This window comes from Stigmatopora nigra, chromosome 21 (assembly GCF_051989575.1).
Source record: "Stigmatopora nigra isolate UIUO_SnigA chromosome 21, RoL_Snig_1.1, whole genome shotgun sequence".
Lineage (NCBI taxonomy): Eukaryota > Metazoa > Chordata > Actinopteri > Syngnathiformes > Syngnathidae > Stigmatopora > Stigmatopora nigra.
In genome coordinates, this window is record NC_135528.1 from 5,226,168 (window position 1) to 5,368,952 (window position 142,785).

A 142,785-nucleotide genomic window follows, 5' to 3' on the forward strand; every position below is an offset into this window, starting at 1 on the left:
GGGAACTAACACCATATTTCCCCATATATGTAATATAATTTATGTGTTTAAGTCAAGTTGTTATGAGAGACAGTTTAATCACTGTTTTTTTTTAACTGGATATTAGAAATATTGTACTGTCCAGGTGCCATGAAATTCCCACCATGACAGGTAGATTGAATGTGAATTAGTGTTGGTAGTTCTAGAGATGACTTGAAAGTGCTTATGGCTTAAGATGGGAATAGATTGTTGCTTTTTATAATAACCCCCCAGGGAGCAAACCAGCTGCACTGTGTGTTCAAAATATTCCGAACCCCCCCCCCTGCTGCCACCCTTTTGTTAGTCATTAAATATTTGTATATAAAATTGACCTCGTCTAATCTTTCTTTTTATTATTTAAAACTCATTTTGTAAAAAATTCCGCCCCATTTTTCTCAAAGCAGCTCTCTGAAGAAAATATTTGGACACCCCTGTAGTAGAGGAATAATTATAGTTATATCAAATGTTCTGTTCTGTTTACGTAAATCATTTCAAGCATGTTGTAGATAGAGAAAGGGAACTTCCAGGCTTAGTCTCACAAAGTACGGACAAATAGGGTTAAAGACAGGTTTTTTTTCCCCCCACATCCAGCAGGACTCTAAACTTGCGGAAGTAGGCCACACAATCCCTTCTGTGTAATAACTTTGGGGTGAGGTAACATGAAAGACGTTGGGCGGTGGTAAGGTAAGTGATGAGACGGTAAGAGGTAAGTGATCCGCTCGGGGGGGTGATGGGATGTATCCTTCACTGCAGAATGTCAACGAATATGAGTTATTTGGGCCTTTTGCTGGGAAAATACACCGTATGGAGACCTTTTTGCTCAATTTGTTTCAGAAATAACTTAAAAACACAATTACCCACATCAATTAGAAACCCTTTTCCTGCTCAGCTTCTTGCCAGATATTTTGTGGAAAGAATATACTACTTAAAAGACGCAAATTTGTTGTAATAAGCTTCCTTTATCAATTTCTGTATGAAAGATCATTGTAATCGAAGTATAATTGTGTTTTTTATTCTGAAACTCTTGTTTACACTTTTTAATGTGTAATATCGAGCCACACTTTTTAAATACAGTAAAGAGCACTACCAATTTTGTCATACGTAGCTGGGTATGATGACAATTAGGCTTTTGTCGAGTCAATGATGATGACAAAGCTTATGTTCGATTATTATTATTAAGTGTACTGTAACTTTGGTTCAGCACCTGTCCTTTTATTAAACGGTATGTGCAGTTTTCAATTGTCAGCAATTGAGCAATATATGTTATTTGTTACTGCAGAAAATACTGTGGCTGTGCCTTGTGGCGACTTATTCCAAAGCAGCTTCATTTTCCAGGAATGGAAAAAGCACAGAGGCGTCAACCTACATGCAAATGCATGTAACAAAAATACTTTTAATAGCTGGAAATGTCCTGATGTGTGTTGGTGATGGTGTGGGAAACAGAAACTCAAGTGTGGGAGTTGATTTTTGAGTTGAGATGAATAATTAGACTAATTACCCCCATGTGGCGGTCTGTAAAAAAATATTTTATAGACAAAAGGAATAGAAAATACTTAGAAAATGTCCATGCAATGTAATGTGTGGCTGAAATATCCAGATAGCAGCCAATCAGGATAAGCACTTTGCAAAGTGGATGAAGCCACAACGATACATTTTTTTTCAGAAAACATGAGTATAAAGAGCAGGCTGAACTATATTGTATTAACTGTTATTATATTGCAACCAGTCCAGATATGACTCAAGCTTGCTGAGGTAATAAGGGCATGCCCTTTACAAAGTGGATGAAAATGTGGCGCTATATCTTTGAAGAAACGTGAGTATAAAGAGCTGGATAAACGACTAGGATGAACTATATTGAGTGTCATTTTCCAACACTTGTCCCTTTAGAGCCCTTCCATTTTGACTTCTGACACTTAAAATCAATTGAGAATAGAGGCAAAGTGTTCCTCCTGCACGGGTACGCCGGGAGGAATAAACGCTGCCGGTTGCAGTAATGGGCGACAAGGAAGTCCAATTGCTTCGACTCGGGGATATAAATAAACTCCCAGTCTGTCACCGACTCAGATTGTGGTCGGTGCCTGTAAATGGAGTCTAACAGAAAGGTGGGCAGAAGAATAGAACGTTGAAGAGAATTGAAAACATCATTGGGTCAGAAAAAGCTTAGTTGTACAATAAAATTGGATTGGGTGCACAAATGGGAGTAGTTGAGTCAGCTGATTACTTGAGTTTTTGTTCTCGTTACAGGTGGTGGTGAGCTGAATCTGGTTGATTGGTGAGTTACACCCCGTGATTGGTCGTTTAGCATAAGCAGCCAATTATGGCCAACTGTATAGGGAAAAAAATAAAGGGAATCAAACCCAGAACATTGGACACTGAGGTAAATATACCAAACACAAGTACACTGTACACAAATGTTGAATTGCAGGTTTTTTTAATAGGAAACAGTCCAATTTTATAAGAATATAAAGTGCACTTAACTATTACCACTTTAAAATGTATGCGCAACAACTATGACTTAACCAAAAAAACAGCATCTACATGCACGTGGCTGTTCGAAAAGTTTCTTGTTAATTGAATGGGATCAATGGAGATCTAATTTATCTAGATAAAGATTATGATGCTATAATAAGAGAAAGGAATAAAGGGTGTGGCGTGTGGGGGTGATATATTAGTGTTCTTATTCCCTCTAGTGGAATTTTAGTGAAGCGCAAGTTAGGAAATATCCTTTTGGGTGTGTGTTATCTATGTAACCACTTATTCATGTTGACTACTTATTTATGTTGTCTACTACTTCTGTTGACTACTTATTTAAATATGTGTTGATTGGGCTTTCACACTTAAAAAATACATTGTATTCATCCTAACGTCTGTGGGGGAAGCTGTAAATACTTTTTGGTTGGGCTTTAATCCTTTAAAATACAGTAGCATTGCACATTATAAACATTGTGATGACATGCACTTTGGTGTTTGTTTTTTTTACTTCTAGACATTTAAATGATAATATTATTTATTCGTTGTTCAATAGCAATGAACATAATGGAGTTTTGTAGTTCCATTTAAATACTGCAAGAGGCAGCAGTAGTCAATAGTGAAAACAGAAGAGCGACTAGATCTAACCTTTTTTTCCCTTTAAAAACAGTTTCCTGCAAATAACATTTTTAACCGTCCCATATGCATATTGAGTATAGTATTTTCATTTTGCAGTGTTTTTTATTATTTGATTATTCTCCTGTCTGCAGTTTGAGACGCACCAGGCAGCGGCCCCTCCCACCCCGTTCGCCCGTGCGAGCGACTCTCTTGTCGGTTTCACTCCCGAGGAGGAACCCGGTGCACCCGGTTGATCTTATTTTTTGTTTTTTTATTTTCTTTTAACAGCTCTCCCCCCAAGATGGAGACTCGCAGATGGCGAGATTAACTGGTACGATACAATCATACCACCTGCGTGTCTTCAATGACGCCTTGGTTGGTGCAGAAGAGATTTTCACAAATCTTTTTTCCTATTTTTTGAGGGGGATCTAATAAGAAGATAGTGCGCTCCGGGGGTCGGAGTTGTCGTAACCATGAGCTCCGGGGAAGGAACGGAGGAGACGACGAAAGACACGGGAGATTCGACATTCAAGACAGGTAAATCAAATTTCGATCAGATCCATCGGGGATGATGGTAGACATTTATTCCGGATTGTGGTGTCCTTTTTGGGTGTGCGTTACAGTGATCGAATGGGGTCTAGTGGGGTATTAAGTCCGAATCGTTTGGTTCTACAGCCATAAAACTGACACAGTGACATTCCAGATTAGATTCGGATACATTTGCATGTATAAATGTATTCCGATCTACAAATAATCAATGCGTTACTACGCACAAGCAAACTGTGTAGCTTGGCTTTAGCCAGAGTGCTAACATTCTAGGGCGCATCATATTTCCAAGATGTGGCATTATTTCTTCAAGATCTACTCTTGGAGAAATGAGCTATGTTAGTCCGATCATGGGTATGAAACTTAGACATGTAAAAGACATTGCGATCTATAGTGGTTTTGATCCAAATAAAGTTGGAAGATGCAGGGCAACCGCGTGCAGTGCACCTCAATTGGACAGTAAAATTGGGCATCTGCCATTAATATTAAGTCACCCGTTTAACTCGTGTATGTGTGCGATTGACACTTTGGTGGGTTTTAACGCCATCCCCGGCAACGCTGGTCCGATAGCGGAGCGGCGATGCGAGGGGAATGGGCTGACCAAGAATAAACTCCCATGCTCAACCCTTTTGCTGCGGGTTAGCATCCCTATAAAGCCTGCTTGGCTAACAGATGCTAACGTAGCATCGCTAGTTTGCCAGTGAGTTGACAAAGCCGGCGTCCCCCTTCCACGATGTCTTTGTTAAAACACTGACATATTGTGAATTAGTTTATTGAATACAACATTCCTCACATTGTACGAGTTTCCGATCTTGTTGTTATCAAAACAACATGACAGTGAGAGTTATGTCAACAATACATGGCGTGGCACCTCCAGCAGCCTTGGGTGTGTTAAGCTAGGCTAAGTAGAGCACATAAAGGCTAAAAAACAACCTTTAATAACATTGCTAAAATCTGTCACCCATCATGGGGATACTCATCATATCCAGGACACTTGTTTATTGTTTTACAAAGACCCGATTCCCTGCCATGAATAAAAATGCTATGATTTCCCCGTTCTAACATCAGCAAGTATGACAGGCCTGCAGTCATTTAAAAGACAACAACAATGGGCCATAAACTGTAAATTGGAGGCAGATTGAGGAGTGGTTTTTAGTATTTTTCAATGCAAATACAGGTAGAGGAGTGGTTTAATTTGGTAGCTTCTTGTGTTATGCATTGCTCTGCTTTTGCACAATGTGCGTTTTTAGTGTGCAGACATTATGGAATGATATGGTGGCTGTGGATAAGCCTGTGGGAGCAACCCCCCCAGCTCAGTTCACTCTCTGTCGGCATTGAACTGCATCCAGTGGCTGATGTCATGGCTGCTTGTGTCATCATGCTTGAGCTTTGCAGCTTAAATGCACTTGAAATCAATTTCTAGCCACCCCCCCATAAAGCAGAGTTATGCATTATAACAGGGGTAGAGAATCTATGGCTCGGGAGCCATATGTGGCTCTTTTGATGGGTATATATATATGGCTATCCACCTTTTTAAATCATCATTTTTCTTCATTAGACTCTTATGCATGCATACTGTCATGGATACTCGTTGATTAGCAATAGTGACATCATGTTCCCAAAAGAATTCAGACTTTTTTTTTTTTACTTTCAAAGTGATGAAATGTATCATAAATGCTCACATTTTCATGTATTTTTACTTTTAAAGTCTGAGTATGGCTTTCAAGGAATAATGTTTGAAAATATGAATTATTTATGGCTCTCTTTGTCAAAAAGGTTCCCGAACCCTGCATTATTAGCACCTGTTTATGCACAACTGACATTTAGCTGCAATTACTATATATATTGTATTTACATATCCTACTCTTTGAACTCGCCGTGCATTTTATTGTAGTCGTGTAAGCTATTATAGCCCAACCTCCAAATAGTAATTTTCTAGAGCAACTGTGGTTGTGTAAACAAAAGTAACCAAGCTGACAATCACCCCCCTGCAGTTTCATGTCTGCCGTGATAATAAGCCACATAAGGAAGTTGTGCATCCTTATTACCGGAGGGCTTCCTGTTCGCAGTGTCTTCAAAGTCAAACGCTTTGGTTGGCTCTTGCAGTTACAAATTACATGTTAATTTGTTATTACATTCAATACAACTGCCCATATTGCTCTTTTTCTGATTAACCCGAATAGCCTTTGTGACAGTTGAGCCTAATAAAAGTCACTGATGATCTGCCTGACAACATAATTGACCTTTATTTACTAAATTAATTTAATTATAGTGTGCAAAGTAAGGATGGTGACTGAAAGTTGATTGCAAGGTTCTATTAGGGTATTTCTGATAAGATTACCTGTTTGTTTTTGACCTTTTTGAATTTGCACACCCAATACAAAAGAAATGGAAGGTTTGAGTGTTCTACTTTTGCACTCCAATCCCATTTCACCGTCCTGCAAATCTTGTTTAGACTTGCAAAGTTTGGAGTTTTTTGCCAGAGGCATTCCCCCACTCTAACCTGGCAACATCTTTGGCCTCAGTCATCTTTTTCCCTTGCCGTTGGTATTATTCGGTCCAACCTTGTCTGTTTTCGTGTATTTCCTTCTTCTGTCATTCTTGTTGTATCATGTCAGGAGAATCCAAGTTGATTACAGCAAAAAAAAATAAGAAAAACAACGCTAGACTAGAATTATTAGCTTGGCTTCTCTGCATGTAGAAAGGGAGGTTTGTTGTGGCATATTGTCAATCATCAACAAAACTATCTGAACAGATGACTTAAATATTGATTCCAAACATAAATTACAAGTGGATAATGCAGGCTTTTATTGCATCATTGCATCATATGATGAAATGCATATCAACTAGACTTGATGAATGAACTTTTCAGTTTACTAGCCAGTTGTGCACTGTATTGTTGAATAAATGCTGCTGCTGTGTGTGTGTGTGTGTGTGTGTGTGTGTGTGTGTGTGTGTGTGTGTGTGTTTGTGAGCTGGCAACCCAGGGATGGAAATTTGATCTAGGCTTACATTTATGACTCAGGCCGATTCACCCAGGAAGAGGTTTGCACAGTGAGACATTCGCACACACACACACACACATTTATACAAGCACACCGACACTAATGGATATTGATCCCGGAGATGGAGACTGATTGAAGTTTCCCTTTATGCTCAAAGCAACCGAGTACGAAAGAAAAACACAGAATTGCACGCTTAGTTGACTTCTTCTTGGTCTTATCGCAAGCTGATACGACACAACGACAGGGCATCCAGGTCAAGTTTACTTTGGCTTTTGCAATGACGTATTTCAAAGTCTGCACTTGTTTGCATTGCTTTGGTAATATTATACCAGAAGGAGACACAGTTTGATGTTAAACCAGACTTATAGACAAACTACGGCCCGCGGGCCACATATGGTCCGTTAGGCTTTTTAATTCGGCCCGCCAACGGTGTCCATATGTTTTTTTTCTTTTCTCCAAGATGGCGGCGCTATCATGCGGAAGCCAGTGGCAATAGCTCTGTCCACTCATATTTGTTTTTGGTGTTTTACAACCCCTCTATCTTTTTTAAATGACATTTTAATATTTCTTAATACATTCCTTTTGACTTGAATTTGTACTTTATACTTTAATGATGAGTGATGAGTATGTTAATACTTGAGTCCTTTTTTTGTTCATGTTTCAAATGTACTGTTAACGGATGCACTTTTTTATATGTATCGTATCTTGTGCTGACCCGGTCCATCTGTCAAATTTTTAAAGTCCAAGTTACTTTTGGGAAGATCATTTTCTTTTCCAGACCTTCCAGAATGACCTTGCCGATCTGAGGGTGCGTGTCAGTGTACGTCATAAGGTAAAACAAGTGAAGCTTTTTTAAATGGCCGCATCAGCTTTGTAATAGTTTCCTGTGTGAACCACTCAAGATTTTAGTGGTCAGAGCCAATCCGGCAGGAAATTGTATTAGCGGTGATAAGCACAAACTGACCAACGACTGTTGAATTATGCAGGTCTGTAAATGGCGACATTGTCGTCGTCTTCCAGAAAGACTCGTGTGCTGATGCAAAGATTTTGGGGGGAAGCTGTCATGGTAACCAATGGGCAAAGAGTGGGGAAAATTTTGTGACCTCACAGATTGAGTTCCATAGAAGAAGAAGTAAAAAATAGTAGTTGGAAAAATTTGTCCCACATGCCTGGCTGCGATGTACACTGTAATTATTCAATGAGAACACGATGAGCAAAGCCTTGCAGAGAAATGAAGCCCAAAAGCACTAAAGATGACGGCGTGGACCTTTTGGGTGCACTTTGGTCACTTCGATCCTTAACTCAAATGAAACATTCGAGACCAAATGACAAAGTTGAGTTTTAACTATTCGGATGTGTTCTACAACTTCATTTAAAGACCTGAATTGTAACTCTCAGGCGTTGAGAGTACTTTAAGATTTTTACTGATTTGCACAGACCAATGACTCATACTGACTGATTTAGTAGCCAGGTCGTCATTGTAATATTTTAAAGTAGAGAATTGGTATTGCATTAGAATAGAGTTAAGGGAGAAAAGTGCCTTGTGTTAATTCTCTGGAAAAAGTGATTTTGTTCTTAAGATGTATTCTCTCTTGTGAGTACAGGTTGGTTATTAGTTTAAGCTTATTCCAATTTAATCAGTATCAATGTTGGAGTATTTTCTGGTCTGTTGGTTGTGGTGTTTGTAGCAGATTTGTCGATTTATTGATCATTAAGATTATCTTTCATTCAAGTGCTTAAAATTCCACTTTTTTTTATTTAACTGAGGTATATGTCAGTATTCTTCCAACAGTTCCTGTGGTTTTAATACACGCCTGAGTTGAGTTGACTGAATTGATCCCAACTGAACCGTGGTGAACTGAACTGTATCACTTTGGGAGTACTTGACTTAATGACCCTGACACAAATCACTAAATCTTTGCATCTGGGCTTGGAATAGAAGCCACATCTTGAATTTTTTGTCAAGATAAGTCCATAAAAAAAGCAAAAAACTTTCTTGGCTTAATACCATGGCTTGTTATCATTCTGGCTTGTTGTGTGAGAGTCTTCAATGAATATTCAATATCAAGAAACTTATCAACTGAATCTATCTGGTCTTATTTTCTATATTATGTATTTAGTTTTAGAAAAACCTGCACAAATTCAAAGCTTAAAAGACCACAATGTAATCTTAAAACCAGTTCATCCAGACATCCAATCAGTCTTATCTTTCTACAACAGCACAAGATTATAAAACTGTGTCAGGCAAGGCTTCTTAGACAGTGTTAAGATTTTTTGCCATTTGTGTTGATTAAAGTATTTGTCTTGTTTTTGTTTTTTTCCCCCGTTTTTAATAAGATAAACAACAGCACAGTCGGCAAATCTTCGTCTACGAACCGCTTTGCTTCCCTGCGGGTTTATTAAAAGAATCGTGTCCCATTTTTTTTCCTTCTACCCTTTTTCCTCACAAGCCCCACTCTCGTTCGTTAATTTCTTCGGCGTCGTAGCCAATTGATGTGAGCTCAGGGGAAGAAGCAAGAAGGAGAGAATCGAGGGTTTTGAGAGAGGAAAAAAAATGAAGACAAGGTGGGAATGAGAGGTGGTACGTTGTGAAGAGCATGGATCGCAAGGTGCTGTGAAATCACGGTTGGTGATGATCATTATCTTGCACATTTTTTGAACCGGCGTAAAAAAGAAAAAAAAAAAACTTTGTCCTGCTCAGTAGTTTGAGAAAATGCACTATAACTGGGATATATACATGGGTCTTTGATCCGCGTTTGCGGGTTGACAAAGGTATTGAGGGAGTTTGCTAAACTAGGACATGTCCTGAAAGACTATTGTACTCCTTTCTCCTTGTGCTCAAACCTCTGGAGGATTAAAAGTGCTATCTCACTGTTGCTCGTTTTTCTTTTTGGGGCCCTGTCTCTTGATACTTTTTTTTTTTTTTTTTGCATGACTTTTATTTAGCACTGGAAACAGAAGGGTATCGATAAAGGTCTTCAGGGACTACTGTTGAAAACAGTAGATATTTAGATATTAAACTCTCATGAATATCAGTTTGAGAGCTGGTTTCAACAGTACTTAGATATTACACAGTACTTAGATATTAAACAGTACTTAGATATTAAACAGTACTTAGATATTAAACATTAGTTAGATATTAAACAGTAGTTAGATATTAAACAGTACTTAGATATTAAACAGTACTTAGATATTAAACAGTACTTAGATATTAAACAGTACTTAGATATTAAACAGTACTTAGATATTAAACTCTCTCTCTTAGATATTAAATTCTCTGTCACCATTTGACCGGCGACCAAACGTCCGGTCACTGGTTTAATGATCTTTACCCACCTGTCTTTCGCCTTCAGCATTTGGTGATCACTTTCTGTTTCTTTCTGTTATTTCAGATGACGAAACCAAAAAGAAATGTATTAACCAAGATTTCTCCCTTCTCTTCTTTCATCCATGACTGTATCACTTAAGGAATCAGCCACGTTCAGGATGACTTCAGGTTCAATATTAACTGTTTGTTTTTAGTAGTTTCATTGCTCCAGGCCATCATCCCAGAAGTTAGTTTGGTTTATAGACTTTAACCTTACATTCTTTGCTCAGTCCTTTTAATATCGACCTCTGCTTCCACAGTAGTACGACTTCTGTTTCATTTATTTTTTTTCTACCTGACTTTCGATTTTAATCAGTGTGACCAAGACAATAGGTATTCTGGTCTTGCCGGCCTGTCCGTGAGTCAAGCGGTGAGTGCGTCTGCCGAGAAGGGAAAGCAGGGGCCCATAGCAAGGGTGGGCTGGTGTTCACGTGGGCCTTGAAACAGAAACGAGCCAGCGCTCGGGACAAGAGGGAGACGTTTTTTTTTTTGTGTGGAGCCATTTGACTTTAAGGCTACAGTACCCCAACCGAGGTCTACGTAAGTTCACTGTATCTGAGAGTACATTTTGGTAGACGCGAGACGTCCGGTGTTTTATGAGATCGGGCCGCTCTGATTTTTATTTCTGCCTCGTCATTTCCTTCGCGGTCGTCGTAGAAGTGCGTGCGTGCGTGTGTGTGTGTATGCGTGTGATCCGTTTTACATTTTTTTCCAAGCAGTTTGGCGCGGTGTTAATGCATGTAACGTGTGTGCGAGTGTGGTTTCAATTCAAATGCTTTGACTGCAAGAGTTCTTGGGAAAATATCCAGTGTACTTCGTAATGGAGCTGTAGTTTATCTGTATTGTGTTCCTTGTTTATGTAGTGATGCAACATAGGCAATTGTAAATGTGGTCTGGCATGGCATTGTTATGCACCGTGGACGCCGTAGGCCAGGGGTAGGGAACCTATGGCTTGGGAGCCACATGTGGCTCTTTCGATGGGTGCATCTGGGTCTTTGATAACCTGTAAGATAAAATATGGAAATCGCTGATGACATAACTGAGATATTACATCTAGAACTGGTTTAATCTTTCTTTTTTTTGCATTAGACTGTTAGAATGCATACTCTTATTGATTAGAAACTACATAAGAATGTTGCCAAAAGAATTCTTTTTTTTTCACTTTAAAAGTAGTGAAATGACTAAAATAAAAGACAACCATTTACATGTATTTTGACTTTTAAATTCAGAGTATGCTCTCAAGGAATAACATTAGAAAATATTAATTGTTTATGGTTACCTTCGTCAAAATGGTTCCCGACCCCTGCTTTAGGCATTGCAAATATGCAAAGTTGCTTTGGTTCTGCCTTCTGCCGTCCTATTCATTCTCTGAAGTTATGGCCGTCTTCCGTGAGAACTTTTCAACGGCTTGACTAATGACTGCACTTTCCCAAACATTAGTTGCGTGCAAAACTAAAATGTGAAAGCCCGTGTCTGGTAAGCTATACCGTCGACTGTATGCTTGCAATTTGTACATTTCTACCCACCGTTATTGCTACTCATCTTCTTTGGAGAAAAAAAAGAGTCATTGGACAAAAACTACAGTTTGTCTGAGAACATGTTCTGTGGGGAGACAAAACCAAAATATAGTTCTTTGGCAGCACGCACTAGTGATTTGTCCATGGCAATGAAATGAAGCTTACACTGTACAGTAAACCATGTTGGAGAGCATTACTTTTAAGGAGCTATTAGTCCCAATGGTGAGAGAACTGTACTTGCCAAAGGGCAATATCTTCTGTATCCTTCTTTGCAGTGTAATGACGGGAAATAATGGTGTTGGTTTTGGTCAGATTTCACAAGTCAGAAGTAATGATTGTGTTGTATATGTTGATTATAGTGATTAGACGCAGACAGATGGGTGTTTTTAAAGTGTCTTGCTGCTTTGGTTAGAGGCCATCTTGATTGTATGGGAAAGTAAAGAGCTTGGATTGTAATACTGATATGTGACTTGTAAATTTAATGTATAATGAGTTAGGAATTTGACTTTTTTGCAAGGTAGATGGTTCTTAAAGCCCTGGTAACAAACTTATTTGCTGTTGAGTGCCAATTCTGTCTCACAGGTTAATGTATATATATTTTTTAGATAATATTTGTCAACTGTGTCGTGTTTACTTGATGTTGACACCTATTTAGACGCTAAATTGTTGTCTCCAAGGTCAAGGAGGAAGCAGGCCGAGGCTGATTCACCTCGACCGGAGCATATGTGACACTGAGTCAAGCAGTTGACCCGCTGAGCAGTCACCATGTTTACATTTAGACACCGCGTGACACTCAGACTGAGCGAGTTTTCGCTCGGGTCACGGCAGCAGGGATGGACTCCGTCTTTTGCTTTCGCTATATATAGAATGCATCGATGGCACGAGTGTTATTTGGGCCTTGTGTGAAAAAAATACATCGAGAAAGGAATCAACCAATGAACCCAACGGCTCATTTCAATTACAATGTTGGTAACATGTACATTTTTTTTGTGTTTTCCACAGATGGATCCCTCCCCAAAGAGCCAAAAGGCGACGTTTCCAGTCAGATTGCAGGTAAAAAACTAACTTTTTATTGAAGAAATCTGTATACAGAACAGCTCCATCCTTATTGGCATCAGTATTGCATTGAATTGTATGGTCCTGATCGTCCAAATGTTTCTGTTGGCACACGAAGAGTGTGTTTTATGAGTCTTCCGGATAAGGTCAGGCTGCTGTCAGTGTAATTTCCCAACATCACACTCACCTTGACTACCTATCTCTCATTGTCGCCTCCCTCTCCTGATTTGGTCCCCGTCGCCGTAGCGACAGTGGCCTCTCTCTCCACCCTTTCGCTTGATTGGAGATGGATGTGTGTGGCCTTCACGCCTTCCTTTTCAGCTCTGGGATGTTTTTTGGGGGGGATTCCGAATTTGAACATTTATGTCAACTTCAGAGCTTTTACCCGCAAAAACCTGGTTTGCCTTCCCTTCATGTTTTTAGTGTTTGATAATCAAAATATGGCCTTTTAAAATGCAGCCTGACATTTTAACGAAACACATTTCGGCAGTGATGTTCTACATGACTGTAATTAAATTCCTAATTCAGGTATATTAATGTGTGAAGCTCTCTGCAATTTTGACCAAATCTTTTTGCATTGGGTTGAAGAAAGAAAAATTGAATAAACCCTCCAACCCTTGCAAAAGAAGGATGCCAGCAAATTGGCAGGTTGCACCAAGGCCTGAGGGGAATGGCCCCCATTGACAAATATGATGAAAGCAACATGAATTCAATTGATACGAGTCCTGCTTTGCCTTCCTGGTTTCTTCTCACACAATTTCTCTTAAGATTCCAGTACTTTCCAGTCATTACTAGAGATTTAGCAGGGATTAAATCCCCCCCCCCCCCCCCCCCCCCATCTGCTGTCCCAGCCAACACTACTACTGGTCCGACTGGATGAGCCATTGGGATGGAACACTTATGTAATAATTGATAGCGTCAAAGCTAGACAGATGGGCCGATGACCATTTTTACTTCTGCTTTCATTGGAATGGAGAAACAGAGCTGCTCCAAAATATACATCCCAGATACTGAATGGCGTCTTTGAAGTCATGCATCCTTTGATGTCATGCTTTTTCCCCCTCAAGAGGGCGTATTTGTGCAGACTACATTATCAAGAAGGCTGTATAATGCATTGAAGGCTTTAAGAAACCGAGGCTAATGCGTTTAAGGCATTTTTTTATGTGATGTTTCTTTTTTTAATTAATTTCAGACTACAAAAATCATTTATATAATATTCCAAAACATTCCAGAATCTTGAGAAGAATCTATGAGACCTATGGGGTCTTCTTCATAGTTCTATCCATTCTTGTTATTCTAATTGGCTGAGGTCAAGTACTTTTTTGTCCTTATAACATGTTAAATTGAAGAAACACATCATGGAGCATCTGTATGTGTTTAGTTTAGTGTGTGTGCAGAACCAGTAGTAAGTCGTAGTACAGATGTTTCCGATCACAACAACCAATCAGGGCAGCCCTTTGGATTTTATATTGAGAAGTCCTTCCTGTGAACTGGACCAATCCTGACACATGAGGATGGCATGCAGTCATTGGAATTTGGAGTCCCTCTCCACACGCTAATCCAAACCATATTTCCTCAGTTTCAAACGAGAATCCGGGAAAGATTGGAAGGCACCCTCTGACAAAGTCAAGACAAAAAAAATAATAAAAATGGAAGCCGCCAAAGTCAAACTCCTGCCATGATTTCAGATTTCAATCTTTCACAATTCCGGAATACTCAGACTGGATCAGGATGTAGGTTAGGGTTCCAGGTCACGGTTGTCCTATTCCTGTCCACTCCACCCCACCTCAGAGAATTCCTGTAATTCCCACGCATCCCTCGGACAAGAATTTCTGGCATGCGGGAACTTGGCAGCCACGGCGCGATGCACTTGCGCACGCGTTCTATTGCCCCGCAACAGCTGGCCCGGAGGTCGCGCATGCCAATCAGCTGCCAGAGAGCCATTAAGCGATTACGCCGTTTGGCCATGGCTTTTCAGAACAGGCAGCAAAGCTCTCTTTGAGGTATGTCGAGATCTATGACCCTTCCTCACCCGTTATGACTCATCTGTCCAAATCTGGGCAGCCGTCGCCTTCTGTCTTTTCTCCCTCAAGCAAAAGCACTTGGGAGGTATTTGTCGCACAATAGTGGTGTTTTACTAATCTGCATGGATGTAACAAGACTATGTAATGCCCACTTGACCTCCTGAAGGCCTCCACGAGGCTGCAGTCTTTGATTTAAGAAAATATTCTATCAGAAAAAACAGTAGTCACTAACTTATTCTTGACCTGGAGGGGTCACACCAACTTTTCTGGGGATGGTGGAGGTTTCTAGAATTTCATTTTGGCATCATTTGTAAATTCTCGATTTAGGGCGTAGTCGTGTATCCAATTCGCCACCGACTATTTCTCATATTCATGTGGGTGATAAATCAATTGAAATTGTGGTTCTTATACATAGAAGTGCACTTTAGTTGGAAATATTTTGAGAATAACTCATTGAGACCATGGATTTGACTTCAAGACTCGGCCACAAGGTAACAATAACACCTTAGTACTGTTTAATATGTAAGTACTGTTTAATATGTAAGTACTGTTTAATATGTAAGTACTGTTTAATATCTAAGTATTGTTTAATATGTAAGTACTGTTGAAACCAGCTCTCAAAATTATTTTCATGGGAGAGTTTAATATCTAAATATCTACTGTGTTCAACAGTACTTAGATATTAAACTTTGTCTCATGAATATAATTTTGAGAGCTGGTTTCAACAGTAAACTCTCTGTCACCATTTGACCAAAAGACCGGCGACCAAACGTCCGAGCACCGTTGTATTTGATATCAAGATGAACTTACTACATATCGTGGGTCCTCGGAAATACCAGTAGAATGAATCTACTTTCAATTAGTTATCTTATTTTTTTATGATTTTGATAGTCCCAAGAACTAGGCAATTATGGTAAACTATCAAAATAATGAAATCTCCCATGCAAAGAGCGACTTGAGGCATTTCATTGAAGTCGTTTGTACGGCGCAGTGAGGTGATTAGAACTAATGAGTTAAAGAAGCTTCAGCCTTGAGATACTAGGCAGTTGTCAGAAAGCGGCAGGCGCCAGCACAGTCTTTGCTGTTAGCTATTGAACCATTCCGTTAAAGTCCCAGCTGGGCAGGAATGTTTTCCAAGATCCCATGCTTACGTTTTCTCTTTCCGCCTCAAGTCTTCTTGCTTCTTGCTAAGCAGCTTGTCAGGATGCATAAATGCAGCGCAGGCATCTTATAATTACACACGCCGAGCCCAAACATTCAGGATTACCTCTTGCAACCCAGCCTGACAAAACGCAGGACCTAAGTCTAGCTCCACCTTATCCACGCCGCATACTGGACCCCTAACGGCGCCGCGTCTTCTTGGAAATGTTCCTACGGAATGTGTAGAGCGGAGCAAAGCTGGCACTTTTGGTCGTCTACACGGATCGGAATATCTCTTGACGAGGAATGCCGGGATTACACGCAGCTGCTGCGGCGGCGGCGACCGCAGTAGGCCGTGATCTGCCTGACGCTCGTCGTAACCCACGGTGACGGTCACGTTGTCAATGGTTTCCGATGGGGAATTATTTGGCGACCAAGTTTTAAGGATGGCTTGCTGGACGACTGTTTGGCAAAAACCTGCTGTCATGTTTCTGCCAGGTATAAATGTTTGCGTCCTGATTGGTTTAGAACAGAAATGGGCAAACTAAGGTCCTTTATTTCTGTTTATGTTTCATATGTACTGTTAACGGATGCACTTTTTTATATGTATCATATCTTGTGCTGCCATCTGTCAATTTTTTAAAGTCAATATGGCCCCTGGTCCCAAAAGTTTGCCCACCCCTGCTTTAGAAGATTTATTTTATATATATTTTTTTACTGTTACCTCATTCCCTGTTTGCATGTATCTATGTGAAGCTGCGACCAAGTCGCTTTATTTAGCTACTGTGCCACTTTCTCTGGTCCTACAGCAACCTAAAAAAAAACAAAAAAGTGATCTATGCGGGTACTTAAATTTATCGTTTGGCTCATGTCCCGCTTTATTAATTCTTACGGTTAAACATAGATATGTCGTTGCCGTCACCGTTTAAAGGCAACATTCCTCTGTAAATGATTCTTAGAAAAACTCATGAATATTTACTCCGTCTCTCCTCACATGTTCATATTTGGCAAAAAAAACTGCAACGGAAATGAAACGTATTATATCTAAAGCGCCTCAAACACACAACACGGGTGGTTTTATAATAGTTCAAAAACCATCCATGGATTTAGTCCAATCCCAAAGTTATTGAATTTATGACAAAGTCCTTCCGTTAACATAAACATCATCTCGTCTCACCGCGGCGTCGTGTTTACCGTAAAATCCGGGCCTCTAAATCTTTGACGTTCTCTTGTCAGCAAGCAAAAGGAACACTTACTTGACCTTTTGATAATCCCGGAGTGTGGTGGCAGCCTGCCAGTCAGACTGCACATCCTTGATGATGCTTTTTTACGCGATGATGACTCACTCGGCGGCGAAAAGACGCTTACGTGTGCGCCATCTATTGCCGACCTTTTCCCTTATGATGTTTTCCTCACACTTAAAACACACGCCTCTTAACAGCTGCTAATTTAGCTTGACTCAGCAAAGGACAAAGTCGCCAGGGACGGATGGACGGACGGTAATGGCCACATCACTTTAATACGCACTAAAAATATCCATTTTTTGATCCATGACGGGACTAATGCGTCTCATCTAGACTCCTGTTTTCTTGAAAGTGAAGGGGATTAGTCCCTGGGGATCCCTCGATCCTTTCCATAGATCACAGGTGTCAAAGTGTAGGCCTGGGGGCCAAATCTGGCCCGCCGGATCATTTTGTGTGCCCCGGGAAAGTCAATTATGAGTGCTGACTTTCTGTTTTAGTATCAAATTCAAATGAATAGTATAGATGTATATCAAATATCCTGATTTTCTCCCTTTTAAATCAATAATTGTCATTTTTTAATCAATTTATTCTGTGTTTTTAGGTCAAAAATCATTTTGTAAAATATAAAAAGAAGCTAAAATAAACCTTGTTTTAGATCTTAAAACAAACTGAATATTCAGAGCTTTTAATCCAGTTCTTTTAATCCATATATAAAAAAATAAATCTAAATATATCTTAAATCGTCCAGCCCGTGTGTAATCATCCGTTTTGATGTAAAACATTGGTAGATGTACTTCATCATAGCAATTTGTCCTTATTGGGAGCCAAAGAAAATGGCTGAAGGCTAATAAACACACTGGTTCCAGGCCATCACCTGCATTATGGCTAATAGACCATGGAGAGTTAGATTATAATATGTGCTATTAAGCTGCCATATAGTACTTTAGTACTTGAAGCTGAATAGTAAATATGGCGGGTATAAAGTGTTTTGGTTGCTGCGTTTTCAACAGGTTTTTGTCGTAATGTTCTCGCTGCCAGCAGATTATCTTCACAGCTGTCCACAGTCATGAGATGCAAGTTGATGCTCATACAGGGCTCGTTTGTCTTTTATCTTATTTGCCATGTAGGGATTCTTATTGATTATTTTTTTTCCGACTTGTTGCAGAATCATCATGTGATGCACAACTTAGCTTGTTTATGCCTTATTTTTGGAAATATTTTTCATTCTGGATGTCAGATGGCTCTTCTGCTCTAATTATTTATTTCTTATTTATTGATTTCGTTTTTGCTTGTTGTTGTTATTTGTGCACTATGTGGTGAATGCTTTAAATTTCATTATACTTGTATAATGACAATAAAAGCATTACGTTCAATGTAATATTGTAGTGCTTCACAGCCAATTTGATATTGATTGGTCATTTTCAAAGTGTATCTACGCATTTATGGTAAATTAAAAAAAAATCTAAAGAAATGTAATTATAATTTCCCATGGCAAAGAAATTATTTTTAAATTCTCTTTCTTCTTCTTTGGTTTTATTTTAGGTTTTAGAAGAAATGAAGACATGAGAGCAATGGAGGTTCTTCCCATCCTTAAAGAAAAAGTTGCTTTTTTGTCAGGTAAGATAGTAACAAATTGCTCAAAATCTGCTTGAATTTCCCACATGTTTGTTCTTCCAATGTGGTTCTTTGTCATTATCATACAATGAATTGAAGGCACCCCTCTTTTCCTCAAATGTTTGGATAAGGAAGCCACAAAGAGCTGGCCTTTTGCCCTGACCCCGGCCGACTGCATGCACCAATGCAAACCTCCCCCCACCGATTGTCTCCGCGGGGTCTTTGCGGCCCCCCCTCGAGGATCACGCACACGACCGCACAAGCTCGACTCGTGCCAAGGGAAAAAAAACGCAGAAGTGTCGACATATAGATTTCTTAGTGTATATAATAACATTTATCACTAAGCTTGTGATATTGGTGCACGTGCGCTCTTTGTGCATTCCTCATACAAACTAATGACAAATGAACTTACACGAAATGTGTTTTTATTCTTTTTTTTTTTATTAGCACTTTAGACCCAGCCGGGGAAGGTCAAACAGAATAACAATGACAGTCACGATGACTCAGACAAACACACTGATTTCCAAAGAGAGAAAGAGGGAGAGACAGGGTTGCCGTTGCCATAGCGACGCTGTATTGTCAGCAACGGCATCCCCGTGTTGTAATTTGGTTTTGCATAGAAAAAAGGGGGGGAGGGAAAAATGATAGGGAAAATCAGGTAATTGAACCCATGTTATGATATTTTTCATAATAATCGGCTTTTTGTTGTCGTTGGATTTTTTTCCTTCAAAGATAATTTGTGGTCGGGGCACATTTTAGCCGTTTTTTAAAATCACATAGGTTGCAAAATGGTCTTTGACGTTGAATATTGTCGTTTATAGAATCTTAAGCAATATCCCGGAGGCCCATCTCGGCCAAACTGTAAATCACGATCATCAATGACGTAAGAACGGAAGCAACGGGAAATCGAGAAGTTACACTTGGTCGATTTTACCGCTTTGCTTCATTTGATTTCCCCCCCCACGGCATTCTAAATTCATCTTCTGTCTCAAAAACAGCTCCGATTGTACATAAATTACTCTTTTTTTTGTCACACCGTGGTTGTTATCCCTCCACGTGTGAGTGCAACTAAATTGCGCAAAATTGATCGGAATCATGTCGCAAATCAGCCGCGTTCCTGTTTTCTGATGATGATGATGTGACAGCTGTGCGGCCAATTAAAAATGGGAAGTCATTTTAGTTCCTGTTGAAACTGTTTTCAAGCCGTTGTGGCAGATGCGCACATTTCATTAAAAGTGGATTAGAGTACTCAAATGTAACCCTTAGGGATTAACAGCCTCTTGTGATGATCCACCTTTTGGTGAATACAAATGTTTGTCATCTGAAAAAAGGATTTTTTTTTGCATATTAGGTGGCAGGGACCGACGCGGTGGACCCGTGTTAACCTTCCCGTCACGCAGCAACCACGACAGAATACGAGCGGATGACCTACGAAGACTGATCGCATACCTTGCTGGGATTCCAAGGTTAGAGTCTTTATTTTATAATATATTCCAAAAAAAAAAATTCAACGTGGACAGCTATATCAGGGGGAGGGGACGTATGGCTCGAGAGCCATATGTGGCTCTCCACTAACCTGCATCATCTCATTAATATTAATTAATTAGCAACAGCATAACAATGTTGTCAATAAAAGTCAGACACTTTTTGTGATTAAAAAGTGGTTAAATGACAGCAAAAATATATATTTTTACTTTTAATTTTGGAGAAACTTTTTTTGTGAATAACAGTTAGAAAATAAGAATAGTTTATGGCTCTCTCTTTACAAAAAAAGGTTCCCGAACCACTGATCTATATATCAAGTGCGGGTGTTAGTGGAAAGAGACGGGCGCTATGGTGATGGGCGAGTGAGAACTAAAAAGAGAGAGAGCGAGGGAAAATAGTCAAGAGCCGTTAGCTTGCCGCAGCTTTTTTTTTTTATCATTTGAGGCCAACACCCCCCAAAAAAATCCGTTGTCCAGACACGTAGAGGGAAAGCCTGGATTCGATATCGGTGTTCAAACCAGCGAAAGGAAAGGAGGGATCTTCTGGGAGAAAGCAGCGAGGAGGGAGGGAGGGAGGATTAAAAACCCACTGAGATGGTGGACCGCGCATGTGTAAAGTGCTATGTGTGTGTGTATATGTGAGGGGAAGCAAAACAAAACGTCGCAGTAGCCCAGGCAGTGCAGCAGCCGTAGTTGCTGTCGACCAGTTGAAACCTCGCAGGTAAAAAAAGATCCCTCCCAATCCGTCCCATCACAAAAAAATCCAATTCATATCATTTTTTTACCTCATTTTCCGTCATCATCCGTTTAGTTCTATTTAAGGAACTTAGGCTTTGATGGTATTTGAGTAGTTTGGATTATAGGGTGCAGAAATTAGTTTTAGAGGAAAGTGTTTTAGTTGAGGTGCATGCAGGTGTGGATTAGGGTTTTTTTTGTGGGCGGGGGGTTGGTGAAAAAGATGTCACAGGTTTCAGTGGGGGCGCGTGGGTGGCGAGTGGGGGTGTGTGGGAGACGTGGTTGTGCCGCGTAGGCTTGTGACGGTGTGGAGAACTGCGTCAGCTCATGGATTTTATTCCTCTTCCTCTCCATCGTTCTCAACGTTATCCGTTTCTCTTTCATGGATTATCTCCGGCTGGCTGCCTACCAGCGAGGAGGTCTGTAAACATGGCTTCACGGTCATCGTGGATATGCGTGGATCCAAGTGGGACAGCATCAAGCCCCTGCTGAAGATCCTGCAGGAGTCGTTCCCATCGTGCATCCACGTCGCGCTCATCATCAAGCCTGACAACTTCTGGCAAAAGCAGAGGACTAATTTCGGAAGCTCCAAGTTTGAGTTTGAGGTAAGGGCTTTATTTTTTATATTCACTTGACTGTGTGTTGTTTTTTGGGGGTTTTGATAGAGATTTAAGGTCGGAAATTCGATTTTGCATATCACGCTATGGAGCATAAGTATGTAGGGCATGGAGACACATGCTTCAGCAAGATGTTGTTTTTGCAGAGGATAAAGAATATGCTACTTGCCTTGGATTGTATCTTTTTTAATTTTTGCAAAAAAACAACAACAAAATTGAATGGAGTTTAAAAGATATGTTGGACAAGTGGATATTTATATTTTTTATGGAAAGAAATGCTTTAAAGTACTTGGGCTAAGCCATTTTAGTAAGAAGAAATCATCATATTTTACCTATATTTGAACTTTTTAGTTCTATATCTGCATTTGTTTAGACACCAGGCTTCCGTTTTGCCTCCATAATATTTTTTATGGAAAGAAATGCATTCAAGTACTTCGTCAAAGCCTTTTTAGCAAGTAGAAAATAATCATATTTTTCCATTATTTGAACTTTTTGGTTCTATTTCTGCATTTGTTTCGAGGCAAAGCTTCCATTTTGCTTTTTTTAAGGCTCGCTAACAAATGTGGTGCTGATCCTGAATTGTTGATTGAGGTTTTGCACATAATTTCGCTTCATTCAGGAGAGATCCATTTTTTTCTTCTCATCTTCAGCGTCGAATAATCAAAAAAAAAACCCTCTTATTGTTAGTACCACTCTCCATCAGGACCTCCATTGTCGCTGGCACATCGATCAATCCCGGGAGAAGCCGCCATTGGAACACTGTGAACTTTCACCATATGAAAATATTACCTCTCACTCTGTCCTTTTACAAAAAAAAAAAGGCAGAACACACATTTCTTCCCTCAAATCAATTAACCCAGCAACAATAAACACAACACCGTCAGCGTTCTCCCCTTTCAATCCCCCGCAATCGGTCGGCCTTCGCCGAGCTACGTCGCCTCGCTCCTCCGTCCGTGTGCGCGGGGGTGTCGTGCGGAGGCGGCAACGCAGAAAACACGTTCAGGCGCTCAAGGCTTCTCCTCGCTTTCATGTGCGCAAGAAGTCATTTTCTACCATGCTAAGCTGTTACATTGTATCCCACGGTCGCGAGGGGATAAATCGCCACGTTGCAATTTGCCCCAGGGTCGTCGGTTTGATGCCGCCTTGTGCCGCTGGCTGACATAATTGGAGGGAGACCAAAAGTGTTGGAGTCAACCGTTAAATGCTTAATGAGTTGGCCCCGTGTGTAGTGGAGATTTGTTAAGAATCGGGCTGATTCCGCTTCATTAAGATTGGGGGAAATAAATGGCCAGTGCGCTAATTAAAAAGTTCTCGACAGTCAGTGAGCATTAGATGGAGAAATGTGCACCGTTTGAATGAAATGTTTGTAAATGAGTCGCCTGTTTTTTTTCCGCCTAGACCACTATGGTGTCGCTAGAGGGTCTGACCAAGGTGGTGGACCCCTCCCAGCTAACGTCCGACTTTGATGGGAGTCTTGACTACAACCATGAAGAGTGGATTGAGGTAAGATCGCTAAAATTGTCGGATTGGAGTACATTTTGGAAATGCAAGTATTATTATATGACCTTAATCCTATGGCCTGTTTTTCTAAAGTACATTCAAGTAAGAATATGACCTGGATTTGATTTGTATGAGCATTTCATGAATGACTTGATATAAACTTGTCTTTGCATCCTTGCTGTTTCACATAGCTGCAAATGGGACTCGGTCTCTTACTACCAGATCCAGCCTTTTTTAACAAAGTGTGTCGTTCTCTAGAAGTGTCAAAAGAGGAATCTCTCGCAAAAATACAGTTCCTCTTTGACAATTATTCAATTAGGTCTGCAGTGCATATTTTAGCTCGGACTTGTAGTCTGCCAAAAGCAATAAGGGCTACTGAAGATGTGGGTGCATTAGCTCAGCAGCCTTTACGTTGCAAACAAGTTTATATGGTAGAAAGTCAAGATTATTACTCGTAGTTTAAGCAAGTCTTAAGTCAAGTCAAACCATCTTGCGCGCTAACCATGTTTCTTGACTTTGGTCCAGATCCGAGTGGCGTTTGAGGAGTTTTCTGGTCACGCCACACAAATGTTGGCGAGACTGGAGGAGATGCAGGAAACGGTCTCGCGTAAAGACTTCCCACAAGACCTGGAGGGAGCGAGGAGGATGATAGAAGAACATGCTACACTCAAGAAGAAGGTCATCAAAGCGCCTATCGAGGAACTGGACACTGAGGGGCAGAGGTAAGAACCTTGGACCAAAAATGTATGACATTACACCAGATTTATAGCAAATATGTTGTGTTTTGGGAGTATCAAAAAGTCTAAAACACTCATTTTGGTGTTATTCAGACTGCTTCAACGAATCCAGAGCAGCGAGCCGTCGTCCAACCGCAACGGCGGAAACGGCAGCACGGGTGGCGGCGGCAGCGGAGCCAGGAATGGCGACACCCAAGGCTTGGTTCCTCGCATCACGCAGCTGCTGGAAAAGCTGCACTCCACCCGCCAGCACCTCCACCAGGCCTGGCACGTTCGCAAACTGCAGCTGGACCAGTGCTTGCAGCTGCGCCTCTTCGAGCAGGACGCCGAGAAGGTCGGTCGCTCGCTCGCTCGCTCACTCGGTCGGTCAGTCGGGGGCAACCACGCGGCGGTAATTTGGAACAACAGTGGCCGATCACCGCGGGGCAAGCGATATAAACACAACCTAATTATGGCAGCGGCGAATTGATTTGGCTGGTTTGTGGCGAGAGCTTCTATTCAGGCCACGATTATAGCTACAGTTTAGTTTCTCCTCATGGTGGTGCGTGGAAGGGAAGCCACAGTCTAACATTGGCCGATGATACCCACAGCCCTTCTGTCATAATGGTGCTCGGGCGTTTGGTCCCCTGGACGTTTGGTCCCCTGGACTTTTGGTCGCCGGTCAAATGGTGACAGAGTTTACTGTTAAAGCCAGCTCTCAAATTTATATTCATGAGAGAGAGAGTTTAATATCTAAGAAAGAGAGTTTAATACCTAAGAGAAAGAGAGTTTACTATCTAAGAGAGATAGAGTTTAATATCCAAGTACATTTTACCGGCGACCAAAAGGGACCAAAAGACCAGCGACCAAACGTCCAGTCAGGGACAGAATGAGGCAAAATTACAAGATTCATCTGCTCTAGCGGAATTATAAAAAATAAAAAAAAACAGATTGCAGTAATACCGATAGCTGCTGTCTTGGATACACTGCAGTAGCAAGAGCTTGTTGCTAGGACACCATAGGCTACCAGTTGTTCTCTGGAAGAAGCCCCCCTTAATAGATTCATTTTTTTGCACGCTGACCTGGAAAAATGACAGCCCCGCACACGGCTATAGTTGACAACGCACCTGAAGTATACTTGTTTTACACTCACTGGAAAGCTTGAAGAAAAACTTTTGTGTGTTTGCTTCCCTCCCTTGGTGCAGATGTTTGACTGGATCTTGCACAACAAGGGTTTGTTCCTGGCAGGCTACACTGAGATTGGCAACAACCACCCGCACGCTGTGGAACTGCAAACCCAGCACAACCACTTTGCTATGAACTGCATGGTAAGACATCAACTCACCCATGATGTACTCACATTTCCAGCGTGCTATTCATAGCCTGAACTTAGGAAATAGAACCTGAAAAGTCCTCTTTTCAATCCACTATGATATATATCTATAGTCTAAATCAATTTAGGAAGAGTTTGGAACCAGAATCTTAGAACTGCGATGCAGATTTGGCAAGATAAGCTCATCATTTTTGCCCACACAATAGCAAACGGCCTTAAAGTGAAAAACATCTTAAAAGCTCACTTTTTTTCCAAAAAGCATCCCAAGTTTATATAATACCAGTTAATTCCAGTAATACCTATTTTATCCCATTTGGTTTATTTTCAAAAGACTGCTTTAAAATCTATAAATAGTCCAAAAAAAACATTTTTTCTATGTCTGTATTCTCACCCTCTTGCTACTGTGACAATAAAATTTCCCAAAATACGGGAAGAATACAGTTATCTAATCTAAATTGGCAAATTGTACTTCAGTTAACTACAGTTGAGGATGTTACAGTGATTGTCTAAAAATAGCCAGACTTTAACACGGAACAAATGAAGTCACTGTTGCAAACTTGTGCTTGGCATTCTTTGGAATTGCCTCCGTTAGACTTCCACCGTATGTTCTTGTACAGTGTTAAAGAAGACTATGTTTGGGAGTCCAACCAAAGCTACCACTTGTTTGCCCGCTCCTGTCTTAGTTCTGATTTCTATTTGCCCCTTATATAATCATTATGAAAGCAGTTAGCCTCTAGAGATTCTTCTCTCCACACTTGAGAAATGAAGGCGATGTATAAGTAGAGCTTTGGAAAATGGCTCAGTAAATCCACACACTTTGCAGAATGTCTACGTGAACATCAACCGCATCATGTCGGTGGGCAACCGGTTGCTGGAATCGGGCCACTACGCCTCCCATCAGATCAAGCAGATCTCCAGCCAGTTGGAACAGGAGTGGAAGGCTTTTGCCGCGGCGCTGGACGAGCGGAGCACGTTGTTGGAGATGTCGGCCAGCTTCCACCAGAAGTGTGACCAGGTTTGGAAAAAAATGATCCTATTTTAAGCAAGAACCTGTATTTGAGCTTTTACTCATTTCCATTTCAAAGTATTCCTCCTTACCTGCGACAAGAAGTGCTAACTTTTCACAAAAACAAGGTTCACCAAGGGTTGCCTCCTAATTGGTTGGATTTTGAAATACACATTAGTATTTATTCAATCTGCAACATGATGCATGTGCTATATATTTGCATACATTTACATGGAATCTTCACCACCGAGTACTATTATTTCTGCATTTTTTGCACATCCTTGCGGTTTAACTTACCTGAACTGGTACTGGAGAAGAAAAAACTCATATTCTTGCAAGTCTTTCATGTTTGTGAGCAGAAATAGAAACCTCTACTGTTTAAAGATTTACTATGTGGGTTCTCCTGGCGGTCATTTTGAGAGCAACACACTCATTTGTGTTTCTCCTCACGAGGTTTGAAAAAGTTCTTCTGCAGGCCAATGAGCAGCTAAAAATAATCTCCAATTCATCTAATGTATTGTCAAAAAAAGCCTTGAGAGGCAAATTGTTTGACTGACTATCATATGACGGCGGGCGGGCACTTCTGGTTCTCTTTCCTTCAGTACATGAGCAACGTAGACTCTTGGTGTAAGGCGTGTGGTGAAGTGGATTTACCCTCCGAGCTGCAGGACTTGGAAGACGGCATTCACCACCACCAAGGCTTGTACGAGCACATAACCGCCGCCTACTCGGAGGTAAAAGGGCGCCGTAGCTTTGCAGTTTTGAGGGATTTTTGCGACCCCGACTTAAGAATGGCAACATTTTTTGGGGGCGGACTTTAGGTAAGCCAGGATGGCAAAGCCCTGTTGGACAAACTGCAACGACCGCTCACCCCGGGCAGTGCCGACTCGCTGACGGCGTCGGCCAACTACTCCAAGGCGGTGCATCACGTCTTGGATGTCATCCACGAGGTGCTGCATCACCAGAGGCAGCTGGAGAACATCTGGCAGCACCGCAAGGTCCGCCTCCACCAACGGTTGCAGCTCTGCGTCTTCCAGCAAGATGTCCAGCAGGTACCCCCAAAGCCTTTGCTTCTTAAAAAAAATATATTTTTGGCCATGAACTACAAAGAAAATCATTTTTTAAAGGAAATTTACAGTGACTGCTTTTCATACACACACACACACACACACACATTATCCATTGTATTCTTTGAACCGCGCCTCACATTTTTTGAATATTGTTAAAATTCAAATTTATTCCTCCAGTTAAAGGTTAAAGATGGGATGGCACAAAAAGGTCCTGTATGATAATGCGCATAAAGACCGCTGGCCAAAAATATCGGGCATTCTGTCCTGTGTTGACATGGCAACTGTTGCTATGGAGCCCATGTAGATGCTGTCAAGCAGAAAAAAAGCAAGAGGCTCAACAAATAACACAAGCCGTAATGATTCTTCTCTTGTCAGTGAAGGTCACTTTTGAGTCGCCTTTTTTTTTTTTGGGTGACCTCCATGGTTTGGTTGTTTTGGTGTGTTTTTAGGTTTTGGACTGGATTGAGAACCACGGTGAGGCCTTTCTGAGCAAGCACACGGGTGTGGGCAAGTCCCTCCATCGAGCCCGAGCCCTGCAAAAGCGACACGAAGATTTCGAGGAGGTGGCCCAGGTAGACTGTTTACATCTAAGTACTGTTTAATTTCTAAGTACTGTTTAATATCTAAGTACTGTTTAATATCTAAGTACTGTTTAATATCTAAGTACTGTTAATATCTAAGTACTCTTTAATATCTGAGTACTGTTGAAACTGGCTCTTAAAATTATATTCATGAGAGAGGCGACCAAACGTCCGGTCACAAAGGATTTATCAATAATTAAATAAATAAATAAAATATTCAAAATAGATTTGCTTAAAAAAAAAAGACTCAATGCTCAATGCCAGAGGCAATTTTTAATCACTAAACCGCCAAATGATATTTTGACATTCACCCTTTACCTATGTTTTGTGTAGAACACTTACACCAATGCGGACAAGTTGTTGGAGGCGGCCGAGCAGCTGGCCCAGACGGGAGAGTGCGACCCGGAAGAGATCTACCAGGCCGCCCACCAGCTCGAAGACCGGATCCAAGACTTTGTCCGTCGCGTGGAGCAGCGAAAAGTCCTGCTGGACATGTCTGTCGCCTTCCACACGCACGTCAAAGAGGTGGGCTGAAGGAGGGTTGGCATTGTGGTGGCTTACTGACGTACTGCTAAAGTGGGCAGTGGGTTGCTGCCTATTGTTGAGTTTTCTTTTACACTAAAAATCACACTCACTTGATGGCACCATCCTGGAGTAAAATGAGTCACATTATGTTTAACAATATCAACTTTTCTAGCTGTGGACGTGGCTGGAAGATCTCCAGAAGGAGCTGCTGGATGACGTTTACGCCGAGTCGGTGGAAGCCGTTCAGGATTTGATCAAACGCTTTGGACAGCAGCAGCAGACCACTCTGCAGGTCACAGTCAACGTTATTAAAGAGGGCGAGGATCTTATCCAGCAGCTCAGGTAGCGCAAATGCACCAAATCTTGTCTTTTTTGTTATTCCCTTGCCCATTCGTTCACCGCATCGTCACCCTTTTCCCGGTGGGTTGACTCCAGCAGGCATTGCGTAACCCTGCCGTTAAAAGCTCCTCACCTAATTGCGTGGCGCACTCCTCCGCACATCTCTCGTTTACTGATGTGTGTGGGAGTGTTTGTGATTATCCTTCAAAACAGATAATCACTTACCAACTTTCTTGCCCGAAAGAATGTGCCTGCCGCACATATTCATGTATTACAATATGTACGGTCTTCTACAAAAAAAGGGATGCGTTTTTGCGTAGGTTGAAAAAAAAAGGCCATGTTGCTGAATAATTGATAAAGACAAGCTGCTACTGATAGTAGACAAACAAATTTGCTCCAAAAATGAGCTGTTTTGACATTGAGTACACAACTTTGGCATCTTGCCACTTACAACACTCAAATTAAAACAAAAAAAACAAATAAAATCATAATTCAAGTCATTAGCCAGCACTAAAGGTGCAAAATAATGTCCCCAGAGTTTCAATTTTGTAGAGATGGCCATTTTTTTCTTCCATTCACATTTATACCTGGTTTCTTTCTTCCAGGGATTCGGCCATCTCCAGCAACAAAACGCCGCACAACAGCTCCATCAACCACATTGAAAGTGTACTGCAACAGCTAGATGAGGCCCAGGCTCAAATGGAGGAGCTCTTTCAGGAAAGGAAAATCAAACTAGAGCTCTTCCTCCAGCTCCGCATTTTCGAGAGGGACGCCATCGATGTGAGAAATGAGAACAAAACCAACATGGCACCTGGTCCTTTCGACATCATGACACGCTTCCTAACCCCCTCCTTTCAGATCATCTCCGACTTGGACTCATGGAACGAGGAGCTGACGGGTCACATGAACGATTTTGACACGGAGGACATGACGGTGGCCGAGCAGAGGCTGCAGCATCACGCCGACAAGGCCTTGACCATGAACAACCTCACTTTTGACGTCATCCACCAGGGACAGGAGTTGCTTCAATACGTGAATGAAGTACAAGCTTCTGGTGAGTTTTTCCCCAGAAAATCGAGACGATGAAAACCACCGAAAATTTAGCTAAGCTACCTGTGTTGTAACATCAGGCGTGGAGCTGTTGTGTGATCGTGATGTGGACATGGCCACCCGCGTCCAAGACCTGCTGGAGTTCCTCCACGAGAAGCAGCAAGAGCTGGACTTGGCTGCCGAGCAGCACCGCAGGCACCTGGAGCAGTGCGTCCAACTCAGACATCTGCAGGCCGAAGTCAAACAGGTAGAGGGGTGCTCGGACGTTTGGTCGCCGGTCAAATGGTGACTGAGAGTTTACTGTTGAAACCAGCTCTCAAATTTGTATTCATGAGAGAGAGTTTAATATCGAAGTACTGTTGAAAACAGTAGATATTTAGATATTAAACTCTCATGAATATATTTTTGAGAGCTGGTTTCAACAGTACTTAGATATTAAACAGTACTTAGATATTAAACAGTACTTAGATATTAAAAAATACTTAGATATTAAACAGTACTTAGATATTAAGCAGTACTTAGATATTAAACAGTACTTAGATATTAAACAGTACTTAGATATTAAACAGTACTTGGATATTGAACAGTACTTTCCCCCCGCAGGTCCTGGGTTGGATTCGTAACGGCGAGTCGATGCTGAACGCCGGTCTCATCACAGCCAGCTCGTTGCAGGAAGCCGAGCAGCTGCAGAGGGAACACGAGCAGTTTCAACACGCCATCGAGGTTCTTTTTGTTTATTTTTGCACCTGCGCGGAGAAGGACGGGCGCTCATCCGTCGCGTGTCCGTTTCCGCAGAAGACCCACCAGAGCGCCCTGCAGGTTCAACAGAAGGCCGAGGCTCTGCTTCAGGCCAACCATTACGACATGGACCTGATCAGAGACTGTGCGGAGAGCGTGGCGTCCCACTGGCAGCAGCTTATGCTCAAAATGGAGGACAGGCTCAAGCTGGTTAACGCCTCCGTGGCCTTTTACAAAACCTCGGAACAAGTAGGACATAGGGAATTGAATGACGGCTGAAATAGATTAAAAAAACACACATTTACATTTCAATTATCTCCATTGCAGGTGTGCAGTGTATTGGAAAGCCTGGAACAAGAGTACAAGAGAGAAGAGGACTGGTGTGGAGGAGTGGACAAACTCGGCCCCAACTGCGAGACGGACCACGTCACCCCCATGATCAGTAAACATCTGGAGCAGAAGGAAGCCTTCCTCAAGGTTGGAATAATAGGACGGGAGATAAAAAACTGGGTTTTTCTTGACATCTCTAAGCGCACACGTTTTTTCTCGTTTTGTCCTCAGGCGTGCACGCTGGCTCGGAGAAATGCAGACGTTTTCCTGAAGTACATGCACAGGAATAGTGTCAACATGCCGGGAATGCTAAGTCACGTCAAGGCACCGGAGCAGCAAGTTAAAAGTCAGTTTGTGGCATTTAAAAAAAAAACAGTTAAAAACTAAAATTATATTCATGAGAGAGAGTTTAATATCTAAATACCTACTGTTTTTAACAGTACTTAGATATTAAACTCTCTCTCATTAATATAATTTTGAGAGCTGGTTTCAACAGTACTTGGATGTTAAACAGTACTTAGATATTAAACAGTACTTGGATATTAAACAGTACTTAGATATTAAACTTTACTTAGATATTCAACTGTACTTAAATATTAAACTGTACTTAAATATTAAACTGTACTTAGATATTAAACAGTACTTCAATATTAAACAGTACTTTGATATTAAACAGTACTTTGATATTAAACAGTACTTTGATATTAAACAGTACTTGGATATTAAAAAGTACTTAGATATTCAACTCTCTTTGATGAATATAATTTTGAGAGCTGGCTTCAACAGTAAACTCTGTCACCATTTGACCGACGACCAACGAAGATTACTGATCATACACTCCTTCTTTTAGACATCCTCAATGAGCTGCTGCAGAGAGAAAATCGCGTCCTCCACTTTTGGACCATGAGGAAACGCCGTCTGGACCAGTGTCAGCAGTATGTGGTCTTTGAACGCAGTGCCAAACAGGTGAAAAGACTTACCTAGAAACAACACCCACCCCCAAATGTCTGAATGCCAACTTGCTGTTTGTTCCTTCTCAGGCCCTCGAATGGATTCACGACACGGGGGAGTTCTACCTGTCCACGCACACCTCCACCGGCTCTGGCATCCACCACACGCAGGAGCTGCTAAAAGAACACGAGGATTTCCACATCACCGCAAAGGTGGGGTCCAGCGTCCCTCCCCCCACGCGGCGTTCAGACTATCTCACTTGGTTTTCCCCCTCATAGCAAACCAAAGAGCGCGTGAAGCTGCTCATCCAGTTGGCGGACGGATTCTGCGACAAGGGTCACAGTCACGCCGGCGAGATCAAGAAATGGGTGACGGCAGTGGACAAACGCTACCGAGACTTTTCCCTGAGAATGGACAAATATCGCTGCAGCCTGGAGAAAGCTCTGGGGATCTCGTCCGACTCCAACAAAGCCGTAAGTGGAAAAAAAGTGCGCTCGTTATTTATTCACCAAGCGGCCACATCAGTGTTTGTCTCTGGTTTGTCAGAGCAAGGATCTCCAACTGGACATCATTCCCGCCATCGCGCCGGGATCGGACGTCAAATTGCGGGACGCCGCCCACGAGTTGAATGAGGAGAAACGCAAGTCTGCTCGTAGAAAAGAGTAAGTCTCTGATTTAACTTAAACTGACTTTAATGCTTTTATAGGGGATGGGACTATATGGGTTATTTTAAACATAACACACATTAAAAAATAAAATTTAGGCCAAAATATCAACATTTGAGATACAAAATGTGATGTCCACATAGTATGTAGACATCAGGTCTAAAGTATAATGATTTTTTTTAACTCATTCTATTTTTTCCTATATTTTTATATTAAAGTTAAAAATGAATAAATCACCATGTCATGCCTTATTGATGATTTTGTTTAGTTTCATCATGGCCGAGCTGATTCAGACGGAAAAGGCGTACGTGCGAGACCTGCGCGAGTGCATGGATGTAAGTTGCACTGCCTTTTTTATCTCTTCCATTAATTGCTACTGCAGGATTTTACAATTTTTTTCTTTTTATTTTGCCATTATGCAGACTTACCTGTGGGAAATGACCAGCGGCGTGGAGGAGATTCCTCCAGGAATTGTTAATAAGGAGCACATCATCTTTGGGAACATGCAAGATCTTTATGAATTCCACCATAAGTAAGCAGAAGCTATGACTCCTTACTTTTCTCATCCAGAAACAGAAAATCAGAGACTTGTTATTGTTTTAGCGCCTCCCGGTGTTCAATTGCAGTTTCTTTACGTGACTGGATAGATGCTTTTAACATACACGATTTATGTTACATCCATTTTTTACCAGGGGAAAATGTTTGGCCATCATATGGTTCAATTAATGTTTTGTAGCATTTTAAATATGTTTTGTTTTCTTTCTTTTTTAGCATCTTCCTTAAAGAGCTGGAAAAATATGAACAATTGCCTGAAGATGTTGGCCATTGCTTTGTGACGTGGGTATGTACCACTTTACCAATAGCCTTAATTAAAGGTTAATAATGTTGTTTGAATAACTTTATATCATTTTTTTTGTGTAGGCTGACAAATTCCAAATGTACGTGAATTACTGCAAGAACAAACCCGACTCCACTCAACTCATCCTGGAGCATGCTGGGAACTATTTTGACGTAAGTTTAAAGACACCACAGCAACACAAAAGTAAATGTGTGACCGGACATTTGGTCGCCAGTCTTTTGGTCCCTATTGGTTCTGGTCAAATGTACTTAAATATTAAACAGTACTAAGATATTAAACAGTACTTAGATATTAAACAGTACTTAGATATTAAACAGTACTTGGATATTAAACAGTACTTAGATATTAAACAGTACTTAGATATTAAACAGTACTTGGATATTAAACATTACTTAGATATTAAACAGTACTTAGATATTAAACAGTACTTAGATATTAAACTCTCTCTCTCTTACATATTAAACTCTCTCATTAATATAATTTTGAGAGCTGGTTTCAACAGTACACTCCCAAAAGACCGGTGACCAAACGTCCAAGCACCAAGTAAATGACACCGATGGAATTTTATTTCCTCTCTTTCTGCCGAAACAGGAAATTCAACAAAGACACCGACTGGCCAACTCCATTTCTTCTTATCTGATTAAACCTGTGCAAAGAATCACCAAATATCAGCTCTTGCTCAAGGTAACCTAAAAAAAAAAATGCCCATGTTGTTGTTATGTTGTCTTACTTTAGTACTTTTTTTAGGAACTTCTGACATGCTGCGAAGAAGGCAAAGGCGAAATTAAAGACGGCTTGGAGGTGATGCTCAGCGTCCCCAAAAGAGCCAATGACGCCATGCATCTCTCCATGCTGGAAGGTGACTTCATCCGGCCGCCATTTTCTTACCAAATCGCGACCGTGGCGACTGACTTTACCACCTTGTCTCCCTCCAGGTTTTGATGAGAATATCGAGTCTCAGGGCGAGCTGATCCTTCAGGAGTCCTTCCAGGTGTGGGATCCAAAGACCCTGATCCGTAAAGGCCGGGAAAGGCACCTTTTCCTCTTTGAGATGTCATTGGTCTTCAGCAAGGAGGTCAAAGACTCCAATGGACGCAGCAAATATATCTACAAGAGCAAACTCTTTGTGAGTGCTCACGAACTCTGAGCGCACATCCACCACGTTAGCGGTGACTAGCATTTTTTTTTTCTCTGTAGACCTCCGAGTTAGGGGTGACGGAGCACGTGGAGGGTGACCCATGCAAGTTTGCTCTTTGGGTGGGACGCACGCCAACGTCAGATAACAAGATTGTCCTTAAGGTAAGATGCGAGATATTTGCTATTCGCTTTTGGGCATGTTATACGTACATCACCATGTGGTTTTGATAGTTAGTCCATTTGATTTTTTTATTTTCAGCTCATTGAGTTCAGTGTTTTTTTTGATGGGTGGAATTGTACAGTTTTGTTTAGTCTGAACTGTTGATTTTTATTTTAAGTTTGCATCCTTGTCTTTTTGCTGTCCTTTTTCCAACACTCTAAGACAGGGGTTGTAATTCAAACATCTCCATCCTGTGCTTTTTAAGTATTTTGTTAACAAAATGTGTCTCATTACTAATCATTGCGCATCATAATGCATGCCTAATTTGGTTTGTGAAAGCAGGTTGTTGCCGTTTTTTGATTATATTAATCCATTTTGTGCAAAAAAAAAAATCTATATTCTTGTATGGCAAACCCATTGAAATTTTCTATCTCATATTTCAAATTTAAAGCTAAGTCAGGGATCCAAACACGGAGCCATGGTGAGTACAAAATATCCCGGAACGCAGTCCTTTAACTCCTCACAAGTCTGAAATGATAACGCAAAAAGCAACCTTTAATTTGACCATAAAAATTAAGGCATTTGAAGGATCAGTTCATTTATTATCTGTAAAAAGATGGTGTATTTTTACACCCCTTTTGGCCGATGCTAATGTTTGTTTTGTTCAGACTTGTGGGTAAAAAAGTATGTCAAGGAACCAACCGTTCCCCCAAAAAAGACGATTTCCAAATGGCCGTAATTTTTGCTGTCCTCCGAATAAATAGGCATCCAACATTGAGAACAAGCAAGACTGGATCAAACACATCCGGGAAGTGATCCAGGAGCGCACCATTCACTTGAGGGGGGCGCTTAAAGAACCCATTCATATTCCCAAAGCCAGCGCCGCCAAGCACCACAAGGGACGAAGGTAACCCATGAAATTGCGTTATGGGGTAGATTCAACCCACTTTTAATTTCCTATTCCGAAGTTTTGACTGCCAGAATCCTTCTCTTCGATGATCATCGGTTTCAACTATGCAGAGGCAAACCAATCCAAAAAATGACTTTTTGTACTATTTTAATAGTTATTGAATCTTTTTAGTCTTGTTGAATCATTTTAGGATACTTTTGACAAAATTCAGTCATTTTAATTAGCATGTAAACACCATTTTAATGCCCACTGAACATATACTTGCAAATTTTCAAAGTCTGTATTAGAAAAACTTAATGTGAGGGTGCCTTTTAATGGTTTCAGGGACGGAGAGGATCTGGACAGTCAAGGCGAAGGCAGCAGTCAGCCCGACACAATCTCATTGGCCTCCCGCACCTCCCAGAACACCCTCGACAGCGACAAGGTGAGAACATCATCACGCCGAGGTGACGCACGACCACACGCAATTGGGTCATTCACCCCCCCAATCCTCCTCCTCCTCGACGCTTTCTCGCAGCTCTCCGGCGGTTGCGAGCTGACGGTGGTGATTCACGACTTTGTGGCGAGTAACAGCAACGAGCTGACGGTACGACGAGGGCAGACGGTGGAGGTTTTGGAACGTTGCCACGATAAACCCGACTGGTGCCTGGTGAGGACCACTGACCGCTCCCCGGCTTTGGAGGGTCTGGTGCCCTGCGCCATGCTGTGCATTGCGCACTCTCGCTCTTCCATGGAGATGGAGGGCATCTTCAACCACAAAGGTAACAACATTGCATTTCCACACATACTTATTTGTTTCGCTGTTAATAATTACAAAGGTCCAGTTCATTAGTTTTGGAACCCCCCCCCCTTAAATCACAAAGTGGCGGCCCGGGGGCCAAATCTGGCCCGCCGCATCCTTTTGTGTGGCCCGGGAAAGTCAATCATGAGTGCCGACTTTCTTTTTTACGATGAAAGTAAATAGAAGTTTATAAATGTACTATATTTACTGATTTCTCACTGACATTCCATATTTTTAGCTCCCAGTTTAGTGGAGAGCCATATGCGTCCATCAAAAGAGCCACATATGGCTCCTTTTGTCAAAATAAAATACAAAAATCTCAAAATGATATCTAAAATAGTCCGGCCCACACCAAATTGAGTTACAATGGCCCGCGAATTAACCCGAGTCGGACACCCTTTCCCTAAAATCCTGATGTTTTAATCTTTTCCAGACACCTTGTCAGTCTGCAGCAACGATTCCATCATGCCCGGATCTTCTGCCACGCTTCAACCCGGTCATGTGATGGGATCCCACGCTTCACCCGGACCGAAACGACCGGGTACCCAGACACGGCTCCAAAATCCACAACAAATCGAAATATGGTGGAATTAATTCGTACCCTTGTCAAAGTTGTTGTTTTTTTTCCATTTTTTGGTAGGCAATACTTTACGTAAATGGCTAACCAGCCCCGTGCGTCGACTGAGCAGCGGCAAAGCAGACGGCCACGTTAAGAAACTCGCCCACAAACACAAGAAGAGCCGAGAAGTCAGGAAAAGCGGCGAGATGACGGTGGGCTCGCAAAAGGACTCGGACGACAGCGCCGCTACGCCGCAGGACGAAACCGTGGAGGAGGTAAGACAGTTTTTTTATGGATTTAACACATGTGCAAAGTCAGAAAAAACAGTGCTATCATCTACCAATCATTCCCAAATTGTACACAGAGGGTCCGAAACGAAGGGCTTTCCAGCGGGACCTTGTCCAAATCCAGTTCTTCGGGTATGCAGAGTTGCGGTGAAGAGGAAGGCGAGGAGGGTCCGGATTCGGTACCCCTCCCTCCGCCAATGGCTATCCAGCAGCATAGTTTGCTACAGGCAGACTCGCAGGACGACAAGGTAAATTCGACATTCTGGAATAGGACAGTCCAAAAAAAATGGGTGACGTTGGCAGGACACTTCATGGTCTTCATATTTTTTAATTTGTCCACTTTTAGGACCGTATATTTTCTGATTATGGTTTGACTTTTTCTCTCTTTCCCGTGTTGCATCCTATTCTTTCCTCTCTGACTAGTTTTGAACGCAGCCGAAATCTTTGTTCTGACACTAATTTGTGTTTCTCTTTTGTTTTGTTTCCTGCTTGTATTGTTTGCCATTAATGTAGCATTACCTTGATTTATGTCCTGTCTTTGCTTTGTCTCAGTTTCCATACCTCTCCATCTAAAAAAAAAAGACCCTTTTTCCTCCCGCTTTCCCCCCCCCCCCAACTTGCAACTCTCAGCTGTAAATGCTCTTCTTCTTTTTTTTTGGCTTTTTCTAGCAATGTAGGCGCCCTTTTACCCCCAACGTAAACTTTTAGCCTTTTTCAATTTTTTTTCAGCAATACTAAATTTGCTTAGACTCCTTTTATTATTATTATTTTTTTTAATTTTAACTCACACTTCATGAAGCCTTATGTGCCAAAGTGCTAGCTAGTTCTCCTCACGCGTATGGAAATGTAACAAGACAACAGCTTTTTTAACCACATGTGGAAAAGCTGGAGGGCCTTGAAAGCAACGTTCACCCAGATGGAAACAAAAAAAAATGAAAGTGTTCCCTTGTGTTGCCATCACTTCCCTTCCTTTCCTTCCTTCCTTTCTTCACCCCGCTCGTCCTCATCCGCCTTTTTGACCCTCTGTGCGTTTAATCTCATAATTGGCATCTGTATAAACGCTGGCGAGGCCACGAAAGCGCACAGGCTCACCCAGAAAACCTAATTGGGGAAGCACAGCCGAGCAAGGGTGAGATTCTCCTGGAATATATGTTTATATTTAAGTCCTTCATCTCCCTCTTTGACATTTTTAAAGACTGTTCATCCCTTCATTAAGGAGTATATTTAATTAAACACTTTTTTACTTCTCCCCCTTTTTTTTTACTCATTTTCACTCAGCTTCAACATTTTACTGGCTTTTTTTTTCTGTTAACCTTTCACTATTTTCCCCAATTGGTTTTAAGTTTTATGATTTGACCCAAAGCCCAATACGACAACGCCCAAAGCTATAAAAATAAAAAAAATCATGTCCCTAAACAATCCAATGAAATAACCGGCTCATTCCATTTATATGCTCGTGGTTGAAGGCCATTTTTTAAAATTTTATCAAACCATTCATATGAGAAAGAAGGACTTTTTAGGGTCTTTGTTCACCATGTGCTATTGTTGCTATGCTCAAAAGTATAAATGTGTACTCAAAATATCTGGTGGACTTAGGCCCTAAAAGATCAACTTTTTTTGTGTGTGGAGTGGTGCTTATTTTAAGATTTTTTTTTCTCCATATATCTACAGAACTCCTCTCGTTTGTCAGTGCGCCCGTCCAGCTCCGAAACGCCAAGTGCTGCCGAATTAGTGAGCGCTATTGAAGAGCTGGTCAAAAGCAAAATGGTAGGAAATGGAAGCATGGGCTTGCTTGTTTGAATTTTTTTAAACATAGCTTTCAGCAGAAAAGGCATATATGTTATGCAGAAAATGGTTGTTTGTGAAGCAGAAAATGCATGTATGTTATGCAGAAAATGTGTGTATGTTAAGCAGAGAATTTGTGTATGTTAAGCAGAAAATGTGTGTATGTTAAGCAGAGAATTTGTGTATGTTAAGCAGAAAATGTGTGTATGTTATGCAGAAAATGTGTGTATGTTATGCAGAAAATGTGTGTATGTTAAGCAGATAATTTGTGTAAGTTAAGCAGAAAATGTGTGTGTATGTTAAGCAGAGAATTTGTGTGTTAAGCAGAAAATGTGTGTGTATGTTAAGCAGAGAATTTGTGTATGTTGAGCAGAAAATGTGTGTATGTTATGCAGAAAATGCATGTATGTTATGCAGAAAATGTGTGTATGTTAAGCAGAGAATTTGTGTATGTCAAGCAGAACATGTTTGTATGTTAAGCAGAGAATTTGTGTATGTTAAGCAGAAAATGTGTGTATGTTATGCAGAAAATGCTTGTATGTTATGCAGAAAAGGCCTGTGTGTTAAGCAGAAAATGCTTGTATGTTATGCAGAAAATGCTTGTATGTTATGCAGAAAAGGCCTGTATGTTAAGCATAAAGTGCGTGTATGTTAAGCATGAAATGAGGTAGTTTTTTTGAACCTTGGACTTTCCGTCACCAGGCTTTGGAGGACCGGCCCAGCTCGCTGTCGGTAGAACAAGGAGACAGCAGCTCTACCTCTTTCAACCCCTCGGACAACTCCCTCCTCTCCTCGTCGTCCCCGATGGAAGAGATGGACGAACGGCGTGCTAGCATCCTCAAGAAAAGACAGTATGTGGATCCATTTTTCTTTTCTTTCTTAACTTTCCGCTTGACTTTTAACACTACCATTTGCTCCAGTTTCATTTTGCTGGACTTGGTGGAATCCGAGAGGGATTATGTCAAAGATCTCAGTCAGGTGGTGGAGGTGAGTTCGGGCAGCTTTACGTCATTTTAAACTCTTCGTAACTTCTTTATTAAGCGTTTGGGGATACTTGTGTTCAGGGCTACATGAGCAAAATGAAGGAAGAAGGCGTCCCTGATGATATGAAGGGCAGGGACAAAATTGTCTTTGGAAACATCCATCAAATCTTCGACTGGCACAAAGAGTACGAGAGACCGGCACATTGCTCAGACTAGATTATTCCGCTTTTATAATCTCACAATCTCCTCTACCTCTTCTTTAGTTTCTTTCTGGGCGAGTTGGAGAAATGTTTGGAGGATCCAGACAGACTTGGACCTGTCTTTCTTAAACAGGTTTGTTCAATTTCCTACGTGTTGTTGTTTGTTTTATCTCCTACTCCTCGTCAAATTGTGTTTTTTTGTTTATTTTACAAGCAGGAGCGACGACTTAACATGTATGTGGTGTATTGTCAAAACAAGCCCAAGTCTGAGCACGTTGTGGCAGAATACATCGATACTTACTTTGAGGTAAGGTTGAAAATTGGAGTACAGTTGAGAAGAAACTTTAATTTGAGTGGATTTTTTATTTTTTGGGGGGGGCAGGACATGAAGCAGCAGCTTGGCCACAGACTGCAAATAACAGACTTGCTCATCAAACCAGTCCAGAGGATTATGAAATACCAGCTCTTGCTTAAGGTTGCATTCCCTTTAAAACTACTATATGACAGAAATTAACAGTCTACACAATACAGTTGTCTTTAAGTCATTTACTTCTTTTTTAGGATTTCCTGAAACACTCGAAAAAGGCAGGCCTGGAGTCTGCAGATCTCGAGGTAAGACCAAATATAGACCATTTTTTAAGACATAGCTTTTAATGCCATTTGTGATTCTTGCAGAAAGCGGTAGAGATCATGTGCATCGTACCCAAAAGGTGCAACGACATGATGAATGTTGGTCGGCTTCAGGGATTTGAAGTAAGAACCACAATTTTCCTGTCCTTTTTCATTTCAAATTCCCTCTTACTGGACTTGCTTGCCATCTCCAGGGCAAAATTGTCGCCCAGGGACGCCTTCTTCTGCAGGACACGTTCACGGTGGCGACGGACGTCCAAGGCAGCGCTCTCGGTCGAGGGAAGGAGAGACGAGTTTTCCTCTTTGAGCAGTTGCTCATCTTTAGCGAGCCGCTAGACAAGAAGAAAGGTTTCTCTTCGCCCGGATTCCTCTACAAGAACAGCCTTAAGGTGAAAAGATGACTTCATTGTTGACTTTTTTTTATCAAATGTATATATAATGTTGATTTTTGTGAAATCCAGGTGAACAGTTTAGGCCTGGAAGAGAATGTGGATGACGACCCCTGCAAGTTCATGCTGACTTCTCGCGCCACCAACGGCACGGTGGAGACCTTTGTGCTGCACTCTTCCCACCCGGGGGTGCGAGAAGTCTGGGCTCTTCAGATTGGACAAATACTGGAGAGCCAGCGCAATTTCCTCAATAGTAAGTCGGCATGTGGTTAATTGAAATAGGCATTGGTGTTCTTGGATTCCTATAATAATAATTTACTATACTATGTCGTTTTTTAAGTAAAAAAGCCTTACTATACTATGTCGTTTTTAAAAGAAAAAAGCCTTGCTATACTACGTCGTTTTTTAACGTTTTTTACTGCCCTTTAGTCAGCCAATAGGAGGCAGATCACCACCCAACGTGTTTTTTCATGTTACACTACCCATTAGTTATTACACAGAAGGGATTGTGTGTCATACTACCACAAGTTTAGAGTCCTGATGGATGTGGGGGGGGAGAAAAAAACTGTCCTTAAGCCTATTTGTCCGTACTTGGTGTACGATTGGCTGAAAAATCAATCCTTTGTTTGTATCTCTCGTTCCGTAGCTCTGACCTCGCCCATCGACTATCAGAGGAACCACGTGGCGGCCAGTGGGGGTACTTGCGTGTCCACTATTGGCCCTCCCAGCGGAAGCAGCACCACCACCACCGCCACCAACGCGGCGGGAGGTTCCCCAGCGAGCGTCTGCCGCCGAGCGTCCAGGATCCCCCAGCCCTCCCGCCTACCCCAGCCCCTCCGCAACCACCCCGGGGCCGACCCCGACACCCCCAACAAGATGTCAGGTAAACGCACCCTTGCCATCCGAGCTGTAGCGGAGGCTTTAGTTGTACTCACTTATGATCCAGGTGCGAGTCCTCGTCCTGTTCCTCCCCCAGTTCTCCCCGCGGGGGGCAGCCCACAGGGCAAACGTCCCACCCAGACCGTAGAGGAGCAAGCCCAGCCCCCCACGAGCGTCGTCGCTCCCACGGTCCGTGGCGCTGTCGGAACGTCGCCGTCTGTCCCCTCCGGCAAAACACGGGCCGCCGCGCCCCTTTTGCTCCCTCCCGCCTTTGTTAAGGACGTCCTCCCGGTGCCCCCCGGCAGCCCCGGCCAAAAATCTGGCTTCTGGAGCTCCATGCCGGGCTCCCCGGCCAGCCGCCCGGGCTCCTTTACCTTCCCCGGGGAGACGGGCGAGAGTCCGGTCCGTCAGAACTCGAACCAGAACCCCGGCCACAGACACTCCACGCACAGCAAGGACGCTGACCGGATGAGCACCTGCTCGTCCGCCAGCGAGCAGTCCATCCAGTCCACTCAGAGTAACGGGGTAAGACCAAAAGACCCTCTGCTGATCCAACTAACAAGGAGGGCGAGGAAGGCCCCCCGTCTCGCCAAAACCGGCGCTACTAATCTGTCCACCACTACTACGCATTTCTGCTCTTTGGCAAGCGTCCCTCCCGTCTTTTTAGCTTACTCCCAAGACTCTGGCAGTACTTTCTCTGGTCCCTAACTTCTCTGGTGGACAAATCTCTTGAGGCCGCTTCTTGATTTCTGACTTTTAACAACGCTTGACTAACTCCCGATCCTCCTCTGACTGCAACTAACCTCCGACGTTTGTATTCTTGCCTGCAAACGGATTCTCTCTCTCACCGAAAACCTAACCACCCGGCTCGTTTTTTTTGCCTGGAGCCGCGGCGTCAGAGTCGTCTTCTTCCCATCTTCTGTCTTTCTTGTTCTTCGAGCGATTCCATATTTCCAATGTCTTCTACTTCAAGCGGACTTGCGAATACGGTGGTACCTCGACTCGGGTTAAAAGAGTATCGGCCATGTCGTTTGGTGTTGATAAACACTTTCCGAGAATCTCAAAAAGCTCTCCGGTCGAGTGAGCCGAGGTACCACAGTTTTTGTCAATGGCCATTCCTAATCTCGAACTCGGAATTCCATAGAACCGCCGCTTAAAGGCCTCCTTTCTTCCCTCTGACGCAGAGTGAAAGTAGCAGCAGCAGTAGCGTATCCACCATGTTGGTGACCCAGGACTACACGGCGGTGAAGGAGGACGAGATCAGTGTCAGCCAAGGCGAAGTGGTTCAGATTTTGGCCAGCAACCAGCAAAACATGTTCCTAGTGTTCCGAGCGGCCACCGAGCAGGGCCCCGCCGCCGAAGGCTGGATCCCCGGATTCGTCCTAGGCCACACCTCCGCCGTCGTCCCCGATTGCCCCGAAGGACCGCTCAAGTAAGTTGCCAGATTGCCGTCGAATTCCGCCGGCCGGTACGCATTCAAGTCACCGTTTTCCCTCAGCAGTAGGAAGTCGTCTTCCTGGCAAAGCACCTTGCGCATCCGAAAGAAATCCGAGAAAAAGGAAAAGGAGTCCAAGAAAGATACCAAGCTGGAAAACGGTTATAGGAAGTCCAGAGATGCAAATAAAGTTTCTGTTAAGGTACGTTCATCTCATGAAATTTCTGAAGACTCCAATGTCAATTCCCCTCTAAGCATCCCAACCTTTTTCTCCCCCAGCTTCTAAATCCAAACTACATCTACGATGGCAAGTGTCTCATGTTGTTTTTATTTCATCGGCCAACTAAGGTCTCCAATGGTCTTAAAAAATATATTTTTCCCGTCCCATTTCAGTACCTCCCGAGTTCCTGGTCCCCCTGAGCGATGTCACCTGCGACAATGGAGAGAGCGTCACCTTGAGGTGCAAAGTGTGCGGGCGACCCCGCGCCAACGTCACCTGGCGAGGACCCGACCAGAGTCACCTCACCAACAATGGCCGTTTCAGTATCGCTTACAGGTAAGCCGTGTGTTAGGTTCATTTTTAGTTATCTTTAATATAATGATATAAAACAATACATAAGCGAACAACACACTTAAGGTCAAAATACAAGTGCTTTTAGGTTTTAAAAAACAAGCCTCCATTCGTCCATTCGGCAAAACAATTCCATATTACATTTAATGTAATAATACATATAATGATTAATAAATTCATACAATGATTAATGTATACATATAGTGATGAATGTATACACATAATGATTAATGTATACATATAATGAGTAATGTATACATATAATGATTAATATATACATATAATGATTAAGATGTACATATAATGATATATATACATATTACTATATACACATAATGATTAATGTATACATATTATGAATAATACACACATATTATGAATAATACACACATATAATGATATGTCCATGTTATCATTAATATATACATATGATTAATATATATATATATATATATATATATATATATATATATATATATATATATATATATATATATATATATATATATATATATATATATATATATATATATATATATATATATATGATTAATGTATACATGTAATGATTAGTGTATACGTATATTGATTAATGTATACATATAATGATTAATATATACATATAATGATTATTGTATACATACAATGATTAATATATACATATAATGATTAATGTATACATATAATGGTTAAATGCGCACATATGCATATACATATACATATATAATAGTATCCCAGAATAAGCCCAACACCGTGGCTCGGTCGGTCTCTTACCCCAACGTTGACGTTCCAGTGACACCGGCGAAGCGACCCTGCGGATCGTCGGCGTGACATCGGACGACGACGGCGTGTACACCTGCGTCGCCGCCAACGAGCTGGGCAGTGTCATGTCGGCGGCCAGCCTCCGAGTGCTGGGTGAGTCGAAGGGGGCGCCGCGCTCGTTCAAGTCGTCCTCATTTGAAACTAACGTGCTCGTATGTTTGTCAGCCGTGTCCACCGATGGCTTGCGAGTGAGCTGGAAAGACAACTTTGACTCTCACTATATCGAGGTGGTTGAATTGGGCAGGTAAATTGTCAAATGTGATCACAGTGGGGGGTTTGAATCCCAAGAATTTGGACTCAATGGCCCCGTTATGATTGCAGGGGTCGCTTCTCTGTGGTCAAGCGTTGCGACCACCGGGCCACCAAGCGTCCGGTGGCCGTCAAGCTGGTCAACAAGAAGCTGATGAGGCGGGACCGCGTCACGCAGGAAGTCAACCTCCTCCACAGGCTCCAACATCCTAACATTGTCAACCTGGTGGACACGTACGAGACCCCCGGCAGCTTTGTCCTGGTGCTTGAGATGTGAGTGGACGCCAACGCCGACTTATATCGGAAGCCTTACCAGGCGGGAGTTAAAAAAAATGGTGGTTTTGCCGACAGGGCCGAGCAAGGTCGTCTCCTGGATTATATCATCAGCTGGGGCAATCTGACGGAGGAGAAGGTGGCCCACTACCTCCGAGATATTTTGGACGCTTTACATTACTTGCATAACAGCAGAATCGCTCACCTGGACATTAAAGTAAGCGTAAAGCATCACAAACATTGCCAGCTTTGAGTTAAAACTGACTTTTTTTCGCACTCAGCCCGAAAACCTGCTGGTGGTCCACGGTCCCGGCGGCCGACCCTCGGTCAAGGTAACCGACCTGGGCGACGCGGCGCAGCTGGGCGGCGTCCCCTACGTGCACCCGCTGTTGGGCAGCCCCGAATTCGCCTCCCCGGAGCTGGTTTTGGGCGAACCCGCTTGGCTGACCTCGGACGTATGGAGCACCGGCGTGGTGGCCTACGTACTGCTGAGCGGCGCCTCGCCCTTCCTGGACGAGAGCGCCGAGGAGACCTGCCTTAATATTTGCCGCCGGGACTTCAGCTTCCCCGGGGACTACTTTCACGCCGTCAGCCAGGCGGCACGCGACTTTGTGCGCCTGCTGTTGAGGATCGACCCCGCCGGGAGGCCGCCATCGGGGCTGTGCTTGCAGGAGGCGTGGCTGCGGGGAACCGCCGTGGACCACGACGATGACGACGGACGCCCCGCCAGCGAGCGATGCCTGGACACGTCGCGATTGGTCTCCTTCATCGACCGTAGGAAGCATCAGACCGACGCTAGGCCCATCGGCGCCGTCCGGGGGTTCATTCGAAACCGATTGCAGAATCGGGTTTGAGTCCCAGTGCCATGAGGTAATGTACGATCCCAAGAAATGAGGTAACGGTACGAGGAAAAGTTAAAAGAAAGACTGAGCTGGTCCCTTCCCCTCTTCACGTAAAGTCCTTGGAAGGTTGGTGGATGCCCTCGTCTACTGCTGCTTGCTGCCTTTCACTCGCATTTACATAAAAAGATGTTAAAAGATAAAAAAAACATGAAAATCTATCTCTGTAGGACAAGTTAGTTGTTTTCTTCAATAGGACCCCCAAGGTGGCCCCATTGAGAAAAGCGATGCCATCTTGTGCGATTTCATTGGCTCTTTTACACACTCGGCTTTCGTATGGAACAATAGTTGTTTAATTAAGCCTTACCATGACTTCAAAAAATGTTAGGGGTGTTGTGCTTTATGCTCAAATACAGGCGCACATTGAACTGATGCTATTTTGTGACTCTGATAGTGTCACTGAATTTTTTTTTTTTTGAATTAAGGTTAAATTAAATAACTTGTACTGAGATCCCGAACTTTTTGTGCGTAAGACTCGCTCATCGTACCTTCTATTTCTCATGTGCAATGTTGCAGCTTTAACGTTTTATGCAACTATTTATGAAGACGTTGGTCGTCATGTGGAATAAGAATTAATGAGTGCTGGTACTTTTTTTTTTTTTTTGTCCAAATGCAATCATCACTCGGTTTGATCATTTTTTTTTTTATTTGTACTGTCTGTCCTGTGTAGTATTGGTACACCAAAGTTGCTAGCGTTCATTGTATTTTTTTTAAGGGTTTCACAGAGTTGGCTTTGTGAAATGATTGTTTACAAATGTCAAAAAGCGATGTAAAAAAAAAAAAAAGAAAAGACAAAAAATGAACAAAATGTAGAAGTGAAGTTGAATCTGAGGAGCTGTTTTGTACATCATTTTCTTCAACTTGTTTGTGTACAGATTCCCATTTTTTGCCAAATTCAGAAAGTTTAAAAAGTCCCCCGTTTGACATTTTATTTATTTTGAAAAGGTGTACAAACTTGAACTGGATATCTCCGTTTAGGATTGTTTTGTTTTTTTTCTTTTTATTGGTTACCTGTCCACATTTCACTCGTGTCATAAAGTACAAGTTTGCTATTTCTTTTTATTTTCTACCTTTGCATGTATATTTCTTTGTACAGATCATATTTTTCTTGTAAATATTTTCATTTTGCCATCAATTATTTGAATATTAAACATAACAGACACATGAGCCCTGTTTCAGATTGTTTGTTGAGGTGTTTTTTAAAACAACAACAACCAATAAAAGTAGTATTCCATTGTAGATTCTTATTTTTGTTGTTGTTGTGGTGGTGGGCGTTCCCGAGGACTGACGTATGATGACCCGACAGTGAACAGGAAGTGACCTGTCCGGAACGAGAAATGGAACAACTTTTCGTTAGCGCGCGTGCTTCGTTTTGTTTGTAAATGTCTTTTTAGGGTTTTATTCGCTTTATCTAAGATATTTAAATTGGGTCAGCAGCCAAACAAGACACATTTCTAGGCTTAGATGGATAGAAGTTCCCCAAGAAGTTTATGATCTTGACGTCGGCTGCTTTTTTCGTACTAGACGCATAACCGAAAAGGTAAGAAATGCTCCCGTTTCCTATACTGCAAACGGATATAAATGTATAGTTCCGATTGAAAAACTTGCATTGGTAACATTTACAATTACAAACGAGATTGCTGTCTTTATTCGTTTCAAAGATCGCACAATGACGGAAAAGACCATTTAATGATTACGGGTTAAAGGGCTTGCGGGGTGGTCAGATGGGCGTGTCCTGCACAGACTCCGCCCACTGACCTCAGCGCTGAAGTTGCGTTTCCAAAATTTAAAACTATGTCGCCTATGTTAACTATAGTCATTCTCTTCAAAGTTTTATCAGCAGGACTCACATAGACCTCCAAAATCAAAATTTTCACACTGTCCAAATGTCACCAAAAAGTGAAAATAAGTAATGTAATGTTCTGTATTGCTTAATTTTGACTTTTCCTCCAAATATTTCAATCTAATAGTAGTATTACTCCAAAGAATGTGCTCACACAGAATTCACGTCTGCAAAAGTTGATGCCCTAAAAATCAAACAACTTTCGCTTCATGTTAGAGAAAAAGAAGCAATAATATAACTGTTTCCCAATTTGAATCTTGTAATAGTATAATCTATAATTTAATGTTCATCAGATTTTGGATTTAACCTTGTAATAGTTCAATTTTAATGTCGTTATATACATATTATTTTTCTCTGTAAATATTACATTGTATGTCTTGTTTTTTTACATGATCAGGGTAATACAAGATGAGTTGCTGCCACCAAGTACATGAGTCGTCGAAGTACATCCAAAGATAAGGAATGTTCTACTGGTAATATTTCACACACAAAAACACAATAGAAAAACCTGTCTATGGAAAAAAAAAACGACATAGGTACCTATGTCGTTTTTCTTGGCAAAAACGACATAGGTACCTATGTCTCTTTTTCCCAAAAAACGACATAGGTACCTATGTCGTTTTTGCCAAGAAAAACGACATAGGTACCTATGTCGTTTTTGCCAAGAAAACGACATAGGTACCTATGTCTCTTTTTCCAAAAATACGACATGGGTATCTATGTCATTTATTCCCAAAAAATGACATAGGTACCTATGTCGTTTTTGCCAAGAAAACGACATGGGTACCTATGTCATTTTTTGGGAATAAATGACATAGGTACCTATGTCGTCTTTCTTGGCAAAAACGACATAGGTACCTATGTCATTTTTTGGGAATAAATGACATAGCTACCCATGTCGTATTTTTGGAAAAAGAGACATAGGTACCTATGTCGTTTTCTTGGCAAAAACGACATAGGTACCTATGTCGTTTTTCTTGGCAAAAACGACATAGGTACCTATGTCGTTTATTCCCAAAAAATGACATAGGTACCTATGTCGTTTTTGCCAAGAAAACGACATGGGTACCTATGTCATTTTTTGGGAATAAATGACATAGGTACCTATGTCGTCTTTCTTGGCAAAAACGACATAGGTACCTATGTCATTTTTTGGGAATAAATGACATAGATACCCATGTCGTATTTTTGGAAAAAGAGACATAGGTACCTATGTCGTTTTTCTTGGCAAAAACGACATAGGTACCTATGTCGTTTTTCTTGGCAAAAACGACATAGGTACCTATGTCTCTTTTTGGAAAAAGAGACATAGGTACCTATGTCGTTTTTGCCGAGAAAAACGACATAGGTACCTATGTCATTTATTCCCAAAAAATGACATAGGTACCTATGTCATTTTTTGGGAATAAATGACATAGGTACCTATGTCGTTTTTGCCAAGAAAAACGACATAGGTACCTATGTCGTTTTCTTGGCAAAAACGACATAGGTACCTATGTCGTTTTTCTTGGCAAAAACGACATAGGTACCTATGTCATTTATTCCCAAAAAATGACATAGGTACCTATGTCATTTTTTGGGAATAAATGACATAGGTACCTATGTCGTTTTTGCCAAGAAAAACGACATAGGTACCTATGTCGTTTATTCCCAAAAAATGACATAGGTACCTATGTCGTTTTTGCCAAGAAAACGACATAGGTACCTATGTCATTTTTTTGGGAATAAATGACATAGGTACCTATGTCGTCTTTCTTGGCAAAAACGACATAGGTACCTATGTCATTTTTTGGGAATAAATGACATAGATACCCATGTCGTATTTTTGGAAAAAGAGACATAGGTACCTATGTCGTTTTTCTTGGCAAAAACGACATAGGTACCTATGTCGTTTTTGCCAAGAAAAACGACATAGGTACCTATGTCATTTATTCCCAAAAAATGACATAAGTACCTATGTCGTTTTCTTGGCAAAAACGACATAGGTACCTATGTCATTTTTTGGGAATAAATGACATAGGTACCTATGTCGTTTTTCTTGGCAAAAACGACATAGGTACCTATGTCATTTATTCCCAAAAAATGACATAGGTACCTATGTCGTTTTTGCCAAGAAAAACGACATAGGTACCTATGTCGTTTTTGCCAAGAAAACGACATAGGTACCTATGTCATTTTTTGGGAATAAATGACATAGGTACCTATGTCGTTTTTCTTGGCAAAAACGACATAGGTACCTATGTCATTTATTCCCAAAAAATGACATAGGTACCTATGTCGTTTTTGCCAAGAAAAACGACATAGGTACCTATGTCATTTTTTTTTAGGTACCTATGTCGTTTTTCTTGGCAAAAACGACATAGGTACCTATGTCATTTTTTGGGAATAAATGACATAGGTACCTATGTCGTTTTTGCCAAGAAAAACGACATAGGTACCTATGTCATTTATTCCCAAAAAATGACATAGGTACCTATGTCGTTTTTCTTGGCAAAAACGACATAGTTACCTATGTCGTTTTTCTTGGAAAAAATGACATAGGTCACTATGTCGTTTTTTCTATTTAAAAAGACTTATGTTCCTATGTCTTTTTTTTCTATTTATAAAGACTTGGCATCGAGATGCAGCTCTCCCTGCGTGCCCAAAACGTTACACGCTTGAGGTTACAAGAGTAGGGAAAGTGCCGGGTCAAGGTAAAACTACAAAAAAAATACACCCAAGTTTATTTATTTAATCTCCAGTCTTTATTGATGCTAACATTTGCTTTTTTTGTATGTGTCCAACAGGAGGACCAGGTAATCTTCCTCGTAGGTGGCCAACTTGAAGATGAGACCTCTCTTGCATCATGTGGTGGCGTCTTTGAACTCTGCACCTTGAAATGTAATGTATTTGTTTATTGTAGAATATACAAGTATTAAATAAAAGAGTAAAACATTATTATAACTTTGCGTAACTGATGTAATGATTCAATGTAAAATTAAATTTTTTAAGTTTTTTTGTTAAAGGTAATTTCTCTTTAAAAAACCGACATAGTATAGTAAGGCTATTTTGCTATAAAAAGACATAGTATTGCATGTCACTGTGGCGCAGAGGTTAACTCACCCGTCTCTCGTCCAGGTGGCGTGGGTTCGAATCTCGGCCGAGACACTTTTTCACTTAGTTGTTTCTGTGGACTTCTTGTCAAGACACTGAAATGATTACAGAGAAAAGTGTAGTCACTTGGTTGGCGCAGAGGTTAGATCACAAGACTCCCGCCTGGGAGACCTGGGTTCGATTCCCGTGGCCGTCGTTTGGCTGATCACTACACCATGTGGCCTGGAAAATGGAACAAGAAGGAAAAAAAAAAAAAAAAACTTTTTAATTTATATAAAACACTTAGTCATACTTTTCAGCAAAAGGTTATATTCCGAACTGCCTTCGGCAGTTCGGAAGACACTTGATGGACCTGTATGTGCGAAAGGCGTTCTCGGGTCGGCCTTCGGCCGACCCTCGACCGCTTGCTTGGTCAGTGAACCGCCGACACCGGGAAGCGAACTCACGTTCTCTCCGTGCAAAGGCGAGTGTGCAACCCACTACACCAACTCGTGCCCCACTTATACATGGGTGTTGAAACGTTTTATCCAAGGAAATGGGGTGAAACACTTAGTTATTTTTTCAACAAAATGTTTCATCCACCATTGAAAACTTAATTCTTTTACCTGATGACTTAGTGTGAAAATCTTTGCTGGCACTGGGAATTGAACCGGGGACCAAAGATTTGGCAGACTGATGACTTAACCACTGGGCCACCAACCTGTAAGAGAAAGCAGTAGTACTTGTTGTTTTGTCTCTTTTCACTCCCAGATCATACTTAGTACTTTATACTTTAAACTTATTTTCAAATGGGAAATGGGTGAAACACTTAGTCATTTTTTAATGCCAAAATAGTTCATCCACTGATGACTTTTACTTGAATGATAATAGGTTTAAAAAACACATAGTATAGTTAGGCTTAAAAATTACATAGTATAGTTAGAATTAAAAACGACATAGTATAGTTAGGCTTAAAAATTACATAGTATAGTTAGAATTAAAAACGACATAGTATAGTTAGGCTTAAAAATTACATAGTATAGTTAGAATTAAAAACGACATAGTATAGTAAGGCTAAAAAAAACGACATATTATAGTTAGAATTAAAACTGACAGTATAGCTAGAATTTAAAAACTACAAAATATAGTTAGAATTAAAAACCACATAGTATAGTTAGGTTTAAAAACAACATAGTATAGTCAGGCTAAAAAACGACATAGTATAGTTAGGCTTAAAAATTACATAGTATAGTAAGAATTAAAAACGACATAGTATAGTAAGGCTAAAAAAACGACATATTATAGTTAGGCCTAAAAATTACATAGTATAGTTAGAATTAAAAACGACATAGTATAGTAAGGCTAAAAAAAACGACATATTATAGTTAGAATTAAAACTGACATAGTATAGTTAGAATTAAAAACTACATAATATAGTTAGAATTAAAAACCACATAGTATAGTTAGGTTTAAAAACCACATAGTATAGTTAGGTTTAAAAACAACATAGTATAGTTAGGCTAAAAAACGACATAGTATAGTTAGGCTTAAAAATTACATAGTATAGTTAGAATTAAAAACGACATAGTATAGTAAGGCTAAAAAAAAACCGACATATTACAGTTAGGCTTAAAAATTACATAGTATAGTTAGAATTAAAAACGACATAGTATAGTAAGGCTAAAAAAACGACATATTATAGTTAGAATTAAAACTGACATAGTATAGTTATAATTAAAAACTACATAATATAGTTAGAATTAAAAACCACATAGTATAGTTAGGTTTAAAAACAACATAGTATAGTAAGGCTTAAAAAACGACATAGTATAGTTTATTTTGTAATATTTTCTGCACAGCAACATAAATGTGTCTTTTAAACTGACCTTTGTCTTCAGGTGTCCTCGCTCTCCACGGTTTGGGAAACCTTTTTGTCGGAGGACTGTCCATCCCACAAGTCATCCATTTTTGCCTTTGTCATTAATCTGAACAAATAAAAATAAACGTTGACAGCAGAGTTTCTCTTGTTCTATTATGTGACCTTGACTTTTATATATGAAAAATATTTGTTTAAATTCTAAAACATTTTTTGTAAGGGGTTATGAACACACTATGATTTCTGCAATAAGGAGAGACATCACATACCAATACAAAGGCGACCGGTCTGGGCGGCGCTTCATCCACAAGCTGGTCCCAAACCTACTCCATTCTGTCAGAAAAAAAAACAAGAAAAAAAGCCTTATTATACATGGTCATTTTTTAAAAGAAAATTCAAAAACATCATAGCAGTCCGGATGGATCTGCCCTCACTCACCATGTTATCGTCCATTTCTTTGGAGGTCTTTGTTCGTATTAAAGAGGTCCTGCAAATTATGCAAAGTAAGGCCACCTTCGCCACCCTCGTCGGCGGCGGCAGCAGGCTCCTCTTACTCCTCACTCGCCGACTTAGTCATCTTCTGTAGGGTTAGGGTCTGTGGCCACTATATCCTCCAGCTGGAGATGAGTGTCTGTTCTTTCATGCCCTTTAGGGCATTCTGAATGTTGGTTAGACACGTGGCTATGTAGTAGTAATTCCAGTAGAACTTCATGCTGAAGGTCTGGTCGGGCTCTTCAATGGAGGAGATGAGACCCTCCATTGTCGCCTTGGTGTAGAGAGAGGGCTTTGAAGGCCCTGATAAACCCCTGATCCATGGGCTGGATGAGGGAAGTGGTGTTAGGGGGGAAGGAACTCCACCTGCATCCCCCTCATGGTGCAAATTAGCTGCTTGTCCTCCTGCACAGTCCATGAGTAGAACCACTTTGAAGGGCAATCCCTTTTTGGCCAGGTAAAGTTTTACCTGCGGAACGAAGGAGTTGAAGAAGCAGTCATGTGTGAGGGCCTTGGTGATCCATGCTTTTTTTGTTGGACATCCAATAGACTGGCCCTGTTCTTGTTCTTCAACGCGCGAGGATTCAGTGACCTGGAGATCAGGCCGGGCGGGCATCAGCATAAATCCTGCTGCATTGCCACACAAGAATAGAGTCACTCGATCCTTGTGGGCTTTGAAACATGTCTTCTGGAGTTCATCCTTGAAGAGAAAGGTTCAGGACGGCATCCTCTTCCAGTAGAGTCCAGTTTCATCCATGTTGAAGACTTGCTCCGGGACATATCCATTTTCTTCTATCAATCCCGGAAAATCAAGCTTGCTTGCAAAGCGCCATGATGTGAAATAAGACGCATCGAATGCACAAGTTGCGTCTCATCATAACTATTTGTCTCTTTTGCCTAATTTTAATGAGAAATATCGATCACTGTTGCCAAACAAACAAAAGAAAGTACGCCAAAACAACGTGCTTTTCACTTCCGTTTCCGGTCAGTGCAACACTCTGGAAATGTCCGTCTAGAAATGCTTGGTTCGGATGGAAGGGATGATGTACATAAAGTTGAAAAAGTTGTAAATAATCACAAGCAAAACCAAACAAAACATTGCAGCTATTAACTATGAATTTGTCATAATAAAAGTAGAGTGTCAAAAGCAATCGTAAAGAAACGTACGCTCTATTTTTATTTAATCAGAAACCCTTAATAAAGTAATAGAAAAACTGATGTTGACCTTTGTCCGAATATTTACCTAAATGTACCGCTAGACGGCAGTCGTGGTTGCACTTATGTGGTGATAATACATTAAAAATCTAAATTGTGATGATAATTTAATTTTCTATGACCTGTCATCCACTTATATTATTTTTCTCAGAAGCTACATCATGTAAAAATTTTCTTTTTAAAATTTACACTTAATTGGGCCCCAATTAGCCTAAATATCAAAGAGAAAATAAAAATGCATGTTTTGCATGAGTCTAGGTTTTAGGAGATTAAAGTAATAGTAAATTAAAAGTGGGTTATTTCTATCTTGATGCAATTAGAAGAAATTGGCAAGCCATTTGGTATAGCAACGTTGTATTTTATTCTAATTTCCAATAAACAGAGAGTATATCAGTCCCTTATTTGTACAAAAAAATACCTGAATAGGATACAATGTTGATCCAGGAGCTTGTATTGATGCTTGCAGAATATGAAGCAAAAAGCACACAAAAAAAACAAGAATCCAACACAATTCACGCGTGGATTTTTTGTCCTCTTCCCATTTCCTTTCCCTGACACGTTTTTTTTTTATTTGAATCGAGCTTATGACGACTGACTTTATAAACATATTTTTTGACAGGAGGGTTTGTTTGGTTTGAAGACGAGTGGAAAAACAATTTAAAAAAAAACACTGAATTGTCTGTTAGGTGTCATTGAGATATAAGAACCCCCCCCCCCCCTCGTGCAAACCTGGAGGAGAAAAGAAATACATATTATCATTCTTAATATCATAAGATCATCCTTATTAAAGTTTTTTGTTCTCTAATAGGAATAAATACACTTTTTTTTGTTCGATTGGCTTGACCTCTTTTTTGGGGGGGAAATGACAAAATTTGATTGAGGATAATTAGTTTTATTCTCCAATATCTTTTCAACTTGATTTTTTTTTGACATTTTAAGGTTTTTTTGTTGAAATCTGCACCACAACATTTAAGGACTTTTGCATAGTTCTGCTTTTTCTTTTAAATTTCAGCGCTTTTCCCCTTCATTGTGATGCTATTTTTACTACGACTACTTTTCAGTACACCAATTACAAACATTTTTGCACAAAAAAAGAAAAAAAGGTGACTTTTTCTGCCAAACATTTGCAATTGACCCCCTTATTCCACCTGCTTTTTCCTCCCTAAAACATAACATTTTCATATTCATCACTTTTTACTCAAATGTAAACTTTTTTTAAACGATAAACATTGCAAAGTTTCTTAAAAAAATCTTAAATTGGCCTTTTTCCTTTTCAGCGTAGCTCCAATAAAATTGGACACGTGGCCCTCCCCAAAAAATCCAGTTTGTCTTTAAAATAAAATTTTAAAGTTTAATTTAATACTGTATATAGTGTGGTGTATTCTTTGATATATATTTATAAGGTCATTTTGTGACAAAAAAAACTGATAAGAAAATACACAAAAATGTCAACAATGTACACATCATCAACAAAAAAAAGGAATTGGGGACAAAATAGCATTCTTCATTTTTACACAGCGTTATGGGCAAAGCATAACGGCCGTACATAGTGATCTGTGACCTAAGGTACAGTGTTCGATCTCCGCCGTCGTTTTCACATATTCATTCATTCGCAAAAAACCAAGGATGCGCGCAGCAAAAACAACAAAAAAAACAACTAAAAATAAAAAAAACTGAAGTTGAACCGCCCAAAAAAATAATTTTGCTAAAAAAAATGTGCAAAATATATTTTTGGGCAAAAACTTTTTGCCCAAAAACTAATTTTGCAAAAAAAAAAAACAACCTAAAACAATCATCACCTGCCAAATTAAAAAAAAAATTGTGATAGTCACTAAAGACATATCCAAACAAAGGCCTTGACCAAATGGAACGGGGGGGATTGATTGCTTCTCCCTGTCCACCTAAATGACCTGAAATTCTTTTCGCTACACAATTTACCAGAATATTTTGTCTGCATAAAACATCCATGTGACATTTTCCTCACTATAGATTTACTTCTGGTGGCACAAAGTGATTTCCAATTGGAAAAAACATGCCTACTGATTTGTAGTGGAGTGGCAGGGTTTCCCCTGTCTCCAAAAGGGAAAAAAAGCAAACAAAAAACAACAAAAATCCCCAAAAAAGCACGTGAATCTAAGGCATCGCTTGACTTTCTTGGCCTTTCTTTCCTTTCCTTTCTTTTTCTTTCCTTTCCATCTGTACAAGGCAAGTCGGACGACCAGCAGTTTACAATAACAGTCGAGCCGGTTCATACAAACACACACACACACACACACTCTCCCACACACATACATAAACACACACACTTATTCACCACAGGCTCGTAGCTTACATGCTGGACACGGGTGAGGGGGAGGGGGCGCTCAAAGGGGGGAATGAGGGGGGGCTTCAAGCATTTTCCACTCCGGGCTGGTCACATGAGAGGCTGGGGGGGGGGCAAAGTGACACGGCGCCGTGCCTTGTGCTAAATTCTGGGCATGGAGGGGGCGGGACGTGAGAACTGAACGGATGAAACTGCAAAAAATTGGATAAAAAAGACAGAAGCAAAACCAAATGACCTCATTTTGGCTTCCATTTGTTCCAAAAGACTAAGGATGGATTTTTGGGGGCGTGTCTCAGCATCCCAAACGTCTCAATGAAATGTGTAAGGTTGATTATTTTTTACCTTAAGGCAAGTGAAGTTCATTTGATTGTGTCTTTAGTTTTCTTTTTGTTTGCATTTCCATACTTTTAACAGAAAATAAAGACATATGGGAGTGCTTCTCTTTGATTTGTTTCTTCAGTGGGGGAGGGTGGGGGGCCTATGAACTCTCTGACAGATATCAAATACACTTCCAGGCATGGGGGGGGGGGGGGGGGGGGGGCTTGTTTTGCTGTCATCCACGGCGATAGACGTCCCATCCATTTTCACTGGGAGGGCCGGGTAGGATTTTCTATGGCCGTCAATGGCGGTTTAGTAAGTTCACAGACATTCACAAAAAGAGCGAAAACAGACGTTTTCTGGCATGGGATGATTTTGGACGTTCTTCCTCTCTAGCGCCCCCCCACACCCCCAAATACAGCAGTGTGGCCGTGGCCAAAAACCTTTCGGGGAAAGGCACTGGATCATTTGTTTTAAAAGGAAAGACAACAACTTTATAACGCCAAACTTTCCCAGTCAAAAAAGATTGGACGATGAAGCACAGTCAACGGCAGTGAAAAGGTCAGCAATCACAGCCATTTGTCCCAATTTAAATGAATTGGATTTTTTAAAATAATTCTTTAAAGTTTAATTTAGGGCGTCAAAGCCTCTGTTCATTTAATTCTATTCATTTTGGTGTATTAATGTGAGACACTTGTATAGCAAATATTAATATTGTAGTAGATGCCATGTCTTAACTCATCAAATCTATTGACAATCGTTTTTGTATTAATGTGAATGCCAGTTTTTTTAAAGATTAAAAACAGTCAATTGCGTTATAAATGGTTAATAAATTGAGGGGGAGATTAGGGGTAAAAGCCAGCATTTCCAAAAAAGTGTCCACTTAAAATAGACATTTAACAAAGCCAATCAAATTCCTCACCCATCCGTGAGTGGGCGTAAGTGATGCCCCAAAATGGCCGCGGTTGTCGGCAGTGTCATTTTTTTGCCATTTAAACGCAAATTCCGTGCTTTGCGTGAGAGTCGGTCGGCTACACCAAGTGTTGTCTTTCCCTTTAAATCCCATCGTGGTTTGCTAGCTGGAGATTGTAATGCACGTTTCTCCAGGAGGAAGAGGAGGAGGATGATGATGATGATGATGGTGGTGGTGGTGATGGTGATGATGATTGACGGGTGCTGCCACCCCCTCCCCCCGCGCACAAGTGCAAACTAGTTCTGCATTGAATCAACAGTAATAAAACAGCATCAAAAATGACATCAAGTAATCAAGTCTAAAAGAGGCTCGTCACGGCCATCCTGATAAACATTCCTTTGTCCTTCCTTTTCCTTTTTCCCAGAAATCTCCGGTCGCTCGTGCTAGATCTTTGCTCCTCTTGATCCTTGACACAGCAGTAGGGTTAGGGGGGGTTGGTTTTTGGGGATAGGGGTCTGGGGATTTGGGTTTTTTGGGGGCGCTCTCGCTTTTTGGCGGCGTCAGCTTATCCAGACTGGACTGCACAGGTTGAGAAAACCTCCCGGGGACCCGGAGACGTTTCCGGATCCGGATCCAAGGGGGGGAGGGGGGGATTCCCCTCCATCCCTGATGATGATCGATGATGAAGATGTGTGGTGGCGCTTCCCGCGCCACAGCTTATCAGGCCTGGGGTCGACGAGGGGCGGCTTTACGGACAAGTAGAGCGGTCGCCCGCCGACATTTCGCGCCAATCCGGCAGGACAAAGTAAAATAAAAAAAAGGAAAGAAAAGCCGCGAGGCGGAGAGAAGCTGGGCTGGCTGGCTTCCTCGCCATGGGGGGCGGGGCCCAACGTGGCGCTCTGGGAATGAGGGAGGTGTGCAAAGACGAAAAGTTGAAAAGGGGTGCGGCGGGCCATCGCAGAGAAAGGGGCTTGGGAAGAATGTCACAAGGCCACGGCGGTGCAAGGGTGCTTGAGCTTGCAGGGCAGCACTCCTCGGTTCAGCTGGTAGAATTCCACCAGGTGGATTAGGTCGGTGAACTTGGTGGCGCCGTCGTCCAGGCTGAAGAAAACTTGCCCATCTTCTTCGCACTTGACATGCGGGAGAAGTACGGTTAGACTTAGAATTTTAGTCAAGAGCATTTCACCTTAAGTCACGAGTGTCCAAGTGGTGGCCCGGGGGCCATATCTGGCCCACCGCATCATTTTTTGTGGCCCGGGAAAGTAAATTATGAGTGCTGACTTTCTGTTTTAGGATCAAATTCAAATCAAGAGTATATATGTATATTACATTTCCTGATTTTCACCCTTTTAAATCAATAATTGTCATTTTTTAATCAATTTTTTCCTTTTTTAGTTCAAAAATCATTTTGTAAAATCTACAAATATATTTTAAAAAAGCTAAAATAAATATTGTTTTAGATCAATAAAAAAACTGAATATTCAAGGCTTTTAATCCAGTTCTTTTCATCCATTTACAAAAAAAACATTTTTTTGTCCAATCAGAACTGGAATAGCTTTTTATGTTATGCCTTGTAGCCTATAGTTCCAGTTTCTAAAAAAAAAAATGCCTGTGTCGATTGACATTTGGATGAATCATTACATCCCTTTTAATCAAGGACAAAAAAGACTGGCGCAAAATCCAGCTTCAATTTGTTAGGCAGCTCTGGACTGAGAGGAAAAAAAAAGATAATGTGATCTAATGAGTCCAGATGGAGCATGTTCCAGAATCATCTACAGACTAGAACAAGTATGTCCAGTCCAAACTTTAATCCCATAAGAATCTTTAGGATATATCAGAGAAGGTTTGTTGTCCCTCGGCCCTCCAACATTCTTATCTTTCATCAAAAAAAAAATGTAAAAAAAAAAATGAACGAACGAGACTCTGGTTGGAAAGCAACATTGCGGCGTTGCATAAGATTAGCCAGATGATGCCAAAAAGGAAATGCTTGCTGTAATCAAAGCTAAAGGCGGACTGTTGGCTGGCTTTTTGGACAACTCCAGCTTTTTCCACATTACGCAACGCCGCTATGTCCATTTAGGAGCATTTACAAAAAAAAAAATGAGCAGCTTGCCAATGCAAACACTAATTACCTTTTCTTTTACTGACGACCAGCCGCTTGGCTTTCGAATGGGCTAAAAGCAGCGTTCCGAAATGTGTGCAATCGACGACTGAAATTGACTGACCGGTAGTATTTGGAAGTGCTTGATCTTCTGGTGGTGGCACAAGGTGAGCACAAAGGCCTTAGGGTTACTCTGACTGTCCCGTAACAGGAATAACCTGAAAAAGAAAGAGAGAAAGTTAAAATGACAAGTACAAAAAAGAATTCCAATACGTCAACAAAGGCTGGCTCTAGAGGTGACTGTGTAATTCCCTTCAAAAAAAAATACTAGCTAACATAAGTGAACTCCCATCTCTGAACCTCATCTGGAACAAAATTGCCATCACAACGCTGTCTAAAAGTGTGCTCCATGTGTGTGTAGATTAGATTAGAACTTCATTTCAGACGGACAAGACACAGAAGACATTATAGATCTAGATAAAAAGAGTGGAGCAAAAATGGAAACTACCCCTCGGCTATAATCTTACATATTTACATTTATATGTTCATTAACATGAATGTGGTGAAGGAATATCAACTGATTATCGATAAATGTATTGGTAAGGGAGATAAGTCGCATTGAAGATACCAATAACCTTTTTTATCCCCCCCAGAGGAGATAAACACAACTAAAAATAAACATTTGGGAATACCAGAGGGACAATGTTGCCAAGGAAACGCAATCTCACCCGTCTACTTGGCCTTGTTGTATGATCATTTTATGGGCTTCTTCTCTCATGATGCGCCCGTGAAACCAAACTTGCGTCCTGTGGATGACTGCAAAACAAAACAAGTACACATTGGAGTGAAACAAATCTATAAAAGTGACCTTTTTTTGTGTATTGTGGCATGTATTTTTTACCTGTGCTGAGAGAAGATGGGTGCAAGGGCGACGGACTGCCCAGGACATTCATACGCTGACTCCGTTTCTAAACCAAATGACGAGATCGTCAGTTTCCCGGTGTCTGATAAAACAAACCAACGGGGGGTGGGGGGTCTTTCTTCTACCCTCCAAGTCTGTCCCTCCTCCAGGGCGGCGCTCTGTGCTTCCACGGGGTTGTCGATGACGCGTCCGGTCCGTCCCGAGAAGTCCATGGCCACCAGGGAGTTTTCTGATACGCTCCGCTGTTAGGCGACGAGAAGGCCATGGAGTTGTGGTTGGTGGAATAAGACGGAAGGTGGGGGGTTGGAATAGAACAGAGGTCAGAGGTCGAACAAGCCAGACGCACTCATTGGGGCATGACAAATTCTGTCTGCACAGAGTCCAAATCACACACGCGTCCCCTTTGGCTTAATGCCTTTTGCGATGGGAATTATTTTAATCAAGCACAATTAAGGATGCTTTTAATTTGAAAATACAAACTTCCTGACATTAAGGAGAAAAAAAAAGGTTTGGCTTTAAACTATTAAGGAAAAAAAATCAATTTTATCTCATTCAAGGTTGTGACATGTCAGAAAATATCATCCTATTTTCCCTTTAAAAAAGCTTTAGGGGGTAATAATGACGTTCTAAATTCTTTTCGAGCTCATTCGTGAACAGTAAATCTTCACAAGTGGTTCACCATTTGGCAAGCGACTGCCACACTCGTCAGTTCAATTTCTCACCTTGCCAACGTACGATGAGCTTTGAATAATATATAAAGGCGACCAATGCTATATAGTGCATGATCCGTTATTCATCGGGGTCCTTGTTTAACCACCAAGCTTCTTCTCTAGTGAAAATGGAAATGGGGCCTGTCGCTAAGCATCAATGTTCCCTCTAATTTTTCATTGGTCTGGGCAGAAAGACAACCTCCCTGAGCGCACTGAGTACCATCATCATTGCTCGCTATGGGTAAACCAGTATTACACCTGCCATAAGCAGGTGCATGTCAATGTTCCCTTCTAATTTTTCATGTAAAACATGCTGTAAAACACAAAAAACATAAGAGTGGACTGAGCTACTGCTACTAGCTGTCGCGTAAACGGCACCATCATGGAGAAAAGGGTAAAAAAAAAAGTTTGGATTTTATTTACTGCGTGCCATATGATTGCTGCTGCGCAGAGAAGACGAGAGTAGTGCGCAATTGCACAATAGCCGGACAATTGCGTATTTTCCTTGAAATGTGAAGGGCGGACTTAGTAAAAAAGCCTTGCGAATTGACTTGATCTTATGTCAACTAATCTTAGTGTACTAGTAGAAGGTAGGAGTTATTCAACACTTACCACAGGCGTGGAGAAATGCGGGAGAGTCGTCTTCCTCTGTTGTGGGACGCTGTAGCTTTTATACAGGACAAGGCCATACTGTAATGTCAAGAGGGGAAGTAGGTGATGAATGAAGGGAAAAAAATATGGCAAGACTTTAGTGCAATTTTTGGAAAAACTCACCTTAAAAAGTCTGAAGGCAGTCATCCAACATGTCCTGCTCTGCTCATCTTCAGCACACAACAATTTCAGTTCCTTACAGTCCCCTCTTGCTTTACTGGGCTGTAAATATAAAGTAAGCAAAAAGTTTGACTTTAACACCCACATGGTGCTTACGGATTAATTGTGAGATTAACATTTGTGTGTTATTTGCTCAAAAAAGTGCTGATGGGGGAAAAATGCTTGAATTTTAGGTCTTTTTTTTTTTTGCATAGCGCGGCTAACCCTGTTGGGGAAAAAAATATCGGGAAAAAGGCAGACTGAAAATGTATAAATAACTAACTATGTGAAATCATTGCAGTCCTTTAGCCAGTGTCATTCTTGACCGCGGAGTCAGAGGTGGGATTCGAACCACTGACCGCTAACTTGAATCAGCGCCACCACATACACATAAAACTTTAAAAATACATCAACTAAAAACCATATACACGCACACGTCGACGTACATTTGCACGCTAAAGCAAGTGGAATAAAAAGTAGTTCTTTTTCCAAACTCCAAAAACATGCATTTTCTTTTTTTTTAAATGCCTCCACTCTAAATTTGGTCCAAGCATCTGCGGTTGTACTTAAATCATCATAAAAAAGACATTTGACAAAGCTTGGCATTCTTCCTCGCCGAGTTACAATAAAAAATAAAATCTGCAAACTTTCCCAAAAGAACTAAAGAAGATTTGATTCCACCCTCCTACATTTATCATAAGTGCACAATGCACCACTCATTGGACCTGCCAGGCCCTGGCCATGAATTAATTCACGTCTCCATGGCGACGATACAGCCACCACCCGTCAAGTAAAATCCCTAACCCAATTCTGCACTGTCACCCCTGCTGACAGAATCTGACGTGACAGTCGCCTAGCATGATCGTGTGTGTGTATGTGTAAGTGTGTGTGCGTGTATATATGTGTGTGTGTGTGTGTGTGTGTGTGTGTGTGTGTGTATATGTGTGTGTGTAAGTGAGCCGAGGGGCTGGGAGGGCAGATTCCATCTAGCATCCCGGCTTATCCCACTGGGCTTATCCCAGATCAGCAGGTGACCCACCACAGATAACTCCCAGAGTGGGGGGACACAGTGTGTTCAAACCCCTGCTGTGTGGGTTTAACCCCCGTGTCCTTTGACCCGCACGCAGCAACACACAATACGGGCAAAAAACGACACAGGTGCATCTGTTACAAAGGCGGTTTGAAACCGTTTCGCCGTTGTCACTTTAAGAGCTCAATTGACGGCTGGGCCTTGGGAGAATTAGTAAGCATTAGTTGGGGACCAATAGAAAAAAAGGCAGAGTGCTGTTACCTTGATGGAGAACTGGTAGTCTGTGGGAGCGTTGTGGAGTTTTCTGCCGGCGATGATGGTGAAGACGTTGCTGTCTTCCAGATCGGACAATAGTTGAAGGTGTCGAGGCTCCTGTTAAAACAAGGGCAAATCATGCATGTTATACTTGGTCATTTCTTTTAATTCTCCTTTTGTGTCATTGCGTTGGGTGCGTGACCGGACGTTTGGTCGCCGGTCTTTTGGTTACAGAGAGTTTACTGTTGAAACCAGCTCTCAAAATTATATTCATGAGAGAGAGTTTAGTATCCAAGTACTGTTGGATATCTAAGGACTGTTTAATATCTAAGTACTGTTTAATATCTAAGTACTGTTTAATATCTAAGTACTATTTAATATCTAAGTACTGTTTAATATCTATAAATTACTGTTGAAACCAGCTCTCAAAATTATATTCATGAGTTTAATATCTAAATATCGATTGTTTTCAATAGTACTTAGATATTAAACAGTACTTAAATATGAAACTCACTCTTAGATATTAAAATCTCTCTCATGAATATAATTTTGAGAGCTGGTTTCAACGATAAACTCTATCACCAAAAGACCGGCGACCAAACGTCCGAGCACCCATTGGGTGTCATTGTATTGTGTTGTGTTGGGGTATAAAATAAAAATATGACCTTAGATGTTCCTTTAGTGGAGAAGTAGAGGCCGGAACGTCGCAGGAACATGTAAAGTTTCTTCCAGGATTTGCGTCCAGGTTCCTTCATGTACAGATAGCCCTGAATTTCTGGACAGCTGCTTGAGTTCAGGAAGTTCTAGACAAACAAATAAAAAATTACCTAATGAGGATGAGTGTTTAAAAAAAAAAGTACAAAAAATGGCATCGTTTTCTAGATTCTTAGACGAATGGCTGCGGCACCAGCAGGCAAACGCAATTAGCAGACTGCAATGACTCTGTGTGAATGTTCATGCATATTTTTAGACAACAGATGTCCTTGTCACAGTCTTCAGGAGGAAGAAGGCGTCTCAAAACCCTTCGAGGACGGGATTTTGGTTTTCCCGATTAAAAGGGGGAGGATAAGATAAGATAAGAATTTGCTTGCACATGCATCTTGACATCATTGGTCATCCCTCCTTACCTGTAAGAGCTGTGATTGAGGGATTGTGCCATCAGAGTCCTGACACCAGGCCACCATCTGCTCGGGAAAAAAGTTCTGCATGGTAAAAAAGGGGAAAAAAAGGGAAGCTGTTAAGGGTCACACTTCCTAACGAAGAATAAGTCTTTCTGTTGTCGTGATAGATGAAAACGAGGACTGGTAGACGAGCGGTCGGTCGGTTCCGGGGGCTGAGGGAGGCAATAAAAAATAAAGAGATAGAGAGAAGAAGGCACTTGAGCCTACGAGAGTAGATGCAGTATGATCTCACCCGCTGATGTAATCCCCTTTAGCCAGCAGCACCACTCTTAGCATGATTGACAGACTGCGGCCGGCGCTCTGGTGTTTTAGTGCGCTCGTTACCACGGAGCTGAGGTCACCTGCTGGCTCTGACATACCCCTAAATCACCACGCCAATAATGTGATGTCACACTTTAGCTTTAAGACGCCGGATCGTGTCGTTGTAGGATGTACCAGGTTGAAAAAAAAATGGGATTTTAAACGCCAAAAAAAAAGAGGAATTCAAAAATGCCAGCTTGGCCTCAATAGGGGATTGTCATTATATCATCAGGGGTAGAGAACCTATGGCTCAGGAGCTACATTTGGCTCTTTTGATGGGTGGATCTGGCTCTCTGCTAACCTGTGAGCTAAAATATGGAAACCAGTTACTCCATGGAGAGCTGCTTTAATCTTAATTATTTTGCATTAGACTTTTCTGGAATGCATACTCATTTATTAGCAACTGTATAAGAATGTCAAAAGTAGTTTTTTCCACTTTAAAAGTGGTGAAATTACTACATTTATGGGTATTTAGACTTTTAAATTTGGAGAATGGCTCTCAATGAATAACATTAGAAATTATCAATTGTTTATGGCTCTCTTTGTCAAAAAGCTTCCCAACTTCTGCATTATATAATAATAATAATAATATAAAATCTTGCTGCCATTGTTTCCAATGAATTGGATGATACTTTCGAGGACAAATCGCCCGAACTTGCACGATAAAAGAAACCATGAAATAAAACATGGGGTATGTCCTTAGTATTTAGCTTCTATTCTTGTTTAACGAGGCTCTCGCGGGGTTTCTTAAGGCTTAAAAACACACACGGCGTCGCCATCTCTTTTTAGTGTCAGTGGATTTTGAATATGTAAAATAGGAAGGATATATCAGGCCAAATAAGCGGATGCAATTATTTGATTGGCGGATCTGATGGACTTGGACCAAAGACAGACTGACTTGTTTGCATCTGTTAACAAGTCTTGGAATATGCTATAAAAACATTTAGAATAATGAACTACATTCTGTGGAAATGTACAGATGTCAGAAATCAAGGATGTCAAACTATTTTTGTTGCAGGCTAATACATATTTATGGCTTCCCTTCAAGAGCTTGGAAATCCATATATAGAGAAAATGTAGTGTGTAACTTCATTGCATATTGCGAGCCAAGTAAGGTCATTACAAAAGTCATAACTGCAAAAAAAAATGCAAACATTCTTGATTTTTATGTGTGTATTCTCCGTGACCGGACGTTTGGTCGCCGGTCTTTTGGTCGCTGGTCATATGTACTTAGATATTAAACAGTACTCGGGTATGAAACAGTACTTAGATATGAAACAGTACTTAGATATGAAACAGTACTTAGATATGAAACAGTACTTAGATATGAAACAGTACTTAGATATGATACAGTACTTAGATATTAAACAGTACTTAGATATGATACAGTACTTAGATATTAAACAGTACTTGATATGAAGCAGTACTTAGATATTAAACAGTACTTAGATATTATACTCTCTTAGATATTAAACTCTCTCTCATGAATATAATTTTGAGTCTGAATCAGTCACCATTTGACCAGCGACCAAAAGACCGGCGACCAAACATCCGAGCACCTGCAGTACCCGCTACTCCCCACAATTTCTCATCCAAAAAAGCTCAAACATGATCAAATCCACAGCTCTGTCCAGAAACATCACGGCGAACAACGTTTTCCTGCCTATGGGGGCTGCGTGCTCAAGTGAAGCAGTCACGGAAAGGTCAACACGGGGATGCGAGAGACTCACCAGGGGGTTCCTGAAGAATTCATATTTGGCATAGTTCTTCCTGAAGAGGAATTTACTGTCGCTGCTCATGGAAGCTTGGACCTGAACCACCAGTTCGTGGTCCTCCAGGCATCTCTCTATGGACGGACAAAAACACACGGACACTGTGAGTCACAGAATTTTGTTTGCAATGTCCTTGGGGGGCTTTTTACACACACACACACACACACACACACACACACACACACACACAATAACATTGAAAATGGCCTGCTTTGTGACATTGACAGAGAAGATCTTCTCCATTACTGAAAACACGGTAAATATGACGTAAATAAAGATAGTTGTCCTTAAAGAACGATAACATACGAGTTGAGCCGAGGAAAAAGAAGCGCTGCGAGGGGTGGGGGGAGGAAGAAGTGGCAAGAGATGGCGAGGGATTGGGGGAGGGGCTGGCAGAGTGTGGGCATTGCAGGAAGATGATGTCATCTATTTAGGCTGATTGCCGAAAGCCGAGGAGCCAGAAGCAAAGTGCAGCGAGCCCGCAGACGACAACGACGAGGCCACATTAAGAGCTCATGCCGCCCTAATGTGATAAATGGCGTGCGCACATACGGGCTTGTGTGCGTGGGGGGACGATATGACAAAAAAAAAAAATGGATAGTGACAGGATGTTCTGCAAGATAGCCAGATTTAGCCAGAACTCTTTTAACGGGCATGCGAGGAAAAAGGAAAAAAAAAAGAATGTGGTAGAAACGCAAGGTTGGAAATGTTTGACCTCCGTTCTGTGTGTGTGTGTGTATGTGTGTGTGAGAGAGAGCAGGCGGGGAATTTCCTATGGCGGGTTAAGTGCAAAGTGATTGGCCAGCCGTGCTAGGGGCTCGTCCAACAGAGATCCACGATTGGTTGCCTGCAACTCGGCTATGACGCTAAGTCCAAGCCTCTCCGCATGCTAACCCCCCCAAGCCAGCCAGCCCTGTCCCCTTTTTATCTCTCCGTCGCTCCCATTTTTTTTTTGCTGCCTTTTTTTTTCTCCCCTTCCCTCCTTCCCGCCCTCTCTTTGCTCGCCTCACATTCCATCTCTCCTGCACTTTTTTTTCCAGCAGCGACGCAGATGAAGCAGCAACGCACAAAGCCATCCTTTGACTCTAAAAATACGAGTCCGGGAGTGGGAAAGCCTCACCGTGGACAAAGACAGAACCGGGGGGAAAAAAAAGGAGCTAAGTAAAGCTTCAAAAGGGTACGCCTTGAAATCGACTTTGAGCTTCTTATTTTTACAAATATTGGTGAGGAAACCTCAAAATGTATAGAATACATACAAACACACTCAAATGAACACACACGTTCACCAAAGCCTCAACATTTGCTAAAACAATAAATATCTTTTGATCGTTTATGTGCTACATCCTGTCAATACTATTATTATTATTCTACAAAAATATCCATAAAAGTATCATACGAAAATATCCATAAAAGTATTATAGGAAAATATCCATAAAATTATTATAGGAAAATATCCATAAAAGTATTATAGGAAAATATCCATAAAAGTATAATACGAAAATATCCATAAAAGTATTATAGGAAAATATCCATAAAAGTATTATACAAAAATATCTATAAAAGTATTATAGGAAAATATCCATACAAGTATTATAGGAAAATATCCATAAAAGTATTATAGGAAAATATCCATAAAATTATTATAGGAAAATATCCATAAAAGTATTATACGAAAATATCCCTAGAATTATTATACGAAAACATCCCTAAAATCATTATACGAAAATAACCCTAAAATTGACATAACACATCAGGAATGATGTGTGAGGGGTTAAATTCAAGGCAAGGCTTTTTGCGCCAATGTCCATGACAAGAAACTAGAATGCATAATGAACTAAGTAATAAAATTATCATAGCGAGGACTCACAATCGTCTCACAAGGTAAAAATCTCGTTAAACTGACATGGAGCCCCGCAGGAAACTAAGACATAATTCTATTTGCTGCAACAAATGGAATGAAATGAAAATAAATGAAATTGTATAGCGGCATGACTAACACACAAGCAGATTTCTCCACAATAGCTTTACATAGTCAACCTAAAATTGTTGACCCTATGCAATCCTTTCCCCAAAAAATGGTAACTTCCATAAGAGGTACTCACCGAGGCCGAGGATCGGGTGGTGTTCCACCAGCGTCCAGGCGTTGTCGTCCACACAGTGGCTCTTGTAGACCAGGAGCTGGCACACATCTCTTGCCGTCATGTCGGCCGGGATCTCCACTACTTTTCCGGCCCCGTCTTCGCTCCACACCTTCACTATCTGTAAAACAGGCACAGGCCGAGGTCACGTTTTGGCAAGGGCCGGAAAGAAGTCCCGGACGGGCATGGCGAGACGTGGCGTTGGCCTAAGCAGCGTTTCCCGAAAAACGCTAGACTAAAAAAAAAAAAAAGGAGCGAATCCGATTGGGAATGTCCGTTTACCTCCACGTGCTTGGTCAAGTCCATCCTTAAAGTCCTGTTTAGTTTCCTCTAACGGGAGAGTTTCTTTCAAAAAAAAAAAAGAAAAATGGCAGCAAAGTCCCGGAAACTGGCGCCCGCACGCTAGGGGTTCAGCCCTTTTGTCCACGGTGCAACCAAACTCCCTCACACGCACGTCCCCGGATAGGCACGTAAACTTGCTTGCGCACATCGCACACTGACGTGTTTTCTGCCGCGCCGACACCGACAACCAGAAAGGAAAAGTAGAAAGTATTCCCAGTTGGAGGACATTTTCATGACGTCCTTAAAAATGCCAGTGAGTGGCGAGCGGGCATGGTTCAAAGCCCGAGGACCGCCCATTGTTGCGCCATTTTGAACCATTTCATCGACGTTTCAAACTGGTTGAAATTTTTGCCCCCAGTGCCTTTGCTGCGTAGATCACCACAGAGCGCCATCTGCACGTTGGCGCAAAAATCCCTGCTCACAGGCAGCGGGGCACACGAAGGCATGCAAAAAATAGGAGCGCACCGATGGAAGAAAGCGCTCGCAAACGGCGGCGGAGGCGACGCACGTTAGGTCCGCCGGAAGGTGTTGCATGTTTGCAGGCTCGCGCACCTACGTACTTGGCATCCTGCGCCGGCCGAGAGCAGACGCGGAGCTCGCAAACTCTACCGGCCCGCACTGCACACGAAGCGAGAGGGCGCAACTGTTGAAAATGCTCGCAAAGACGAAAGAACCAGACCCGGAGAACCCCTCAGAGGACGGATCCCGGCGAGGAAACGGCGTCTGGTCGACCCAAAACGGTACGGAACGCCGGGAGCGCCATCGCGGCGACGCTTAGCGAGCCTCCTAGCGCAAACGAGGGAAGAAAAAAAAAAAACGTCACAGTGCTCCCTGCCTGCCCCTTCTAAAGCTCGAAGACTCCTTCCTCTCCTCCCACTCCCGCCGCCGCCGCCACCGCCACCACCACCGCCACCCCTCAGCCCCCGACCTGATCAAAAAGTGATTAGCTGACGCGTGACTTTTGTTTGATAAAAAGTTTGCCAAACATCAACGGCCGACGGAACACTGCAGGGGTCCCGATGGCCGCACTTTACCCGCCACAGCGTATTTAAGCGTCTCTGGCGTAGCTCCGGAAAAAAAGAAGAAGAAGAAGGAAACACAATGCAAGTCTCTTACCTCCACGGCTCGAAAGAGGCAACAGTCTGGAGAGCAGGATGGCATTTTCACACTGAGACGCTCTCCAGTGACACACAGAGAGAGAGAACGAGGAGAGCGAGGAGCGAGGAGGGGGGAGGAAAAGAAGTCAGGAAGAGGGAAAGAGGGCGGGGCTGACTGGCAAAGGAGAACACAAGAGAGGTAAGAACCCACGGCGAGGAGGGGGAGGAAATGACAGAGCAAGGACGAGAGACCGGTCGCCGATCGGCCGGGCCCGGCTAACACACGGCGGGCGGCATGGAGCAGCCCGGGGTAGTGACGCCGAACCGTATGAAGGCTGCCGCCAAGCCGCTACATCCGCCGGCCCTTCTCCCCCGCCCACTTTGCCCCCTTCCTCCTCCTCGCGCTGGATTAACCCAGTGTGGGATTTTTTTCCTTTTTTTTCCCTTCCAAATGGTGAACCACCACCGCTCGCTACCTGTCACGTACACTACACTCTTATCACCAAGGTTACGGCCAAATCGCCACCTCCCCGCCCATTTTACATTGTCAGCTCCTTTAAACCTAGAACCCCCGCCTCCCCCTAAGCAGCACAACACAATATATACATACAGAGCTTAATGTAGTAGAGTACAAAGCCAATCAGTGTACACACGCATCCCTCACGCGTTGCCTGCCAGGTTTTCCTTTCCACCCCCACCCTCGCCTCATATCCTCTTCCCTCTCAACAGCTGTGTGTGAAATATTACGCCGGCGAAGGTTAGCGGCGGAGCAACATGTGTAACGGGGCGCTTGTGCGTGGAGGTAGTCCATTTCAAGCAATACGGATCAGGCGCCGCTTGGGTTTTTGCCCGGGGGGTCAAGGGAGGGATAGAAAAGAGGAGGAGGAAGAGGAGGAGGAGGGGAGGCGGTTGCTCAGCAAATCTGCCGGCCCGAGGAAAGGCGGGGGGAGGTGGAAAAGACAAGAAGGTAGCGAGGGAGAGAGCCCAGAGCGGCTACAGAAAAGGAGAGCAATGGTGGAATGTCAGTAATGCAATACTGAGTCATAATCAGGCTCATGTGTAGCATGCAGGCCAACACAGCTGGCCCCTAATACGGCGTGCATGAGAAAGAAGCCCGAGCCTAACAAGAAGAACAAAATGATGACTTTTTCTATTCCTCGTCCTTTGCAGGTTTCCAGTAATCAGAAGTGCACTGTGCGAACGAAAAGGCTTCATGTTTATGGATGCCTGTGTAGGAGGATCACGCATGTTCTAGTATGAGAGATGCATATAAAGCACCATAGCTTCTAGCCAGCGATATCTTATTTTATTTTTTAGACCACCCCGACTGACCTTATGGATGACTTAAGCAAAACTTCAGCATATGAAATAAACTAGCTGAAACTAATTTCTCTCCCTCCCCCACTGTCTTATATCATTCAGCTCCTAAACACACGCGAGTTTGGATTAAAAAAATAATATACCTCAGAAACGATACAAAGGGGCAAACGGAATTATCTAGGGTCAGGACTACATGGCCGAAAAGGTTTACGGACCCCCCTTATCCCCCCCTTTAAACCAATCAGGCCATTTGCGCGTACTGGTAAATGCATGCATGCAGACTGTAAAGTGATTGGTCTAAAAGACAGCTCAATGGTGGCGACAATAAAAGTACAGCTCGTAAAAGAAATGTCAATTCCGTAGCAGCGCAAGAGAGGGGGACAAGGCAAGGGCCTTTATCTGCAAATGCAATCGTTTTACGTAACACAAGAGCACAATGATGAATTCTCTCCTCGCCGCGTGGCCGCAGAAATTCTACAAAAGCACGTCTATGATGCTATTAGAGGGAGATTGTCAGCTGACCGGCCGTTAGTTGGCGCCCTGAGCTTTATTTCCAATGCACTTGAATTTCCACGCCGGCCGGCCGCCAATCGTACGCTCACAAACAATCCAATGTTTGGAGTGTAATTGTTTGAGATATTCAATTACGCCACACAGAGAAAAACCTTGTTCTTATCGCTGGGAACAGAATGACTACAGCTCATCTCTAAGGACTTGGGTTTTGGGTCAGAGGCCATGGCTTTAAGTTGTCTGTCCTAGGCCAGAATAGGAGGCAAACCCTAAGTTCTTGTCGGGATTTTCTTCGCCACTCGACATCTTTCGTGTCTAGTTGGTGGCTTTAGAGGCAGACTGAGTTGATTAGTTCTGCAGACAGAGCAAACTCAATTTCACCTAGCCAGCACGCCATCACAAAGCCAGGGAATCTCACCTCCCCCAACATCAAATACATCCCATCCCACCAAGCCTCATGTTTAGTGATCCACAATGATTAAAGTCTGTACTTTTACTCATAAAATTCTCTTAATATTAAGACACCGTCATCAGCAAGAAGGAGCGCTTCCGCAGATCCTTCTTCCCATCAGCTGTCAGGGTGTGTGTTAGGACCTACTGTTTGCATGCATGTACATCTATGTGTATGTATACATGTACTTATTTATATATGTATGTGTATGTATATATGTGCTTATTTATATATGTATGTGTATGTATATCTGTGCTTATATATGTATGTGTATGTATATCTGTGCTTATATATGTATGTGTATGTATATCTGTGCTTATATATGTGTATGTATACATGTGCGTATATATATGTGCTCATATATATGTATGTGTATGTGTATGTATGTGTGCTTATATATATGTTTGTGTATGTGTATGTATATATGTGTTTATATATTTATGTATGTGCTTATGTGTGTATGTATATGTATATACATATACATATGAATGAGTATATAGATATAGGTATGTGTATATTTATATGTATATATATTTTTTCAGCAACACGCTTATTTATTTATATATTTATGCATGTATTTATTTATTAACTTGCATATTAACTATCTATTTATGTCTAAAATGTATTTTTCTCTGTCTGTATTCTCACCCTCTTTCTACTGTGACAATGAAATTTCCTGAATACGGGATGAATAAAGTTATCCAATCCAATCCAATCTCAACACTACGCAATTGTATTATCTCTAAACTTAAGGACTGTTAAATCATTCCCAAAACATTGGCGACTTTGACCGTGTTGGTCAATCGCCCCAACAAAAAAAGCAAGGTCATGAAAGAAATCCTAAACTCACTATACCCACTATAAACAAGTAGGTGAGTGAATTCCCATTTGCAGCCATATAATCCGCATTAGAATCGAGAGTGACGTTGTATCTAACTAACAATAGAGCTTATACATCAATGTCATTATGAGCTTATGCTGTGGAACAGGCTCTCACTGCCATCATTGCACGCATACAACACACACACACATAGACACACACATGCACCTGATCTGATTGCAGCGGGTCAGCAGACCTTTGCGTGCAGGGAACATCAGCTGACCGCAGACAAAAGCAGGAGAAGAGGTCCTCACCGCAAGGAGAGAGAATGACTCAGCGTCCTCCGTGCAAATCAGATGCCATGACATTGATGCAATAAATACTGACATCATACAGAGTTTCGGGGGGTTCCTAGCGTACATCGGTGTGTCTTTGCCACTTTTGGCCATGACAAATCCGTCAAGGGACACGACTACTGCCATGACACAATGGTCAAGAGAAACACGCATGGGAGTGGTGTCGTGCAAGAAAAAGTTGAAATGAACACGAAAGAGCTATCTTTCTATCCATCCATCTATCTATGGCTTTGTCACTTAGTTTTCCATGAAAAGCTTGGAGTTGTTCCACAAGGCGCTCCAACTCGCCTCTGCTATTCACTCGCACAACAATGAGGTAAGAAAGATCTAATTTCCTGCCGGGGAAAGGAATCACAATTCCAATGTGGTGTTGGTGGGCATCGGGGTGGGGGAGGCTTTTTTTCCCAATCGGAGTCCACTGACTACTAAAAAAAGGTTTAAACTCATGCGTACATACATACGTATACGAATATATACATACATTCACATATGTATACGAATACATATAGTACATACATATATGTATACGAATACATATAGTACATACATATATGTATACGAATACATATAGTACATACATATATGTATACGAATTCATATAGTACATACATATATGTTCACACATACATATAGTACATACATACATGTACACACATACATATAGTACATACATGTATGTACACACATACATATAGTACATACATATATGTACACACATGCATATTGTAAATACACACACATAGTACATACATATGTAAACACATGCACATGATATATACATATACCCTATACCCTACACCCACATATTATTTTTTTTAATAGCAAAGTGTAAAAAAAAAAGTCCCACTCCTTACATGCACACACACACACACACACACACACACACAGGATCCCAGTTTAATTGAAAAATGCTTGTAATGGAATGTGCTCACAAAAGAAGGCATAAATTCAGTTCCAGCCGGCAACCCGATGCTCAAGTTAAACCCTGGTACCATGTCCTGATTTGTGAATCGTGACCGAGCAAATTACTTGAAAGCCGCTGGAAGCATATGAAAATTTACAACGTGGAGCCGCCATAAATTAAGAGAGAGGCTTCAGGTATTGGAGGGTCAACTAACGTCAGGGTATTCCCTCAAGCCCTATCTCCCAAATCTGTAGGAGTTGTCACGTTAGCTTTTTCATGGTGGGCTGCTCATAATACCTAGAGGCAAATCCATTTATACTATTAGCAACGATGCAGACCATAAACCTGTCATGTCACGCATATACTTGGGTATACTTATAGCATAATAACATAAGCTGATAATATGAGCTGTGTATCCCAGTGAGAAAGACTGAAGATTAGCAAAGAATGTGCAGATTCCAATACAACAGCTGGAAGGAGTAAGTATGAGAAAGCTCTTTTGATACCCCCCCCCCCCCAAAAAAAATAAGAACAATTCAATGCAAAAATAATGCACGTGACACATCTATGACTGTCATTATGCACTGTTGCATTGCACATTGTCCAAGTCACATACGAGAATATGTTGGCAACTAAATAGGCAGCAATTAGAGCGATTTTATCAGTTAAAATGGATATTCTAAGTCATCACATGGTTCATTTTAGGCATTAGCCATGATTGAAACACATGATGGTTCCAGAAAGAGAGGTCAGTGAGGTAAAAAGTATTGCCTTACCCACATTAAAAAACAACACGTGATACACAAGTGGATTGTTGGCTGGATTTAGACTTTGTGGTCAAAGTTGTGCAATTCCCATTTTGGGAGGGAATTTCAGATGATTATCATTTGAAATTGGAATCCGACCTCATCTAAAAAAGGTGAACAGAATGGGAAATCTTAAAAATCCAGCTTTTAGGATAGATTGCATTCACCCAGTCTGCAAATCACTGTAAATAAACCCTGAGAAATGGAATTTGTCACTGAAAAAGATGCGTATAAATCCAAGAAAATGATCTTAAATCATCTTTTGGATAAAAATAATAGTAATAATAATAATAATAATCTCTCAGGCCTCTTGTGCATGGACCAGAACATGGAATTATGAAGAAAAAAAAACAAAATGAAAATCCAATATTAAAACGAATGCCTTGTTCTCTCACACAGCTGAAAGAGCTGAAGTGCAGAAAAGGAAGATGTTTTCTGAAAAGTCACACAACAGGCCCTTTGTGCAAAATGCAAGCTAGCGCACTGACAGCACATCTTGTGAGATGATGTCAGGGAAATTGAACGTGTATATAAAAAGCACCTGTGACCTGTACAAAATGTCCAAACACACACACACACACACACACACACACACACACACTCTCGAGCAGTTTGACTGTCAAAGTGTGTATAGTGAGGAAGCATTTTCAATCATTTTCATTATTTAGGGAGGGAATCCTGTCAAGGATGGAAAATTCCTGAGACAGGAGGCTCTGCTGGGGGAAGGAAGGGCAAGGCTAGGCTATGACACACACACACATACATTCACACACATATTCACATACACGACGGCAAGGGCCATCTTGAAAGCGTGTGAACCGGAAACGGACGCCCGTCTTGCCGGAGCCGACAGATGTATTCTCAAGGTTCAGAAAAAGCCAACCTGCAGACGTTCCCAAGCCGTGTTCCCGCCGCGATTATGGAAAACCTCGCTACATCCTGAGGACATCGCTCACCTTCCTTCCTCAGCAAAACATGCCTGTTGCTGTGGGTGTCTGATTTTTTTGTTAAAAAAAATAATAATACATCCCGTTTCCCACTTAATCAATGTTGTTGCTGATTCTTTGTTTTCTTTTTTTTGTTAAAGGGAACATTTCACAAGTTATTACCGATTTGCCAAGTGTATTTCAACTCTAAAAAAGGTACATAACTCAGACTTTTGCGCAGCATTTTGTCACCGAGAGGAATTTTGTATGACACAAAGGTGGGTTGATGTTTTTCTAAGTTTGATATCTTCTTAAAAGCAAAAAAATACAAAAAAACTTTAAAAAATACACTAAAGCTTAATTGCCTACTTTGTTCCAATCTTGTGCTGACTGACACTCAAACAGTTGCAAGTAGTACAGTATTAAGGTTATTTAAATGTATAGATAGCCTCACCTCAGTTGCTCTTTTCTTATTTTTTTGAGTCATAATGACAAATAATCACTGGCTATTTTAATATTTTAAACGTCAGGACTGAAACGCACCTATAAATCAGTGCTTAACTTTCCATATGTCATCTCTTACTATTCAGGACCAAAACTATTTATCATTTTATATCTGTTTATGAAATATACTCACATAAAATGTTTTAAAAAAAAATCAGCAGAGTGCTAGATAACCCAGGCTAACCTGTGATGGGAGGGACATCCGACAGGGCTCATACAAAGTCAACACAAGCTGCTCTGACCGGAGCAAAAATGGTCCGGTCAACTGCTCACGAATACACACAAAACCACACGCGCTTCCCATGACTATGGAGGAGTCAAAATTATGTCGAGTGCGGGTAAGATTCACTATTGTGGTCTTTATCGAGTGTTTTCGGGGCGAGACAAGTGTTGTGTAGTAGAGTGTATGTGTGTGTGTGTGTGGGCACCTACGTGTTGGTCAGATGTCTCGATGGGGCTGAGAATTGGCGAACCGGTTGGGCTGCAGAGCTCGGGGAAAGGATTGGGAATAGCAGGAAGCGAAGCAGGACGCAGATGCTGCTCGTCCCGCAAGCACCTGCAGGGGGAGACACACACAAAAACACATACTTAGGTCTCGAGTTAAGGGGAAAATGCAAGGTCGATATTTCATGTAGACTGGACCATTTTAGATATAGTATTTAGATTATTTTTTTTATTAATGGATTAAAAGAACTGGATTAAAAGCTCTGAATAGTCAGTTCTTATAGATCTGAAAGAATGTGTATTTTTGCTTTTTTAAATATTTTTAGATTTTACTAAATTATTTTTGAACTAAAAATATAAGAAATTGATTAAAAAATGACAATTATTGATTTAAAAAGGGGAAAATCAGGACATTTAATATATATCCATACTCTTCATTTTAATTCGATCCGAAAACAGGCACTCATGGTTAAATTTCCTGGGCCACAAACAATGATGCGATGGGCCAGATTTGGCCCCGAGCCGCCACTTTGACACACGTGCCTTACAGTTTTGTCTAATTACTTTTTTCATACTTTTGAAACAAGGGTAGTATTACTATTTTTGTTCATGATTTTGTGCATTTTGGGGTTATGTTAACTTATACATTAAATTCAATTCTTAACCAGGTTAATTCAAATGAAAGCGTGTCCCTACCTTACAGCCTGGATGTGCATTGGCTGAGAGTGGCGCAACCTTTCCCTGGCGGGGACGGAAGGTGGCGTGTGACGTCGGACAGCCGGGCCGTGTCTGACAAAAGGAACGTGCATCAGGTGGTGATGGTGGGCGGGATGCGCATGTCCATTGTTGAGGATGAGTGCCGTGTCGGCCTGCGTGGAGTAAACACTCTCCATGGAGGAGTTCATCTCATTGACCAGCTTCTCCAGATCCACGTCGTCATCTGTGAGAAAATGGATAGGAATTATGAGCATGGAAGATGCAATGAGAGTAAAAAATGTAGCTAGCTAATGATGAGCAGGAGTTGGGGTACACCTTGAACTGGTTGCCAGCAATGTTCCTCTGCGCAGCAGCAATCATATGGTGCGCAATAAATAAAATCCAAATTTTTTTTGATATTTTAAACCCCTTCCCCCATAATGGCACCGTTTACGTGGCAGCCAGTGGCAGTAGCTCTGTCCACTTATGTTTTTTTGTGTTTTACAGCATGTTTACATGAAAAATTAGAGGGAACATTGACATACACCTGCTTATGGCAGGTGTAATACTGGTGTGCCCATAGCGAGCAATGATGATGGTACTCAGTGCGCTCAGGGAGGTTGTCTTTCTGCCCAGACCAACGAAAAATTAGAGGGAACATTGGTTGCCAGTCAATCTTAGTGGTTAAATACATGGTGGATAAAAAGATAGAAAGTGCATGGCTGTAAACAAAAGCTGAAATGTCACGGAGTTGTGCGAATTATGTGATCCGATATGTTCCAATGTCCAAGGCCCTTTTGACCGATGGCTGTCCCAAACCAACACCGCAGAGAATTCCTGACATTCTTTTGGGTGGAAAAGAAATGACAGCAATCTGGGAGCGCTCACCCGCCCGAGTGTACCAAGTGTTTGCGGCAAAATAGAACACACCGACACCCTGGCCCAGCACAGGCCGGGACACGGTGTACGTGTAATTATACAGGGGAATGAAAAGCGTACAATATCTGCAGTTCGAGTGAGGCCGCAGAGCGGGGAAGGGGCGGTACTCCAAAACGGCGGGGAGTCAGCTCAGCTCAGATCACACAAAGTGGTATGCATGACAAACAGGGAGGGTAAGTAAAGGACACAAGGTCATGTGATGTTCAAGAGTGGGACATGGGTTACGAGGTGAAGGGATGAAGGAGAGACGACGGGATGGCTCTTATGTAAAGCTTGGGAGACATTGCTTGTCTTATTATCCCCTGCTGACAGTTTTGGAAACAAGTCGCTTGCCTAAAAAGTGCCTTTTTTTGCACACATTACGAGTTCAGTCACGGTGTCATCGGGATTTGCCTTTTTAAAATATATATATGTGTGTGTGTGAAAAGTAATGCAATAAAAGTGTTGCTCATCCGTTTGAAACCAGCTCTCAAAATTATATTCATGAGTTTAATATCTAAGTACTGTAATAGCCAAGTACTATTTAATATCTAAGTACCGTTTAATATCTAAGTACTGTTTAATATCTAAGTACTGTTTAATATCTAAGTACTGTTTAATATCTAAGTACTGTTTGTTATCTAAGTACATTTGACCGGCGACCAAACGTCCGGTCACAAAAATTTGGGGCTATGACATTTGTTACTGATGTAGTATCAGTTTTAAATTTGAGATAGATGCAATTTTCAATCCAATCCATCTCATCACATAGTTTTAGGTGTTGCTGGTTTGGCCCGCACTGGGTTCTTGACTACAGTCAAATTCTTTTATTTGCCAATTTTTTGCAACAACAAGCCATTGTAGTGAAATCATAACACCCTGCAATCATTTATGGGCGACCTGGAGGTCAGGGAAGGGCTTTTTTTTTTTGACTTGGTTAATAACGACAGCACGCCATCTTTATCATCTTATCTCCAATTATTCATGGCTCTCTCCCGCTGGCCCGTGTGCTACTTTCTCCACTTTTCCCATTTAATGACCTGACCTACAGGCCTACATAAACATTCTCTCCTAATCAGGGTCCTCTCCCAGGGCCGTGTTTACAACACACTTGCACAAGCGTGACCGGCGCACATCGCTGTGCGCGAGGAGGTCGGGAGGCGCCAAGATTTAAAACATCTTCTCTCCTTCCAGGCATTTCCACGATGACTAAAGAGACTTCTGAGAACGCGAGGCTAGGGGAGAGAATTTCACACGTGTGTACGTCTTTAAGAGGTCATCGGGGGTCGGAGGGGGATGGCGAGCCAGGGATAGAATATAACATTTATCCAAAAGCGCTACATCTGGCAAACAGAACTTGGAATGATAGTAGAAGACAAGGCTTGGAGATGGAGACAAAGATAGGTTTGGCAGCAGAAAGATTCCAGAGAGAGGAAATGGACGGGGCAACGGTGAGAAAGAGAAACGTGTCATCCATCATTTATAGCAGGGGTCTGGAACCTTCTTGACGAAGAGAGCTACTATTTATATTTTCTAATGTTATACTTTGGGAGCCATACTACAGATTTAAAAGTCAAAATAAATATAAAAATGTTGCACTTTTTAGTAGTTTCACTACTTTTAAAGAGGAAAAAATTGAATACTTTTGACAAGATTCTTATGCATTTGCGAATGCAAAAAAAGAAGATTAAAGCAGTTCTAGACATAGTATCTAAACTCTGTCATCAGCAGGTTCCATATTTTAAGTCACAGGTTAGCAAAGAGCCAGATACACTCATAAAAAAGAGCCACATGTGGCTTCCAAGCCATAGGTTCCCAATCACTGATCTACAGTAAGGGTGTCAGAAATTAACAATGTTAATTTGAGCTTTTTGTATATATTTTTAGATTTTACAAAATGATTTTGGAACAACACAGAAAAAATAGATTAAAAAATGACTATTATTGATTTAAAAGGGGGAAAATCAGGAAATGTAATATACATCTATACTCTTCATTTGAATTTGATCCTAAAATTGAAAGTCGGCACTCATGATTGATTTTCCCGGGCCACACAAAATGATGCAGGGGGCCAGATTAGGCCCTCAGGCCGCCACTTTGACACATGTGATCTACAGCATAAAAGACCGTGGAGGACAATTACTGGTCATACTTGCTGTGCACTTTGTTTCTTGAATAGACAGGACAGAAGAGTTACCATGGTGATGTGGCAAGTTTGGATGGGCTGAACGCTGAAAGCCTGGAACGATCAACTCCTCTGGCCGGCGAGAGGAACTGCGGTCCATGCCCTCCTGCCAAATAAACAAAACAGGCACAAGAAAAAAGGAAAGATATTTTCAAATTGAGAGTCAAAAAAAGCCTTGGATGTCACATAATTGAAGTCAAGGCAGACACTGATGGTTTTTGGGCGTTTTTTTTGGCCAGCATTCGAACAATAGATGATTTCTGCTTTCGAGGAACGGCGAATGACACGACAGCAATACTTTGACCCTTTCAGCACTGTGACCTTTGTTTTTTTTTTATTTCTTTCTCTTTCCAAAACTTTCCAGGCACAAACTTCCTTCAAAAAGTCACCTACAACACTCACTTTGGCCATCAAACTCCTCGTGCGTTGGGTAATTCGATGCAGCCTTGAAATGATGCGAAGCGAAGGCAAAGAGGGGAGAAAAAAGGCCAAAACAAAAAAAAATTACATCTTTGCTTTTCCTGGAAAATGCAGAACGCAGGAGAATTGTTCCCAAGAATTGCTCGTGGCCAGATGTCCTGCTGCGAATGCACGCACACCAGCGTGCATGTGGGATGCTTCGAAAACATCCATAAATGCCCAAAGTACGATTTATAGCTCCAAGAAGCTCCGGCCAAAAGCTTTCCAAGGAAGGCGACTTTGACTAGGCTGCTTGTTGGACGCAGGATGTCAGCAGGCTTTGGCAAACTGGCTCTGTCGGAGCAAGATCGAGACCTCTGAAGTTTTACTTTACTGCCTCGTTCACTGTGCGGGTGCGCACGTACGGCGTGGAGGCCGTTTGAGGACACTAAACTTAACCTCCATCGATATATTTGTGGCTATAAAGATAGGAGCATGAAAGAAGTTGAATTAAAATAGGGCTTAGAACAAGGGTGTCAGACTCGGGTTGGTTAACGTCAACTCGATTTCATGTGGGCCAGACCGTTTTAGATATATTATTTACATTTTTTTTTTAATAAATGGATTAAAAGCCCTGAATATTCAGTGTTTTTTAGAGATCTAAAACAATGTTCATTTTAGCTTTTTTATTCTATTTTTAGATTTGACTAAATGATTTTTGAACGAAAAACAGTGGATTAAAAAATTACAATTAGTGATTCAAAAGGGGGGGGGGGGGGTCTGGAAATTTAATATACATCTAAACTTGTAGCTGAGAACATAAGACTGCAATCTGCAAGATAATATTGTTCTGGTGACTGTGTAAAGTCAACTATTTTATTACCTAAATCAAATTCAGTGTATTCAGCCTGACTTCTCCAGCAGGAGTATTTAAATTATTGACAGAAAATCCTAGAAATGTGGTTGTAGGCCCGATTGGAGGTTGTTGTTGTTTTTTTTTTTCTCGAGTAGCTTAGAGTTGGAACAGTATGAGTACCAGGTGTTAATGAATGGCTTGTCTTTAACAGCCTTCATCCAAAGAGTTGACAAAAGAGCCCAGAAAAATGTCATTGTGAATGTTACGTCACAAAATCTGCCTTTAGACTCTGCTCTGGCATTCCTGGTCTACTAGAAAAAGACCAAAAATGATTTAAATCAATTCAAAGTGAATCACTTTTCAAATGAAATTCTCATTCAATTGACTTTTTAAGTATAAAATGACAATAACTCCTTCTAAGCAGCTCTAGTCTCTCTTTGGGCAAAGCAACCGTTATACTTACATGGAAGCCCGGTGTTGCCTGGGCAACCAATGCACACAGCCGCTAACCTCTGACCTCCACAGAGAGGAAGAAAGAAAGAATTGTAGCCCGAGCTCCGAGACACATCACACATGTTTGGCAGCGCTGTCACTCGTCACACTTTGGAGAGCGGCGACGTGCCGCTGGGGCCCCGTCGCTTCGTCACTTCTATCCGCCCTTCGGACCCGGCTCGGGCCATAACTCAAGCTAACTTCCAGAGCGAGGAGGACTGCGGTTTTCGCGTGCACTTTTATGAGCGCACTTGCACACCAAGTTGATTGACGCTTCCGCTAACTCCATCCAAAGTTCTCACTACGACAGTCAAGACACTTATCCTTGAAGAAGACACACCTGGAATGCCGCCCGGACAAATGAAACATGGCCGCAATCATTTTTCTTTGCCGTCGACATGCAAAAAAAACAAGCCTTATCAGTAACAGACTAACTTTGCAGTTACAGCCTACACAGAAACTCCATGAGGTGGAATGAATGTGTGCCATGCTGTGTCATGTCAGCCTTTACATAAAAAGCTCACACACACTCAGAAATGTTACAACCCACTTCTCTAACAGAGACTACCAAACAGTTTTTTTTTTTTTTGCCCTGCTAGATGTAGGCCGGAGGAATGTTGCGCTCGACGGGGATTCAATTGACAATTCACTTCATTCTTACTGGTGCAGAACGGCAGCTTTCCTGGAAACTATAAGCTATAAGCCCAATAGCTGTAATGTAAGGTGCTCGGATGTTTGGTCGCCGGTCAAATGGTGACAGAGAGTTTACTGTTGAAACCAGCTCTTAAAATTGTATTCATGAGAGAGAGTTTAATATCCAAGTACTGTTTAATATCCAAGTACTGTTGAATACCTAAGTACTGTTGAATACCTAAGTACTGTTGAATACTAAGTACTGTTGAATATCTAAGTACTGTTTAATATCCAAGTACTGTTTAATATCCAAGTACTGTTTAATATCCAAGTACTGTTTAATATCCAAGTACTGTTTAATATCCAAGTACTGTTTAATATCCAAGTACTGTTGAAAACAGTAGATATTTAGATATTAAATTCTCTCATGAATATAATTTTGGGAGCTGGTTTCAACAGTAAACTCTGTCACCAAAAGACAGACGACCAAACGTCCGGTCACGTAATGTAATGACCGCTCAAACCAGCTCAGCTGTTACTGGCCACCTTCCATTTCTCCAGCTCGATTAATACCGACCGACCATGGCGGTCTTTCTGGCCCATCGTGCGACAAAGCTGCAAGCTTGTTATTGTTGTTCTGTCCTCTATTTATAGACTCACGCCGTGCTCCTCGGAGAAATTCTTTGCATTACTGTTGGCCGAAGGGGAGAAAATCCTCCAGCTGGGAAACAAAAAAGGCTCATTCTACCAGAACTAGACATTGAAAGTGGCTGTGATTGGTTGCTTCTACTGTAAATTCTCACCTAGAACCTGCATTTTCAGTCTTGATAAGAGTAAGGAGAAAAATGCCTTGAAAAAGAACATTTCTGGGCATACAAAAATGAATTTTACCTTTACATTCTAGCAAAGTAATAGGACTTTCCCAACTGTTTTTTTAACTAGCTCTACATTGTCTTCTGTGTCTCTCTTGCTACTGCAACCAAGAAATTTCTAAAGTTCTAACCCAACTGTAAGGTTACTCCTACACTACACTAAAGAAAAACATACTCCACCATTATCAAGGAATTCTGAATTTCCCATATTGAAATGATCCCAATCCAACAATACACGTTCCTATCCGCCAATCCCATTATGCCACGTAATCTCACGCGTTGCAACTCTTACCCGAGCTCAAGCGTCTTTCATCCTGCTGATGCAAGTATAGTAAGAAAATGGCTATTGATTTTTACAATCCAGGTACATTTATGATACAAGTTCCTTCCTCTTAGGATGCACTCACCTGATAGTTTGAGTGACACAGGAAATAGTCAGGGCCTCCCGCTAAGGCCATAATGTCGGTTCAGCAATCCCTGGGAAGGGAACGACTGGTATCGTCAGCGCCCTGCACACATCCGGGCAAAAAAATGTTAAATTTGAGTAAAGGGAATGGAAAAAAAAAGTGGAACAAAGAACGAGCGACGTGTGGAGGGGGGACGCCGTCGGAAGGAGGCGACTTTAAATAGCCTCGTCTTCCCAGGTGAGGGATTTGTGCTTAACGCTGAGAGGAGCGCCTTGCGTTTGGCATACGCTTAAAGCAAGACGGCGGGAACCAAAGCCGACACCCCTGCTTGCTCCCAAACTGAAAACAAAGTGTGCATGTGCAAAAGGAAGGCGCATGCATGGGTGAACATGTGCAAACCAAATCCAAAAGTAAACACGGCCATTGTGCACCACGCACACACAAGTCAGTTCTTGAACAATGGCCAAGGTTTAAGACTAAATAAGAAGCAAGCCCCCCCCCCCCCCCCCCCATCCCCTTCACCCCTTGACCCACCCACCTCCATAGCAACACATGACCACTCACCACCTGCAGACCGCATGGTAAGGCGAGGGGGAGAAAGGGGGAGGAGCGAGAGGGTAACTTGAAATCGGAGTGGGCTATTTTAAACGCACTGTGTAGCATTATCTGTTGTGAGTAAGCAGGGGGGGGGGCAAGTTTGGAGTTGGTGAGAGGTTGAGAGGAATGTTGATATAGTACACGTATCATTGCATTACATATTTGAAAATGGGGATTTTTCGGGGGGCTACTTTTAATACCAGCGATTTGTTAAAATGTGGTGAAAAGTCCCTTTTTGAACTTGTGAATGGCCAAAGTGGTAAAAACGGGATTTGTTTGTTATGTTCAAGTGCTGACAAAAAAAGGGGGTGGGTGGGGAAGAGTAGGAAGATGGGAATCTGATGTTTATTTTTCTAAGTTGTGGAGACAATGACTTAAAATCATCTGTCAAAACAAAACAAGCCTCTATGGCCCCTATCTTGTCCGTTTAATGATTGTTAGGAAACAAACACAGCTGAATAATAACACCACAAGCAAACACAGTTTACTGTAATCATTTTCTAATTGAATTTAAAATGAAAAATATAAATATATCTTGACAAATACTAAGACAATATACTCAATATTCTAAAGGAAAAATTAAAAGTTAAATTTTGTGAGTAAGGTGGACGTTTTACAGGAAATTCTTCCTATGATGATGACTTTTTAAGAATTATGCACTTAAAAAAAGTTGTTTACAGACCAACGAAAATTCTCATGTTAGGTCCAAATCCTCCAATTGCATCATGTTTTTCAAGCAAACCACATCTCAAAATATTGCACATACATTTTTCTCATTCTCCCTTTAAAACTACTATTATAGAGACATTATTTTTCTTTTCAGTGTGGTCCTAATTCTCTGATGTCTCTACAATAGCAGCCGAGGGAACACGTTCCATTCCAGACGTCCGATTAGGCCTCCAAATTGAAATGGAAAACTGGCATCTACTTGAAGGGCATCCACCCTTCGAATAAGGATTTCTGTGAATTTGAGAAAGCCCAAAGTTGTAAAACGGATACTTCTCCAGCATACACAACAAATCTTTGGGAGGAAACAGACATCCGCAGATTCAGGGAATGCAAGTCTGCACACAAACACACACTTAAACACACTTATACACACTAAACTCTCACTAGCTCATTCCCCATGCTTGGCACCACTTTTTGCTCTCTCCTAGCAGGTCTCCATTATAAATATGATTATGTAACAGATATCAAATGGTTCAATATCACCTCAGTCTGTCTGTGCACCCCACCAATTACTGTTTCCACTGGGGCTTGCTTAGCTGCTATGTTTAGGTTGCACTTTGCACGTAGCAAGCTGATAATTTGGACATGTCGTTTTTCTCTCTTTTGCATGCCAAAATGAATCCTGGAGTTGAACAAGTTGATAAACTGATGACTTTTATTAGGAAAGGAAAACATTGGGATAACATTTCTTCGGGAAATCAAACTTCTTCATTGGAAATTTGAAGTGACGTGCCTACTCATCTCGTAATGAAATATACGCTACTACTGATATAGGAACCTTTTTTAATTGAGAGAAACTTTGGATAAAAGACTTGTTTAAGCCATCCCTATTTATCATTTTACATTGAAAATCAGAATGAATGCACTTTCCAAACAGCCCATTTCATGAAAAATTTTAAAAACACCAAAAGTAAGAGGGTATTATGTCCTCCAAGTACTATCATGAACTATTGTGCAACATCAAAACGACATCTCCCCATAATATTGAACAACTAACATCCCTAAAAAAAAAAGTTAATATATTAAGCTGTCAGTAATTGGAACATTCCGGCGCCGTACACAATGCAGCTGTCAACCGCACCCCTCAAAACGTGCACTTATGTTGAGCCTTTGACAAAAGAAAATGTTTTAACGCTTAACCATCGACTGTCATTACATCATCTTCCAAAAGTTTTTTCAAAGGCTTTAAGAGCTATGATTTATGCACTGAAAAAAAATAATGATCTTGCAAGACCGTAATAACGTGCTGAAAGTCATCTAAAAGGAAACTTACTTACCTTTGTGGCTAATAGCTTCATTGCTGTAGTGAACTTTTACAGCTATCATCATTTTTTTACAACTTTTAAGGTCAAGCACCCAATTTTTTCACTCTTGGAGGTTATTAAATCAAATATTCTTGCCTGTAACGGACTCAAATGCTAAATTGAAGGAAGATAGTAGCAGTCGGGGAGAGATAATCCATCTTATAATGAGCTCGTTTTAAATGGTAACTAGGTGGGTCTCCATTTGAGAAATTGAACATACCTTACGCATCTCTGGGGGGGATTGTATTCACCCATTATGGCCCTCTGTATATATCTCACAGGTTGCAGTGTAGGCTTATGAATCTGTTGACACCAATCAAGCCACTGGCCAAAAGGGCAAGCTGCACCGCTAATAGGCTTTGAAAGTGAAGCTAAAGCTCAGAGTGCTTGACATTTGCTGACATTTGTGGTTCCCTGTGCACAGAATGGAACTAATTCAGCTTTACTGAGCAGAAAGGGGGATAACCTGAGAATTAAAGAGGCTATGGTCGGCACTCCCTAATGCCACACGTGCAGCTCCCAGATCGAGTGTATCGAGCGATGTTGTTATTGTTTCACCTGTTGCTTTCTTTGTAAAAGAAATGCAATTGTTAATGGAATAAAAGGCCAGGTCCGGTTTGTCAATAATAGTAATTGTTAATGTGGAACACAGGCTCCCTCTAAAGGTATGTAAAAGAATCAGCGGAATAATAGTCGAAATTGTACAATCAGATTGCAAAGTCCACCATGATACTGTATTTTGATGTTGGTCAAGATGGCGTATGTGAAATATTTGAGGGGATTTCAATGATCAGAAGTACTTAAGCCCGACAAAATTTTGCATAACTTAAGCGATCAAGCCTTTGGAGCCTCACGTTAAGCCTAAAATGTCACCTGATCTTGGACATAACTCAATGGGAGGACGGTTATGTGAGTATTTCGCTGAGATTAGCCTACATTGCATTCTTAGAAAAAGATGTTTGTTTAGAACACGAGTTCAGTAGAATTACACAACAGTATATTCAATTACATCATCATGGGTGCAGTATTACATTCATCTAAATGCAGTGCAGATAGCAGAGGTTCATTTCCCTTTAGTAATACTGTACGTGCAACTTCTAATGGTTGCCCATATCTATATGTGCCCAACACTGACTATTTACTATATAACGGCTATAATCCACTTTATTGGATGATTGAAATATTCAATTATGTCAATGAACTTATCTCATTAAAAAACTAGATTCAGACTAAGAGCACCCCTAAATCCTCCTTAACCTTTCAATGTTAAATCTAATTTGAAAGTCCTGCCAATTATGTTGTATTTTATCATAATGTCAATCAGAATAAGTTTGTAGACTTCTACTGAACACCTTGAACGCACCATTCGCTTGGTTTCAACTGTTGCCATTCATTCAACATACAAATATAGTTGAAGTACCTCTGCAAGAAAATTAGGATTTCAGTAAATATACATTTTATTTGGTGTTCTGCTGGTGATATTTTCTCATGTAAAATATGCATGTCTTTGCCCACTTGACTAGCCACAAAATAAATATGCATACATGGCATACACGTCTATTTTTGACAGCAGCTTAATGGCATACCATTATTGTGCACTCAGTTTTGTTACCGAAATGTGCTGCAAATAAATCAATGCTACTTACTCTTCTCCCCCCAAAAAAATGCAAATTGCGTCACTTTAAGTACTTACCTGCTAATGTTGTCAACTTCCCAATCTTATGATATTGTATTTCAACCTCAAAGCAGATAGATCGTGCTCCCTTGGGCTAAAAAAAACAATGTCAACAACATTTTTTGTGCTCCCTTAAACGCAACTCTGGCTGTCTTTAGAAATACTACAAGCAAGTCGATCGTGTCACGCGCAGCTATCTGCTCGCTTTGCTAACATTTCCCATTTTTTTTCCACCTCTAGAAGTTCAGATGCAGCAATTGCGTATAAAATCTCGATCTAAGTTGCTCGATCGATGGGAAAAAAGTGAAGTTCTTACGGTTGGGGAAGGAGCTAGTGAGTCGTTGCAGCGGTGCCCGGAAAAGCGTCGAAGGAGCCGGCGTGCCTCGAATGTCGCGTCCTATGGATTTCTGCACGATTTCCCCCCCTTTCTCTTCTCTTGGCTCCTCTTCCTCTTCCTCCGCCGCCTCCTCCTTCTTCTCCTCCTTCTTCTCCTCCTCCTCCTTCTCCTTCTCCTCCCCCAGAAAACACAAACTCTTCACCTTGTCCGCCTTCCTCCTCCTCGGACGCACGCCACCGCGCACGCGCACTGACCTCACAACAAGTTGACATTAACATGAAGTTAACCCCCCCGAACTGGAAATTTAATACTACTATGACGATCGGAGCCATGGCAACGCACGTACACCCCCATTATTGAGTATTATATTAGTTTAGCCTCACTCTTAACTTGGAATTATGGGAAAAGCTTTACCTTTAACTCCTCCACTGCCATTGCCTCTTGACAGATGTAAAATCATTTGGAACTGCAATGGCTGGTCATGTTTCGCTGCCTAGACGTCCAATCCAATTGGACTGGGATTGACCGTTTGATTGGTCAAACTGGATTGTACGTCGAGCACCGTCAATGGCAGCAAATACATTAAATGAGAAAATTTCCTTGGAGGTGGACTTGGGTAATATAAAGTTGTTGTCTAATCTCATTTTCTGAATTGCTTTATCCTCACTAGGGTCGCGGGGGTGCCGGAGCCTATCCCAGCTGACTTCATCCCCAGAGGCAAGCCAATTGCAAGGGCACAGGGAGACAAACAACCAATCACTGTTACACTCATAACTATGGGCAATTTAAGGTGTCCAATCAACCTAACCATGCATGTCTTTGGAATGTGGGAGGAAACCAGAGTACCCAGAGAAAACCCACGCATGCCCGGGGAGAACATGCAAACTCTGCACAGATGAACTGACCTGGATTTGAACCCAGATCCCCCCCTACTGTGAGGCTGATAAAATGGATTGGACACCAAGCACAACCAATAAGTGAAAAACGCAATCTTCTACAACTGCTATTGACAGCAATGGACATCTAATCCATTCAAAGTGGAAGCTCATCGAGCCACTTAGTCCGTCACACCATGTCCATCTATTTACACTCTCTGGTTTAATAGTAACTCATCTACAGAATTGCACAAGAATTATTATGGCAGTGTTTTCCAGCATGAGGAACTTCACGTGCCGTAATGGAGAAGGCCCCGTGTTGAGCCTTCACTCTATGACATAATATTGCATTACACATCATACTAGAGGAAGTATGTCACTATGTTAGTTGAAGTGCGTACATCACGAGATGCCCCCGAAAACATTGCTAACCACGAAGCAATCCCGGCTTCTCAGCCATCATATGAATGCCAGTGATGCTCTCCCATATCTTTTTGCAGGTCTTCAATTGTTTGGACATAACTATGATACATAATCCCCTTCTCAGTCGCCGCACAAGAAGAGAGCTCTAGGCCAATCACGAGTCTTCTTGAATCCTCCGCCCAACTCGCCTTGTGGGGGAACACGTGCTGGGCCGCCGGCCCTTCGATAATAATGTTGCCTCGAGAGCGGTTACGGAGCTAATGATTTTCTAATGTCTACGATGGAATAGCAAATGATTTTGGCGCGAGCGCTCGGTACTACTATTTCAGAGAAAAATGAAATAAAACACCGAGAGCACTTTAAAGCACACTGCCTTCCAGGAAAACCCTGCAAAACTTTGTTGTCAACACCCCTAAAGACTAAAGTCAGATGACTGTGGCATCCCACTGCTCTGTTTGTTTGCATTCATAGGTCGTGTGTCATCAAGTTACGCAATAACCAAAACAGCTTGATCATTCCCACCAAAATGGGTCAATCCACATACACACACATGGACCCTTGTTGTGTTTTCAAAACAGAGGCAAAGCGTGACCGCATCCCCCAAAATTCCACAGACCCTCAGTGGGAAATAAGATAAGCGGCCCAGATGTATTGTGGCCTCAGTCAAGGCCGCGGGAGGTCCGGCGGCGGGCACATGACTTCATCTCGGCCTACGTTTTGGGATGGCGAGTGCCATAAAAATGCCCAAAATGGTTGAGTTGGAAATTGGCTGAGTACACCCATATCCATATATGTCATCATCTTGACACTTTTTGTGTGTTTATGTCTTTAATTACGGCTTATATGCGCATAAATTAGACCTGACAAAGACGAAACGCCATAACGCAAGATTGTATGGTGGTTTATTTAAAAAAAGAGCAAAGGGTTAGGGTTGTACTGCTCACATGACTTCCTTTTTGAATTTTGTATAGGCAACAACACCCTTTAGGAATGTACAGTATCTCAGAAATAGCATGATTTTACCTTTAAAGTGAGTAATTTTATTATTAACAATTAAAACCATGAATGTGGATGTGAAAATTATGAGTCAGGGGGCATCTTATACCAGAAAAATTGTAAAATTTAATGATTTTAAGGCAAATTTATACGAGATTTGGCCGATTTTAAATGGAATTGAATGGCTTTGGTAAAAGTCATTTTAGGAATCACATTAATATTTCTTATGAAAATTTTTTTTTTATTCTTCTGGACATAGCAATGGCGCATGCGGTATATATAGTAAAAAAAACTAAGTTTTCTGAATGAAGTATCACCTCATTTAACCTTAACTGCTTATCCTGAAGTAGTAGTTGAAGTCATGTCGTTTTGATTTGGGCGAGTCAAATGAGGTCTTTATTTAACGAGCGTGAGGCAGCTTTTTCCAGATCAAACAGAGAAATTATTAATAAGGCGTAGTATATTTCACCACAGGCAGGCTCGGCCCTTGCCAGGTGGATATTTGGCTTGGCCTCCCAAATAGTGATGGAACGCCACCCTTCCATTTGGCACGGATGCCCGGCCGGACTGACTTTGGAGGAAAGCATGAGCAATGTTCCACCGGCACCTGCAAGTCTTTTCTTTTATGAGTGTACAGGAAATGGGAAAAGAAATGAGCAATAATCATTTGAGGAATTTAATTTGTTCTCAGCTTAATCACTCACTGTGCACATAAATAAATCCTCAGTGATCTGAAATCCGACTGAGTTTGCCAAGAGGCGGGTGCTGGGAGGGGTTGGGGGGCGGATTACTTCTCTCAGGGTCGCTCTTATCGGCACGTATTCGCAGCTCAATTCGCCCTACGTCAGTATTCGCTCCGCCAAAACGCGTTCATCCTTCCCCACGGTAGGCCGTAAAAAACTAGGACTCCCAGGCAATGTTCCCTTTAAGCACTACTCTTGTCTTCTCTGCGCAGCAGCAATCATATGGCGCGCAGTAAATAAAATCCAAACTTTTTTTAACCCTTTTCCCCATGATGGCGTCGTTTACACAACATCTAGTAGCAGTAGCTCTGTCCACTCTTATGTTTTTCATGTTTTACAGCATGTTTTACATGAAAAATTAGAGGGAACATTGACATGCACCTGCTTATGGCAGGTGTGATACTGGTGTTTCCATAGCAAGCAATGATGATGTCAATCACACTGGTACTCAGTTGTCTTTCTGCCCAGACCAATGAAAAATTTGAGTAAACATTGCTCCCAGGTTTCTCAAATCTTCCTTTTGTCCATTTAAATATTCCCCAAAAAGTACCCGTCTCCAAAGGTTTTAGCAAGGGAGGAAACCGGTCGCTAACTTCCCATAATGCCCGTGGAATCTCTTTGGATATCGGCTATCGCCGAGCCTATTTATAGCAGCTCTCAGCAGATCCAAAGCACATTTGTTTAGGTCAAGGCTGAGCTCACCGTCCATTAAAACAATCTGGGGAATCTCGAATGACTTGCTGCGTGAGGAGGAGGAACTCGAGATAAAGCAAACAGATCTCTTGCGACCCTCCCGATGGAAACAAAATAACCAGCTTCGCCATGTCGGAGGAGGAGGAGGAGGATACTCATTTGAAGTTGATAAGTGTTGTGTGCATGCAGCAATTTGGAGCCGGGCCGTGGAACGCCCGCCAAGCGGCAGCTCGGGTGATTAATGGAAATGTCAACTTTTTCAGACCGAGTGGCCAAAAGCCCTTTTAGTTATTTCTCGTCTGACTGAATAGATTTTGATGGCTCTGCCATTGGTGGTTAAAAAAAGACAGCCTTGACGGTGTTACAGTGATACGAATCCCACTTTCACGTGGACGTGGTGGCACTTTCCCTCGAAAGGGGCGTGGAAAGGTTCAAGTGGATTTAACCTGGGCAGCATGGGGTTTGTAAGACTCGCTTGATTGGTCCTGAAAAGCCGCTGACGAGGTCTTGAACATTCCATTTCCAAAGCCTAGTTTTCTGAGAACAGCGAGAACACAATCCAACAGGAAATGTGTGTGTATGTGTGTGTATGTGTGTGTGTGACCAATATTTTTTGTTTTGAATCCTGTGTCTTAAACTTTAGTATCTCCAAGAGTGGCGTTGAGCCAAGACTTGATGTATCTGGTCATTATTAGAAGATAAAGTCAGAGAAAGAACAACAACATATGAAAATCATCAAAATGAAAGATTATTATCAAGATGGACACATTTCCAAAGTAGAATGAAGTACTTGTAGTTGCCTTAAACATCTATTGTAAGATATACATCTTCTTGCCATGCTTGGATAAGTTTTCTCTGGGTACTTTGGATCCCTAGATTCCAAAAACATGGTCAATTGAAGTCCGATTTATCGGTAAATATTCAAATCTGGCCTGGGATTACCAGGCAACCAGTTTTGGGTGTCACCCAGATTTTGCCCAAAGTCAGACGGGATCAGAAAATCGTTCCAGTAAGGAAAAGAAAGGCACAAAATGGACGAAAAGTGCAAAGTTTCATTCATCTGCGCCAGCAAATCTCGTGCGTCTGGCTAAGCGAGACCGCATACTAATACACACGAACCAACCAAGTCAGTTGTTGTTAGATCACATGATCAACATGTGGCCACATGCCGTTGTGGCTTTTTTTTTTTTTTTTACTCGGGCCTCAAACTGGAGCCATTTGAAATGCTGCGTCACACTTTTACTTTGACATCTGTAGCAGTAAATAAAACAAATAAAAATGTTTTTAAAAAAAACACACAAGGAATTATTGCATCCACAATTTCCACTCTTCTGGGAAGACGATTTACAAGGTTTTACACAGCAATCGTAGGACTTTTTGTTGTGTTTTTATTTTACAGAGAATCCGTTACAATGTTGGACAGGAGAAAAGACTCCTCTCTTTTGTGTTACATTTTAAAAGTGTTTGTTGGGGGCCCGAGATTTTCCACCACAAAGCTTTTCTACCCAAAATTGGAAGCGAGTAAATGGTCAAATCGTCTTGGCAAGATGCCTAATTATTTGGGCGCAATAGGGGTTGAAAGGTTAATACTTCTTTCCATAAAATGTACATTTTTATGAGCGTAGCAACAGTATTTTACAGAAGTATGAAGCTCTTGGCTGGTACTTTTATTTGACTTATTCATCCAACTAAACCACTCCCTAAATGGACTTTGTCACTTAGCTTCCTGGTAAGCTCCTTTAGGACAAAATATTCACACAAGTACCACACACTCTATATAAGTCAGCTCCTGTGGCGTTTCTTTCTTTCTTTCTTTTTTTGTCACGCAGCAAATAAAGCAAACATGCTAAGTCAGCAGTATAATCAAGTTTTAACTTGCATCAGCATCTGCATGCACTGCAAACTACAACTAAAAATGAAACGCACTATTAAAGTCATACTGTGGTGCCTCGGAGTATGAGTTCACTTTTTTTCTATGACCGCTCCTCATAACGCAAAAATGCTTGTATGTCAAATCATCTTGTACCTTGCCCTCAGGGATATAAACAAAGATTTAAACTACCTAAATATTACTTGCCTTTTGGCAGAGGATAGATACTAATTGACGGTGTTGCAATGTTGTCTGTCTACTTTTGTGTTCATACATTGATTGCTTGTAACGTTATAGCACAGCAATGTTGAGGATATTTATTAGACTTTCTGTTTATGTATTAAAGATTACATTGATTCTGAAGGCAAAATTATGTATTTTTTTTCAATATTCTCTTTGAATTATGTTTAATATGAGTGTAAACTTCAATCTGGATAGGCAAGTTAGAGTTTGTGTATGTGTATATACATATATGTATGTGTGTATATATGTGCTTATATATGTATGTGTGTATATATGTGCTTATATATGTATATGTATGTGTGTATATATGTGCTTATATATGTAAATGTATGTGTATATATGTGCTTATATATGTATATGTATGTGTGTATATATGTGCTTATATATGTATATGTATGTATATATATATATATATATATATATATATATATATATATATATATATATATATATATATATATATATATATATATATATATATATATATATATATATATATATATATATATATATATATATATATATATATATATATATATATATATATATATATATATATATATATATATATATATATATATATATACATACATACATACACATACATATATAAGCACATATATACATACATACACACATATACATGCACATATATACATCCATGCACATACATATATATGCACATATATACATACATACACATACATATATATGCACATATATACAGACTTTTTCAGGTGTTTGAGTGTCCAGGGACTATGAATTGAGAACATGTGTTGACCAGGGTTGGGTAAACAATGGCGCTGATAACCCTGAGGGCAACTTGGCCAAGTTGATGGACTTATCTCCTCGTGATTGGATTGTAGCCAATAAAAACAGGACATGAAATAATCTAAAAGCTTCTTTGTGATTTCTTTTCCCCTTTAGTCTGCTGGTAAGAAGTTGTGAAACCGGGATAGAGTGGGTTCTCACTGTTCTGAAAGCAAGGGCTGCAGTTTGCATGGCTTTTCTCCGGGTTTTCCTCTCTTTGCGCACCAAATATTTTGTGGTGCATTCAAAATCAATCCAACTCAAACTATGAACCATCCCACCATGAAGCATGCAAAACAATAACTCCTGTTTCAAACAGTTTTTAACAGTTTATTTGTCGCCACACAAACAAACATCATTTGATGACATCCCATTGACGTACGTTTGTGTCTCTTGCCTGCGTTAACAATTTATGTCTTCACAAAATGAGAAACGTTCTAAAGTCCACGTACCAGCCAAACTCAGCCTCTAAATATAGCGTACAGTGTTATTATCACAGTAGAGGCCATGCTCTGTTATCTCTCACCCTTCACTTCTATTGTTTAACAATTTCAGGGGATGACAGCTACGCTAAGCCCAGGGATGATTATATAAGACAGAGTTGCTTTGCAATGATTTGTAGGAGCAACACTTTATAAATTATAGTTGGGATGGTTTCACGTGCCAAGTGTGGAAGAAGTCTAAATAAAATGACATGTCGTACTTTTCTCGAAGAGACAAAGAACATCTTGAGTGGAAATGTCTGTACTAGTGTACTGATATCGGTTATAAATAAAGCTTTTGTGCATTACTTCAAATTATTTATTGAGGGCAGATTAGAAGTGTGGACCCTGATTTTGTTTTATGCTTTACTATATGTGTTAAAGTAGCGGTCCGGGGGCCAAATAGGGCACTCCACATCATTTTGTATGGTCCAAGGATATATATACAATATAATAATAAACATTGTTTTAGATCTATAAAAAACAGGGATTCTGATCCAGTTCAATTAATCCAATTATTTTAAAAAGCTAAAAAACAATTCAGTGAATTGCTCACGTTAACCTTTATTTTTTTTACTATAATACATTTAAAGGGACACTAAGGATGGATGCACTTCCATCTGTTCTATGTAGAGTGCAACCTTGTTTTAATGCATCATAGCTTGATTAAACAAGGCTTACACTACATCAGAGATGATTTGTCAAACAAGCATTACTCACATTTTCCAGACATGAAACACCAGTGTCAGCTTCAGTTAAAATATGACTCTCTAACTGCAACCATCTGTGTGTGTATGTGTGTGCGTTCACAATTGTAACTCATCATCCTTGCATGTTAAGAGTCTTCTGAATCATGCCTGAATAAATGTCTTTCCAAAGTAGGTTCCAGGTACCTTCATTGGATCTCGGCTTAAACAAAAAATAAGTGATGTGGGTTATGCAACAATAACTTACAAAAAAAAAAAAAACAATATAAACAATATCCACCTCCTGGACGTCACAAAGTGACCGTGTCCTCATCACGGCACGCTAAAAAGGTCAGACAGGATTTCCCTCACCGCTAACACTTAGCTACATAAATATCAAACTAGGAACAAACATGTTTTTTTGGGGGAAAGGCCCAGAGGAAACGAAAGACAAAGCGCCTGTAACGAAGCTCAACTGCAATCACATTTCCCATCGCTCATCAGGCTGGCTCAACTTTCTGAAATTCCCGCTTTCTTAAAGAATGTCATTTTGTTGGCCTCAACAGACCTTGGCAACGTAACAATAAACACACACGGCACAAGTAGCTCAACACAAATCAGCCACTTTATTAGGTATACGGGCACAATTTCAAGTAGAGGTGGGAGCGGCATGACCGTGGGCCGGATGCATTTGATCCGGCCTACTGTGTGATTCCAAAGTAAATAGAACGCAAGGAACATAAAAAAGAGGCCAAAACATGTTTTCCGTGAATGTTCACAATCCACTGCAAGCCAACCTCCCAGTTTTAGGCCCTAATCTGTAGATTTTGCATGTGGCATATGTTAATATGAAAAATATTTTTGATAGCTTCTATGCTCCTCGTGCACCATGGTGTGCAGCAGTTCATATTTGGACGACTGTTTTGCAAAGGTGCATGTTTGTTTTTTGTTTTATATTGGATTTAGTAAAATTTATAAAGGATCTGAAGGATCTGTGGATACATTATAGTAGTAGTATATTGCATTTTTCTAATTGAAGAAAGCAGTAACAGTTGTAGAGTAAATGGATATGAAGAAATGCTGCCATCTAGTGTTCTATCTGAAATCTGTGTAATAGATGGAAGTGACGTTTCGGCATACCGGAAATCTTGTCGTTCTTTTTGCTCCAAGGCTGCCATCATGGTAGGTCCGCTGTGGCCAAGTTAGCATTTTCATTTCGACGTAATTTCGTTTGTGTGCCGTTTAGCTACAACATGAACTGCTGTCTGAGACGCCGAATACGCACGTAATCATTTATTCGAAGTATTTGATGTTAGCCTTCCCGTTTATTTGGCATAATTGTATATAAAATGTGGGCTCCCAATCGCAACGTGGTCCGACGATAAACGGGCCCGTGGATACGCCTGCTAAGCTAACGCGCTTCATCAGCCCATTACAGTTAACCATTATCACCAAAAATGTTTCAGCGTAACGCTTTTTTGCAGCGAATTGGTCTATTGTGTGATGACTTTTGCAACGGGTGTTTACACTTGGTTCATATGTATTAGCTGTCTAATTCTAACCGCGAGATCCTCCACATTGTAACTTATTTCCTGTGTATATATTGTCAAATAATTTAATTTACCAACTATTATGCTCTCCTGTCACTCCAAATGTTACTACATAGTAATTAAACGTAGCACTAATCATTGTGATGGTTGATGTCGTATCATATATTGATTAGCTCAGTTTTGTCCCTATATAGTCTAGATTTGTGAATTACTTGCATAAACAATTTTGACTGTTCCAGTTATGTTTTGGCGACTAATTACAGTTTTTAAAAATATTATAGCTTGACAGAGCCTTGCACAAACAAATTCTATAGTGAGAAATTTTGCCAATTGATTTGCTATAATAATTTTCTGTTGTATTGTCTTCTCGGCAGGTCTACAAGCGCTTTGTCGAGATCGGCCGTGTCGCGTTCGTCTCTTTTGGCCCTTATGCTGGAAAGCTGGTGGCCATCGTTGACGTCATTGACCAAAACAGGGTAAGTGTTTGCAGAGGTTAATATGATGATTCATTTTTTTGGACAGAAGATCATTTTTTGTCATATTTATAGGCTCTTATTGATGGGCCATGCTCCGGCGTGAGGAGGCAAGCCATGCCCTTCAAATGCATGCAGCTCACAGATTACGTCATCAAAGTGCCTCACAGGTGATAGTCAATGTTTGTGTAGGAATCAGCATCAAATATGACCTCACCTGTAATTGTGTCATCTCTGTTAACTGTATCTTGTCTTTCTGTGTCGTCCTAGTGCCCGTCAGAAGTTTGTGAGGAGAGCATGGGAGAAGGCCAGTGTCAACGAGAAATGGGCACAGAGCAGCTGGGCAAAGAAGCTCGCAGCCAGGGAAAAGGTATAATTTGGGTTTGTTGATTACTCTGTTGAATCTTGTTGACTAAAACTCATGATCTGTTGTAGCTTTTACTGTAAAAGTCTGGTAACTATGGAGGATGGTGTTTTTTGTTTTGATATTGTTTTAAACATGGACTGCATATGACTGTAGTTGTCTCTTTGCTTTGTTTTTAGAGGGCTAAAATGTCCGACTTTGACCGCTACAAGGTGATGAAAGCCAAGAGGATGGTAAGTGAAGGAGGCTGTATGATTACAGTGAATATTGTAGTTGGAGAAATTTTGGAATGAAGGCACAAAAGGGGTTAAAACAAACCCCACTCAATTCAAATGTATTGAACTTCTGCAGCAAATAAATGATTGTAAATGTCAACTTTTTCTTTCCAGAGGAACATAATAATCACCCGTGAGGTGGCTAGGCTTAAGAGGGTGGCTGCAAAGAAGCTCAAGAAAGAGGCTGCTCCCAAGGACCCCAAAGAGGGCGACAATTCTGAGAAAGCGGATGAGAAGCCCCCGGCGCAGGCCAAGAAGCCCCAGTCGGAGGGAAAGAAGCCCACGTCGGAGGGAAAGAAGCCCACGTCGGAAGGCAAGAAGCCCAAGTCGGAAGCCAAGAAGACCCCGAAAGAGGCTAAGAAGCCCCAGAAAGAAGCTGCAAAGAAGTGAAAAGATTTTTTTTCCCAAAAAATAAACATTCTGGTTGATTCTACACTTTTTTCCTGATTCATTTTATGTCTGAAATTGACTTTTTGATACACATTAAAACAGGAAACCTATTCTTTAGTCTTGTCCTGACTTTTGCTGTTATAGCAGTCACATGCATTTTCAAACATTACACAACAAAATACCTTAATATGTACTACTATGCTTTTAGCCAGTTGAGGGCAGCATGCCCATTGTGGCTGTTTGTTCACATTCCCCCATTGCGATCTTCACAAAACTTAAGTCTATCAACAAAGGCTTTCAGGACAAATACTACTTTGACATAGATATTTGAGAGGAAATACATAAATAAAACATTTAGCAACTAGTGGTCATTGTGTTTTAATGACTGTTTGATTAAATTCCACTTTCCCTGAAGTCCAAACTCGTGAACTCACTTTAATCCGGGTGAGTGACAGCTTTTCGGCCAAACAGGTCTCACTTGAACTCGAACAAGTGCATCTCGTCGTTACATAATAAGCTTGTACAAAGTCCATGTGCTCGGCCAATTGGAACACCATCGCGCTGCAAATAGTAGCATATTAACATACACAGTGTAAAGCGGGCATCAATCTAATGTAGCCTCTTTTCACATTTCTGATCCATTATCACCCATTGATCTCTTGAAAATAATACATTTCTCTACTTTCTAATAATAGAAAATGGCAGAAAAGTTATGTTTGTTTGTTGAATGATCAAAATAAATTAATATTCCGGTCAATTAATGTAATTTTGACGTCAGAGATGGCCAACTCATGCGCAGTGGCAATCAAGTGCGCAACCGATGTAAACGGAAACGAGAGAAATCGTTTTGCAAAATACAATATTTATTTATTTCTATTTCATAATTGAATGAAGCTATACTTTAATGTGCAAGCTCACTAATAGGTCAGGATTACATTAGTTTGCGAAACAATATCAAACGAGTTTTACATGATTAATTTTGCCAATTAGTTTCTTTTTGTACTTAAAAACATAGTATAGGAATCATTTAAACTTCAAAATAAAACATTAGCAAACATTTTAAACACAAGTCCCTCTTTGTAAAATGTAAATAGTCGTCAATAACAAAACAATATTTGATTTTGAAAATCTCACCCCAGAGCCCAATTCCGGTACTAACACTAAGCGCATCCGTTACTTGACACAATCGAACGAGCGAGTAAGGAGAGGGAGGGAAAGAGAGAGAGAAAGAGAGAGCTACGTTCCAAATTCATTCCGACTCTGTTTTTGTCTTTTAAACGCAGAGTTGTTCGATCTTAATCGGTAGAGAACATTACCGTTGACTTGGTTGGTGAGATCGTCGTCGAAAGCTGCGCTTCCAGCGGTCCGGATCCCCGCGCGGCCTTGCCGTCTGGTTAAGGGGAGCCCGAAGAGGAATGGTAGTGGCTGGCTTCTTTCCTTCTCCTCTCCTCGGTAAGTGGTGCATGCAAGGGGGGTAAAAGCCGCTTCTGTGGGGCACGAATGCTTTCTAGTGTCCTCTTAGTCCGTTTGGGATAAATACATCTGTCCGGATTTTACCCTGCGCCGATCAGATGATTTTTCTTAGTGTTTTTTTTTTTATTATTGTTGTCCATCCGCACTAGCTTCCATTAGATGGAGGGGAACCTTATGGCCGTTAACACCATACAGTGAAACTCCAACAAGGTTTGGCTGTTTGTTGACACTTTTACTATGATTGGATCTGTAGAGTAAGTCATTTTTTATGAAGATTTTCATTTTTAAATATGTTATGAATTGGTCAAATGTGACAATAGCTTCCCAAAATATAAACTAAAGCATTACTGTAATGCAGAGTGGATTAGAGGATTAGCAAAGCAAAGGCAACATTTACATCATTTCCTTTTCTATAGACAATGTGAAATGCAAAAGTCTTATTTCATAACCATCCAATAAGACATTATTATGGTTAAAATCTGTACTTATTATTTACTATTGATAGGAGGCATGGTAGTCTAGTGATGAGCCCTTCTGATTCATAGGTGAGATCACTATTAAAATCAAAAGATCTAAATCAATGCATGTGATGTGCTTGTATTTGAAATGGAATGTGAGAGGAAACATAAGCAAGGGTGAGAACATGAAAACAAAACAAAGGAAGGCTAGAGCACAGATTTTTTTTCCATCATGGCCACTCAATCCACCATATTTTAGAGTTTAACTAGAGTCGAGGATGGAACTACTGTTTTTGGAATGTGTGAGTAAAAAAAAAACAACCCACAAAAGCATGGGAAGAAACTGAAAATGACTCGAAGGGCCTCTTTAATGTCGGGCAGATGTGCTTACCACAAGACTAAATATAGTAAAGTCCAATTCCAATTAAGTTGTGTAAAATGGAAAAATAAACAGAATATGGAGATACTCAAATCTTGTTTATCCAATTTACTCCAATTAGAGAGGATATATTCAATGTTTCAACTAATCAGGTTGTGTTGTTGTTTTATTTTGAAATTGATGGCAGTGAAATAATCCCTCAAAAACTGGAGAAAAAGTTTATCAATGCTTAAAAAAACATCTCTTTAAATATGCAAAGGTGAGTAGGTCTAAAAAAAAAAAAAAACTTAGTCTAAGACTAATTTGTGAGCTTTGTGAGCAACGACGTCAGCAAAAAATACCCACTGACATTTCTCAATGCACAATTACAGTCAAAATTCCAGAAGACTTCAATGGTGCATTCACTGTCCCGATTAACAATGCAAAGTTCAAAAGCCCTCATTTGTTGATGTTGTGCTCGTCGCCCGGCTAGCTTTTGCATCTGTGAAAGTTCCATGAACCTCCCGTCACTATAAATAGAGACAAAAATTACTAAGTGTGCGATTAGGTAGTAACATTGTTCATGTGTCCACTTACTTGAGTTTAGATCGTTATGTTTTTAAGATTCTGATTAGTGTGTGTTGTTGCACTGCGCATGTAAAAGTCAGCTTGTGCAATAATGGGAATCAATTAGAGTAGGTTTGCATGAAATATTAATGTGATTTGTCGCCAACCCTATAAACTATTATTATCATGGTGTATAATATTGACTCTAAAATGCTTCTAAATCTAATCGTAAAGTCAATACATTTTGCGATTGCTATATTGGGGGATTATTTATTTATTTATTTATCGGTCAAAGCGTTACAATCTGAGTTTGTCGCAATGTTACGTATTTTTCTTGTCACATTTGTTCAGTTACGTAAGGTAACTCAATGGAATCCGTTATCTCATGTCACATTTTGTGAAATATTTGCTCATGTCATTAGTTAAGCTTGCAGTTGTTCCAGTGTGAGCACACCCACCCCCTTGTAAAAAAATCAACATACTTTATTTCCTGATGCGTAATGTGAATTTTCAAGACTCAACTGGTTGAATAGTAAACGCATATAAGCTCTCCCATTTACGCTTCATTAGGTAACCAAGCCCGGATTAAGCCAAAAACAGTTTACCACACGTAGCGAGCCATGTGTGTCTGTCTCACCACTTAAAGCAGGACCGTAACATGGGGTTGTACTTTTTTAAATACTTGGAAGGCAAAAAAGTTAAGAGATCTCAGAAGGCTTTTATTGTTCAATTATGTTAAAACAAAACTTTTGAGGCATGACTTTTTTTTGGATAGGGAAAAGGCAATTGGCCTACAAACTTAATTTCATCATAGGAGAAGATGTTTCTAATATTTTGTTACCTGGGTCAGACCGTGGGTGTTATTTCCGGCTTGTCATCGTAATATACTGAACTTTTCTTTAGAAAGGAGTGCTTGTTGGCAACGGATTCTATTTATCGGATTGTTTTTTTCTGAATTGAAGGGATTGTGGGCACACCTTAAGGGTGGAGCACCTTGCAGGAATGTTCCGGGCCTGTCCTCGGCATGTCTGGCGCCTATTCCGTCGTTGTGGGCCCTGCAGGTAGACTCGTAGAAATCAGGAATGTCGGTCAGGCTCCTCCTCTCGCCTACTGGGCGGCGTTACGCTGTCATGCGAGCGTGTACCGTCGTTTTGCTTTTTAAAGTTTTTAGATAGCATCAGAAACATTTCCGCGAGAGCACTCATTTTTACATGTCATTTTTAAGGTAAGTTGGGGCTGATTTTAATGGAAATAATCCAATATGATGGTAATTGTATGATTGGTCTTGCTTCTCCGAAAATGAATGAATAATACTGTATTTTTTTTCCTCCACAGAATGTCATAATGGGACTAAAGTGAGAATTCCTCCCCATCATCGCCCCAAGCCTCCTCAGCTGATCTGAGGTCAGCCCGCCCTCGCTGTTTTTTGCCGTGACGCACCTCAGCTGACAGTCAAGCGCCCCCTGAAAGAAGATGGAGGTCTGACAGTGGGAGGAGAGGGTGACACGAGACCGCTACAGCCCCCCACACCTCGCTAACGGCCATGGCGGGACTCAAACGTCACCATGACGGGAAAATCGCCGGGCTGTACGACCTGGACAAGACGTTGGGCCGCGGACACTTTGCTGTGGTTAAGCTAGCTCGGCACGTCTTCACTGGAGAAAAGGTCTACATCCATAAAACAAAACAAAATATATATATTATTATTATTATTGTTTTTACGAGCTTGTCTCTGGTGACTCCAGGTGGCGGTGAAGGTGATCGACAAGACCAAGCTAGACCCGGTGGCACGAGGCCACCTCTTCCAGGAAGTGCGATGCATGAAGTTAGTGCAGCACCCCAACGTGGTGCGCCTATACGAGGTCATCGACACGGCTACCAAACTCTACCTCATCCTGGAACTCGGCGACGGCGGAGACATGTTCGACTGCATCATGAAGCACGAGGGAGGCCTCAGCGAGGAAGTGAGTCAATAACCATTGTAATCGTCGTAGTATTGGAGCGGATGGAAATGGAAAAACGGACCGACGTTTGGCTCCGTGTGACAACGACTTTTGTTTGTTTTGTCTGCCCTTAGCAATGTGACGGCAAAATTACGCAAGAGCGTCGCAATGCTTTGTGCAAAAATGTGTGTGTTGAGAAGGAAATGGCTAGAGTTGATTGTTAAACCATTGTGTGTTGAGACGGATGACTCATACATATCCTGAGTGGGTGTTTTGATTTGGATGGGAATGATCATCCATTCGTTAGCTTTGGATTTAGCTAGCATAGTGCACTATTCACCATAAAGCTATTATGTATTTTTTTATTATTTTTTTTTCACCCCCATCAGGTTTCCAAGTGTTACTTCGCCCAGATCGTTCACGCCATTTCCTACTGCCACCGGCTGCACGTGGTGCACCGGGACCTGAAGCCCGAAAACGTGGTCTTCTTCGAGAAGCAGGGCGTCGTCAAGCTGACCGACTTTGGCTTCAGCAACCGATTTCAGCCGGGGAAGAAGCTCAATACCTCGTGCGGCTCACTGGCCTACTCGGCACCTGAGATCTTGCTCGGGGACGAGTACGACGCACCCGCTGTCGGTAAGTTGGAATCAAAACTTTGGAAAAGATGCTACTAAGCCTCACAACAGAAGGAGTCTTCACTGTACATTGTTCACAACTGTTGTCATAAGCCAAACTGTATTACTGTTACTTTGATGCTGTTATGACTTAGCAATAGATGCACTTTAATGGCTGTTGAATAAGAGCCAAGGTGTGTCTGCAAGTCCCCAAAATGGCCGTTTTATCAGGCAGTTGATAAGGAGCTCAAGGTTCACATAGCCTGATTGCACCTGATGCCAAATGACAATTATAGTACAGTTCCATGGAAGAAATATCGAATAGCATGCTTTTTTTTGATGACCAAGATAACACTCAATTGGCAAAAGATGACCTTAATTTAAACAGATGTCTTGGCACTATTTTTTTTCCACCCCGCCTCACTTATTTTGTAGTTTCTCCAAATCTCCAGAGTGAAATAAGGACATCCCGTCGTCGGGAAAATGCTGTGCATGTTATCATTTAGAAGGAGGCGGTCTTATTCGCAGGGAAATATGACATAATATTTATCAGGCTCATCCAAATTTATTCTGGACTTGAAGGTTCAATTGTGCCATGTGGCCACAGGCCTGCTTTATTATAGAGATAACAAGACCATCTGCTCTTATTGGTTGTATTTGGAGTTTGGCGTTCCTTCCGTTGAGACAAAAATACACTGAGATTAAATATAGGGAGATTTAAGTCTGAAGAAAATGACTCACAATGGAATAAATGTGATTTTTGGAGCTAAAAAGAAATCCCAGGTCTGCCGTGTAAAAAAAAAAAAAAAAAAAAGCGCCCACCTCGTTTCCTTCCTGATGTTATACGGTGTGTCAGCACCCTCCCTTTTTTGGAACATCCTCCAAATGTCGAGTTAAATATAGACTTTTTCTTTCCAGCTCAGCAAGCATGAGCTGCACAAACAGCAAAATCATGCCCGATAAGCGCCGTATTGGTGCACAAACATAGCACATGAAATGTGAAAAAATGCTCATTCATTATTTCTTGGCTTCCCATGCATATGCATTAAAAAAGGTGGATAACAAAAATATATTTTTTTAATTCTTATGACGCTCCATGGGAAACATTCAATTTGGGTATTACTCGGGCATCTGGTTTTGTAAATAAAGTTAGAGAGGAAGGAAGTTGAGGCAGTCAGGGTTGCTAGGAGACATCGGCAGGGGGGGCAAGATGGCGTCCGCAACAGCTCGAGATGCTTCACAGCACCAAAACAAATCTCAGGGATACTTATAGACAAGAGGTGTATCCCCTAGTGGCTAATTAATATGTTGCGATGGTTCGTTTTTTTTCCCACCCAATGAAAAATGATGTACGTCACCCTTTTCAGAATGTATGCTATTTGTATGTTGCTATTTTTCTACCCCAAAAAAACCTCTACCACTTTAGAAATTGTCACTAAATTGTTATTCAAATGACAAAAATGATGCCGTAACACAGGGGTCGGGAACCTTTTTGACGAAGAGAGCCACAAACAATTCATATTTTTCAATGTTATTTCTTGTGAGCCATACTACGAGTGCTTTTTCATTTTTTTGTAATTTCACCACTTTTAAAGTGGAAAAAAATGAATATTTTTAAAAATATTCTTATACTGTTGCTAATCAATGAGGATTCATTCCAGAAGACTACTGCAAAAAAAATGAAAATTAAAGCAGTTCTAGATGTAATATTTGAGTTCTGTCATCAGCCGTTTCCATATTTTACCTCACAGGTTAGCAAAAATCCAAATGCACTCGTCAAAAGAGCCACATGTGGCTCCAGAGCCATAGATTCCCTACCCTTGCTGTAACATAATCATTGGATAACTGCATCCTAGTTTAGATTTTAGCCCAGCGAGTGTAATGTGGGCGAAAATGCAGGTGCAATTGTATAAATAACCTTGAAATAGCTTAGCTTACAACAAGAAGCCCATCAATATTTTATAGCAACAAAAGAAATGACTCCTCGAAGCTGAATCAGCACATTGTTGAAGACGCAGATATTTGATAAATGGGGTTTCACTGGATTTGAAAAGTCTTTTGTTGGGACCAGATTGTCTCTTCCTGCCATGTTTCTGTCACACACAAAGTGTCTTTCTAAGTCACTGACAGATTGTCACGGCAGGATATTAAACTGGCGGAAGCCCCACAGCTAGAAAATTGAAAAAAAGTGAACTCAAAGTGGTAAAGAGAAGCGTAGCATGAAAGTAGCAGTTGTATGATGTCGCCTGAGATGCACATGTTAACCCACTTTTTCCGGAATATTGCGCACATGCGGTGCCGCGGGGCCGTGAGCACCTTGTCTTCAGTCGGAAGAGAGAGATATGAATATGCTTGGTTTGATTGGAGGGGGGTGGGCAGGCTTTCTTTGCTTTTTTGTATCTAGGTCAAGGAAATAGAAGCACAAAAAAGGCTTGCTTCAATTGAAATCTTTCATGTCATTTAAGCTGCTCGACATAATAATAATAATATCGTCAGCCTGGTAACTCCTTTTTATAATACCTTGTCATCAATGTAATAGATTTAATTTGTGGTGGTGAAATATGAATTCATTTGGAAATTGTAGTGCTTTGTTTGTTTAGGTTTGAGTTTTTAAGGCTTTCAAATTGGTTTTTCAGATTTGAAATACAAGCATGGCTTGGGTGCTTTGTTTGTTTAGATTGGATTGCACCATTTTAGATATAATATTTAGATTTTTTTTAATTGGGCTATAAGAACTGCATGAAAAGCCCTAAAAATTCTGTTTTTTATAGATACAATGTGCAGTGTTTACGTATCCCCCCCCTTGACACCTCACTCTCACCTCCCCCGCAGATATCTGGAGCCTGGGTGTGATTCTCTTCATGCTGGTGTGCGGCCAGCCGCCTTTTCAGGAGGCCAACGACAGCGAGACGCTCACCATGATCATGGACTGCAAATACACGGTGCCCCCGCACATCTCCGGAGCTTGTCGAGAGTGAGTCGCCGCCACGCAAACATGCAAACACACCAATGCGCGCACCAGCTCGCACATGCAGATGGTCGAGCCCATTCGGGCAGGTGCTATGTATTTCACACATATCCGTGACTGGACATTTGGTCACCGGTCTTTTGGTCCCTTTTGTTCGAGGGTCAAATGTACTTAGATATTAAACAGTACTTACATATTAATTAGTACTTAGATATTAAACGGTACTTAGATATTAAACAGTACTTGGATGTTAGACAGTACTTGGATATTAAACAGTACTTAGATAGTAAACAGTACTTCGATAATAAACAGTACTTAGATATGAAACAGTACTTAGAGATTAAACTCTCTCTCTCTTAGATACTAAACTCTCTCATGAATATAATTTTGAGAGCCGGCTTCAACAGTAAAGTTTTATTTTTTATCTTCTTTCTCGTTGCTGTGCAATACCTCGAATTACCACTAAGTTCTGTTCCCACGTTGTTAATGTTAAATTTGAGTTTTCCTCTCTCTAGCCTTATCAGCCACATGCTGCAGCGTGACCCCAAAAAGCGAGCGACTCTGGAAGAAATTGAGAACCACGCCTGGCTCCAAGGAGTTGACCCATCACCAGCCACTAAGCTGTCTACGCCGCTGGTATCCCACCGTAGTTTACTGGAAGAGGAGCACAGTTCCATTATCCAGCGCATGGTGCTTGGGAGCATCGCGGACCGGGACGCCATAACCGAGTATGCGTTTCACCATTTTTGCATCCAACTCTTATCAAGATTGAAAGTGTTTTTTTAATTATTTTATTTTACAAATGTCACTCACGACCACAATGCATACTTTTGTAAATACCAGGGCTCTGGAGTCCAATCAGTACAACCACATCACGGCGACATACTACCTGCTGGCTGAGAGGATGCTGAGGGATCGGCAAGAGAAGGAGCAACACAGCCAGACAAGATCGCCCAGTCCCAGCAAGGCCCAGTTTAGGTAAGAAAATAGAAGTGAAAATTGAAAGAGTGCATTCTAGTCCAAAATACTCCCCTCCTTAAGTCAAGGCTGACACTTATGTGACTGTCTACTCTTAATCCTCAATAGAAGTTGAGCACATATGAACAGATGGCCACCCTTGAAACAGGCACACACTTGGCAAAACAACACACTGACTTTCATACACGTTTTTACAAGGCAGGAAAGAATAACACTTAACTATTTGAAAGTGCCATCTTGAATTGAGTTTAGTTTTTTATTGCCATTAGTCAAATAGGACATTTAAATATTTAGTTTTTAGGTGAATTTTTGGTTTTATTTTTAGCCCGTTGACGTGTTTTTTCTTCTTTGCATTCTTCACATTAACAGGCAGTCTTGGCCCACCCGAGTGGACGTCCACCAGGACGTCAGCGACGGCTTGGGGGGTCCGTCCATGTCGCACCCAGGCGGGCCTCAGTCCCCAGCCCGCAGTGCAGAGAGCCTCCACAAAGGCCCCCGGCCCAAAACGGCCCTGCTGGACCTGAGTCACAGCAGGCCGGACAAGCAGCAGCAGAAGCAGGACAAGGGGCTTCGGCCTCTGGTCAAACCCCCCTCCAATCCCCTCCGACTGGGCCCGTTGACATCGGTCGCCTCTTGCAAAACGCGCAGTCCCAGCCTTTTCAGCGTGGACGAGGAGGAAGAGGAAGGGGAGGAGCGAGGGTCCCCCTCAACCTCTCCCGCCCAAGTGGTGCTTCGCTCCAAAACGTCGTCGTCGCCGGCCTCGTCACGTCATCGCCTGACTTCCCGCATGAGCGCGCCGGTGCTCAACCAGATCCACGAGGACGAGCGAGGGGAGGACGAGGAGGAGGAAGAAGAAGACGAGGACGAGGAAGAGGCGGGGGATTTAAAAGGGCGCGGCGCCACTAAGCCCAGCCTCAGTCTGGACTTGAATTCCGGAACGGCGTCGCCTAAAACGGTCAGCTCGCCGCCAACACCCGAGGACGACGCGGGGAGCTGGCAGCCGTCGGAGGAAGTGGTGACGGAAGCGGCGGCGGGCGAGGAGGCGGACAAAAGGCCGGCTCAGGATGGCAACTCTCACTGCGCCAGCCCCGCCGGCTCCGTTTCGGGCCAAGGCAAGAACTCGGCCAAAGCTTCTAGCGGCCTGGTGGAGAGCCTCAAATTGATGAGCTTGTGCCTCAGCTCGCAGTTCCACAACCTGAAAGGCGGCGCGGGTGGGGGGACGCCGGCCAACGGGCCCATCGCCATCGCCGGGGACCCTCAAGAGCGCCCCGTCTGGAGGATGTGCGTAGGCGGCTCCACCGGCAGCTTGGACAAGGTCTCACTCCTGGCTGGGCCCTCGCCACGGGGGAACTTGTACCAAGCGCCGCCCCCTTTGGGGGACGCACTGGTGGACCCCTTGTTGGAGGGGTCCTGCTCGGGGACCTTGATGCTGGGGGAGTTGGACCTGGCCCGGGAGAATCACAGGAACATAAAGAATCGAGCCCTGCAGATGCCTCTGAGTGACAAGACCTTGTCGGTCAATATCCACCGCAGTCCTAAGGAGGGTCTGCTGTGTACCCCCACCCCTCACAGTTGCTGTCAGGTCATCTAGTGGGTGCGCACTTCCACACTCTTCACCATTTAGTCTCTATCCTTCATATCCGTTTCCCTCACTCATTGCAAACAGCAATTGGGATCATTAAACTTGGCTAGAAAATGACGGCTAATCGTTTGGTCTTCACTAGTTAAGAGACAAAGTTGAGAGATATCAAGGATAAGGACTAGATCTCATTCCAAACTCGGTGACACTTGCCGATGACGTTTGATGGAGCACCCGATTGTGACTTGGCACAGTTTGAAACGCTTTCCTAAACGAGGCATTAAGTACACTGTTGTCAACGCACAAAAAAAGTGTGTACACAAGTCGTTTTCATGTCACATGTCCACACACACAAATAGACACTGACGTCACTCGCAGTTTTCATCTCGTTACATTTTGTTGCACTGTGCTGTTTTTTTTATTTACTTCTATTTAAAAAAACATTTTTTAAAAACATTTGTTTTTTTGAGGGTTAAAAAAAACAAAAACGATGACTGAAAGCGTGCTTTCACGAAAATGAGGACAAATGAAAGAGTCGAGTAGGATGGTGCCGCACAGTGTTCTGTAGTCCATCGCTTTTATTTTTCTATCTGGAATGTCCGTTCTGCTAAAGAAAAAAAAAGAAAAGGAAAAAAACAAAAAGGCAGCACAAGGCAGTTGGGCTCAGTTGTACATTTGTGAATAAGACTTCTAAGCACTTCTTCTAGTGTTGACGTATCGCCATAGAAAGCACCATTACTCCTCTCTTCCTTCTGGATTATTGAAACACCCTCGACTTGAAGTGACTCAGACTGGAAATAAACCAGTCAAAAAAAAAAAAGACAAATGTACATACCTGTATGTACAACTCACACCAAAATGGCAGCTGTTTATCTTTACATTCAAAAGGGAATTCAACAAGTGGAAGTCAACCCGCGTGCATCCAGATGTTTTACCGGAATCGCGGTAGCCGCTGTTGTAGCGTCATTCCAAAAAAAAAAAAAAACAACCCAAAATGGCGTGCGGGGTCAGGTGGGGGGTGCTTAAGAACAACAACAAAGCCCACCCTATCCACCTTAAGCGTCGCTGTGTGTCATCAGATGTGTAACTCACCCCAGGTGGAATATTTATCTCGACAGTGACAGTGCATGTGTTTTTTTTTTGCTGTAGCAAGCTACAATCCACCTGTAGTGAGAGTACGCCTTTGTATATTGATATTATAATATACGCGCGTACTTACGACGCTACTGTACTAACAGGGACGGAAACGGTCACTTTATACTGTAGCCACACAGCAATACCAGCGACTGCAAAATGTACAACAATAATGGATGTGCCATACGTCTTGAGCATATTGTACTGTATGTATATGATAGAGATATATTAGAATAAACTGATGTGAATGAAGGATTTTTATGTTATGACTTTTTTGTTTTTTTGGCCTGGGACAGTTTCTACCTCTCAAATTGGATGTCTATTGTTGCCAAAGAGCTAAATGTACTCCTACGCTTGACAAATAAGTATCCTAGTTGTAATCTGGGTAACATCTGGCCGAGTATATTCCACAAAGAGAGGTGGATCACAAACTTGCGGACGCGCCTGTACACGTCGCACTTCCCGGCGAAAAGCAAAAGCCGCGTAATCCGTAGGATAAACCGCATAGACCAACCAACACGAGGTCATCGCGTGATTTGAAAAAATGTGAATGGAAACGCTCGGAATAGTGCGCCAGGGGCGCAACACTAGGTCAGAAGACCCTGTGCAAAAAAAAATGTTAGTGAAAATCAGGATTGGCATTTTTTATGGCCTCATTATTGGTGCACTTTGGCTTCACATTATTATAAATTAATGTTTTTTTTTAATGCATTTTTTTCCTCCCTCACAAACCCTCTTATGTAGTCAGTACGGATGCATTTTGTCCCACTTGGCCAGGAACATGAGCACGTGACAACAGATGATCTGTTTGTGCCGGGTCAGCAAGCCCCGACAGTCTGTTACACTTAATCCTTTGCCAGTCCTGAAATGTGCACCAATCACCAAGTATTTTTAGCAGTAACAATTTCACACAATTATTGAAAATGTAGAGCAAAAAAAATATATTTTAACGTGCAATTTTTCTTTTTTAAGCAAGAAACCATCATTTCACATTGGGTAACAATTTAATATTATATTTCTGTTTACACAGACAAACAATATTACATTTAAATTGATGTTCTTTCATATTGTTTTAATACTTTCAATGTAAAATAATGTTCAATCTTAACAGTCATTCGGCTACTTGACAAACAGTTTGCAAAAGGTCAATTATGGATAAATTATTCTATTTCTGTTCAGCATAAATCCTTTTTATATTTTTTTTCTAACATAATATACAACCACAGCTTTTATATTTGCAAATCAAACCACATTAATATCAAATTATGTTCTTTGCAGTGTTCCAATTTATTTATTTATTTTAATGAAAAAAGCAATTGTTTTTTTTTTAAACTACAAATAAAGAAATTGAATATTTTGAGGGTATCCATCAAATCAAAATTTATTAATTAACACAAATTCTGGCACTGATGATGTTCTGTTTAGGTAGTATTCCTAATATTGTGGCATGTGGGATCGAGTAGTATATATATATTTAGCGTCATAGGGCGTCACTTGTCTTGCCATCCGAGATCCCTCCACATCTCACGCCTGACCTTCACGTCCCTTCAGCAGCTGTCTTCGCTTTTATTTTTACTTGCGGCTCGCAGCTGCTTTGGAACTTTTAGCTTCATTATTTGGAAGCCATGGTGTCAATCCACACTAGCTTCCGAGTGGAAATTTCCACAGTAGAAAGGTATGCGGTAGGGTATTAGGAAAGAACAATGCCTTAACTGGCTTTTTTTTCCTGACATAAGGTCGTATCTTATTGAATTTGATAGATTGGACTTCAATAAGTCACAACCTGCAGTTCTTTTCTTAGTAAAAAAACCATTAGTTACTTTATTATTTAGTTCCAGCTGCTCAAACGACTAAATTGGGCAAAGTGGAAGAATGCATCCGCTTGTTATGGTTTAAAAAGCATCACACAATGCCGTTGATTACCAATAAAGAAGTCCAAGATGTGTTAATGGTGGCTTTTCACCGGATGTGAGTCACTATCACTCCACTCCATTTGTACTAATGAAATGATTGTGTTCCAGGTTACTGTGTGGGTGACATCCAGACAACAACTTGGCACACAGGCTCAAGATTTAGGCGTCACATGGTAAGAAATTTTTTAAAAAATCATTGTTTATTTTTATTAGCCCACACAGCAACTAACCACAGAGTGGTTAGTGAGTTGGCCTCACAGTGGGGCAACTGGGTTCAAATCCACCTATGGGGAATGTTGCATGTTCTCTCTGGGCTTGTGTGGGTTTTCCATGGGTACTCCAGTTTTCTCCCACATTCCAAAGACATGCATGGTAGGATGATTGGACTCTTTAAATTGCTCCTAGGTATGAGTGTGGATGGTTGTTTGTCTCCTTGTGCTCTGTGATTGGCTGACCACCAATTAAGGCCCAAAGTCAGCTGGGATAGGCTCCAGCACCCCCGCGATCCTTGCATAAAAAGGTTTAGAAAATGAGATGAGATCTAGTTCAAGGAATGGAAATATTTATACTGAGTGGGTAAATTGCTTTTATTTATAATGGTTAGAAGAATAAAAATGAATATTGTAAATGGAAAAAGAGAAACATGAGGATGTTACGAAATATTATTTGTATTTTAATTTTCCAATAAAGTTAAAAATCATAAACGATTATAAATAAGTGATGTATTTTTTCAAGTCAATTGTTTAGGAAAGGAACCTCTTTGGAAACATATATATATATATATATTTTTTTTTTAATCTTGCCTTTTTATGAGTGAGTGTGCAGTTTTAACTTATAAAACGCGTCGCTCGGCCGCCTCGTCGAACATCAGCCAGCGTTCAAGCCATAATTACCGTGTCCGAGTCCATCGTCGCTTCCGGTAGCTTGGCAAGACCGACAGATTTGGTCTCCGTGGTGACGCTGTTGCCAGGAGACAGAACAAGTGGGGTGTCGTTTCTGTCTGCGGGCTGACACAAATGGACAGATGCAGAAGAGAGGCCTTCACTGCACAAACATTTCAACCTTAACCAGGAGGATTTCTATCTTACTTTTGTGCTAACTTTTACAAAAAGTGTTCAATTATTCATGGGAAGCTCTTGAGCAATTATATCCAGTTAAAGTCTGAGGAAAAGCCTAAAAAAAAGAATGAATAGCTGCTGGTACGAGTACTTTGTTCTTGGTAATAAGCAAGTAGTAATTGCAGAACTGCTCCCTGTACAGTGTTTTTTTTTTTTTTTGCATACTAGTATGCAAATTAAAGTGAACAGAAATAGCTGACATTTAGCAAGACAAAACAAAAAAACAAGGAGGTAACATCTATTCCTTTTATAAGAGTCACATTCATTTTTAAGGAAAGTTATGACATGATTACACATTCTGGCATTTGGAGACACGGGCGTGGAGATTTTGTCTAGCCAACATAGTCTAACTTTGATCCCGCCACACAATACAGACTTGTCATTGAATGAAGCTCATAAAACCGTGAGCGCAATGTTTGACTTGGGACGTGACAGGAAGTCTATTTTTAGTCAAAACACTCCCGCTTTGATACTATTTTGTGTCTGTGCAAAGTCTCTTTGAGGACCACAGTCTTGGAATAAGCATAGTTGGTTGATTGGTTGGTGGATTGTGTCAGAGTGGCAAAGTGTACTGTACTGACACCTGCTGGTTGGGAGAGCGGCGGGCGCTCCCGCAATGTGCCCTTTGTCCTATTTACTTTTTCCCTCGTATCTACGAGAACATTCTCTATAGATCCTTGCTACGAACGAGGTATTCGCTTCAGAGAATTTTCCTCCCAGATGTAGATAAGGGTTTCCCAATGCCGCCAGCTTTTCCGACGCAATCCTCGCCAAGCTTGGGGAAAGTTCACCCGAGTGGCTAAAGTGCGTATTGTTAAAAGGCCAAATGGTTTCATCCATCCTTGTTCGGTAGAAGGGGGTTCGTTCTAAGCGGGTGTTGATTTAAAAAAGTATGAGTCGTCAGGGTTTTGGGCAAAAGCCTGTGTCCGTTCTTGCCAGGATGCGCAGGACTGTTTGGTTGAAGTCTTCCGGTTGGTCGGCGAAAACGTAATGGCCCGCTCCTCGAATCACCTGGTGGAGAAAAGGCACGATGAGGGGAATTTTAGAGTCAGAATTTTGAGATTTTTTTGGGGGTCGTTGTTTTTAAAAGGACGCGCCTACCGTGATGCCCACTTCCGGCCTGGTTTTCTTGAAGGCGTATCCCGAAGCGCTGTCGATGCTGGAGCGTGATCCGTAGATAAAAGAGATGGGAACGCTAGCCCGGACCTGGCCAATGCGTTCCAGCATGGGCCGCTTCGCCCAGCCGTAGGGGATGGTCATGTTTTTGAAAGCTGTCTCACCGCTAAAATGGGGATTGGGTTAGGGTTGGTCCCACAGAATGGGTGGGATGGGCAGATTGACTTACCTGGGAGTCTGGGCATTTAAATGGTAGATGTAGTTTGACACAGTGTTGTCATCAAACACAGAAGAATACTTTTGTTTGAAGTCGGACCGAATGGCTTGGACCAGCGTTGGACCTGAGGACAGGCAATTAATTAAAAGGCAAAAAGTAGCCCTTGAATAGCTGAAGAATATGGAAAATATAACCATAACATGCAATTTTACAATAATTTTACATATTATTTATTTATTAACATATTACCTATTTATTTATGTCTAAACCTTATTTTTCTGTGTCTATATTCTCACCCTCAGTTAAATTTCCCAAATACAGCAAGAATAAAGTTATCTAATCTAATAACGTTTCTCGTAAACTTTAACCGACGACTTTAGGTTTCGTAATGATGTTGCGTAATCTGCCAGCTGACAAATGGCGAACAACATGTGTGTGTGTGTGTGTGTGTTTATGTGTGTGCTGTGCAAACCTAAAGGCCCGGCCAGTCTGAGGCCGGCCAATGGGTTGAAGGGGCTCATGACCGCGCCCATTGCTCGAATCCATACTGGGATGGAATCGTGGTGGGGGTTGTCGGGACGGGCGGGGAAACCCCATGGTTCCACCAGCAGCAAATGTTTTACCCTAAACACACACAGAACAATTATATTATAAAAAAATACCATAACCAATACAATTTTGTTGTCCATGACAATCAAGCCCATCCCATTACCTTTGAGGGTATCTGAGCGTATAGGCAGCAGACAGATATCCTCCCAAATTGTGTCCCAGAAGCAACATTTCATCCAATCCCGCTTTCTCTCTCCACTCTTCCAGGGCTTCCACAAACTGCTCTTCGGCACCCTCGGGCTCGCCGCTGAACGACGGGCGGCTGCTCCGGCCAAAGCCCAGCAAGTCCAGAGCGTAAACCGGACCCCTACTGGAGAGAGATTCCAGATTCTGCGTCCACAGAGCCACGCCACCGCCGAAGCCGTGCAGGAGGACCAGAGGAGGCCTGGATTTAAGTGCAGAGGATGATTGAAAGGCCATGGTCCATAGGTAGTTTCCATTGGAAATGTGGACGCGCTGTCTGGAGAAAGGTTGCTTGACGTCTGTGAGGAAGATAGAGATGCAGATGAGAAGCTTGGACGCTAAAACAATGTCATTTATTTAGGCTTACTTTTCAGCATTTTCTCTTCCGCGTCTTGAAGCTGAGAGGGCGAAGTGGGGCACCATGATGGAAGCCAACTTAATAACCAGGAGCTGCACACATGAGATAAGAAAATGTCATTACGTTTAGTTTATTTTTTTATGACCATTGGTTATGTTTTGAATGGCGATTTTAGGCTTCTTCTTGAACACCGGAGAATTAATTTTGATTTTAGACTTACACAAGACACTGGCTCCAAGAAGCCATGTGTTTTCTACAGGGCTGAGGTTATTTACCTCCTTGTCTGTACAATGAACTTTGACCATGACATTTTCGTTATTGCTGACAGGCAGTCTGTGACTTCCCTGACTACCCATTCAGGCAGAACTTGACAACAACTATAAACCAGACATTGAATTCGTAATAAGCATGTTTATAAACAAACTTGCACACGTAAGAATGATAATTACACTGTAAAAATCTACCTTTCTGGAACAGACAGGCAGTTTAACAGTTTTGTTTCTGTGCAAAACAATCATCGCAGACAGCCAAACTCAACGCCGAATCGATCATAAAGTACCGTACACTTTTTTAAAAACATATGATCGTGACAATTTAAGCAGGCGAAGTATTAGTTTGTAAAAATAACTAGATTGCATGCACTTCCCTAAACACTTTCTAACGAAGATCTGCTAGTCTCAACCGCTTGGCTCGTTCCGAGAAACAACGGATCTGTGTTGAAATCGCGTTGTAAGCGACAACAAAATCAAATCTTGTGAGCTGAAAAGCTTTGAAAAACTCTAATGTACCTCTGCTCCTTGACAGGGGGACCCCACTCCGCCATTCTTCGCATGTTTATGAGGGGTACTGCGACGGTGCGACCTGGGAGGAGGAATTGTCACAATTTGTCATGCTGCCTTCAGGTACACTCTGGGAAAAAAACAACAAGTTGGATTTGCGTCTCACAATCATGTGCAGCAATCTAACAACATACAAATATTACAATTCACCACAAGCAGCAATTATATATATATATGTTATTTTATTACAATTTTAAGTCGAGTAGTGTGACATCTCTGACGGTTTTGATGCAAGTATGTTTTTTATTTTTCCTCCGAATGCATTTGAACACATCATTGCCTTTTAACAACAAAGCGACTGTTGTTAAATAGCAATAGTATTTAAGGTAGTTTAAATCACCTGTTTGATTAAAAATGTTATAGATCTTGAGTCGTTTCTACCATAATGACACCAAACAGAGGTACGTGATCATTTTGATAACTATAAATCACAATGACAGCTACAAACAATGTAATAACAAGTCTATGCAAAATGGCATAGGGGAGAAATTGCTCTAATTGTAAATAAAGCTTATGATCCATTTGAATTCAATTATATTTTACCCATGCTAGAATAATTAATATTTATCTTAACGTTTTCTAACTAATCACGGGTAAGATTCAAGATGAATAAGTGAATTTCAGGTATAGATAGAGAACATGTACAGGCTCAAAGCTGCTAAATATATTACATGCCAAGCCTTTTGACAAGTAACAATGTAATTTTCTGCCCTTTTTGCAGCTTTTTGAACCTATGATGGCCCCCTCGATGGATCAACTTCAAAAACAAGTTCTAATAAAATGGTAGGTGGCATCCTGCAATTAGTTTTCTTCCCAAAACTTGAGCTGTCTCATCCATTTCTTCCCCCAAAGCAAAAATAATGACATATTTTGTATTTAATAACCAAGCAGCATAACTTTCCACATTATTTGTCTAGAAAAAAGTATGCCAGAGGTTTAAATGCCTGTTTTTGTTTTCTAAAATGGTATCCACCTTGGGCAATGACACACCAAGAATGAAGGTTTCTGAAGACTGACAATAGACAGAAAACATAATTACCTAGTGAGAGATTAAACCTAAGCTTATCTCCATAAACTTCCCTGTGCAGTTTTAAGATAAGAGGCTAGAGATTAAATGAAAAGTTAATTTAATTCATTATCCTCCAAGATTGAGTGTTCAGTGTGATCCCATTGCTTTAGGAAGACTACTTTTGCTATCTTTTTTTTGTACTTCCCTTTCCTTCTGAATCTCATTAAACGTTAAAAGCTGTTTTATCTTCTAGATTAGAAAAAGTGGTGCCCTTAAAAATCTCCAAAGAATAGTACAGTCAAGTTCCTTTTACACATAGTGTTAAATAGACGAATTTAACATACTGACAATGGATTGTTAACCACAAACTCAATTTTTGGAGTTGAACTCAATAAGCATCATTTTTTATTTGACTAATTTTCATCCCGTCCTTGACCACAAGAGGGTGGGCTTGCGTTCGATTTGTTTGTACACATGATGCTCTCACAGTGGCTACTTTGTCCTTCGTTTCTGCAACACTGTTTTGCTCTTGCACCCCCTACTTGTGGTGATACTCTGGCTGAGGGATGACAGAGTGGCTACAGAGTGCTTCATTCTTGCCGTGCACACACACACACACACACACACACACACACACACACACACACACACACACACACACACACACACACACACACACACACACACACACACACACACACACTCACTTATTGTGTGTGTTTATGTCCTCCTAACCACTCATAATTGGTAAAAGTAGACATGGAGGCTTGTTGCCTGAAGCATACGGAAGCACCAGCATGTTTAGTGGCATCCAATATGTCGTCAAAATGACAGAAAATAAGAAAATGCTGGCGGCGACGGCCGTCTACTTGTCTTTTTGTAACCTACAATTATGACCATACACCCACAAGGCAATTAGATTGTTGAGTAGATTTTCCTTAGCATCACTGATTAAAGTACAAACAATGTGATTGGACATTGTGAAAAGAAAATGGAAGAAAACATGTAAAAGATCAACGTCATTTGGAGATTATATGACAGACTCATTGGTGCATTGAGATGCAAGTTAAATGGGATTTTTGTCAATGCCTATAAGGAAAAGCAGTCCTCAATCTTTTCCCTTAAATGAATAAACATTAGTCTGTTTGAGCACCCCCCCCAACCCCCCAAAAAGACAATATTTTGTATATAATGGTCATCATGTTTTAACACTGCTGTTAAAATGTAAAGTGTAGGTTGTGTTTCCATGACAACCATAGGCAAGGCTGTTAAAACACTGTTTCGTTTTTATTTATAAGAAAGTTTTAACCATTGCCATTGTTTTTTTTGTTCTAAAATCAGACATAAAAAATGAAAATATAAAAAAAATAATGATTTTACAGACCGATCGCGCATTTTTTTTGCGATTTGTTGGTTCTGGAAAGTTTTTTTGTAAATATAAATGACGTAATCAGGCCTGATTTCATCTCTTTTAGACTAAGCATGAAATATATAATGTCTATCAAAAAAGAAATGATATACGGATTGAATTGAGTCCAGTTCACAGACACACACACACAAAACAGCGCTATAGAAAATAGATGCATGAATAACTCCTGTCTACACATGTGCAATAGTCTCCACTGTTGCATTTTTGATACTGTGTGACTTTTTATTTTTGTTGGTCCAACAGTCATCTCCGGTTAGCGTTGACCAGCCTCAAAAGAACACATATTTTGCAGCAGAAGCGGCAGCCAGCGCCATAAGCGTGCGTGTCAGGACTTTTTGGGGCATGGCCCAGTGCACTATGGGTAATAAGACTAACCAAGCTGCGAGCTGTACATGCTGGAGACATAGAGCGGAAGAGGGATGCAGAGAGTCTGTCTGGTTGCTAGGATACGCAGCCGGCGCCAAGAGCGGATATGATTCATAATGGCCGTCTTGCTCTTTCCATTAGTTTTCCTCCATCGTCTCCTCCCGCTCGCTCTTTCCTTCTTTATAGCCCGGGTCGACAGATCCGGGCGTGGATCACCCGTAGTCCGATTGGGGCGAATGCGAGTAAAAGAGAAGAAGTTCCGTCTCTATGGCTGTGGGCATTAAAGACATTCCCCAGTCCATTTGCGCCCCTCACCCTCCTCCTTCTTTGGACGGCGTTGGTCCAGATGCAATTATATCGATTCAGCAACTTTTTGTGCGTGCATGTGCGGGAGTGCTGGTTCACATGACCACGCGTGAGCTGCAGCCACATGAATGGATGATATTGATTTGCAGAGACTTGATCCATCTCGCGTTGTTTGTCCCCAGGGATGTCACACAGCGCGAGGAAGGCCAAGGCGAAGGCGAGGAGGATGAGGAGGATCATGTGATGCCGAGAAACAATAGAAACTATGCGGCGGATGGCAAGTACTGCAGGTTGGTTAATGTAAATCATGTGTATTCAAGTTCCTATATTAGCACACGCATTATACAGCATTCCCATTTTATTGAAACAAAGGAGATACTGTGACCCGTGGACAACAAGTTTGTTCCAATTACCATTTTTTTAAAACACTATTGCTTTTTAAATGGGAATGATAGTAGCACAAAACACACCAAATAACATTTTGTAACCTGTTTGAATTTATTAAACACGTAAAATAACATAATTAAATGCAGCTTGCATTATACAAGTTGACTTACAGTGGTAATGAACCAACAAAATGTGGCTTCTCTTGTGCATGCCTTGGCCACTAGGCGGCAGTAAAACGCACAAGTGTATGATAACCAAATGAGTGTCTTAAATTAGTGACTCATTAAACAGCAGTGAGTTTACTTATTAGAGGATAAAGAATATATGCCTCATGATTATTGTTATTTTTTATATTGACTTATATGATGATTAAATTAGTGACTCATTAAACAGCAGTGAGTTTAGTTATTAGAGGATAAAGAATATATGCCTCATGATTATTGTTGTTTGTTGTTATTATTGATGTTTATTTATACGATGACACCTGATCCTTAGCATGTTCATTGTTTATTAGCATGAAGCTAGCAGGACGACTTCTCTAATTCTGATCCTGATAAGACATTTTCACTGAAACATCTATAATGAGTGACCTAATAAGTCATCATCTCATTCATCTTCCCAGACATATCTTCCCCCGAAACCACTTTTGACGCGTTTTGACGTGAACATTTCCCCGCATTATAGCATTGGCGTATTAAATGACTCTTTGCCACGCACTGTTTGAGTCAGCGAGACCATAATTTGTCTCTTAAGTTGCGCAAGAGCGGGTGATGGAGCCGGACGCTCAAACAAGAGTGCCCATATTTCTCCTCTCTTCTCCTCCCCCTGATCTCGCCCTGACTTCCAGTAAATGGAGGATAATTTTAGAGCGATAAAGAGCCCAGAGGATATGGAGGGAGGGGACTCACACACACACACCCTCACACACACACACACACACACACACACACACACACACACACACACACACACACACACACACACATACGTTGAGATGCTCCCTTATTCCCTATTGCACCTGCTGACCTCACAGGATCCACTGAGATCGGCAAGTGCTGAGTGCGCGGCTTCCACACCCACTCCAAAACACACTCGCTCACTCACACACACACACACACTCACTCACACACACACACACACACACACACACACACACACACACACACACACACACACACACACACACACACACACACACACACACACACACACACACACACACACACACACACACACACACACACATACACACACACACACACACACACACACATATACACAGACACACACATGTGTATATACAGGAATGCATACACTTTGACTAATAGGCCTAATGTTTCCTGAAGAGGGCCCGGCACTGCATTAGCTACGGATGTGGGATTGATTTAAAAACTGAAAGCCTTCTAGTGCGATCGTGCAAATGTGTGTGTGTGTATGTGTATCAATATGTTATGCATTTCCCGCTGGATGCCATTTAGCATTTACTCACAAATAATGTGCACCCTCATAGAAAGATGGGCTAGCCACACATCTATCCATCTTTGCAGGCCGCCAGGCTAGAGTCTTTCTTTCTTCGTCGTATCCGCATGAATTGAGGACGTCGATAGAAATGACAAAAGACAAGTGTCTCAAATAAGCCTCTTGCCGATGTCAGTGGGCTAATTAAAGAAGTGTGACCCATCCCATAAATTCTACCGTAGTGAATCTGGTGAGCACAAAGTCGTCCTAATGGCAGATTAAAGTCACCACCACGTCAGATGAGTGCTTCATTTTTGCCGGACTGCAAATTCATTTAAAGTAGGCGCTAATTAGTAGAAAAGAGCGCTAAATTTATTAACATCAAGCCCCTTTAAAAAAAAAAAAAAGGTCAACATTTGAATTAGAGGAGGAGTATAATAAGTATGCTCATTTTAACCTAATTAGCATTTAATCATGACCATCAAAATTCTTTGCCTAGGTTTATATCATTCATATTTATGTGTTATAAATACACTTTTATCTATTTTATCATTTAAAAATATAGCAAAGTGTGCTTTTATTTTCTTAAATATTACTATAGTGCATAAAAACTGCAGTGTCACAGTAAAAATGTTATGACATATTTCCATTTCCTTCTTTGGTGACATGAGAGTGAAAATATTGGAGATATTTTTGGAGCTAAGTAACTAGCTAAATCACCCAAATATATGCACTTTGTGATGTGATCTGATCACTTTGTGATGAACCTCAAGCGATGTGCCGACTGATTTGCTCTAATTTTTCAGCCTTTGTTCAAATCTGTCTTCTTTATGAAAGACAGACGAATTTTCCACTCCTTCCTAAAACGTTCTTGCGGCCCGATATAAACTTTACATATCGTTAAGATTAAAACGCATACATTTCCTCGTCGTGGCGGGATAAATTAGACCAAGTAGAATTGGCGAGAGGAAGGAAGAAAGAAGAAGCGGAAGCCAAACGGGTTAAAGAGTGTCGAGAGGCTGAGGTGGCCCGAGGGGGGGGGGGGGGGGGGGGGGGGAGGAGGAGGAGAAGAAGAAGCGCGGCAGACGAGGAGGTGGGGAATTGATGGAGCAGAAAGCTAGGTTATTCCTGCTGTGTCTGTGTGCACGTGTATGTGTGTACGTGAGAACACGTGGGTATGAATGGCAGGCTGGGCAGTAAATGAAACTGTTTATCAGATCAATATGGCCATCATCTCTCAGACGACTCTGGCCTCTGCCGGGGAACGCTCATAAATCACGGCCAAATATGGAGGACGCCGCTCTGCACGGGAGCGCGACTCTTCTTTTTTCGCCCAAAATCTTCCACCAGGCGAATGGTGCCAGAGAGTTTGCTGTTGAAACCAGCTCTCAAAAGCTATCTATCTAAGAGAGAGAGTTTAATATCGAAGGACTGTTTAATATCTAAGTACTGTTTAATATCTAAGTACTGTTTAATATCTAAGTACTGTTTAATATCTAAGTACTGTTTAATATCTAAGTACTGTTTAATATCTAAGTACTGTTTAATATCTAAGTACTGTTTAATATCTAAGTACTGTTGAAAACAGTAGATATTTAGATATTAAACTCTCATTAATATAATTTAGAGATCTGATTTGAACAGTACTTAGATATTAAACAGTACTTAGATATTAAACAGTACTTAGATATCAAACAGTACTTAGATATTAAACAGTACTTATATATCAAACAGTACTCAGATATTAAACAGTACTTGGATATCAAACAGTACTCAGATATTAAACAGTACTTGGATATTAAACAGTACTTAGATATTAAACTCTCTTAGATATTAAACTATCTCATGAATATAATTTTGAGAGCTGGTTTCAAAACTCTCTATCACCAAAAGACCGGCGACCAAAATACCGGCGACCAAACGTCCGAGCACCAAAAAAAGTTGTGACCTAGCCTCACTCCCGTCCAGGGCCGACCGAGCCGGTTCCTCGACTGTGCGGCGACGGCCTTCTGTGCTCTCTCGCTAAATAATGTAGCCCACCGATATCAGCCAGGATACCAAAATAGCCTCTCCAGCACCGATAAATATAGAAGGTAATTAAATAGGCAGCGGGGGAGAGAAAAAAAAGCTCGCAAAAAAGAGGGAAGGCCTGTTTTCAGGGACAATGCACTGAAACGCGGACATTTTAAGGTTACCTTTGTGATCTCAATGTCTACAACTGGGCCTAAAAGGGTGATAAATTGACTTATCTGTCAATTATTTTATAGGAGGGTCGTGGGGGTGCTGGTGCCGATCCTACACACGGACACAAACAATTTACATTGTTCAGATAGGCTACAACCTATCTTTTGGCAGTTTGTCGTCAATACTGCATACGTACAGTTCTGAGGTTTATTTTAGTTTCAGTCAAATTACCGTATTTTCACGACTATAAGGCACACTTTAAAAGTCTGAAATTTCCTCCAAAATAGACAGGGCACCTTATAATCCAGTGTGCTTTATATATGGAAAAAATATATATAATGTGTCATTCATAGTTGTGAACATACGGTAATCAATTGGCTATATGAAAGATTGCAAACTCCTATTGACATTTTGCCCTTAGATTAGTATCTCTGTTTGTAAGACTTTGTAAGAATATTTGATTTTAGTTCCCCCTGTCATTGTCCATTTTATGTGTGTGTGTGCTCCATTGCAGGCATTATGAGTCAGCAGTATTTTTCCGGTTCACGCTGAGGAGACTGGCTGTGGCTGTCGTCCTCTCCTTCGCCCTTCCATCCCCACTCGGTCCTCCAGTACCCCTGCCATGGTCAACGAATGGCGGTTGAGAGATTGTTGGATGACGGAGGGCTAACGGCCATCTTGACATGGCCTCCTCAGGGAGCGTGTCCCCGGTATGACACGACATGTCAAAAAGTGACTGACTGAAAAGACGTTGCAGCCCAACAAAAGGCATGACAGCAAAACTACTGGTAAGAACAAGTAGGCCACAACACACCTACAAGGCTTTTTCCTGGTCTCGCCATCATTTTTGGCTCTTTGTCTGGCATCTCGACGACCTCTTTCTCGCTCACGCCCACGCAGACAATGCCATCTTGTATATGGTCTGCCCGATACACAAAGAAAGGCGCCCGAACACATTTGCATGCACGCGCCACGGTAAACGTAATCCGTCATCTGAGCGTGACTGACATGTATTTCTATAAACGCACACAAAAGGCTCTCCCCCTTTTTGGGGGGTGGGCTGGCATTGTCTGCTTTTCTCACACACCAGCAGATATACACGTCGACGCACAAGGCAAAGCTGCACTACTCCCTGTCTTGGAATTTTACATTTTGATGAAGGAGGAAGCGCCGCCGTCCAATGGGAGCGACGGGAGGCGGGAGAAACCATCTCCGCGCAGACGCCGGGGACGATTCGGAGGCGGCCCGCCGAGCGTCACGAGGACTTGGACGGCCCGATCCGCTCCCCCGCATCCCCTCCGGGCGGGTGGTACGATCCGCCACGCCGGATAAGAACCCCTCCTTCTCTTTCTCCCCCCCTCTCCTGTCAGTGCAAGGGTGTAGCTGGCGATCCTCTACGCATCCACGGCAGAGAGAGCCGGGAGGCGCGTCAGGTGTCACCCCCTCCGCCGCCCCGACTCCCAACCGGCGGGGACCCAGATGCCCGCCGCGTCCAGACCAGGTGAGTTCCCGCGTGCCCTTACGCGATGTGTGACACGGCGCCTTTATAACCACATGGCATCGCTGTGAAATCCACGCATGTGAGTTACGCAGGTGTGCAAGTGCCACTGGCCACCAGGAGAATGTGACCCTCGCCTCTGCCGTACATTTGGGGGCAGTACATGAGCGTTCACGATATATACGTACCGTGGGCGCAAATGTACGCACGCCATCCCTCCCAGTATGGCGGTGGGAGACAAAGGGTCCCCTCAGTTTGACGTTGTGCACGCAGTCGCCGCTGGGTGGGAAAGTTCCCCTGTCACTTACCACCGGTTATGAGGACGGAAGGGAGGGTGGGTGCTTATGTCTTCTCTCTGTGTGTGTATGTGTGTGAAGAAAGAAGTCAAACGAGGTCCCTTCTTCACAGCGTAAAAACACACACCTTAATTGCAGGCTCCTGATTCACGGCGATGGGAAGACTCGGTCACGGGGGACGACGAACTAGATGGGTGGTGGTTTAGGTAGAGATGGGTTGGGGGTGGGGGGGGTTTGGTGGAGGTGGCAGGGGGGGGAGTGAGTGCAGCTCGAGGACACGCGGGTTGGTTTGTCGGTCATGTCACGAGGGCGACTGTCATGTTTGATCGACATACCACACAGAGACTGACGTTAAATGCACAAGTCCGCGGGATGGGGGGGGGGGGGGGGGGGGGGCTTTGGGGTGGGGTTGATGGTGGTCATCTGCCATGCACATGACTGCGTGCGAGCGCAACGGCGAAAAAGAACGGCAGCGTGATGCGCCCAACCGATGTGGACGTCGCTGACCCAGACAAAGGGCGGCGATCATATGTGCGCTCACACGCCGTCGACGCAGCCAGAATCTCGGCCAGGGAGGGGGCGGGTGGGGGGGGCGGCATATGATGAATGGCCACATGTATGGAGTGCGTCTCGTGCACGCTCATACGCACAACATGTGATGCTCACGCCTGAGCTGGAAAAAGATGCCATGTGCGCATTGCACCCCCCCCCCCCCCCCCCCCCCCCCCCCCCCCCCCCCCCCCCCCCACCCCCCCCCCCCCCCCCCCCCCCCCCCCCCCCCCCCCCCCCCCCCCCCCCCATCTCATCTCATTCGGTCTTTACCAGACGCCCTTATTCAACCCGTTGTACTTTCTTGGTCGCCTCATTGATCTTTCGCCCTAACCGCCCCACTCATATTACTATATGGCATGGTGAAGCACCCCCCCCCCCCCCCCCCATCTCCATCTGTATGTCAACCGCTGGAAGAGAAGCGATGGTATCCTTAGGTGGCCTTTTTTGGAGTCGTAAGGAAGGATATTACAAGCTCTCTCCAAGCAGGGCTCAACATACATTCAGGGTCAACGAGACCTTGCATGAGGAGATAATATCCAAGACATTTACCATAATCAATGCGGGCGACATAAATCTGAACAAAGACGGAGGGCTGTCAATCATCTGGAACGGCGCCTCCGTCGCTACATATCGATCCGAGTGGACGTTTATAGAGCGTACGTGAGATTTACACTTTATAGCAGGGTCATTTACAGTCGAAGGCCATCTAAAAGACATCCACATGCGGCCACAAAGCCAAGGCTCTTTGTCTTTAAAAACGCCGACCGTAAAAGAAAAAAAAACCGAGCTGTATGTTTCTCGTCCAGCCTTTTAGACCCCCCCCCCCCACCACTCCTCCATACGCGAGTGCTGTCAAGCTGTAGGGCGTGCCCCCCCCCCCTCTACCCTCTCCCCCCTCCTCCTCCACCCCCCCACTCCTTTCCCACGTTGCACGTATAGACATATCTGGCCAAGTGGAGTTCACGCATGGTTGCACAGCGGCCGCCATCCACGCGAGCTCCTTTTCTATCACCGAGAAGGAAAAAAAAAAAGACTGATTTTGACGTCCGAAATGTCAATTTTCTAAAACGAGCCGCCGTGCAAAATGGCTGCCGAGGCGACACGCCGCCTGTGATGGCCGACCAGCGCGTAGTAGGGTGGCGCGTGTGCGTACGTACGTTACATCGCAGCTGGGAGTAGATTTGCACCCGGCGTAATCCTGTTTCTTTTTTTTTTTTTTGCTCGCGTCCGCTAATCCGTCATTACCGACCTTAACGTACGCTACCTCGGCCTGATCAATTGACGAAAAGACATATTTGCCGGAGCGACCTGGCTTGAAATAGCTGATCTTGTTTTTTTTCTTCGCAGATATCCACTTCGTCTCGGCTCGCCCAGGCCCGGCGTGGCCCCGCTCCGCCCAAATGCACCCCTGCCCACCCTGTCCAGCAACTGGCATCTTACAGGAGTCATCAGGGTTAGTGCTCGGCTGGCGCACAACTCCGTGTGCCAAATCAGCAAGGCAGGAACTTGTAAATTTCTAAGACCTGCACTCTAACTCACAATATCTCTCGTAAGCTTTAAAACCCATTGGTCGCAAAAGTAAGACATTTTCTTCCTCAATTTAAGACACGAAGACAAAAATGCATGAGATCGACAGCCCCTCCTCGTTTACCAATCTACATTTTTCTTCCGTCATTATCGGGCGGCGCACATTGAGATTATTATACACGTCGGGCTTATTAGCTATTTGGCTTTTTAAGTCCGTTAACTGCCAGTTGGAAGCATTTTTGCGCAGTTAGTTCATTGGGAAGACACTGCAGAGGGAAAAAAAAGAGAGACAAAGCTTCAACTAAATGACTGGCGGTTTTATCGGGACCGCGTGGGGGAGGAATGGCGCGCGAGGACCACCGACGGGTTCGCGCGTTCAAATCTCTGCTCTTGCTCCAATGCATCTGTCAGACTAAAAATGTTCTATCAGACAGTGAGCGACAGGGGCGACCATATTGGAATGGAAGTGCTTTTCTTTGCTTTTTTTGCAGGTTTTTTGGGGCACTTAGAGAGTTTCTTTTAAAACAGGGGTGTCCAAACTATTGTTTTGAGGGGCGCTTTTGTAAAAATAAAAAGATGCAAGGACCAAAATTAAATTACTACATTTTATTTGCTAGATAGGAGAGGCTAATCAGGTTTATTTTTTTTTAATTTATTTTAAATGTACATTTTTTTTATATTTTTGCCATTGACAACGTTAAATGCCCAATTCATTTTGACGGACACAAAAAACCCATTTTTTTTAATTTTAAATGTACATTTTTTGGTATACTTTTACCATTGACAATGTTAAATGGCCCTATTCATTTTGACAGGCAGAAAAAAGCATTTTTTTTATTTTAAATGTACATTTTTTGGTATATTTTTGCCATTGACGACGTTAAATTCCCCCTTCATTTTGACAGACAGGGGAAAAAAAAAGCTATTTTTTCAATGGCTTCCATTGCGTCCCTTTAAAAAGAAGCACGATTCCTCCCGTCGAGTTAAAAATAACTATTGAAAGGAGCAAGGCGTCCTCTGGATTTTATTGATGTTCCCACTTTTAGCACAGCGACATTAAAAACGACAACCCGCACGTATGTAAATGCGGCTTTGTGTACCTGCCACTTAGCCCCGAGCCAAAAGAGAAAATCAACTCGCACCGTCGCGGCCAATTGCGACGCATCCTTAATAAGCGGACGGTTACAAAACGTAAACGCGGACGTTGCTTTTTTTGTTGTTGCTAGCATCGAATCCGGCGGCCACAAAAAAAAAAAATAATAAATAAAAGTGAGTCGTAATCCGGATTTTGCGCATTACTGTCATTTTCTGGCCTCTTGAAGATTCAGCGCTAGCAAATAGAGGAGGAAAATGTGTCTGGAGTGGGAGGTCTGCGGCTTCCAGGGAGGGGTGGGAGGAGGACGGCGGTCTAGCTTCATGGCGTAGACCAACGCCGCCGCCGTCGTCATTTTCCAACTCAATTTACAGATGCATTAGGAGATGCTGAGGCGCGCCCATCTCTGGCAAATGCAATCAGGCCTCCTTTGTGCTTTAAGAGGAAATCGAGGGTGCCGTCGTTATCGACTTTCTTTCCTACTTCACCTTCACATAGACTCGCCTTTTCCGCCAACGTAACGCACACGGCTGCTTTCAGAATTCTTCTTTACGCCGCTTTTGGGTTGTTTTGAAAGGGTAAAAGATGGCTCTTGAATGCCTTGCTCTTCACTATGTGTCTTATAGATTGGACAAGGTGAGTTTTCTCAATAGGAAACGTCTATTTTTTTCATTTAAAAAAAACTACACTCCAATGGGGTTAAACAAGGATTTGGCAATGTTTATAATCATTGCTCAAAGAACTTTTTAAGTCTTTGTAAGGGTCTTCTAAAGACTTTTGTCCCAAATCTAATATTCATTTCACCTCCCTATGGCTTTACGTTGTTCTCAGTTATTCCACATCTAAAGTCAAAAATCTCTTTTAAAAAACATTTTGATTAATGAACCACATTCACATACCAGAATAAGCTTTTTTAATATTAAAAGCCAAAATATCTCGCGAGGAACTTCAACATGCAAAACGATACACGCACCAACAAGCCTTAATAGCTGCTTGACCCCCCCTGCAGTGCGCACGTACATCCAAATGCGCTGGAATGTGTTTTTTTTTCTTTTTTTAAACCAAAAGCGAGCGACAGAACGACACCGGCGGCGGGACGGCAGACAAAGGAAAGGATGGGGGGCTGGGAATAGCTGGGAATTGCTGGGAATTGCAGAAATGACAGAACAGAATAGAAGGAAGAAAGGACTTGTTAAGAAAAGGAAATGGGTGCCTTTTTTGAAAAAAGCGCCACCTGTTATTCTCACCTCCGGCTGTCTGTCGACATCTATCTTTTTCATTTGTCTTTGTTCTGTAGAAATTGCTACAGATCACAGAACATCCTCTTTTTCACCCTTCATTTTGTCCGCCATTTCTTCTCACATCTGCACCCTTGTTTTTTTTTAAATCTTCTATATTGTCCCCCATTTTAGCGAATTGGACTCACAAGTATGTTTGCTTTGCCTATTGTGAAAAGCCCACCTTGTGAAAATCCGACATCCGTAGCTTTCAGGTAGAGGCGGTATCTCGTCTAGTGTGGACGTTATCTGGAAAGTAGGGGCCGGCTGCCATGGCAACCATATGATGAGGCAGGCAGGGATATTTAAAGGAATTCAGCAGCTGCTCGCCACGCTGTCAGATTCGCACGTACGCACGCGCGCGTGCACGGCCCGCTCGCAGACAAAGAAATCCACTCGAATGTGTTGACAATTCATATCTACTTCCCTATGGTACATTTCACTAAGTTAAACAAATCAGGTTTGTTCATCTCTCCCATCAAGAGATGATTCTTTATTTTTGTATCCAACATTCATTTCTATTTTCCCTACAGGCAAAATCTCATCCCCCCTGTAGTGCCAATTAAATTAATCAGATTTATTTTTTTTACAGAGGCCCATAATCAACATTTGAATGCTTGAAAACGGTTGCTATAAGATGTGCGCATATTAAAATATTAAAATATGAAAGAATCATAATAATAAAAAATACCCCAATTTTTACACTATCTGACCCTTTCAAACATGTTTTTTCCCAGTCTTTATTTTTTTTAAATTGTATCTAATATAATAGCTTGCATGCAGTCTTTTTAAGGTATAAAAAGGCCCATTTAAAGGGGAAAAACACATGTTCTCTTCATGGAAATCCACAGTTTATTGACTTTGAGTTGTGTTGATGGTAAAGATTGTGCTAAATAAGCCTCAAACATATTTATGATCCCGATTTAACCTATTGATAAGCACAAATATCCAAAATTCATCACTTGAATGTACCGTTTTGGATTCAAACCGGCAGCCTATATATTCCTCCTGCCTTTGATTGGCCTTTTTTGACATTTAAATGAGATTGTAAGTGTCAAAAAAAAGCATAAGCAGGTAAGATGCCCGTGAGGATGAAAGTGCTCGACGGAATCCAAATGAACGGTGACCTCTCGTCGCACCCCCCCCTTGCTCTTTATCCCATTCTAATCCCAGCTCATTTCATATGCTAAGTAAAAGCTTATATCTCGCTCACGCTCACTCACACACACACATCCCTCATTGCTGTGATTATAAAATTTGCATAGAGGATGTTTTGCAAGTGCAGAGAGGTTTGCAAGTGGCATGTCAGGTGCAGAGAAAGAAGTTGTGCAAAAATGCCAATTTAGAATAGGAAAAAAAATCCTCAACTCAAAAGAAAGTTACCTCGAGTGTTGTTTTTTTTTTGTTTCTTTTTTGCAGGCCTGCTAATTTGCATGTTCTCTTCTCACAGCTGTCATCTGATGAGAGGAGACCAGGGGAAGATGAGGAGACTGTGGACCCCCAAAGGAGAGGCAATGAGGTGGAACTGCCTCGTCTCCCTAATGGGAAATGGCTTTCTCCGCCTCTTGAGCACCATCTGCTGGCTCGGTGGGGCGGGACAGCTGGTGTTGTGAATCAGGCCGCCACGTTCCAGGGAACGGCTACTTCCCAACACCAGGGTCCCTCCGTTACCAATAGCGGCCTTCACATCAAATTAGGCTTGGTTACGAGAACATGCAATTGTGTGTAACTGCAGTCCTGCAAAACTAAATTGAAGTTGAGGTTTTTTATTTGTATTTGTCTTTTCTTTTCAAATTTGAAGGTAAGAGCACACTCTTTAAAGTTTAAACCCTTCTCTATCATCATCTATTGACGGACTCGTCAATGGCATTTGATTTCATGAAAATTTCTTTGTCTAAGGAAGGATTTGCAAAATACATTGTCCCATTTTTTTCTTTCTACTAGTACCTTAGTTTGAATTCATCTATTTTGCACGCACTTTGTTTCATTACTATTTTCCAAAACAACATAAATGTGAATAGATACATTCATTAAAGATCAGGGTTTTTCTTGTATTTAAAAAAGGGACAATGATGACATTGTTTATTTAGAAACTTGTGTAAGGACGATTGTTATCATTTGTAGACCATTTTGCTTATCACCTATAGGGTCATGTACTTTTAATTACATCTAGCAATCAATTACTCTTTAATAAAAACAACAATTTTTACATACACATCTGACAAAATACCATTTTTTTCCATGAACATCCGAGATGCTGTCGTTTTATTTCACACTAGTGTAAACATTTTTTTAAAATCTCATAATTAAGAGAGATATTTAATGGAGCTAATCACATTGCGTTCACTAACCCACCCCTTGGTGCAAGATGGCCACCTCTGACAGGCCTCTGAATCGTGATTCCATCCTCAAACAAGGGCAACCTACCCTAGGAGAGTCTGTAGAACCTGGGTTGCAACAGAGCTCCCCAAAAACCCAAAGTTTTTGCATGAAATTTGGAGCCTTTCGCACTTCAACGCCAAGGTATGGTTTCATATTCCACCGCATTCCCTTGTTGTTGAAGGCTTATTATAACAACACGCTTTGCTATATTACTTGTGTTTCAGTTGGACCCCAGTTAATATAAATCTACCAAAACAACATTCCAGAGGACGGTATGGACAATTTGAAAACATTGCTGACAGTTACAATTCAGCCTTTATTGATAAGCAACCAAATATGAAACATTGCACAGATGATTACACATCTACTTCAAAAAAAAGCCTTTTTATTGACCAAAAATACATAACAAATGATACCATAATATATTTACATTCACATCAGATTACAAATCAAGAAAATCATAATCAGGATTCATAATGGACTTTTTTTTAATTAACCAATTTACAGAAATAACTCTTTTGTATGGTTTAATGTTGGATACTTTTGTTCAAATTGGCAAACAAAAGACTAACTCTGTATTAAAAGTTTGTTGTTATTTCCAATATAACAACAGTATTTTGATGCAAAGTTGTTATCAAAGCAGCTGACATTTAGAGACATCCAGCAAAGGTATGGTTTAACACATTTCTACATCATTTACACCTTGTAGTCTCGCCATCTTTTCCCTTTCCAAACAGGCGAATGCATGTCGAGGCAGTGAATGAATCGGCCATAAGAAATTGTGTCATAAAAGTTAATTCTGTAAGTACTGCGTCAACAAGGAAAGGTTACCATCTTCCAGTCCAACAAGTGTAGTTACATGCCAAATGGCTTGGACAAATATCACCTTGCAAATTTAATCATAAGGCCTCCGTTTTTTTTTTTTTTTTTTACCTTTTTTTAATATCCTATGAAAAGGCTGGAGTTTAATAAAGACGACTCCTCATGTTTTGCAATTCATGTCAGGACTAAATATAACACGCCGCCGCGCTTATTTCAAATTTCATTTCCCAAACGTGTCCATGTGAGGGAAATCGGTGAATATAAACGAGATTAACATGGCAACATATTAGTGTTTTAACTTTGAGTATGTGGACTTTTTGGGTAAGGGTCTTTGTTCACAGGGTGGCCCGCATCACGAGATTGCGCTCAGTCAGAGCTACCTTGTCATGAGTCCTCTTCCCCAGCAGGTGGCAGAATGTGAATCGTCAGTAAAGCGGAAGATTAGAAGGAAAAATCGTCTGACCCCTAATGAAAGGTCAAACCAGGTCGACATTTCCAGGGACACCACCTTGTTTAACAGCCAACTGAAAGTGTATTCAGACAGACCGATGCTAACGCTAGCCTTTCATGCTTTCTCCAAAGCTGCCAGTAGACGGCGCCATGCTACAGATGCACAAAACCTCTGGCTAAGCACACGAAATATCTTCAGGCGTGTGTTCTGGATGAAAATATCCTCTCTCTCGTTAATACATCATCATAATAATCCTAGTACAGGCAGTTACATTTGAATTTTCTGACTCCCACTTTTTTTTGTACCCTACAAGACTCTAACGGTGGGGTGTTTGTTACCCAGCCGTGTCATCCCCCGCTGGCTTCATGGCGCTGATTGTCCCCTGCCGGCTGGGGGAGGTGGAGTTAACGCTCACTTTTGAGATGTTAATCACTGTCAACGCTTCGGTCGTGCTACCCCCTTTTCCGAGACCACGCCCTCCAACCTCAGCATCACCCTAAAAAAAAGGTAACGCCCGACGCACACGTGCAGGCCGACGCGTCATCGGCGCGGTGTGAAATTGGACGGTCGTCGTCTTCCTCCTCCCAGTCTAACTATTGCGAATGTATATTTTTGTGTATAGGATTTTTATTAAATATTAACCTTTGTGCTTTTGTTACATAATGTGTCTTTGTGGCATTATATTGCGTTTGAATGTCGTAATACCATATAATCAAAGTAATGTTTTTTTTAATGTTTTTTGCGCATTACTTGTTAAGCAACCATATGAATGCTTACATATGAATGGATGAAGGATGATTTAGTGACTTGGTTCTTTGTATAGCATACTTTTTTTTTAGTTTTGCTTGGGAAATTTCCTTAGGGCAAGTCAACACAGACCATTCACGTGGTCAGGATAGATGAAAGTGTCCAATCTTATTTCATGGCGACATTTTCAAGGGTCAGATGATGCTCGCTTGGTAAATGTTGAGAAAAGGAAGTACTTTTTTAAAAAGCTGGTGATCTTAGACAGAAATATTTGTGTAGAGTTCTTATTATGTCTCTCTGGGAAAAGTTATATATGTTAGTCCATTACAAAATACTATTTAGAGTAGTATTTTGTAGTAAATGGGTGAAAGGTTTCAATGGCGCTGTCCATTAGATGGAATGTTTATATATGATGGAAGATCAGTATAGCCCCTGGCCTCTTCCAAAGCCTTTTAAAATCCATTTAACTTTAATTGCTGACTGTAAATCACCTTACTATCATGCTGACGACCTTTTGACCTCGGAAATCAGTATTTTTCTTCATTTAGACTGGATTTAAATGGAATTGAATCTATATCAAATTAGGATTTTTTAAAATGTTCCCTAATTAGTGTAGGAAAATTAATATAGACATACAATGTTAGCACAGAATAAGGATTTATTTTAAAGTGAGTTTTGAAAAGGCAAATACTGTAGATGTAAATTATTCTATGACAAAAACTATTTGCACAATACATTTTAAAAATGCACGCTGACGACCAAATACTGAGCTCACTTTTTAATAGGTTAAATACGTTTTTTTCTTTAGAAAAATCGTGTTTCATATTTAATTCGAATGAGGATTTGTTGACATTATTTTGCTGGGGAATGAAACTAACCCGTGGCGACAATTTTACAGGAAAATCCGTGGATGATTTATGCCTTTTATGACTTATGAATTCACACAAGCAGGCCCCCACACACTGTGATTTGTGACCTGTATCGATATATAAACGCAGAGTCCAGTAAAAGCGTTTCTACTTAAAACTAACAGCTTAATCGTCCGGTACAACAATATTTCCATCAATCATGATGGGATACGGCTACATCCTGGGGGATTTACACATCATCACATAATGAACGACTTTAGTCCGATGTCATTCAATTTTAATAGTGTCATCTATAGGGTCAAAACACATTGACCATACTTAACCATCATTTTATTTTGTAATAAAAAAAATGCAATTATCCCAGGCCCTCGGACTCGGGTACGAGCGTGTGTGCACACCCCCATTTTGGCCCCTCCCCTTCCTCCCAGTCCCTGCAGCGGAAGCGAGTATGTTTCTCCCCCCTCAATCTCTTCAATCGAACTGCACCCGGAGCCACAGCCGGGGTAACACGCGCCCGTGGGAGCTCGTCTGGATGGTTCTACCCCGGAGAGGGAGCAAAAAAAGAGAAGAAGAAGAAACCATCGGAGGTTTGGATCTAATTCTATTCTTTTGGCCGGCTATGTTTTTCCCCCTTTCCTCCTTTGCCCCACGTTGTTTAAGGAAAAAGCCTGCGTGAAAATTCCTGCACGCCAACAGGGATCACAGCTGGGAGGGAGGTGGACCGATTTGTCTTCCAAAGGGTTCTTTTTTTATGTGGAAGACGCCGATCGAGTGAGGGAGCGATCGGGGTGATTGAGCCGACTGCCTGACTGATTACATGTTGGTTTCTCCGCGTCCTGGCCAAGCAATTTCCTTCCTCTCCGCGATCGTCGCTTGACCGAATTGCCTTCCGTCATCGGGTTCGAGGTTCGACTCCAAGCTGCCTTGCCACCGATGATGGTCGATCGGAGACGAAAAACACAAGAAGAGAAGTAAACTGCCATTTTTTCTGCTCTTAACACCAAGCTCCGTGGTCATGTTGCCTAACCGGTGGGGGAGGAGAGCCTGAGACCACCACCAACACCACCACCGCCCCGCCCCCCTCCCTGTACGACATAAGTCGCCAAACCAGAGTCACTCCGAAATTGAGCACCCCCCACCGCCATTTGTTGTTTATTTTTTCTTTTCTATTTAAATGAAGCTCAATTTAAACCCACCTGCCTCCCACTCAGAATCAATAACATTGTTCGATGTTGTTACATTTCAGGGATTGATTGATAACGCCTTATTGCCACCTTGATAACTCAATCTAAAGACTAGGCGGTCTCTCGCACGGGAGTTATGTAAGGCGCGCCGATGAACATCGTCCTCCTCCTCCTCCTTGGCGAAGCGACTTCCCGGCTCCCCGCTTACCCACCTACCTCCGGTCGGCGCCTTCCTCCCCCGGCTCGACGCGTCCCGTAGCTGGACGTCTCCTCCAAATGCATCGGTGGGCCGCCAAGTGAGCCTTTCGCCCAGATGGCATCCTTCCCCGAGTCGGACCTGCAGACGTGCCCGCTCTGCAAGGAGCTTTGCGGCTCCTCGGCACCCATTTCCTCCAACTCGTCCACGTCCTCGTCCTCTTCCCACACCTCCAGCTCATCCAGCCAGAGCAGTAGGAGGCTCCACGTCCTGCCTTGCCTCCACACCTTCTGCAGGCAGTGCCTGGAGGGCCAGCGCAGTCCCGGCGACCCCTTAAAATTGCGCTGCCCCACCTGCGACCAGAAGGTGTCCATCTCCGAGGCCGGCGTGGACTCCCTGCCGTCCTCCAACTTCCTCTTCAGCAACCTGTTGGACGTGGTGGTGAGCGCCGAGGAGCCCGTCCAGACCAAGAACGGCCACCACCGGCCACAGCGAGGTGGCTTGGCCCCGTCGGGCTTCCACCACACGCAGGGGGGGCTCCTGCACCCCCACCTCCTGGGGGAACCTCAGTGCAGTTCCTGTGATGAAGAGAACCTGGCCACCTCCCACTGCCTGGACTGCCAAGAGTACCTTTGCGACAACTGCGTGCGAGCGCATCAACGGGTCAGGCTGACCAAGGACCACTTCATCGAGAGGCTGGGGGAGAACCTCCACCAGGCCCGGGTCAACAGCAACCCGGGCCCAGCGGGCGTGCCCGTCTCCCTGGCGCACTCCCTGCAGAACAACTTTGCCCTGCTCTCGCTCTTCCAGGATCGCATGAGCTTCTGCCAACACCACGACAATGAGGTGAGCAAAAAACACACGCCCTCATAATGTTTTTTTGTGTGTTTTGGTTGGTAGTTGCCTATGTTTAGCTTTAAATCAAACTGCTAGGAAATCTATGGCTCGGGAGCCACATATGGCTCTTGATGGGAATCCACCAATAGGAGCCTGGCTTCAATACCAACTCTAATCTAATTTTTCATAAATAATTGATCCTCAATCATTAGCAATAGCATAACAATGTAGTCAAAAGAATTATTTTTCTACTTTAAACTTGACATGACTAAATCATGCACACATTTTCTTCCATGTTTTTTTTCCGAGTATGGCTCTCAAGGAATAATATAAAATATGAATTGTAGTAAACTAAAAACTGCTTATTGTCATTTTACAGTGCTAACATACTAAAAGAAACAAGCTTAAATGCATCACGCTTGTATTTAAAAAAAAAAAATGCATCATGGACTAGCGATCTGGAATTGGCAAATTTCCCAGCAACGCGCTTTTTGATGGTCTCGCACGACTCGGTGGTCGGGAATCACGCTCTAACGCAATATGGCAGAGAACCATACTCGGAACCAGATGGAAAGAAGTTCAAAGTGGCTCTTTGCCTAGATCTCCACAGACAACATGGTCGCCCACATTCACACACACTCGCATGCATAAATACATGCAGAGACAGCCTAACATTTACCACACACACTAGGGGAGACCCCAATGTAACTACCCATGCTCCAGTTATTTGTTTGATCATGTGATCTGGACCAAGTTGGTCATGATAGAATGAGTATGATGATGCCATATGGTCCCAATGAATAAGGCTTTTAGCAACTCCTTCATGTGGTGAGTAGAAATGTCTTCCCTAAATGTCATTTGTGTACTGTAGACAGAGGGGAGGTGGCCATCTTGTTTTCTCATATGCAGGCGATAAGGGTGCAAAAACAGAAGGTTATTACATTTACTGTATTTTCACAACTATAAGGCATATTTTATTTTTTTCTATATATAAAGTACACTGGATTATAAGGCGGTCTGTCTATTTTTGGGAGAAAATTTCAGACTTTTAATTGCGCCTTATAGTCGTGAAAATACGGTCAGGGAATTCCCATTTTATTTTGGAAAAAAAAGACTCGTCATTTTTTTGTGGTGGTTTCCAATATTGGCATTGACCCCCCCCCCCCCTGCATTTCCAGTAAATAGGTGGGCTTCGTTTTCCAGTAAAAAAGCCCCCCACCCCCCTCCAGTAAGGCAGCCTGCACTCACTGTGGTCCCTGAAGGGGGGATGACACAAGAGAAGGTCATGCTTTCTCTACCTGTTAACCAAGTGGCGTTGTGGGCGTGGCCAACTCCAGAACGCACCATTCTGATGCTCGTCATTACAAATTTGGATAGTTTTTTTTGACTAAAAAGACCTTAACAGATGAGAAAGTCCACTTTTTCAGATGCAGTCTTGGTGGAGACTAGATTTATCAAACGTGATGTCCAATTTGAGAAGAAATGTCTCTTTTAAATGGCGCTTTTAAATTCCGTCACCGCCCCCTTATTTTGTGGGTGTCCCGTCCAAAGAAGACGGGCCGTGTCACATTGGCACAAGCGAGCGTCTGGCTTGTGTGTGGAAGTTTAAATGGATAATGGGATTACACCAAATGGGCGCCCCGAGCTGGCTGCAACGTCACCCTCCGACAGCCAAACCCACGCGCCGCTCGGTCGGAGGAGCGGCTAATGATATGATAATCCTCTGTCAGTCTTTACAATAGATTAAACGCTCGTCGGCGTTACAAAGGAGTCGGCGCCGCTCGCCAATGACCTCCCACAAACACGCCAAATAGACTTATTAGACGCCACTGTAGTATTCTAGCAGGTAATATTCAGTCAACAAGAGAGCATGTGTAATCTTGTTTATTTCTAATTTGCACAAAGCAATTGGACATGAGCATAAGACGGTGGCGAAAAAAAATGACACTAAATTTGTATAAAAAATAGTCAACGGCGCACCCTTGATTGTTTTTCTTAAAACTTGACAATGGCAAAAAAATGACACTAAATTTGTATGGAAAATAGTCGATGGAGAGCCCTTTATTGTGTTTTTTTAACCTTTTATACAATAGATATTTTTTTTCTGTTCTTATCCTTAAACTGTTGGACATCATATCCAAATACATGAAAATAATAACATTTTTAAAAGCCGATTTGAACCATAATTCAGATTTTAGGTCACATGATCACCTTTCCACTCAAACAATGGCCGTCACAGAGTCCGCCGATTTCCCCCTCTCCAGTCAGCTGTTGCTATTTGGTTTCGACCACCACCCGAAATGCGACCACGCTTGTGTGCAACAACGGCAACGGTGGCCTATTCTCTGCCCGTAACCCCTCTGCCCGTCGCCATCTGTACATAGTTACCCCGTGAATAGGACTTAGGTGTTAGTGCACAAATAGCAGGCTTGGATTATGAAGTTTGGACTTCCAGGCTTCTAACGCGCAACATGTGGCCCGTAATTAGACGGCGTTGCCTCGTTTCCTGTGCAACGCCAGTCCTCGGGGGTGCGTGCCTGCTTTTGATGTCCCCCCTTATACATTTTAGAGGGCCAAAGGGGTTGGGGTTATTCCCCCAAAAAATAAAAACGTAAATAAAAAAAAACGTATCTCTGGAGAAATTGGCTCAAATCGGACATGGAGACAACCCCGAAAAATGCACAGTCATGTTTAGTCATC

The 142,785-nt window shown here is 41.8% G+C and overlaps 8 protein-coding genes and 2 long non-coding RNA genes across 17 annotated transcripts in view; 7 read left to right on the forward strand and 3 right to left on the reverse strand.

Annotated features, from left to right (window-relative positions):
* The window catches only part of adcy2b (adenylate cyclase 2b (brain)), a 26,572-nt gene extending 26,227 nt beyond the window's left edge, over window positions 1–345 (forward strand). The window contains exon 25 of the mRNA XM_077743035.1: window positions 1–345. This exon is cut by the window's left edge and continues 914 nt beyond it. The gene's annotated coding sequence lies outside the window, so the exon portion shown is untranslated.
* Window positions 346–16,211: 15,866 nt separating this feature from the next.
* LOC144214565 (triple functional domain protein-like) lies at window positions 16,212–47,233 on the forward strand. Its single transcript, XM_077743045.1, has 61 exons — window positions 16,212–16,258; window positions 18,547–18,621; window positions 19,970–20,084; window positions 21,250–21,442; window positions 22,853–22,957; window positions 23,480–23,676; window positions 23,785–24,025; window positions 24,876–24,998; window positions 25,827–26,018; window positions 26,612–26,743; window positions 26,831–27,061; window positions 27,529–27,651; window positions 27,994–28,185; window positions 28,358–28,527; window positions 29,130–29,304; window positions 29,383–29,578; window positions 29,655–29,821; window positions 30,178–30,297; window positions 30,370–30,561; window positions 30,640–30,789; window positions 30,874–30,988; window positions 31,493–31,608; window positions 31,683–31,805; window positions 31,872–32,066; window positions 32,140–32,255; window positions 32,527–32,593; window positions 32,681–32,790; window positions 33,030–33,099; window positions 33,180–33,269; window positions 33,709–33,801; window positions 33,865–33,976; window positions 34,053–34,243; window positions 34,315–34,416; window positions 35,179–35,321; window positions 35,649–35,748; window positions 35,842–36,085; window positions 36,539–36,646; window positions 36,746–36,939; window positions 37,029–37,199; window positions 38,623–38,718; window positions 39,439–39,587; window positions 39,657–39,723; window positions 39,801–39,904; window positions 39,983–40,052; window positions 40,137–40,226; window positions 40,302–40,394; window positions 40,481–40,531; window positions 40,595–40,672; window positions 40,744–40,938; window positions 41,011–41,191; window positions 41,585–41,821; window positions 41,885–42,342; window positions 43,002–43,249; window positions 43,316–43,454; window positions 43,532–43,559; window positions 43,646–43,808; window positions 44,617–44,738; window positions 44,811–44,889; window positions 44,967–45,167; window positions 45,246–45,384; window positions 45,449–47,233. Exons 1-61 carry the CDS (start codon window positions 16,246–16,248, stop codon window positions 46,019–46,021), a joined length of 9,123 nt encoding a protein of 3,040 aa, XP_077599171.1. The 5' UTR covers window positions 16,212–16,245; the 3' UTR covers window positions 46,022–47,233.
* Window positions 47,234–47,372: 139 nt separating this feature from the next.
* Window positions 47,373–52,998, forward strand: LOC144215176 (uncharacterized). 3 transcript variants are annotated; one of them, XR_013330359.1, is made up of 6 exons: window positions 47,373–47,606; window positions 48,307–48,382; window positions 50,518–50,602; window positions 50,696–50,789; window positions 51,027–51,704; window positions 52,880–52,998. It is a non-coding gene; the product is annotated as an uncharacterized LOC144215176 (long non-coding RNA). The 3 variants fall into 3 exon arrangements; XR_013330361.1 differs by having other exon boundaries at window positions 51,620–51,704; XR_013330360.1 differs by lacking the exon at window positions 51,027–51,704.
* Window positions 50,631–54,578, reverse strand: LOC144215175 (uncharacterized). 2 transcript variants are annotated; one of them, XR_013330358.1, is made up of 6 exons: window positions 53,296–54,578; window positions 53,127–53,190; window positions 52,868–52,966; window positions 51,355–51,702; window positions 51,012–51,224; window positions 50,631–50,781 (listed from the first exon to the last, which is right to left on the reverse strand). It is a non-coding gene; the product is annotated as an uncharacterized LOC144215175 (long non-coding RNA). The 2 variants fall into 2 exon arrangements; XR_013330357.1 differs by having other exon boundaries at window positions 51,012–51,702; window positions 53,296–54,577.
* Window positions 54,579–57,429: 2,851 nt separating this feature from the next.
* Window positions 57,430–90,125, reverse strand: LOC144214656 (growth factor receptor-bound protein 10-like). 3 transcript variants are annotated; one of them, XM_077743220.1, is made up of 17 exons: window positions 89,897–90,125; window positions 85,276–85,377; window positions 81,629–81,722; window positions 78,514–78,757; window positions 77,806–77,929; window positions 69,302–69,458; window positions 67,158–67,273; window positions 65,074–65,148; window positions 64,612–64,749; window positions 63,953–64,063; window positions 62,626–62,724; window positions 62,464–62,541; window positions 61,267–61,383; window positions 61,121–61,187; window positions 60,948–61,035; window positions 60,344–60,437; window positions 57,430–59,248 (listed from the first exon to the last, which is right to left on the reverse strand). In XM_077743220.1, the coding sequence occupies exons 2-17, from the start codon at window positions 85,324–85,326 to the stop codon at window positions 59,102–59,104; spliced, it is 1,800 nt and encodes a 599-aa protein (XP_077599346.1). In that variant the 5' UTR covers window positions 85,327–85,377; window positions 89,897–90,125; the 3' UTR covers window positions 57,430–59,101. The 3 variants fall into 3 exon arrangements, with proteins under 3 accessions (XP_077599346.1, XP_077599347.1, XP_077599348.1); XM_077743221.1 differs by lacking the exons at window positions 77,806–77,929; window positions 78,514–78,757; window positions 81,629–81,722; window positions 85,276–85,377; window positions 89,897–90,125 and adding an exon at window positions 70,796–71,150; XM_077743222.1 differs by lacking the exons at window positions 77,806–77,929; window positions 78,514–78,757; window positions 81,629–81,722; window positions 85,276–85,377; window positions 89,897–90,125 and adding an exon at window positions 69,620–70,490.
* Window positions 90,126–98,860: 8,735 nt separating this feature from the next.
* rpl14 (ribosomal protein L14) lies at window positions 98,861–100,833 on the forward strand. Its single transcript, XM_077743987.1, has 6 exons — window positions 98,861–98,920; window positions 99,663–99,764; window positions 99,837–99,931; window positions 100,032–100,131; window positions 100,305–100,358; window positions 100,515–100,833. The coding sequence occupies exons 1-6, from the start codon at window positions 98,918–98,920 to the stop codon at window positions 100,788–100,790; spliced, it is 630 nt and encodes a 209-aa protein (XP_077600113.1). The 5' UTR covers window positions 98,861–98,917; the 3' UTR covers window positions 100,791–100,833.
* A 4,048-nt stretch (window positions 100,834–104,881) lies between these two features.
* Window positions 104,882–113,117, forward strand: snrka (SNF related kinase a). The gene is made up of 7 exons (XM_077743725.1): window positions 104,882–105,312; window positions 105,392–105,610; window positions 105,979–106,225; window positions 109,036–109,177; window positions 109,687–109,899; window positions 110,015–110,149; window positions 110,519–113,117. Exons 1-7 carry the CDS (start codon window positions 105,190–105,192, stop codon window positions 111,738–111,740), a joined length of 2,301 nt encoding a protein of 766 aa, XP_077599851.1. The 5' UTR covers window positions 104,882–105,189; the 3' UTR covers window positions 111,741–113,117.
* Window positions 113,118–116,125: 3,008 nt separating this feature from the next.
* Window positions 116,126–119,273, reverse strand: LOC144214761 (1-acylglycerol-3-phosphate O-acyltransferase ABHD5-like). Its single transcript, XM_077743400.1, has 7 exons — window positions 119,165–119,273; window positions 118,386–118,468; window positions 117,939–118,317; window positions 117,699–117,850; window positions 117,239–117,350; window positions 116,995–117,175; window positions 116,126–116,904 (listed from the first exon to the last, which is right to left on the reverse strand). Exons 1-7 carry the CDS (start codon window positions 119,206–119,208, stop codon window positions 116,794–116,796), a joined length of 1,062 nt encoding a protein of 353 aa, XP_077599526.1. The 5' UTR covers window positions 119,209–119,273; the 3' UTR covers window positions 116,126–116,793.
* Window positions 119,274–119,509: 236 nt separating this feature from the next.
* LOC144215265 (uncharacterized) lies at window positions 119,510–134,812 on the forward strand. 3 transcript variants are annotated; one of them, XM_077744116.1, is made up of 7 exons: window positions 119,510–119,616; window positions 119,937–119,998; window positions 122,508–122,615; window positions 126,869–127,142; window positions 127,516–127,855; window positions 130,048–130,153; window positions 134,048–134,812. In XM_077744116.1, the coding sequence occupies exons 5-7, from the start codon at window positions 127,535–127,537 to the stop codon at window positions 134,056–134,058; spliced, it is 438 nt and encodes a 145-aa protein (XP_077600242.1). In that variant the 5' UTR covers window positions 119,510–119,616; window positions 119,937–119,998; window positions 122,508–122,615; window positions 126,869–127,142; window positions 127,516–127,534; the 3' UTR covers window positions 134,059–134,812. The 3 variants fall into 3 exon arrangements, with proteins under 3 accessions (XP_077600242.1, XP_077600240.1, XP_077600241.1); XM_077744114.1 differs by having other exon boundaries at window positions 119,535–119,616; window positions 127,725–127,855; XM_077744115.1 differs by lacking the exons at window positions 119,510–119,616; window positions 119,937–119,998; window positions 122,508–122,615 and adding an exon at window positions 125,213–125,263 and having other exon boundaries at window positions 127,725–127,855.
* Window positions 134,813–138,350: 3,538 nt separating this feature from the next.
* The window catches only part of trim71 (tripartite motif containing 71, E3 ubiquitin protein ligase), a 21,077-nt gene continuing 16,642 nt past the window's right edge, over window positions 138,351–142,785 (forward strand). Inside the window, exons 1-2 of the mRNA XM_077744011.1 lie at window positions 138,351–138,455; window positions 139,115–140,094. Of these exons, the coding sequence (XP_077600137.1) occupies window positions 139,366–140,094 (729 nt within the window). The 5' untranslated portion in view covers window positions 138,351–138,455; window positions 139,115–139,365. The remainder of the gene's footprint in view (window positions 138,456–139,114; window positions 140,095–142,785) is intronic.

Excerpts from the sequence above, each read along its gene's own strand:
- rpl14 (XM_077743987.1), top strand. Across the intron at positions 99,765-99,836 it reads ACGTCATTGACCAAAACAGG|GCTCTTATTGATGGGCCATG; the intron begins GTAAGTGTTTGC and ends TCATATTTATAG. Across the intron at positions 99,932-100,031 it reads GTCATCAAAGTGCCTCACAG|TGCCCGTCAGAAGTTTGTGA; the intron begins GTGATAGTCAAT and ends GTGTCGTCCTAG.
- LOC144214565 (XM_077743045.1), top strand. Across the intron at positions 39,724-39,800 it reads ATCTCAGTCAGGTGGTGGAG|GGCTACATGAGCAAAATGAA; the intron begins GTGAGTTCGGGC and ends ACTTGTGTTCAG. Across the intron at positions 40,053-40,136 it reads GACCTGTCTTTCTTAAACAG|GAGCGACGACTTAACATGTA; the intron begins GTTTGTTCAATT and ends TTTTACAAGCAG.
- snrka (XM_077743725.1), top strand. The coding sequence starts at position 105,190 with ATGGCGGGACTCAAACGTCACCATGACGGGAAAATCGCCGGGCTGTAC. Across the intron at positions 105,313-105,391 it reads ACGTCTTCACTGGAGAAAAG|GTGGCGGTGAAGGTGATCGA; the intron begins GTCTACATCCAT and ends TGGTGACTCCAG. Across the intron at positions 105,611-105,978 it reads AGGGAGGCCTCAGCGAGGAA|GTTTCCAAGTGTTACTTCGC; the intron begins GTGAGTCAATAA and ends CACCCCCATCAG.
- LOC144214761 (XM_077743400.1), bottom strand. The coding sequence starts at position 119,208 with ATGCGAAGAATGGCGGAGTGGGGTCCCCCTGTCAAGGAGCAGAG. Across the intron at positions 118,469-119,164 it reads CCCCCTGTCAAGGAGCAGAG|CTCCTGGTTATTAAGTTGGC; the intron begins GTACATTAGAGT and ends TCATGTGTGCAG. Across the intron at positions 117,351-117,698 it reads CAGACTGGCCGGGCCTTTAG|GTCCAACGCTGGTCCAAGCC; the intron begins GTTTGCACAGCA and ends GCCTGTCCTCAG.
- LOC144214656 (XM_077743220.1), bottom strand. The coding sequence starts at position 85,326 with ATGGCCTTAGCGGGAGGCCCTGACTATTTCCTGTGTCACTCAAACTAT. Across the intron at positions 77,930-78,513 it reads ATGCACATCCAGGCTGTAAG|GTGCTTGCGGGACGAGCAGC; the intron begins GTAGGGACACGC and ends CTCCCCCTGCAG. Across the intron at positions 60,438-60,947 it reads CAACAAGGCCAAGTAGACGG|GTTATTCCTGTTACGGGACA; the intron begins GTGAGATTGCGT and ends TTTCTTTTTCAG.
- LOC144215265 (XM_077744114.1), top strand. Across the intron at positions 127,856-130,047 it reads GCCCGCCGCGTCCAGACCAG|ATATCCACTTCGTCTCGGCT; the intron begins GTGAGTTCCCGC and ends TTTTCTTCGCAG. Across the intron at positions 130,154-134,047 it reads ATCTTACAGGAGTCATCAGG|CTGTCATCTGATGAGAGGAG; the intron begins GTTAGTGCTCGG and ends CTCTTCTCACAG.